Source organism: Anthonomus grandis, chromosome 9, assembly GCF_022605725.1.
Source record: "Anthonomus grandis grandis chromosome 9, icAntGran1.3, whole genome shotgun sequence".
NCBI lineage: Eukaryota > Metazoa > Arthropoda > Insecta > Coleoptera > Curculionidae > Anthonomus > Anthonomus grandis.
In genome coordinates, this window is record NC_065554.1 from 3,217,933 (window position 1) to 3,362,111 (window position 144,179).

General features: G+C 34.1%; 3 protein-coding genes across 7 annotated transcripts; 2 read left to right on the forward strand and 1 right to left on the reverse strand.

Moving 5' to 3' along the window:
* Positions 1–4,320: 4,320 nt before the first annotated feature.
* LOC126740740 (ATP-dependent (S)-NAD(P)H-hydrate dehydratase) lies at positions 4,321–69,548 on the forward strand. Its single transcript, XM_050446900.1, has 4 exons — positions 4,321–4,624; positions 7,611–7,845; positions 7,898–8,223; positions 69,169–69,548. Exons 1-4 carry the CDS (start codon positions 4,427–4,429, stop codon positions 69,412–69,414), a joined length of 1,005 nt encoding a protein of 334 aa, XP_050302857.1. The 5' UTR covers positions 4,321–4,426; the 3' UTR covers positions 69,415–69,548.
* Positions 41,757–42,931, reverse strand: LOC126740741 (3-ketodihydrosphingosine reductase). The gene has a single exon (XM_050446901.1). It carries the CDS (start codon positions 42,825–42,827, stop codon positions 41,847–41,849), a length of 981 nt encoding a protein of 326 aa, XP_050302858.1. The 5' UTR covers positions 42,828–42,931; the 3' UTR covers positions 41,757–41,846.
* Positions 69,549–85,157: 15,609 nt separating the features above from the next.
* On the forward strand, positions 85,158–138,725 carry LOC126740755 (vesicle transport protein GOT1B). 5 transcript variants are annotated; one of them, XM_050446921.1, is made up of 6 exons: positions 85,158–85,436; positions 85,502–85,593; positions 118,180–118,358; positions 118,427–118,508; positions 134,374–134,443; positions 134,603–138,725. In XM_050446921.1, the coding sequence occupies exons 1-5, from the start codon at positions 85,412–85,414 to the stop codon at positions 134,413–134,415; spliced, it is 420 nt and encodes a 139-aa protein (XP_050302878.1). In that variant the 5' UTR covers positions 85,158–85,411; the 3' UTR covers positions 134,416–134,443; positions 134,603–138,725. The 5 variants fall into 5 exon arrangements, with proteins under 5 accessions (XP_050302878.1, XP_050302877.1, XP_050302875.1 ...); XM_050446918.1 differs by having other exon boundaries at positions 85,160–85,436; positions 134,370–134,443; XM_050446919.1 differs by having other exon boundaries at positions 85,174–85,313; positions 85,387–85,436; positions 134,370–138,725.
* The last annotated feature ends 5,454 nt before the right edge of the window (positions 138,726–144,179 follow it).

The following is a 144,179-nucleotide window of genomic DNA, read 5'->3' on the forward strand; positions in this document are numbered from 1 at the left end:
TCAAGATTAGTTTAGTATTGTCTTTTGAAACACGAGCGCAAAATGTCGGATGAAGAAGAAAAGCTCGTGGGTTTAGTTTCAAAATATGAATTGTTGTTTGCTATGTCAAACAAAAACTATTCTAACATTGAAATAAAAGACAATATTTGGAAGCAGATAGGAGAACGAATAAATTGGCCAGGTAAAAGCACACAATAATTTATTACATAAACTCATTGTACATAGTATCAACTACTGGACTTCCACCTAGTAACAATTTATGTTTATTTCTACAGGGTGTTTTTTAAGATTATAAGTTGTAAGATTTTTTCTTTCTTTTTTATTATAATTTTCCTACAACTGCAGATATTTCTGTGAAATGTATTACATTCCTTTTAAATATTAAATAAATATTTTGATATAATTTTTTTTTAATTTTCTACCAGTGGCGTCCGATTGAGACTGAATAATATAATATTTGAACGATAAAAAAGCATAAACTTAAATTCACTCTATATAGTCTAAGATCGGTCTTAACCCATCATTAGAAAAAATAATAAAAGGTTTTTTTATGAAAAAATAAATCGAGGATGGGTTGGTAAATGATATCAGGTCAACGCTATCCTACATATTGATTAAGATCGATCTTAGTTTCGGATCTTATACTATAACTAAATACACATTTTATTGTATGTTCTTAATCCATTATTCCTCTATTTATCATTGCATTTTGCCAAGGAACTGTACCCTCGGGGGAAGAAAAATAATTTGCAAATATATCCCTAACAGGTATGGCCTCCATCGTTGCATTTCCTCCCACTCGTCGTAAATTTTGAAGATTATCATTGTTAAGGTTATTGTCAACTGATTCCAATGAAATTAAAGAAGGCCTTAAAAAATTATGTAAACGCAGGTCGCTAAAATAACTTTGTCCACATGTTCGGGGCTCATTTTTAATCTCCTTTGATAAATTCTAAATACTTGTGTCAAAATTCCAAAAACATTTTCAGATAACCTTCTGGCTCGGCTCAAGCGATAATTAAAAGTTTTTTTTGATATATTGTCTTTAATTTGTGAACCAGGAACTTATAAACAGTGGCGAAGCGTACGAGTAGACAAGGTAGACACTGTCTACCCAAAATTATCCAGTTATTTCTCATTAATTTATTACGTAATTATTTCATGTAATTGTTAAATTCAAATTAAAAAAAAAATAACACAGAATGTAGTCGCTCTCCTTACTATTATTATATAGTATCTAAACGGCTATAATATCTATCTATCTATAATATCTAAGGCGCGCCCCGCCCCGCCTGACGCACCAATTAAAATAAAAATAAAAATGCAGGGCTGACACCCAATTAATGTATACGAGCCCTAGGAAGACACATTGATATTTGTCTTCCGAACTTTGGAGCATTTAATCGAACCATTTATACGCATCAAGCAGGTGACAGAGGTCCAGCCGCATTAGTATTTAGCCTATTACGTATGCAAAATTTACTCGCGGGAAAGACATTTGAGCTTTTGTCTATCGAAGTCGACCAGCTATTTTATTATGCTCTTGAGGGTTATTGTTTATGGACACGCTTGATCTGGTCGGCCGCAATACATCTTCAGTTTTGTTATATATTAGTTTTATAATATTTTGTTAATAATTAGTATTTTTATTTTTGGGTGTATAGAAAAGATTTTTTAGTGGATATTTTAGGGGTTATTTATGAACGACTGTTTGATATTGGCAATTGTATTTTAGTTGTGTTTTTATTTGTCTTTAATTAATTTTAAAATAATGGATATTAGGGATTTATAAGTTATGGTTATACCTATGTTGTTTTTTTTTTGTACGTAGTATTTATTTTTATCTATCTATCTTTTTATGCTAGTAGTAATTATTTTTTTCTTTTTTATATCACTACATATTTTTTCCCTTTGAGTTAATATTTCATGCGCTTTCATTCTCTATTTCATTAAAGTCAATAATATTGAATACACATTTTTTTCTAATTAACAATTTTTATTGTTTGTCTACCCGAAAGAAAAGTTCACGCTTCGCCACTGCATATAAAACGATAATTGGCATCTACTAATGCCAGTAGAACGATACTAAACGTCTTTTTGTAGTTAAAATATAGCGAACCACTATTGGCAGGTGCTTCAATAATAACATGTTTGCCGTCGATGGCACCGATGCAATTGGGGAAATTCCATAGTTCGTAAAAGTCTTATTCAACCGTTTTCCATGTTTCCTTTGTTGGGTTTGGCATGACAATATTGCGTATTTTAGTCCAAATTATGTCACAAGTTGAATATACAATTTCCCTAACAGTGCTTTCTCCTAAGCGATACGAAAATGCAATTGATCTGAATGAATCTCCTGTAGCCAAGAATCTGAAAAGAAAATTTCTGTATTTCAGCTTCAAAATGTAAATATAAATGGAAAAAACTAAGAGACAATTTTCGCAAAGCCATTAAAGCTCGTAAAACAAAGAGTGGGGATGCAGCAAAAAAAATTAGGCCCTGGAAGCTTGAACAACAGATGGCTTTCCTTCTTCCACACATCACTGAAAGACCTCAAACATACAAACAACAGAGGAAGAAACTGGTAATTCAAGTGAAGAGGATTCTTACTCCAATATTAGTTTACCACCGCCCACTCCATCGACCTCATCAGCCCCTAAGAAAAAAATAGAGAAATGCCGTTAGATGCCCCCAAATAATGTAGCAGATGTGCTGCAAAACTACCAATCAACTAAAGACATAAGTAAAAAAAAAGTAGAAAATAATAACCCAATAAGAAGTTTTTTCCTTAATATGTCGGAGGCAACTGAAAATTTGCCGGCTGATCTCCAAATAGAGGTAAAATCGAAAGTTTTTAAAGCTGTCAATGAAGCTGAATTAGCAGCTTTATCTGAAAGACAACATGTACAATCAAATAGAGCTGAATATTCACCATATCCACTCTCATCTTTATCACGAACATCTCGTCAGCATTCAAATAACTTTCAAGATTCTGTGCTGTGGGCAATACCTCAAACATCACCAGACATAAACCATCAATACTATTCCTACACTCAACCATCATCATCATGTCAACAGACACAGGCCCCACAATTTTCCGAGGATATTACCAATTTACATAATTTAGATGATTCACACTAGTTGCCTGAACACTTATAAAAAAAATTAGGAAAACTTTTAATTTTATTTTTTTATTATAATTTAGAAAATGTGTTTTTTGAGTTTTTTTGCATATTAGAGGTGTACTTTTTTTGTAATATTTTTTGTATGAGAATAAACAAGTTATTTTAGAAGGTTGCCTTTAACTTGCCTTAATTATCTGTTAAAATAAAATTTTACTTTTTTTTCTATTAAACCACTTAAATTACCTATTTTTTAATGTTATTTACCTTAAGCATACAGCTAACCTTTCTTCTGGACCTATAGCTTGACGAAATGACGTATTTTGTCTTTCTATTTCTGGTTTTAGGTAACCTAATAGTTTCATGAATTGTCCATGCGTCATTCGGAAATACTGACGAAATTTATTTTCGTCTTTTTCCTTTTTTTAAAGAAACTCAGCTAGACGCTCCGCGTCGCTTCGGTTCAGCGCGCTCTATGTGCGTATAGGCAAGAAAATGCGCTCCGCCGCGCTGCCATGCGCTCCGGCGCGCTCCGCTCTAGTGGGCGACACCCTTAACACACCGTCGCGTCGCGTCGGCGTTTATGACGCAGCGCGTAATTGGGACGGAATCTCGGGAGGTATAAAAAAACCCAGACTAGCAGCCTTATAACTTTGCAAATACTTACCCTAACATCTTGAAATAAACGTCATTGTTCTTATAAACTTATGTTGTATTTATTTTTAGGAAAATATATATATATTTTTTTAAATTTCCAAGCCCATTCCGGGTATCCGAAAACCGGCAAAAGTGCGTATTTTGTATTTTTCTGTTATTTGTAAATTTTTGGGCATAGTAGTCAAAAAAAAAAGCAATTACTAAATACTATTATATCATCAAGAACAAAACTTGATTGACATATTCGTCAAGACGGTTGGGCTGCACAATTTTTAAAGACAAAAAACCGTTAAACGGCCGAAAACAAGCACATTCACCCTAATTTCATATTTCGGATTTAAAAAAAATAGAATATAAGAATTTTGGTTAAGTAGCATTTTATTCGGAAAATAATTCCAACATAATATAGTTGTTAGCTTAGAACATTGAAAGGCCTTTCAATGTTCTAAGGTTGTTTGTTAGGGCTCGTGCTATTTGCCCTATTTTAGAACTCCTCTCATAACCACAATTTTACTTTCCTAAAAAATGACAAGGTAAAATTATGGTTATGTCTGTGTTTTTGTTTGTTTACGTTTTGAAGTGATGATTCTTAAAATAATTTAAAAATATATTTTTAGAACTTCTTTGGCAATGATATAACGCAATTAATGGCCGGTGTGTGTATTCAAAGTAAAAACATTCATTTAGGCTATTCGAAAATTATAAGCACCATTTGGTACTCTGTAAATTTGTTACAGTTTGCTTCATACTCAGCTATGTCTAAAATAACAGTATCAGATTGTGCTTTAGAGGAAAGAGCTAAATGCCTAGCTCCACCACTGACTAATGGAAAACATAAAGGACAGGTTTGTTTTAAATCATACATTCATATATACCAACAAGCATCTCATATAAGTAAGCCTTACATGTCGCCAAAATTCTTGGAACCCCTCATTCATCCCTGTTGAAGAAGAATTGGAGGATTGTCGTCTGGGTCAGGGTTCTTATTTATTCTTAATATACACAGCTTGAAATGTGTTTTTCACATGTGGCTAGAACTGACCTGAAATGGGTTAAAAACAGCTCAGCTATAGATTGACCATCTGACACAGTGAAAGTTTCTAATTTTATGACAGAGGGGAGTTCCTTAATTTTGGTTTTACTTTGAATATATTTCCAGAAAATGTGTGAATCAACACTAACTTTTGATTCAATCTCCATTATACAGTGCTTTCATTTTAAAACGATCCACCCTAAATAACTTTCTTATAAAAAAAAAAAAAACACTCCAATTTAGATATACAGGGGGACATTTAATTATGCATTTACTGAAGTTCTGTCAATCACCTCCAACTAACCTCACTTTAATATGTCAAATGGGAATCCCCATCGTGTGATACATCATAGTAAGGAGCGTAAAATTCTCTATTCAACGGTACCAAAAAAAATGAAATCGGTAAATGTGTAAGCAAATAGTTAGCGAAAATGTCTAGAAATAATGAATATTTTATTTACGCCAAACTTTGGTATGTCAAATGGCTACCCCATGGTGTGATACATTATTTTAAAGGGTGTGATGTGTGATACATTATTTTATCAAATTCATTATGCTATCAATGGTTGTAAAAAAAAAAAAATTGATAGACCAAGAAGCAATTAAAGTGTAAATCAGTAGGGTAGAAAAACAAATTTAATAATTAGTTTAACAAATTTATTTTATTAAATGTTCAAAATGGGCGCCGTGATTAGCAAGACAATAAAAAAGCCTATTTTCAAACTCCTTATGAACATTGGCAAGTCTGCAACTCTGCATTCTTGAAATATTCTATTTTTTAAATTCTCAATACTCTCAGGTGGAGTTTTATAAACTTTGCTTTTTAAGTAGCCCCAAAGAAAAAAGTCTAGTGGGGTTAGGTCCGGAGACCGCGCAGGCCATTTGATTGCACCACGTCTGCCAATCCACTTTTCTCGAAAATTTTCATCAAGCTACTCTCGAACCACCAAAGTGTAGTGCGCGGGAGCTCCATCCTGCTGAAAATATATATTATTTTCATTCAATAATATAGCACCATGTTAATCTACTTGATTTTCCATAGATTGGATGATGGAAGGGTATGTTTGGAATGTTTTTTTGTACCTATTAGGTAGGTTTCGCAAAAAATATAAGAGTGAAATAAATACACATACAAAGTTATAAGACATATAAAGTTAAAAATTTGAAGACACTCTTTTTTCTCGCAAATAACAGTACACATTCTTTACTTAAAAAAATAAATAATTTGCTTGAACTAAATGTACTGTTTGTTACCACACATTTTAACTTCTAAATTGCTTGTATTTTTTTTTTTGAGGATCTATTATAAAAAATTATTATAAAAAAGTAAGAATTTTAAAATGATGTAGGTACCACACTAAAAGTATTCATTTAAAATACCAAAGTTTGGCGTAAATAAAATAATCATTATTTCTAGACATTTTCGCTAACTATTTGCTTACACATTTACCAATTTCATTTTTTTTGGTACCATTGAATAGAGAATTTTACGCTCCTTACTATGATGTATCAAACGATGGGGGTTCCCATTTGACATATTAAAGTGAGGTTAGCTGGAGGTGAGGAGGTGATTGACAGAACTTCAGTAAATGCATAATTAAAGTCCCCCTGTATATCTAATTTGACGTGTTTTTTTTTTTTTTTTTTTTAAGAAAGGTATTAAGGGTGGATCGTTTTGAAATGAAAGCACTGTATAACTCTCATAAGCATGACTAGCTCCTTCTTTACATTGTCTTCTAAGATGCTGAAAATTGTTATAGTCATCCTGCAAAAAAGATAATTTAAATTTTTTGTGAGCTGTTTTTTTTAAAAATACATCAATGTGTTTATCATTATCAAACCAGACAGGAAACGTGTATTTTATTTTTGGGACAAAGATGTCAATATATGAGTTTTGTCAATATATGAATAAAGTATTTCATTTTCATACTGCAATACAGGTGAAATCTCATAAAAAAGGCAATGGAACAAAAAGGGCACTCAGAACCAACCTGAAATTTTGATTCATGCAGTAGTCATTTTAGAGAGCTATAAATGCTAATATTCTATGGACTTAAATAAAGCAATTGCTTATAGAATTCATTCATACACTAGTCAACAGTTTCTTAATTATAATCCTGCTAGTTTTTAATACTTCTGCTGTACTTGTGTCTTATTTTCATTCATTTAAATATTTTTGTTGTTACTTATGTTCTGTGGGTCTTTGCAGTATTGCTGTTTTTTGTTTAAATTTTATGAATATCTGACTACTCAATTTCCTCTTTCTAATTTATTTGTTTTTTTTTGAAATTTAGAGATCAGATTATATTTTTTATATAGGTAGGCAGTTATATATATATATATATATATATATATATATATATGGTTCTCAGTTTAATTTTTTATTTTAAGTAATTTTCTTTGACGCTTTTATGTTCAATTTTAATGTACTTACAGCTTTTTAATAAATAAAAGTTAGGTACTTTTTTAAAATTTGTATTTTTAAAATTTTTATTTAGATTTGTATCCCCTAATAGCATATTAAGTTGACTTTTAAAAGTTTAAGAAAGGTTTTACTATCTTTCAGGAAACTAGATATTTTCTTTTTTAAATACTATTTTTTTAACTCTGGTCTGTAAATCACTGTTAAATTAATTGATTTTATTTTTTTGACAAATTTAATACATTCTTCTTAATTTCCTGGCAATTTTTTGTTATTTGCATCCTCTGGTATATTAATTATGCCCCAGTGACCCTGATCATTTTCTATTTAGCTTTAACTTTAAACCAAATGAAGATCACGTTAAATATTGCTCTAGGCAGGACGAATTGGGGTATTTGGAGGCAGTATAGAATTTACAGGAGCACCTTACTTCTCATCTATAGCTGCGTTGAAAGTAGGAGCTGATTTAAGCTATGTATTTACCATTAAAGATGCAGCATTTGTTATTAAGTCTTACAGTCCTGAACTCATGGTTCTGCCTTTTCTAGATGATTCAGATGTGGAAAACAAAATCTCTCCTTGGTTGGAAAGGGTCCATGTAGCTCTCTTAGGTATTTTAAATTAGATGTAATTTAGGTTCCCATATACTATTTAATATTTTAGGTCCTGGTTTGGGTCGTCTAGAATCAACAGAAAAAGTGTTTCAAAAGATAGTTAGTCTATGTAGATTATATAAGAAACCATTAATTATTGATGCAGATGGTTTATTTTTTGTTGCAAAGAACCCTGACATTATCAAAAACTATCCAGCCACTATTATTTTAACTCCTAATAAGATGGAGTTCCAGAGGATCGTAGGACAGAACCAGGAAAAGAACTTATCAAAACTGGAACAAGCAAAACAGTTTTTGGAGCAAGCTGGATCTAACATTACCATATTCTCTAAAGATGCTGATGATGAAATTATAACTCTAGGAAAAAGCGTTAAGGTAAGTAGTAGTATACAGTGTTGGCAACTTGAGGGATCTTTGCTAGATTTAGTGGAGTTTTATTTGACTTAGCGGCAAAAAATAATTGCGGCTAGTGAATCTAACGATACCGGAATCCACAAGTTTACTTGAAAAAAAATTTTACCAGATAACATATTTTTAAAAAATAAAATAGGATTTTATATCAAACTACTATCTACTGCCTACTTGTTGAAAACGCCTTTGAATTCTCAATTGTTTATTCTGTTAACTGGCATAGATATGATATTAGTGTTTATGGATGACCTTTAGCAAGCCAGGCATTGTGCTTGGAAAAGTTGAAAATACACTCGCCGGCACAAAATTTCGCCATTTTGAAATATTGGCCAAGTTTGATGTTTTAAAAAATTTTTTATTTTTGATCAGATTCTCACGATTTTGCCATCAGTTTTTAGATACATTTGTTGTGATTTTTTAAAATCATTTTGTAAAGTAGCATTTTTCGATTAGGCTATATTATACAGGAGTAAAAGAAACTGTTGTTTTTTCTCGTAATTTCAAAAGACCCTGTAGGAAAATTAAGGTGGATAATTCTGTTTACATAATGTTCCTTGTAATCTTTGATGTATTCTAAACATTTCGATTTTTGATTCATTCCATTATCTCATTTCTGCTGCGAGCTGCAAATTTTTTATTAAAACGCTGATTTGAAGCGTATTTTTATTAGGAGAAACAAACACTAGGTATATCATAAAGTTAATTAAAAAACAAAACAATTTTATAGCGTGTATTTCCTCCTCTCGCAGCAATAACAGCTTGCAGTCTTCGCGGCATCGAATGAATAAGGTTCCTTATTCTTTCTTGAGGAATAGCTTCATATTCTTCGATCAGCGCTAGTCGTAAGTCTTGCAAGGTTTGTGGTTGTACAGGACGACGACGAACGGCCCTTTTAAGTTGATCCCAAAGATGTTCTATTGGGTTGAGATCCGGGCTACATGCGGGCCATTCCAATCTTGGGAGTCCAACTTCATCCAGATATTCGCTCACTACATGTGCAACGTGAGGTCTAGCATTATCATGCATTAATGTAAATTGGTTCCCAATGAATGGAGCAAATGGGACAACAACTTCTTGAACGATTTCCTCAATGTAACGGTGGGCGGTTAGAGCTCCATTTTCAATAAATACAAGATTGGTGCGTGCTTCGGTAGAAATACCCGCCCAAATCATGACTGAACCGCCACGATATGAGATTTGTTCTGAAATGGGGCAGCATATCTTTCATTTCTACGTCTGTATACCCTCTCACTACCATCCGGCGTCCTTAAACAAACCCTGGATTCATCTGTGAATAGTACGTTTGCCCATTATTCTAGAGTCCACTCAAAATGCGATCTTGCAAACCTCAGTCGGTGTTGTCGATGCCGAGGAAGTAATTGTAGACATCTTGCTGGCCTTCGTGAATAAAGTCCAGCTTCTGCTAATCTTCTACGTATCGTTCTTTCACTTACACTTATTCCATGAAGTATTCGCAACTCATTTTTTAGACACACAGCAGTAGATCTTCGATCTCTTAAAGAACTAATGGTGACAAAGTGATCATCAGCTGCAGTGGTCATTCTCTTTCTGCCAGAGCCTTGTCATCTAGTAAAAATTCCCGTCTGTAAATACCTATTCCAGGCATCTCGAACTGTAGACCGCGGAAATCTCAGAGTGTTACATGCAGATTTTGCCCTAAGCATGTAACATGGGATTTCATATAAATTCGGGCAAAAGTTTATGGGTTTTGGTATCGGCTTGAAAGGGTTGTGTGATTTATAGTTTTATAAATGGAATTTGGGGTTTGATAGTAATGCAATTTATTTTTTTTAAGGCTTTTGGAGTTTGATTATTTTTAGGAATGTATTTACCTACATTATCCTGTCAGCACACCTCTGTGGAGTTAGTCGTATTATGTTTCCTTAGTCCCTATTCATGTACCTGGTATTGGGAACTTTCTGACCTTTGATTTGTTTGTCAAGAGTTTCTATGAGGCCGGTATATGTCTGGGGTATGGAGGGACTTCTAGAGGGTGCTGTTGTGCCACAGATTGCGCTATGAGTGGAGTAAATAAGACCTTTTAGATGGTGATCCGTTAGTGTAGGAAAACTTACAAATACTTTGTTCTATAGCGGAATCATGTTGGGCAAGGTATCCTAATTGATTTGAAATTGGCCTCCCCAGTGTTGCTTGCTATATTTCCCTTCAATTCTTCAAGTTAAGTTTTAGTAAATAAACGTGCCTTGACATCTGGTGTCTAGCCCTGCTAGCCGATTGACAGTGACTGTGATTGACAGTAATGACTATTGACACACTTGTTGTTGTGGAGGTTTGGCAGCGTTGCTGTTTCCCATTAAAGTTTGGTTTCCATTTGGCGGATGACGGAGAGTCATAAATCAGGCAGAGCGACGTAAGAGGAAAATTGGAATTTCGTAGCTCCGTTGGGAAAATTTTGTTAGTTTTCCATGTTTTAGTATCCGAGCAGTATCATTTTGCTGTGGTATCGCGGAATTTCTATTTAGATAGAGTGAGGCTCCGCGTAGTTTGCACCAAGAGGCAGGGTCAGATCGTGTCGAAGAGAGAGAGTGACAAGTTCACTGCCAGTGTCACCTGTCACTGTCTGGTCAGTTGTCAGTTTCTTGTCCATTCTGTAGCCATCCCGTTATCAGAAAGAACAGTCGACATTTCGTGGTTTTAAGGAAAATTTAAGTTCATCTTGCCGGGAATTCGGTTGAATGGAAAAATATTCCTCCCAAGTTTTGGGGTTTAATTTGATGAACGTCAAGTGGGAAGTTGTAGCCGAGAGGATTTCGGATTGACCTAATATTTTTGGATTTGGTCGGCTGCTCCCACACCATTTATGGGATTTTGAAATTTTCTAACCACAAAACGAGACTCTAGGCCTCGCTCACCACCTTAGGTATGTGGCAACATGTTGGTAATTGCCATAGAATTGATTGTGTGTTTATTTTACTGATTTTTTTGTCCTCTATTTTAGAGGCCTCTCCTTTTTCTCATTCTCTCCCCTATTCTCTGGTCTCTTCCTATTAACTGGTTTCTTCTGGTCATCCCAACACTGTTGGAGACCGGCTGAAGTGAACCTCAACACAGCCTGGACTGAGCATTGTACTGTGGGTCTGCGATTTTGGATTGGAACTTGCCTGAAATCGACTTGCCCATGTGGTCGTTACCCTGGTTGTAGCTGACTGGTTCCAGAGCTGTCGAGTTAAGCTACCTTAGCCAAAATACACAAGAGATTAGAGGACACGCAAGTTTTTGCACATTTTATTTTATTTTTCTCTTATTGAACGGTTTGATTTAGGGTTGGGGGTTGATTTATTAATTTGAATTTTATGGGTTTATTTTCTTTTATGTAAAACAAAAACGTTAAGGGGTTCTTGCTAAGTCTATTAATATTAACCTGAGGGTTTTCATTTGAGTCGAGCATCGACATAATTGATTTTGACATTGAGCCTGGATCACCTTGTAAGGGATCGGCTATTGGCTACAAATAACATATTTAGTCACAGTCGTTGCTTGTTGGTTAATAGGTTTTATTGCACCAACATACCATTAATAGGCTTTCAAATTCGAACCTTACCATTTAAAAGTTTTATTTAGATTAATGTGACTTGACTAGAGTTTGTAAAAGGTGTTTTGCCAGTGAGGTATTGTGAATTAGGCTCCAAACATATACTTCTTGTAAACAACACGTGATCACGTTTTGGATTTTCCCCTTGAACAGTAGTTCAGTGCAGATTTGTTTTTTTTTTCTTACTAATTCCTCGCCTTAAGCATACCTCATGTAACTCTTAATTCTTTTATCAATTTTTTTTATTTACTTAAAATTACTACAGTATTACATTTTGAATAATTATCTAAATTTAAATATCTCAGTGAAATTTAATTTTTTTATATAAATGAAAGTGACTATGTAAATTCTTGGATGATTATATCAATCTGGCGGACCTATGGGTTGTTATTTGAGTTTTTCCCAAATTATTTTCAGCTTTTAGGATCTAGGTACAGGCATAAATATAGGTCATCATTTTCTTGATTAAGGGGGGGCTTATATTACCATCATAATATATCAGGGTTTGGTGTCAAATATTTAAATCAAGTGGCGCTCTTATTAAAATTTCTCCCACTACCTTCTCCACTGTCTAAAAGCTGGCGGCCACCAAATCTCTGAATCTTTTAAAACAAAATTTGCTTGTCTGGACTTAGTAATTTTTTTGTGGTTGGATGGTAGGTATGACTCACACGGGTTGGAAATAAATTGGTTTGAACCGAGTTACGCGCTACAAGAGTACGGGCGACATAACTTTTGCTACGGCCATCCTCTATTAACGCAACAATTCTACCCACGTCTGCTGGAGTTAATACCATATTGACACACAACAAATTATAATAGTGACACTGTCAAACTTTATGTCACATTAATTGCGTCCTTAGCCAACGTCAATAATTTTTAACTTGTCATTAATTATCTAAAAATAAGCTTCAAATCAGCGTTTTAATAAAAAATTTGCAGCTCGCAGCAGAAATGAGATAATGGAATGAATCAAAAATCGAAATGTTTAGAATACATCAAAGATTACAAGGAACAGTATGTAAACAGAATTATCCACCTTAATTTTCCTACAGGGTCTTTTGAAATTACGAGAAAAAACAACAGTTTGTTTTACTCCTGTAAAATATAGCCTAATCGAAAAATGCTACTTTACAAAATGCTTTTAAAAAATCACAACAAATGTATCTAAAAACTGATGGCAAAATCGTGAGAATCTGATAAAAAATAAAAAATGTATAAAACATCAAACTTGGCCAATATTTCAGGGTGGCGGAATTTTGTGCCGGCGAGTATACAGTGTGGTGACTTTAACTGGAATAAATTCAGTTAAAACTAATCAAAATTTATCTCGCAAAGTTCCTGAGACCCGTCGATTTTTGTTTTTTTTTTCACTTTTCAAGATAGTTTTTGTATTTTTTCACCTACAGGAGGGGTCCAAATTAACCCCTTTTTTCAATAACTTTTTTTTTTTCTAATGGAAAGCCACTTTTTTTAAACTCTCATTGAAAAGAGCCCTTTTTCTTGATTAAATTGCCCTATTTACTTTTGTGATTATCTAAAGGAGAAATACGAAAAAAAAAACCATTAAATTATTAAAAGTTGCGTTTAATGTTTAAGATGCTCAAAATGAGCACCATTTACTTGTTGGCAAAGCCCAAGACGATAATAAAATTCGTTTCTGACATTTTCTAACACTTCTGGAGATATTTGTCGGATTTCTTGCCTAATACGTTCTTTGAGTTCGTCTAGGTGTCCTGGTTTGCTCATATAAATTTGACTTTTCAAATGTCCCCACAGAACAAAATCAATTGGGGTGAGATCGGGAGAACGTGCCGGCCACTCGATTGCACCCCTTCTACCAATCCATCTGTTTGGAAAATTGTCATCTAAATACTGGCGTACATTACGGGCATAATGTGGGGGAGCACCATCTTGTTGCATCCAGATTCTCATACAAATCTGGATCGAACTGACTCGGATATAAGGCACGTAAGACTGGAACTAGTTCATGTTCAAGAAATTCTAGATATCTTTCCCCAGTTAAAGTATCATTGAAGAATATGGGCCCTATAACTTGCCTGCCAATTATGCCAGCCCAAACATTAGTTTTCTGGGGATATTGTGTATTAGTTTCCCTTACCCAGTGTAGGTTCTCGTCAGACCAGTAGCGACAGTTCTGCTTATTAACATGGCCATTTAGAGTGAATGTAGCCTCATCAGAAAAAAGGATCCACTCCGAAGATATGTGATTTTCGTCAATGGCGTTCATCATTAATTAACAGAACTGAACTCTGCGATCTGGATCGTCTTTCAATAACTTATATAATAGAGTTTCTGTTATTTAATTTAACTGAATAGAGTTTTCGCGAGCTACTCTTCTGGCTGCAGTTACTGGATTTTCTTCCATCGCTAACAATACATTTAAATGGGTGTTTTCATCGATTTTAGAAGACCTTTGTCTTGAAACATCCCTCACGTGCCCAACTTCTCGAAATCTGCTTTCGATTTTACTAGCCGTACCTTGGTGTAGGTAGGCAAATCTGATAGGTGGCAAATCTGGATATTTCTGCGTGAATAAGTGGACAGCCTCTAGCTGAGTACGACTTCTGTCCCCATAACCAATCATCATTAAGATTTCAATCTTGTGGGATTCGGATAAATAAGGTATTTTTTCAATATAAGTTAACTTATTGAACAACTGGTTGAAATTCACTTTAACAGTGACACTACAACAATGTCAGGAAATGTCTCGATACCAATGAAATAAACAAACACGCCAAAAATTTACCAACACAAAATATTTCGAGACTTTTAATAATTTAATGGTTTTTATTTTTTTTTCGTATTTCTCCTTTAGATAATCACAAAAGTAAATACGGCAATTTAATCAGGAAAAAGGGCTCTTTTCAATGAGAGTTTAAAAAAAGTGGCTTTCCATTTAAAAAAAAAAAGTTGAGGTTAATTTGGACGCCTCCTGTAGGTGAAAAAATACAAAAACTATCTTGAAATGTGAAAAAAAATAAACAAAAATCGACGGGTCTCAGGAATTTTGCGAGATAAATTTTGATTAGTTTTAACTGAATTTATTCCAGTTAAAGTCACCACACTGTATATTTTAAAACAGTTTTCCCCACCGTCCTCACTCATTTCAATAGGTGACTTTAACATAAACTACACCGTTCACACTAGTTGTTTTTTTCAAAATATATTTATAACTTTTAATCTTAGTATGCCAGCCCACGAGAATTCTACAACCCTGGATTATATCCAGTATCGGACTAGCAGTCGTATGAGACGGTCGTGTTTTACGTTCGTGGGAGGCTACGCCAGGATTCAGTTTTGTTTTGATTTGTTTTATCACATCGACGTGTTATATTCGGCTTATGTCAATGTTTTTAAAATTTTACAATCAGTTCCTGTCTTAACTAAATTATACTTGTTTTGCCGACATTGACCTTAACTTGATTTTATTTAGCCTCTAGTTCCTACGGAATTTTGCTCGAAGTAGCAAATATCAATGGCTAATTTAGTAATAGATAGATTTAGCTTTAAATGTTGTGCAACAAAAAAGTATAGCAATTTCGTTTGTAATTGGTTGTATATGGATATGGATATGACTTATTGCATCAAAGCTGCCTGGAAAGAGATTTCAAATCGCATATAAAGTTTGGACAGAATAAGGTATTTTACTCCAAAAACTGTAACATGCTTGACAACGATCTTGATAAGAAGTTGGAGGTTGTTTTGAACGAATTGGAGAAACTACAGCAAAGTATTTTTGAATCAAACTCTGATTTAAAAATTCATGTGGAAGAATATGATAAATTACTCTCTGAAAAGAAAATACAAATAGATGCTCTACAAGAGTCTAATGATGAACTTAGCTTGAAGGTTGCAAATCTTAAGTCCTCGTTCAAAAAACAGCGACGAATAACAGGAGATTTTAAGGAAGCAATCGTAGCTGTCGAAAAAAAGTTGATAGAGACTTTAAAGACGAAGACCAAACAGGTAGAAGCAGATATCTGAGAGTCAGAAGATATCTGATTTGAAAATTAAAAGAGCTTCGCCTTCGAGAAGGAGATTGGTAACCAGACTTAAATTATAGAGGATCTGCAAAAGACAAGCAATCATTTATCTTCTAGAAAATAACGATAAACTTCATTGTGATGAAATTTGTCAACTTAAACAAGAGATTTCATAATTTAGTTCAAACAACCAATTTGCTTTGCAAACCAACACCTTACTGAAACTCTAACTGAAATTATGGATAACTCTTATTTAATAACAGGATGTGTTTTTAGTAACTGTAGGTACTTGTAACTGTGAGGCAAGTAATGTTTTTAATTGGGCTATTGGTCATGGAGAAAATAATAGTTTTGTAATTTTTTTAATTTACTTCACACAAGACCAACACTCTCTCAATTAAAAAAAGTTTATGCCTATAAGTAAATTTACTAATTTAATTTTTACTCTGCGGTGCGATTTTTCACCTGTCTTGTTTCATATTATAAAACTATTAATAATTATATTAGCCAGTTCACTATGAAGAATTTTTGTAGTATAAGAGTGATTTTAATAACTAAACATAATGATAAATTTCGTCACTCTATGCATTCCCTCTGTAAATTGTTGTCCTCTTATGTGAAGTGTAATAATATTGTCTCCAAGAGGATTGTGATAAAATCGGTACTAACCAATTTTACATTTTGATGCTCATGTAATTGACGACCCTGTAAATATACAGAACGAGTCCCTCAGCTGATTGCGAGAGTGGCTATTTTTTAGATGGAGGTCTAAAGAAGGTTCAATCAGTTAAATTTTATTGAATATTCAGTGTGAGAGAAATAAGGTAAATGAGTTATTTATAGATTCTCTGGGATTCCCAAATATTGTAGTCCTAACCGAACATTGGTTGAAGCAAGATGAGCCTCTGGGGTTGGCAGATTTTTTCTATTGTCTCTAAAGTCAATAGTCACGGTCGAGGGGAGGTCCGCCATGGTGGCACTGTGATATTGATGCATAATGATTTTATTTCTAGTTATTTTTCTCTCCCAATAGCAAATTTTAATTTCCTTCTTAAAGAAAAAGTGTTTGAATTTTCAATAGCCTATTGCAAAAAAATTAACTTATACATTTTGGCGCGTTACAGATCCCTCTCTAAAAGTTGTGATCTTTTTTTGGAAAAATTAGAATCTTTATTGGCACATATGTCAGTCAATGCTAATATTGTTGTTTCAGGTGATTTTAGCATAGACTTTCTGAATCAGTATAAGAATCATGCTATATCATTGTGCAATCTTTTGCGGTTCTTTAATTTGATCATGCATGTTGATCAACCTGTAAAAATACAGGACTATCTGACCATGAAGCTGTCTCATTTTATATCTAATAATATAATAATAATAAATATCTTTATTTAGCATAAATAGCTACATACAAAAACAACAAATTTCCCAAAAAATTAATAAAAATAAAAATACATATAATATTAATAATAATGTTCATAAACCTAATTCAACAACATATTTAGTCAACAAGAATACATATATAAGTAAGCAATAAATATCAAATGCTGGGTATCCCGATCCCCGACACTTGCAACGCCATGGTTATACCAGGAACAGCAGCATCCCGGTTAATCCAAGGAATACCGCAATATTTCGGTCCGTCTAAACATTGGCATGTCGGCGACCTAAGCACCCCGCCACCAAAACTGGTTCAGTTATTAAAAATTATCACATACATAACCCTCTTACTAACTTTACAATAATATTATTAATTAATTAATAATTAATATACCCTTATAAATTAATCAATATACGCTTATTGTGTAAAAAATGTAAAGCCGCGTCCAGATCTGTACCACGTCGCGCAACCGTACCGCGTCGCGTACCACGATGCGAGCAGAAAACCCACGTTCACGTACGCCGTACCGAACAACGCTTCGCACCTCGCATTGCAACCGTTTGTGCGATCTATTTTACTGATATTTTAATTTTTGTCAGTAGTTAATTTAGCGTTCAGAATGGATGTTGCTGCTGCTGCGTATATTTATATTCATTACGCTTTATCAAGTAAAAATCCGAAACGGAAACAAAGGCGATGGTGGCAAACAGAAATTTATAGAAATAGACTGAAATATGGTGCGAATAATTTGCTTGCGGATTTAAAGATGCAAAAAATTAGTGGTCAATACAAAAATTTTACGCGAATGTCAACAACAGATTTTGAGTATTTTGTGAATGCGATTGGGCCCAAAATAGGAACGCAAGATACCAAGTTTCGAAAAGCAATCTCGGTTCAAGAAAGACTTGCTGTAACGTTTCCTGGCAACAGGAGATTCGTACACAAGTTTACAATATTTGTTCAGAATCTCTAAGCAGTCCATTAGCGAAATAGTTCTAGAAGTATGCAAAGCTCTAGTTGAAGAACTGAAGGGAAATATTCAGGTAAAATTCAGGTAAAATAACTCCTAGCATATTTTGTTAGTATATTTTGTATTTATTTATTTTTAAACAAATCTACAAATCAGTTGCGTATCACTGCATTTACCATGTTTTCATTATGTAGGTTCTTCTGACGAAGGATTTCCAGGAGAACATTTGGGGGAGGGGGGGGAGAACAATAACAAAAAACAACAAGAACAACCAAACGTGAATTACGGTAGTCTGGTGGCGACATAGGATATTGAAAGAGTTGAGAATTAGGGCGTTGGTTCTTGGAATATGACAAATCTTGAGATGTTATTGTAGAAGCAGAAAACTCTATACAGGGTGTCCGGAAAAAGGAGGCCAATCCGCCGGCCATAAATAGGGTGGACCAAAATAATGCGACTTTCGTTATGCCATTTTTTAATTGGGCGCTCGGTATTCAATATACAGGGCGTCAAAATAAGAAATATAGAATCGTTTTTTTTAAATAAGTCAAGTGTTTCATAAGATATTAAATTAAAATTTGGTATGAGGGGGTTTTTTGGAACGAGAAATTGAAATCTGTTCACGGATTTGCTATACCTTGCAGAGGGCGCCACCTGCGGTATATTGCACGTGTTAAAAATACCAAAACTTTTTTGTTTCCCTGTATAATAAAGTTCTAGTAAAAAATTCTAATTATTCAATCTTTTCTTGTAAAAAAAGTATTCTTAGTAAATGTCGGCCTGAGAGTCCGTTTATTAGATATCTTAATTTTAAAATCTAGATACTTCTTTCTAAACAAATTGGCTGACCTCGGGATCCAGTAACTTTTTACGTATTGTCAAAGTAACAAATTGAAACGCTTCTGACGCTCTTTAAAAGCTTCTCAATTACTCCTAAAATAAATCTACGTTTTTTAATTACATATTTGTATTTGGTGTGTTTTCTTACAACTTATAAAACCATAATGGCTCATAGACCAAGAAATGTACCCTTTTCCGAAATGGCGGATATGTTTTTGATGTTTGGCAAGTTTTAGATATTATTGTAAACGGTAAATATCCAAACATTCCCAAATCGATTTCATCTCAAAAGAAAATATTTTTTTAAATTTGATTAACTGCCTAAGGGAGACTGAAAGTTTCATCGAAAGACAGAAGGGTAATTGCGGCCGACCTCCTGCGGTGCAATTAGGGGAAGAGAAGGAAATTTTAAGACTTGACAAATAATCATCAAACATTAGTACTAGGGTTTTGGCTGAACGGGTGAGAATTGAGATAACCGAGACACATAATATTTTACAGAGTTCAACACCTTTTTCCATTTCATTTTCACCCGAATACCCGACGATCCCGAGGCAAGACTTGCTTTTTGTACATAGTTATGTGCAATGAATAATAGAAATGTGGATTTTATAAGGGCGATTCTGTTTACTGACGAGGCCACATTCACGAGAAACGGCGTGACAAATATCCATAACGCACACATATTGGCTGAAGAGAATCCTAGGGCCATAGTTGATACACATCATTAAGTGGGCAGGTGTTCTGGATAACTTTCTTTTAGGAGCTGGCATTTTACCAGGAAATTTGACTGGTGATTAATTTCTGTTTTTTCTACAAGAAATGCTGCCCGATTTGCTTGATGATTTGCCTCTAAATTTAGGACAAAATCTTTGGTTTCAACTCGATGGTGCTCCGGCTCATTTTGCTATAAATGTTAGGAAGTTTACTTTACATCAAGTATTTTCTAATCGCTGGATTGGTAGGGGTTGAGATGCTCTTGTTCCGTGGCCACCCCGTTCGCTCGACCTTATACCTTTGGATTTTTTAGTCTGGGGATGTATGAAAGACTTTGCGGCTATCGGTGCGATTTTAAACGAGGATCATTTAAGCGAAAGAATCATTGCAGCTGGAGTGTATTTCAGGTTGAAACCAAATATTTTTCAAAGCCTTAGATTTTCATTAATAAAGAGGGCTCGTATGTGTATACAAACAAATGGAGGTCACATAGACAAATAATTTAGGGTAATTATTTTATGATTTTTATTATAATAAGTAATTTAGAAAAAATAATTTACGTTTATTTTGTTAACTTGTTAAAATGTATCTAGATTTTAAAATTAAGATATCTAATAAACGGATTCTCAGGCCGACATTTACAAAGAATATTTTTTTTACAAGTAAAGATTGGATAATTAGGATTTTTTACTAGAAGTTTATTATACAGGGGTACAAAAAAGTTTTGGCATTTTTAATACATGCAATATACCGCAGGTGGCGCCCTCTGCGAGGTATAGCAAATCCGTGAACGGATTTCAATTTCTCGTTTCAAAGAAACCCCTCACACCAAATTTTAATTTAATATCTTATGAAACACTCGACTTATTGAAAAAAAACGATTCTATATTTCTCATTTTGACGCCCTGTATATTGAATACCGAGCGCCCAATTAAAAAATGGCATAACGAAAGTCGCATTATTTTGGTCTACCGTATATGTGGCCGGCGGTTTGGCCTCCTTTTTCCGGACATCCTGTATAAATAAGCAAATTAGTTATTTTCTTTTTAATTTCATCCACCGTTGTATTTAACTTAGAGGATATTTGAGTCCAAGAATCAATTTTTTTATTTTTGTTGTAATAGAATGCATGTTTTGGATTCCATAAACATTCATGATGCCTATAGAACGCAATTAAAAGAGATATACGCTCGTCAGTCCACTCCATGACACCTGCCGATAGCCAAAATAATACTAAAATAAAGAAACAAATCGTGTCGTACGGTCTCGTCGTTCGTTTCCCGTCTAGACTTGCTTGGCGTCGTCGCGTACCAATCCTTTGATGTTTCGTCAGAAAACCGACTCGCTCTGGATCGCGACGAGCGCCGAGCTGCAACACTTTTTATACCCGGTTTACATGCAGCTCACTTTCACGGCAGTGAGCAGGGAAGTAGACAGGGAAGTTGGCAACGCGAGTATGTAAACACGTCGCTCGCCCTGCCGCTGCCTATGCCTGCCATTGCCCACTGCCGCTGCCGTACGCTCCCTTCGGTGGCGGTTTTTTGGACGGAAGTCAAAGGATAGACAGCACGAGCAGCAACGTCGTGTTTACATGATGCATGTGAATTATGCGAGGAACTAGGGGATTCACAGCATTTTGTCTGTTTTGTTCAGTTACTCAGTTGCATGGAGGGTAGAGTAGCAGCACGTGGATTTTAATTTTTATTTCAATTTTCGTGTATGTGATAAACCTATGGAGTGGAGTAAAGAAAAAAATGTATTGTTTTTGGAGCTGTATGAAGCTGAGAGGTTGTTATGGGATGCTTCACACATTAACCATAAAAAAAACATATAGTCCACGATGCGTGGAAAAGAATCAGCAACGCGTTGGAAACTCTTTTACTTATGTACTTAAACTTTTAAATATGTAATACATTATATTATAGTTGGCGTCAGACATAATCTATTTTGGTCACCTGTCAAGAAACCTGATTACTACCAGTCAAACAATAGTTGCGACCTGCTATTGACATTGTTTGACGGGTGGAAAGCAGGTTTTTTGACAGGTGACCAAAATAAATTATGTCTGACGCCAACTATAATATAATGTATTACATATTTAAAATTAATAAATATGTTCCTAAATGAAATGTATTTGTTTATTGCTTACCTTAATTTGGTCCTTTAAAACTGAATTAATTGCTCCACAAACTTCAAGTACAATCAGCGAAATTGCTGCCGTTGAAACTTTAAATAAATAATGTAAACTTTTGTAACTGTCTCCAGTGGCCAAATATCGCAATGTTATTGCCAAGCGAATTTTTGGTAGTATTGGAACCCTTATTTTAGTTTCTCTTTTGATCATGGGCTCAATTTTATTAAGCAGAAATTCAAAGTCTATTCGGGACATTCGGCAAAAGTTAAAAAATTCTCCCGATTCCTCACATGTCAGATCATTAAAAAAGTTATTCATACTTGTTCAGTAAAAAAACTGGAGTTATTTTTTTCATTAGGGGAGTAAAAAATTACTTACAACGTTCTATTACGATGAATCGCTGTCATCCACCATCGTCTTTTTCGACGTCGACGTTTCTTTTCCACAGCATATCTTAACACATTTAAATAATTCTCTACATTTAAAACGCAAAGCGCTGTCGCCACAAAAACATCTTCGTCCTCCATACTGCCGCAGAATAATGCGCACAAATAATTCGGGTAGTGGCAGGTAGATGCGAGCTGCATGTAAATAGTTACTTGCTTATTTACTTTTAATTAAAATCTGCCTGGAATTATTTGGGGCCTGAAGTGGGCAGCGCAAGTAGCAGCGGCAGTGGCTGCATGTAAACCGGGTATTAAGTTCGCGACGGCGTTCGTTTCGACGTCCAAATTGGTTCGGGACGTGGTACGGTTGCGCGACGTGGTACAGATCTGGACGCGGCTTAATATACATATGCACTTGAGGTTACTATTAACATATGGATCTAAACAAAACAATTGATGTAATCAAAATCGCAAATAACCATAAAATGTTACGCCAATAGGTGAATATCGGTCATGAGGTTAATTACCTATGGGCTGGTGAACTAGATCGAATACAGGGTGTCCTGGTTTTTTTGGAGAGACCATGTCAAATCCCGGTTAATCCATGAATACTTTTTCAGTATCCCGGTTGTTCCATGGATAGCAAACACAGCTCTTCTGCCACCCACAAACACCTCATCATTGTTCTTACTTCACTACAATATTTATCTGCACATATATTTTCTATAATAATTCAAGCCACATACTAAAATTAAACTTAAAATAAGTGGATAACTAAAATAGTGATCCTAAACAACATACTATAAAAACAAAAAACAAAATGAAAATTTAAAAAAAAAACAATTAGGCAAAGGTAACAAAAATCCTAGGACAATATATGTGCCCTAACCAGTGTTTTAAAATTATTTACAGAATCACAGTCTCTTATGCTCGTTGGTAATCTATTAAAATCTTGTAAGCCTCTCTGTAGGACAGAATTTAACATCTGGTTAGAGTTACACCTATCGATTAGTATGAAATTGTTACAGTTTCGAGTTTGATAATGATGGACATCTCTAAAAAACTTCACCTTCTTACAAATATATGATGGTAACATATTATTTTTAACTTTATACAAAAAAACATAGATGCTAAACATAATTTTTTGCTTATTCAGGACATTATGCATCATTACGATTGGTGTATATCTATTGCATTTCAAAATGGTTCTCATTGCTCTGTTCTGTACAAGCTGCAACTGTTCAATTTTAAAGTTTGGTAAATGTTTGTGGTAATTGTTTTCCTACTCTTGCAATGAAACCAATTTTTTTGGAAAATTTTCTAGTTATGTAATCAGCGTGTGCATAAAAATTTAAGTTGCAATCAAATATTACTCCCATGTATTTAATTTGACTCTCATATTCTATCTTTTCATTACTTACTACAATGTTAATATCTTTCACATTGATGTGCATTAATTTGCTCTTTTTCCCAAATAAACAAAATTTCGATTTTGATGTATTTAAACAAAGACTACTACTGCAAAGCCATTTAAATAAATTAGATAAATCATTATTAAGAATTATTTGCATTTCATTTAGATGCCTCCCGATTAAATAAATCATAGTGTCGTCAGCAAAAAGCTCTATTTTACAACCACTTATAACATTGACGATATCATTAATATATAACAGAAATATCAGGGGACCTAAAACAGTTCCCTGAGGTACTCCATATTCGTTTATTAGTAATTCTGACACAATGTTTTTAAACTTAACTTGTTGCGACCTGTTTTGTAAGTAATATTTAAACCACATTAAAACTTTATGTTTAATACCCATCTTTTTCAATTTTTTTAACAGATTAGCTCTATTTACAGTCTCGAATGCTCTCTTAAAATCAAGAAACACAGCCAGAACAAAGTTGCCCTTATCCAGTTCTTTCAAGAAGGTATGGCATTAAATTAATTACAGCACATTCACATGAGTGACGCTCACGAAAACCTGATTGATTTATCACGAAAATATCGTTAGAATCACAGTATTCTTGTAGTTGTTTTTTTTCACAGCAATTTCTAACACTTTCTCATAAACCTCCACGGTATTTATTGGTCTAAACTCATTGTGGGAAATAGTATTTAGTACTTTTGGTACAGGGATTATTGTTGACACTTTCCAAGCCTCTGGAAATACTCCGCTTGAGAGTGATGTATTTACTATATTTAAAAGTCGATTTCCAGCCACACTACATACGCCAAACAAAACCTTTTTTGAAATTCCATTTTCTCCGCCTCCGACATTCTTTATATATTTCAGAATTATCTTTAATTCAGTTAGGGATATTTCTTTAAAATTTGAGATTTCCGGATATTGTCAACCTTTAAAGCCTAATATCAAATAAAAAACAAACGTGGCAGACTTTATACCAAGAAAATTTTTACAAATTTTGGGTCTCTGCCAGGGAACCAATTGGAATAGAATTTTGGATGCGGATAATAAACTAAAAAATTTTTACTTTTCTATCTTAAAGAAATTCAATGTTAAAATGTAAATTCAAAATTAAAAGAAACAACCATGGTATACAAGAGTTTCAGGGAAAAATATGAGAGCCTTGCATCTTGCATCTCATACGTAAATTTGCCATGGACAATGATTAATTTCTGGTCTATTTCAATAATTATAGGAGAATGTACAGGAACACTATTGCTTTTTCTAATAGTTTGTACTGTAGAATTGATGAGTCACCAAATAAATCAAAAGAATTATGGCATACTGTTAACGAGTTGATGGGGAAAAGCCGCACAACTCTTGAATTGGAATCCAATTTACATGCAGACAGACTGAACTATTACTCCTGTAACATTGTTTCTGAACTCACCAAGGATGTTTTTAGTAGATATACAGCTCAGGATTATATGAGACCTGTAAATGTGCAGGAGACATTTTTCCTTAATCCTACTAATATTTGAAGGTGAGAGAAGTTATGAGACTAATTAGAAACAAAACATCAGCAGGTTGGGATCTTTTCGGGATACTCTCGGCTTTAGCACCAAATGCCCTTCAGGCATTTATAGATCCATTAAATGAATCTTTTACACTCCACACAAATACATTTCCCGATTACCTTGAACAAGCAATTATTGTTCCGGTTCATAAGGGGGGAGACTGTAGCTCCTTCTAATTTTCAACCAATAGCTCTTCTCCCTACCATATCTAAGATTGTCGAAGATGAGAATGATATCTTTTTGGAGAGATTTAACATTCTAAGCGCGGCACAGTTTGGGTTTCAAGACAAGAGCACAGGTGATGCTCTTTTCATCTTCAATTTCTTTATAGCACACTTAATTCCGATGAACTTGCTGCAGCAGTGTTCTGTGACATACCCAAGGCTTCTCACTGTGTGGATCACAGAATACTGTTGTGGAAGATGGAGTGATATGGTTTCAGAGGGTCTTCCTTGGGTTGAGTCAGGTCCTATCTGTCGGGTCCTGTCTAAAGGGTTAATTTTGGTGGTCATTGCTCTGAAAAACTACAAACTACTACAGGGGTTCCCCAAGTTGTTTCTGTAACGATCAGAGTGTCATCAGTTTGCTATGCCCTTGAATAATTTCTAAGAACTCAGATGTTTACATTGCAAAAAATGCTTATCATGCCCTTGTGGAGTCCCATCTTCGCTATAAGATTTGTTTCTGGGGATCATATGCCCACTATCTCTTCAATACAGTATTTATTCTGCAAAAAAGAGCAATTAGAGCCTTTTGTGAAGTGTCGTGTAACTTGTCGGCATCTTTTTGTGCAAAATAGAATCTTGACCCTTTGTTGCTTATATATGCTTGAAACAATAACTATGATATTCAAAAAGTACCAGCAAGAAATTGTAGGAGGCAGTTCGTTTGGAACTCATCTACCATACAGTCTTCGGTTGCCCATTCCACATTCAGAGCAAGTGAGAAGTTTTATTTACATGGGTAATAAAATGTTCAGTCATCTTCCTCTTCCTATAAGAAAACTTAATTCTTATTTTAAATTTAAAAAGCATTTAAAAAGATTGTTAGTTACTAAGGCATATTATACATTAGACGAGTTTTTTAATGATGTTTTGTCCTGATTACCATATATGCATGTGTGATTTGAAAAATAAATTATTGTAACTCTATTTGCTTTCTAATATCTACTAGGCTTTGTCAATAACTCTGTTTGGTTAATTGTTAACTATACGAAGAATGATGTTGTTGTTGTTTGTCTTGATTTTTCTTGCAGTGTACTACTATCTTTTTCCCAAATGAAATCCTTGCTATCAATGGGCAAGATAACTAATGTAATTGTTTGTATTAAATGCGATTTTAATAAGTGCTCAAAAACCAGATATTACAATACAATTCATTTTATGAATTCTTTCATCTGTAACCGTAACTTTTCTGTGAAAATAATTACTGTCAGACAAAATTTTAGATACCGTCACTCTTCCAAATCTATGTGCAAACTTTTATCTTTATATGTTAAAAATACTTTTCTGTCATCCAAATTAGTATTAGCATCTTTGGGTCTTAGCAATAGTAAGATAATCAGCGATACACCCTTGATTGAAGGTAGGTCTTCGGTTACGCCTCAACTAGACCAATCTATAGACACCCTTGCTATTGGATCTTCTTCTTTTTTAATAGAAACTCCCACCATAAGCAATCGGCCTAGCATTTCTTAATATTCAATCTGTGCGTTCAAAAGTTAGCGAATTAGAACTATTTTTAGAATCGGTTAACTTTCCTAGTGTGTTAATTCTTGTTGAACACTGGTTGAGGTCTGACGAGCCTATTGATATCCCTGGTTATGTACTAATTTCCAAATTTTTACACAAGCAATATACAAGTTTATCTTTGTTACTATTTACAGATTTATTTATCTATTGATTGAAAAGGTGTGCGAGTTTTCTATTGTATTTAGCAGTAAGTTAAATTTGTATATTTTAGGATTGTATCGATCTCCATCTGCTAATTTAGATTTGTTTTTAGAAAGGTTGGAGATCCTCTTAAGTGAAATTTCGGTTAATGCGATGTTGATTCTGACTGGCGATCTTAATGTGAATTTTCTAAACAAATCTAATGGATCAAACCGAACTCATTTAATTTTAAGATGCGCGTGGATCAGCCAACCCGGATTTCAGCATTTTCTTCCTCACTGATAGATTACTTCTGTACGAATTTTAACCAATACGAAAATCAGTGTACAACAATCAATGCCGGTTTGTCTGACCATGAGGCAATAGTGGGATTAGTAAAGCTTAATAGTGCAGCTAATGAGAATAAGTTTGCACGCGATAGACTTTATACTAGAGCTAATTTCCGCAAATTCTCCTTGCTTTGCAATACGTCAAGTTGGAATAATGTATTGACTACTGTTAACCCACTGCATAGCTTTCATCAAATAGTATTAAACAATTTTAACACTGCTTTTCCTGTTGTCAATATTAAGAAACGAAATAGAAAACCTTGGTATACTAAGGGTTTACGAGTATCTGGGAAAAAATATGCGTTCTGTTTTTTACATTAGGAAATACGCTATGAACAATGCAACATTTTTAAATTATTATAACAGATACCGCAAGATTTACAGAAACTCAATCAAAGTGGCTAAGTGGACCTACTTTCAAAGGAGGATAAATAATTCCTCCAATAGAGCAAAAGAGTCTTGGAAGATTTTAAATGAGGTAAGGGGCAAAAATAATGTATTGGTTATTCCAAGTACCTTAGATTCCAATGTCCTCAATTTGCAAACCTTGCAGCCAATCTCTCACAAAAAATAGATCTCAGGAGCTATCTCAGCAATGTGGTAGTAGCCGAATATTTTTTTTTGCCCCCACAAGTGTAGAAGAGCTTAAACAGTTAATGGTTAATATTAAGCATAAGAGTTCATCAGGTTGGGATGGGCTTTCTCTTAAAATATTTTCTGCTTTACCTCTTGTTGCTTTGCAAGTCTTGGCCGAGTCAATTAACTTTTCATTTATGTCTGGAGTTTTCCCAGTGTGCTTAAAAAGAGCAATGAATGTTCCTCTTTACAAGGGTGGCGATCGCGACTGTCCTTCTAACTTTAGACCTATAGCGTTATTGCCAGTTTAGCCAAGATAGTGGAACGGCTCGTTAAGGTGAGGATGGTTTCATTTTTAAATAGGTTTGGCCTATTGAGTCTTCAGCAGTTTGGCTTTTGTGAGTCTGTGAGCACAAATGATGCTATCTTTAGCTCTCTAGAGCACCTGTACAACCGACTGAATGTTGATGAAGTTGCGGCAGCGGTATTCTGTGACTTGTCCAAGGCATTTGACTGCGTGAGTCACAGAGTGCTGCTGATGAAACTGGAGTTTTATGGTTTCAGAGGAACTGCCCTTGAGTGGTTTCGTTCCCACTTATCAAATCGTGTCCAGGCTTTCAAACTTAATGATGATATCTCTAAGGAACTTAATATTAAATGTGGGTGTTCCGCAAGGATCAGTACTTGGTCCTCTACTTTTTCTCATTTATGTGAACGATCTGCCACAACTGCAGGTAACTGGCAAATTTACATTGTTTGCCGATGATACCACCATCCTCTGGCACGACTCTGACGTCTCAAATGGAGGCCAATATACGTGCAGATTTGTTAAAAATAAAAGACTGGTGTGATGCAAATTTTTTGACATTTAATGTTTCTAAAACAAATATCCTTAATTTTAAATGTAATACAAATGATATATGTTTGAATAATGAAGCCATCACCATGCCACCGTTCAGTAAGTTTTTGGGTCTTTCCATAGACAAGTTCCTTAAATTTGAAGACCATATTGTGAATGTATGTAGAAAAGTCTCATCAGGCTGCTACGCCCTAAGGGCTATTGCCACCAGTCTTAATTTCTCCATCGCCAAGCCTTCCATGCTTCGATATGGAATTTGCTTTTGGGGTTCATGTTCAAATTCACTTTTTAATTCAGTGTCTGTACCCCAGAAAAGGGCCATTAGATATCTATGTGGGGCCAAGCCTCGTGACTCATATCGCCCGCTTTTTGTAAGTCATAATATTTTAACCCTGTGTTGTATTTTTATTTTGGAAACAGTTTGCTTAGTTTTTAGAAAATATAAACAGGAACGCCACTTAGGAAGCCACTATAATACGCGACAAAATTATTTGTTGAGGCTACCCATTCCTCATTTTAAACTTATCTGTAGCTCTATCATATATGGAGGTAAAAAGTTTTGTTAAACTGTTTAATAAACTTCCACTATAAATAAGAAAACTTAAGACTAAAAAAAGCCTACGTATAAGGACGAAAATATTTCTTGCTAGAAAAGCGTACTAGAGTTTAAGTGATTTTTTTAATTATTAGCATTTAAGTATTTTTCAAAGTTTTATATAATTTTATTTTATTTTAAATTAGTTTCTCGTTTTTATTCCTTTAATGTATAGTCTATTGGCTTTGTCTACAACTTCTATGTTTATGTTGACAATAAAGCATTTTTTGAGTTTGAGTTTGGGACAATAAAGCTACTATTCAAACTTTAAGGGTGTTACATGTAATGTTCTCAACGCTTTTCTATCCAATCGGCGGTATTTTCATAATTTCTTTTACTTAAAACCTCTAGTCCATCAAACAAAAAGCGTGGTCGCATATTTAGTAAGAAAAATTTCTCAAAGTTTAGGGATCTCTGTGAATATTTTTACGAAATGTTAATAGGAATCTTTAACACCGTCTTTCCCATTATGAAACTAAAAAATATAATAAAGAAACGGTGGATCACAAAAGGCATACGAACTTCTTCCAGAAATAGATGCTTGTTTCGGTCTTATTATAACTTATACCGGGTTATTTATAGTAAAGTCATTAGATTGGCAATTGTCTGGTGCAAAGAATGTTTGTAAAGAAACGTGGTCAATTATCAATCACATTGGACAAAGTCATTGAAAATCTTATATATTAGACTCAAGTATTATTACACCAAATGCGCTCAATGATTTCTTTTATTCTATTGGTGCCAGCCTCTTTTCTAAAATGTGCCAGTGGGTGATCCGCTGACGTTTCTATCTAGTATAAGCGTCCGAGAGAAATTTTCCTTAGTTGCAACTGACATAATCGAACTGAAATTCATATTTTCTCAAAAAAAGTCTTAGAATGGGAGAGTATGGCTATCAAGACCTTCCGGGAATTAGTTGATTCTGCTGGTTGATATGGTAAATGCTTTTTTTTGAATGGTCATTTCCATGATATACTAAAAAGGGCTATAGTTGTTCCATGGCACAAGGGCAGTGATAATACATGTCCCACAAACTAATTTGGTTTTAGGGAGAACAAAGATATTAAAGACACTCTATTTTCTTTTTTGGAATATCTATTTGTTGGTTTAAATTGGGGTCAGGTTTCTGAAACGGTGTTTTGTGACTTGACAAAAGCTTTTGACTCATTAAATATTATTTCGGAAGCTTGAAATATATGGCTTTAGAGATGTATCATTGAATTGGTGCAGATCATACCTTTCTGACAGAATTCAGAGTGTTTCCTAAGCAGGTTGGGATGCAGACAATAATTATTGTGGTGTTCCACAGGGGTCAGTCCTGGGACCACTGTTGTTCCTTTAAACGTCAATGATATCTGTTCAGTAGAAGTCAGTGGCCATTTCACTCTCTTTACTGATGATACCAAACAAAAAACAAAAAAATACACGACCCCTAGATTACACATGGCTTAATGAAGTCAGTTAACATAAAACAGGAGTTATATCATGATTTTATAAAATTTACTGACGATATTGAAAAAGAAACTGTGTATAAAAATACAAAAGATATTTGGAAAAACTTATTTATAAAACCATAAACAGAATATTATAAATCTCAAATAATGATTCTAAAAGATTGTAGAAGATAGTAAATTCCTATACAGTTAAAACAAAAGAGTCAACCGAAATACCTATCATTAGTAGTGAAGTGTAGTAGTGTTATGTATTGTATCTTATTATGCTCGGCAACCTCGCACTGTACTCTAAGTCGCAGCATAACACCTGACAGCGTCGGGTAGTTCAGTAAACTTAAAAATAAATAAGTCCAACTAGATAAACCTCTGCCTTTCTCATTTAATCTCGCTACCTATAAAGTACCAAATATTACAAAAAACTATTACAAATAAAATTGACATGAAAAATGAATTTAATAAATATTTTTGTAACTTGGGTAGGGACTAGCATAAAAAATTAAGAAACTTTTAAGTCATATAAGTCAAACATTGTATAATAACAATATATTTTTATATGCCTGCAAATGATGGTGATATTGCAGAAGCAATAAAACATCTGAAACCAAATAAAGCGCCTGGGGTCGATGGCATAAAAGCGGAGCATAATTATACAGCTAGTCACTTCCCATATTAAAAAACATTAGCTTATCTATTTAATTACATCAACAGGTAATTATCCGCGGCATATTCATAATTTTTTTTCAAATGCATTCAAAAACCTCTTCTCCGGTATTGATTGATTATTACCAAAATGCCAGATATACTGGTGAAAGTTTGCAATTTACAATTTTGAACCATAACACATAAGGGATATAAAATTGTATATGCTGTTTTGTGTCAATCCATTAATAAATATTCTAAATACCTGCATTCTCGATAAAACTTACCCTTCAATTTGGAAAAGAGCTATTGTTAAGCCCATTGGAAAGTGTCAAATCCGAATCATTTAAACGACCTAAGACCTATTAGCATTTTGCCGTCTATATAAAAATAATCGAAAAACACATTTTTAATGAATTAAGTTCATTTGCTGAAAGCCAGAATATCATTCCAGAATGCCAATCAGGCTTTCGTAAAGGTTTTAGCATAAACACAAGTCTGGTAAAAATACTTAACGATATACGTTTAAATGAGGATGAAAAAAATAGTACCCGCGTGGTTCTCCTCGATTTTAGTAAGGCCTTTAGTAATATTACTTGCTCTAAAAAAAACAGACCCGGATTTTCAAACTTGACCATAAAGCACCCCTAATTAATATGCAGGAAATCTAACATATAAAATGTTTTGAGGTATATATATTTATTTATTTATTTACGGGATGTCCTCATTCTAACAAAATTACAAAATAAATTATATCCTAACCCTAAATGTATATAAATTCTGCCATCAACAAATATATTAATAAGATATTGTATAATGAACTTAATCTATTAAATATTCAAATTTTCTATAAATCAATAATATATCTATCTAAATGTATATAAATATGTAGTAGCCCAAGATATAAATAAGATAAAACTTCCAATAACTTAACCAAAAACTTCCAAAAAAAATATAAAGCAACTAAAAACATACCATTAACATAATCAAAATAAGAAAAGTAAAAGCAATCAAATTTATTTGATACTTAACACACGTACTCAACGAGTAAACTCACTCAGACACCTTTTAAGTTTTGAAGGCTTTAAATCCACTTAGTCAAAAGCCTGAATAAATATATTTCCCAACATGTGGAGTCGATTAATTGGAGAAAATTTACCATAGTTTGTATGGTGATATTCAACCAGAAAAAGGGACGTCTCTCTAAGGACTCTGGTATTGCATCTAAAGTTTGTCCGCGATAACAATTCAGGGCAATCAATAGCATTATTAATCAACTTGTGAAGAAATATCATATCACACCTAGTTCGATAGTCCTCAAGAGAAGTCATATTTAGCCTTGACTTAAGTTCCAATAAAGACTCATCTCGTACATTCAATCGCCAGGCACAAGTCCTGAGAAATTTATTTTGGACCTTATCAAGACTGTAAATATGGTTAGCATAATAAGGGGACCAGACTATGGAAGAATAAGATATGACACTACGAATAAGTGTAAAATTTAAAACTCTGAAGGCAGCTACTGAAAAGTCTTGAGTATTTCTAGTTATAAAGCCAAAAGTACGAAGGGCTTTACTAGACAAACTATCTATATCGGGTATGAAAGTCAGGGAACTGTCAAACAACACCCCCAAATCTTTAATTAGCGATACTCTTGAAAGTATATTATCATTTATGTGGTAGTCAAATGGGACAACTTTTCTAGATTTAGTAAAAGAAATGATAAAACACTTATCCTTATTAAGATGTGGGCCATTAGAGACAGACATCCTACTGTATCCTTTTATGTAGGTAACTATTTAGCCAAGAAAGAAACCACTTTAAAAATGAGCAATGAGTGGATGACTGTGTCAAAGGCCTTTGAAACATCAGTATAGATGGAGTCGACCTGATGACCCTTCTCGAAAGCCCTGACAATGAAGTCATGATATAATACAAGGTTTGTAGATTTACCCTGCCTAAACCCATGTTGCTCATTGATCAAGAGACCTCTACAATGCCATGTAAGAGATTTGTTCAGGATAAGCTCAAAAACTTAGGGATAGCAGATAACATAACAATGGGCCTGTAATTTTTTATATCATCCCTGTCACCATTTTTAAATACAGGAGTTATAAAGCTGTCACGCCATTTCTCAGGGAAAGTTTGTAATTTTAAAGACAAATTAAATAATGTACACAAAGGTCTAGACAAACTATAAACACATCTTTTTAGGAAATAGGTAGGAACATTATCAGGACCATAACTCAGTTTGTCCTTAAGACCAAATATAGATTCAAAAACCTCAGATAGGGTGAACTGGATAAAAGGCATTTCAACAGAATTTGCTACTGAAAAATTAAAGTTACTGAGATCAACCTCATCAGAGTGATAAACACTAGAAAAATAGGTAGAAAATAAGTTTGCAATATTCTCCCCCGAATCTGCTGAAATATCGTTTAACCCTCGAGCGGTGACGTACGGTCTGAGAGACCGATGACAAAGATAAACCAATTACCTATTACTGCGTCAAAGCAAGGCGGAGCGCTTCGTCCGTCTAAGTACATGCATCATATTTAGACATCCATCTTGTAGCCATGCGTTAGCTCAGTACAAAAGTGTCTTGATAGTAGTACGGGTGTCCGTTTGTATCAAAGACCGTCATTACCGAAGTTGGTGCTTTTTTTTTAAGTGAATAATTTTCCAGGTATTGTTTTAAAACTTGATATTTTCTTAATTTAACTCATATTTTTTTTATAATTACTACCTCGGATAATACAGTAATAGATTTTGATAAAAACTATTTTAAATATGTTTATTCAATGATAACTTAAATGATTTTTTTAAGATTTTTTGTCAGTGTCTTATTTACAGAAGTTATTAAATGACTTCCGAAAATGAGATGGAAGTCACTGAAGGAGAACTCCCTGAAGAAGAAAACATCGAAATAGAAAGAGAGAAAAAAACGTCCAAGGAAGCTAAAATTTACCAACAAGGCCCATTTTTTACCGGAAAAGACAAAACCACTCTGTGGATCAAACACTGTCCGTCAACGACGCTTCGATCTTATAGGAGAAAATCAAAAAATATTATAACTCAACTACCGGGACCAAAACAGCCTACTCGAAATTTGACTGACATTTTGGAAATCTGGAAGAAGTTTTTTGATGAGTCCGTTATTGAAATAATTGTCACATGTACGAATCAGCACATTGAAAATTTTGCCCGGGGAAATTGTTCTAGGGAAACATATACAAGGCCCACCAACACCTTAGAAATTGAAGCATTGATAGGCTTGTTGTACCTAGCAGGAGTTAAAAAGATGAATAGACTAAATTGTGACGAAATTTTTAGTACAAATGGGGATTCACCAGAACTTTTTCGCTTGACGATGTCACAGCAACGTTTTCTTTTTCTTTTAAAACATCTTAGATTTGATGATCATGATACAAGAGATGCTAGAAAAGCTGTTGATAAACTGGCTCCAATTCGTGTAGTATTTCAGCAAGTAAACGAAAATTGTAAAAAAAATTTCAGTGTTTCTAATTATGTAACAATAGATGAAATGTTGGTAGGATTTCGTGGGAAATGTTCATTTAGGCAGTATATTCCTTCTAAACCTGCTAAGTTTGGAGTTAAGCTCCTTTTATTAGCAGATGCTAAAATGTTCTATACTGTCAATGTGGAAGTTTACCTCGGCAAACAACCCAAGGATTCTCCATATACCGTTAGCAACTCTGCAATTGATGTAGTAGATAGGCTCATTGAACCCATTAGCGGTACTCGTAGGAACCTTACAACTGATAACTGATTCACCAGTGTTGAACTATGAAAAATTACTGGAAAAACACAAATTAACTTTTTTGGGGACAATCCGTAGAACAACTACCAATTCAATTTCAGTTAGGTCAAGATCGTCCTATTCCATCAAGCATGTTCGCATTTAGAAAAAATTGTACTTTGGTGTCCCATGTGCCAAAACCAAAAAAAAACGTCTTATGTTGTCTTCCATGCATGATGATGATGAAATTCATGAAACAACTCAAAAACCCATGATGATCATAGATTATAATAAAACGGAAATAGGTGTTGATATGGTCGACCAATTATCTTCCAATTATAATGTAGCACGTAATACCAGAAGATGGCCTATGGTTGTGTTCTACGCTTTGCTCAATGTAACAGGAATTAATTCATTTGTGATCTATAAATGCAACCAGAAACAGGATAAAACGTTTATTAGAAGAACATTTCTCACTCAACTTTCCTTTGAGCTAACAAAAAATCAAATGATAAAGAGACAATATGATCAGCATATACCGCGTCAAATCCGAGAAAGAATACAGCAAATCCATAAGCTTCCAAATGAAAACCAAATAAAAGATGCCTCACCAACACGTTCAGGACGTTGTGAAATATGCACATAAAAAAAAAAAATAGAAAAACAAAATATTATTGCAAAGTGTGCAAAAAGTTCCTATGTTTAGAACATGCCAAAATTATTTGTCATCAATGCTTAGAAGATAGGGGTTAAAAGAAAATATACGTATATTATTATTATTCGGTTAATATTATGTATTATTAATATTAGATTAATAATTAATGGAGATATATATTTACGCCCAGAAAAGATTATTTTGTTACCTTCTTTTTTTGTTTAGAGTTTTGGAATAAACACTTATTTTGGTTTTTCATTTTGTTTTACTATTAAAACATTTAAGAAATAATAATTCACTATTTAAAGAGGCGGATAAAAGCATATCCCTATATCGGTCTAGGAGTCCGACGTCACCAGTAATGTATTAATTTCTTACGTCACCGCCGGAGGGTTAAATGCATAGCATTTAGGATACCATGACTTTTATTAAGGGAGTTAATAATTATGATTCCAAAATTGTGTGGTGTCAGATTGAATTGACTCATTTAAGGTAGCAATGTAAGATCTATAGCATTGCTCAGTATGAACTTTACATTGAGTACGTAGGTTAGCAAACAGGATATAATCTTCAGCTAAGTTAGTATTTTTGAATTTAGCATGAGCAGTCTTTTTTGATAGAATAAGATTCCTTAATTCTGGGGAAAACCAACGAGGAAACCTGGAAGGTTTATATATTTTTTTGGTGCATAGAGTGAGATCGCATATAAAACTACTTCATAAAAGTTATTCGCTGAAATTATCGATGTCTGAATCATCAAAAATACTAATCCAGTCCACTAAAGAAAAATAATCATTCAAACTTACAAAATCAGCATTTTTAAAATCAAAATAAGTTGTACTATAATCCAATCCTTTCCTATATAGATAATTTATTGAAGTGGGATATTCATATTGAAAAAACTGATCAATAATATTTAGCTTCAAACAAATAAAAATAATATATATTCTTTGCTATATTGTCATTTCAGTACGGAATGCTAGGTTGGGGAGGTGACTATAAAACACATGAGAATTTTGGAAGCTGTGCAAAGGTTGAATGTTGCATGTTGTTGTTTAACAAGAGAAATACTCTACGTTTTGTTTCAAACTTCAGAGAAACAATCCGCATTTTGTTTAAACCTTCTTATAATGCAGCGAGAAAGAAGGAATAAATTAAAAAACATCGCACACAACCGTAACACAAACAGGATAAAATAATGAAAATTGCTAAGACAATTAAAAAAATTGGACAAATGTTAAGTGAATTTTTAGAGCCTTAAATTTATTGTTTTATTCCAATTGGAATTCGAAATACACTTTACATAAAAACTTTTAAAGGAAAAGTAAGAAAATGGATGCTTTCATTAAATAAGCAGAGTTGTTACAATTATATTAATTTGAAGAGTGAATGATTGTGTGTGTTACAAAGCTCTAAAGGAATAATAAAAAAAAACTTTTTGTATATGTTTGTCTAATTATAGTGTTTAAATGTGGGATAGGGTAAATTAATTAAGTTCTTGTTTATATTTTGTGCTATTGTTAATTTAGTAATAATGTCATCAATGTATCAACAGAGGTAAATAAACAAAGAAATAATAATGAATTTCAAGCAGAAATTTTACTTTTAAAAGAACTTATATGCGAATTAAAGAGCAAAAATGAAATTCTTTGTGAAAACAATGGTCTCTTAAGAGAGAAAGTTGAATTTCTTGAGGGAAAAATAAACAAAAAATGAAGCAATAAACAAAGGCCCCAGCACCTCAGCTGGGGTAGAAGAGGTCCACAAACCAGCTAAGAATTTGAAGCAACATCAGATCCAGCTAAATAAGAGCCCGAAACAGGAAAATACAAACAAGGCCACCAAAGAAAATGTAAACAACATTGTTAGAGAAGTTCAATCACCAGCTGCAAAGGCACACCATGCAACTTTGGCTCTACAACCAGAAGAGCCTTTTCAGAAAGAAGCAAACAACATAATAGAGGAGAGTTCAGCAAGTAGTGTAGAAGAGGGCAACAACAACTGGCAACTTGTCACAAATAGAAAACAAAGGAGACCAAAGCAGGCAAGACCTGAGCCAGTGCTTGGAGAAAACTGTACTTTTAGCTTAAGTGTAGCCACAAAAAAGGGATATATCTTCATATCTGGACTAGGAGTGGATGTAAACTCTGCACAACTTGAGAAGTACATGAAGGAAAATGCTAATGTTTCTTGTAAGTGTGAGAAAATGAAAACAAAAAAGCAAAAATTTCTTAGCTCTTTTAAAGTTGAAGTGGAGGACAAAAAAAAGATCATGAACTCGCAGCTATGGGGTAAAGGTGTAGTGGTGAACCATTTTTTACACCTGAGACGAGATCCAAACAACCACCGATATCAGGAATAATAAACCCAAACGTTCAAATATTTACACAAAATATCCAGTGTATAAGAAATAAGACATTAGACTTAGAAGTCACTCTAGATAAACTTAACAAAAATTATGAAATTTTATGCCTGAGCAAGCACTGGCTCTGGCCAGGGGAGGAGAATTTCATCCACATTGATGTGTACCAACTGCTTACTTGTTATACGAGAATACACAGTCAGCACGGAGGTGTTTGCATTCTTGTCCAAGATGGGAAGGAAAAATATTATAGTGAGATGCTTAATATACAGAACTACAGCATTGAAGGACAAATTGAAGTATGTGGAATTTTAAATAAAAATCAAAAATTATTGATTCTGTGTGTATATAGGTCATGTCTTGGTGACTTTAATGTCAATTTATCGCCAGAAAAAAATCTAAATGAGAGTGGGATGGAAAAGCAGACATTTTTGGATCTTTTACACTCTTATAATTTTAATCAAACAATATTTGATACAACAAGACCAAATCTATTAAATAAAATATCATGTATAGATAATTTTTTCATTAACTTTTTAGATTTTAGCAATGCTGAAGTATTGGAAACAGCCCTTTCTGATCACCATGCAATACAGATCTCAATTAATACAAGTCTAAACACCGACAAAGAAGTTGGTGCATGGAAAATGGGGAGAATATTTTCAGGATCTAAATTACGGGTTTTATGTTCTGAAATGACTGGCTGTGTGTGGGATGACGTGCTGGGGGAGGCGGATGCTGAAAAAGCTTTTAATAAGCTGGCAGGTATTTTGGATACTAAGCTCAACCAAATATTTCCAATAAAAAAAATTAAATCAAAAAGCTCAAAGAATAGATCCTGGTTAACACAAGGTATCAAGATCTCATCAAAAAAGAAACACAATTTATTTCATCAAATGATTTCTGGACATGTTAGCAAAAATTACTATAAAAAATATTGTACGGTCTTAAAAAAAGTAATTAGAGAGGCTAAAAAAATTACTAACTTTAAATATATTGCTGAATCTGAGAATAAAGGGAAGGCTACATAGTCTTTAATTAAAAAATTTACAAACGAAAAGTCTCAAAAAAAATCATTATTGGAATGTTCAAATACTAAATCTGATAGTGAATCTGATTTTCTTGACACTGTTAATGACTACTTCTTAAATATCTGTCCTGACATTAACTTTAACAATAATATTGATCTAAGCAAAATAAAGAGACATCCAAACAGCATTTTTTTGGCTCCTACCAATCCAACTGGAGTAGAGAACACAATAAAACAACTAAAAAATAAGAGATCAACAGGTCATGATGACATTGCTATTTCATTTTTAAAGCAGATTTCAGGGCAATTGGCAAGGCCACTAGCTCATGTCATAAACTTATCAATTCAACAGGGTACCTATCCAGCACTTCTCAAAATTGCTCTAGTTAAACCGGTCTTCAAAAAAGACAATCCCTCTGAACCTAAAAACTACCGTCCAATATTACTGCTCCCCAATATAAACAAGGTTTTTGAAAAAATTATATACACCAGGCTTGAAACTTATCTTGAGAAACATCAAATACTGACAGAATTACAGAACGGGTTTAGAAAAGGCAGATCAACAGTTGGGGCTATATTTCAAGCACTGCAGAAAATTATTAAATCAATGAATGATCGAAAAGCTACAATGGCAATTTTTCTTGACCTATCCAAGGCTTTTGACAGTGTTGACCATTCAATACTGCTTAAAAAACTAGAAGCCTATGGAATCAGAGGAGTTGCCCTCAAACTTCTAGAGTCCTATTTGTCAAACCGTAGGCAGTGTGTAGTTGACAGAATGAGTGATGGTAGACAGTTCAATTCTGGTTACAAAGAAATAAAAAAAGGTGTGCCTCAGAGGTCCGTTCTGGGACCATTGCTGTATATAATCTACACCAATGTCTATGATGATATGGTTATGTTTGCTGATGACACAAGTCTTATATGCAGCAAAAATACAGATCAGGAGTGTGCAAATCAAGTGGCCCAAACTGTTGGATTGCTAGAAGACTGGTTTAGCATGAATAATCTTCTGCTGAATGTCAACAAAACGCAAATATTAAACTTTAAACAACGGCCTAGTGAAAGCTCTCTAGTGCAAATTGGAATGACAGAGATAAGAACACAGCAGTCAGCTAACTTCCTTGGGGTAATGATGGATGAAAGATTGGATTGGGGTGCCCATGTTGAGTTGGTGGCAGCAAATATCTCCAGATATTGCTTCGCTTTGAGACTAATAACACAGGAGGTGGGTACAGTGGCTTCCCTTTCAGCATATCATGCCTATATACAGTCCAGAGTCAGATATGGTATAATTCTTTGGGGGAATTCGGGCGACTCTGAAAGAGTTCTTATCTTGCAAAAAAGGTGCTTGAGAACTATATTCAATTTACCCTATCAGGAATCCTGTAAACCATATTTTATTAATCATAACATCCTAAAATTTTATTGTATTTATATCTATGAATGTGTTTCGTTTGTCCTTGACAATAAAATCTTTTTTGAGAATCTGAAAGGGCAACATCCGCATAATACTATAGGTTCAAAAACAATTTCAAGACTTGTAAACCAAATTTTACATTTGTTAAGCAAAATGTGGTACATAGTATTTTAGATGTCTGGAATAAACTCCCAATAAACTTCAGAGAAAAATCAGATAAAGAGATAAAGAAAGATCTAAAAATATATCTGCAAGAAAAGGCCTTTTATTCTCTTCATGAGTATATGGCTGAAAATTTAAATGAAACTCTCATCTAGTATTGTGTATTAGTGCATGAGTTAATTTGTGAATGAATGTTATATTTTCTTGTTATTTAATTTTTGTGTACTCGCGTTTTGCCTTTATTTATATTTAAATTTAATATTTTGATAAATCATGACATGAATGGATAAGTGACTGAATGCTTTAAATTTTATAAATATTTTAATTGTATACTTAATTAAGTTAGAATTTTTTAACTGACAAAATCCACACCTCACATTGGTAATAAAAAATGTGTATTGTTGTAACTACATATTTTATGGATTTAATAAAGGATTTGTGTTGTGTTGTATATTATGTATTATGCTTGAATTAAATATCTTTAGAACTTCCATAAAAAATCCTAAATGATGTCAGTGGTTCTTTCTTATTTATTTCTATGTGGACTTAAACTGTAGCAATAGGAGTCTTGAATGTCTATTAGAAATAAATAAATTTTGAATTAAGGAGGTACATTAAATGGTTAAGTTTTTGTTGATATCGAGCCAATTGACTGTTGAGTAGTTGAAATCTCCACAACCTTTACTTTTAATTTGTGATAACTAATTATTGGACTTAATTGTGAATAAAATTTCCAACTTGAAAAGAATTTTCTTTGCAATAATTGACCATATGACACAGTATTTTCCAAATTTATTATTTATACCAATAAAATATTAAACTAAACACATCTCTTAAGTATCAACAACAACTAATTTAACATTTAATCATTTTTACTATCCAAAACAGTTTCACTAAAGCATTTAGTTGTAATACCTTCAAAGTGTTTTACATAAAAAGCTGCTATTAATCTTAAGGGCCCAAGAAAAATAAACTGACATAACACATCCGAAAGTGACTTAAAAGGAGACATTCCCACACAAAGTGTTGTTAATATAAAACTCTCAAATCCAACATAGCTGAAGAAGTTTCCACTTAGAGCATCTTCCAGTAAATGCTTAGCTACAGTTTCCGGTGAATATAGACCACCAGATTCAGACATTAGCCTTGTTTCTTTAGGTTTTGATTTATTCTCTTCTTCAAAGCCAGGTGTATCAGTGTCAGGTGGAACTGCAAGTGTTACCTGTATGTTATAAGGCTTTGCTTCCATGTAAATAGACTCTGCTAGTCCTCTAAGAGCAAATTTACATGCCGAATAAATTGAATAGCCATACATTCCCATCAGAGATACAGCTGACCCTGTTAAAACAATTATTCCCTCCCGTCGAGTTTTAAATTTGGATAGTACAGCTTGAATTGGATATATGGTTCCTATCAGGTTAACACTGATTAATTGCTGAATTTCTGCTTCGGAAAATGTTTCAACCCTCCCACATATTGCCTGTCCAGCACAATTGACCAGCATATAAATGGGTCCTACAGTCTCTTCTAGCTTTAAAATAGCTCTTTCCACTTGTTTTTTATTTGAAACATCCACAGATTCTTTGGATATTTTTTGTTCTATTTTTGAATGTTCTTCAATCTTTTTGGCAGCGGTATCTAGTTTATCTTGGTTTCTTGATAGAATTGAGACATGAGCACCTTGTTGAGCAGCTAAAATAGCTACTGCTTGTCCTATGCCACTGGAACCCCCTGTAATTACTACATGTCGTCCCTTTAACGATTTTATTGAAGCTTTATTTAAATATTTTATGGCAGTGACAAAAATAGTACAAATCAAAACAAATAGAACAAAATATAACATTTTGATTAATATGGATTGCCAAACCTTTTAGCATCCAAAGTTCACGTTTTTAATTCGGAAAATCAATTCATAAGGAGAATGTGGCAAACTTGCTGAAGTAATAAATAATAGACAGTATGTAAACAATCAAAGTTGACAAAAGCTAGAGGTTGAAAGTTCCGTCTAGAAATAAAGAATGTGTAAAAATATCGATATTGGGGTTTTGTTATGGTGGGTACACAGCATAAGAGCTCTTTCAGACGGGGATACTGTATGCAAGATACCGTATGCGGGATACAGAATTACGACCGGATACGTTTTACTTCTGTATCGCATACCGTCTTGTCTTGTTGTTTTAGTTCGAAAACAGACCCAGTGTAGTGCAGTTGTAGTTTTAAATTATGGAAATAGAAGAGTGTATTGCGGTGTGGCATTTATTAAATAATAATAAGAAGAAACTAAAAAGGAGGCGTATTTTGTGGGTCCATCCCATGTTGGGATTAAGAGAAAGCAAGGGAATGTATAATTTATTATATCAAGATTTGTTGCAAGATCCATCGAAGTTTTTTAATTATTTTCGAATGTCTATTCAGTCCTTTGAGGAACTTCATAATATTGTGAAAATCAGACTTCTTAAAAAGGACACAAATATGCGTAGAAGTATTGCGTCAAAAGAACGACTAGCCATGACATTAAGGTAAGGAAAAATACTTATAGTTTTTTTTCTAAACGAATTTTTATTTAAAGTTTTCCAAAAGAAATTTAATAATTATCTTATTACTTAGTCTATCTTTATTACTTATTACTTGGTCTTTGTAGTTTACAAGGAGATCGATGAAGGATCCGTCTGTTGAGGTGGCAGTTGATTCAACGGAATGGGGTGAGAGGAGGGGAATTGTTTCTGGTCTTTGATTGGGTGAAGATTGTAACTCGATGAATGAAGTGTTGAAGGTTGAAGATTGGGACGCTAAATCGGAATGAGTGGAAGAAGGATGACCATAAACGTGCAGATGTGAAGATGATGACTTATGTTGTGTAAAGGGGGGATTAGGAGTGGAAGGATAAAACGGCAAATGTTGTACATGGTTGTAATTTAATGCATATTGAGGGGGTAATAGGCCAGATTTTATCGATTGTATCATTGCCAATTTCACATCCATCTTTTTGTCAATTGGCACTCTTTTAAAGTCAGACAGTAGCGAAAGAAGAAAATGTCGATCTCCGTCATTATCTAGAATAATCTCATTTGTTTGTCGCTGTTCAAGACTTGCCTTCAATAGTTTCACTATCTCGGTGTTATGGTCGGTTTCCGATGCCCCTTTCCTTTTTTTCTGTACATGTGTAGGCCTTATAGGAGTAATATGCTCGTTTTGTACATGATCCAAAGTTTCTCCGATATTCTCATTTTCCTCTATAAAATTTGAAGTGGTCCTAAAATAAATCTATTAATTTGGTAGTTCATAATTTGACAAATTAAATTTTTTAACTCTCTATTTGAAGAGCATCGCATCAAAAATGATAGCTGTTCAAAAAATATATAGGTTTTCCAAGAAGCTCCGTCACCACTTTTTTTCTTTTTTCTTTTCGCCAACTCTCGAGCAAAAGAGTTTCTTAAATTCTTCCATTTTTTTTTGAAGATCTTTCTCTGAAAATTAAAAAAAGTTTGTTTTTTATTATTTTCAGGTACCTGGCGACTGGTTGCTCACTTACTGAGCTACATTATAACTACAGAGTTGGAATTTCAACAGCGAGTGAAATAATTCAGCAAACATGCAAGCTAATTTGGATATTTATGAAAGAACAATGTATACCAATGCCCACACGAGAAAATGGTTAGAAATCGCAGACGGTTTTTTGAAAAATGCAAATTATCCACACTGTTTGGGTGCCATAGACGGCAAACATATCCGGGTTATAAAACCACAACATAGTGGTTCACTTTATTTTAACTATAAACATTTTTTTTCAATTCAACTTCTGGCTATGTGTGACTCGAATTATTGCTTTACATTTGTAGATATTGGAGATTATGGCAAAAACAGTGATTCAAGCATTTTTAAGAATTCACAATTTTATAAGAACTTAACGTCAAAAAAGCTAGATTTTCCCAATCCAGATTTTTTGCCACAAAAGAAGGATTACAAAATCCCATATGTTATTGTTGGAGACGAAGCGTTTGGTTTATCCTTCAATGTCAAGAGGCCATATGGTGGAAAAAATATATCATCAAAAAAGAGAATACATAATTACCGATTGACTCGAGCACGAAGATTTATTGAGTGTACTTTTGGAATACTTTCTAACAAGTGGAGAATATTTCACAGACCACTCAACGTGTCAATAGATTTTGCCGTTGACATAGTTAAAGCTTGTACTGTGCTCCATAATTTTGTTCGTGTACGAGATGGATATAAACATGAAGATACCTTATCCGTCCAAGGATTGTATGATGATGATTATGTTGCGGAAACAGGAGCAGGTTCTGCAAGATCAGCGACTATTATTCGTGACTATTTTGCTGACTATTTCATGAATACTGATATATTACCATGGCAGAATAGCTGCATTGCAGTGTAAACTAATGATGTTGAAATTTTGAAATTTATTTTTAATCCTAATAAATATTATCAATTGACCTTTTTGATTTATTAAATATTTTTTTATTTACTTTACTTTTTTTTTTATAATAGAATTTATTATTATAAATAAAATTAGTATTACAATTTTTTTTTACTTTAACAGAAGTGTACTTTACGCTCCGAAAATTTGAACATATCGATACGAGAGAGAGATAAAACGCAACTTAAGATACTAAGTATTTTTGGGAAAATAAATTTCATTAAAAATAATCCCATATTATGTAAACTTTTTAGCCTGCACTACTTACTTAAAATAATATAATATTTATTTGAAATAAAAATATGCTTAATGCTAAATAATACTTACCATATTCATTTTGTTGAGCTGCTGTCATCTCCTCAAAATTGTCGCACATTTGTTTCGCAATTTCCACCCAGCATTGCTGTTTTTTATTTCTATCGCAATAGTCTGGGTGCGCTGTATCCCATAAACAGGGATTTGGTTCCACCAAACTTAAGAAGATAAAACGCAACGCCTATGTTCTACCCTATTCACTGAATAAAAAGTATGCGTGTCTGAACAGGTCCACATAACATAATGATAGTTCTGTATGCGGCAAACGCATTCTGTCGCCGGCGGCCGAAAGATAAGCGATACCGAAATTTACTTTCGGCATACGGAATGCATCGCCAATGCTGTGTGAAAGGTTCGATTTGGGTGTATAAAATATTTGTATCTCGGATACGCGTATCTCGAATCAGCGCTTTCAGACGAGGATACCGTATCCTCGTCTGAAAGCGCTCTTGGAAGACCAGCAGGCGCACTTGGCCAGATTCTTAACAAAAGAAATTTGACCTCGCTCGGTTTAAAACTCGGGGTCGGACTAGGAATATTTACGTATTTTTTTAGTTGGGTCAGGAACGTAGTAGGACGAATGCGTAAAGTATAAAATATAAATTTTAGTTTGATGATGGTATATCATGATGAAATAATTAGAAATAATCTAACTATTAATGAAACAATCTAATAATAATTGATAATATTAATAATTATAATGAAAAATTAGAAATTGTGCAAATTCGTGATTTAGTTGGAATTTTTTTTTGGACTTAGTTTGGATCAGGGACGTATATCACGTATAGTAGAATGAATTTTTAAAACACAAAATTGTAAATGTAGGGTGTTTCAGAGTTGTGATGCCAAAACCTTAGGGGAGATTCCGCTCAGCAAAATAAGAAAAAAAGTTTATATGAACATGGGTCCGGAAATGTTTCGTTTCCGAGATACAGGGTGTCAACTTTTTTCCAAAAATTAAGTTTTTTATTAATAACTTAGAAATGCGTTAGTCGATTTCATTGAATTTTTTACAGTTTATTTAAACCATTATCAGACCATTATCTACTGAAGCAATTAAATTCGATCCGAAATTTCCAGGGGCGTACCAATAGAGCAAGTATTTTGTCTTTTTGTAGAAAAAAATATCACCCTGCAACTTTTTTGCGGTTTTTATTTACTTATTTTAAAAAACCCACTAAAATACAACTTTTTGGTCTCTTGACTTTTTTTAGTGTCTCGCTTCGTTTTTGAGAAAAAATTACGATACGGCACCACGGCACGTCTCTGAACTCCATAAGGAAAAATAAAAATGCTTAGGAATTATCCAAAAATGTATCGCAGTGTGTTTGAAAACTAAAAAAAAACATTACCACGTAGATAACATCGAAATCGTAAATAATCGTAACTAACATCGAAAATACCGAAATTACATTCCTATCCATTCTAAAGATTATTTTTGTATCAAAGTAAGTGTTTTTGTTTACAACGCTTTGCATTTGTTAAAGTTTAAATTTAACAGTGTTAGTTCTAAAATACCTATCTTGGTAGTTGGTGGTGAAAAAAAATGGAATACACTTTTGCTGACCTAACAGATATGCTTCTTGTGTATGGTGAGGCCCGTTGCAATTCTCGAGAAGCCGAACGAATTTATCGTCGAAAATTTCCCAATAGGCGACATCCCAGCAGAAAAATATTTCCAAATATCGAAAGGCGAATACGAGAAATTGGTACATTGAGTGTAACACGGCCTGATGTTGCTCCCAGAAGAACTGCCCGAACTGTGGCTGCCGAGGAGGAAATTTTGGAAAGAGTGGAAAATGCACCATTCGTTAGCACTCGTGAAATAGCTAATGCTATGGGAATTGGACACAGTTCAGTCTGGAGAATATTGCATGAACAGCTGCTGCATCCCTACCATTTGCAAAAAGTCCATGCATTGATTCCAGCCGACTATCCACTCCGTGTTTTTTTCTGCCAGTGGTATCTTCGTAGCCTTATAAACAATCCACAGTTTAATAGGAACATTTTATTTTCCGATGAAGCGTTGTTTGCCAGAAATGGATATTTTAATAGCCATAATTATCATGTTTGGCATGAAGAAAATCCTCATGCAACGCACGTTACAGGCCACCAGCAGCGTTTTCATCTAAATATCTGGGCAGGAATTGTAGCTGATCAATTGATTGGCCCATTTGTATTACCACCGCGCTTAAATGGAGATGTTTACTTAGATTTTTTACGCAATACTCTTCCAGGACTCCTAGAAGAAGTTCCATTAAATAGCAGGCAGCAAATGATATTTCAGCATGACGGTGCACCGGCTCATTTTTACCGAGAAGTAAGAAACTATTTGGATGAAGCTTACCCTGGACGATGGATAGATAGAGGAGGACCCATTGCAAGGCCTCCTCGCTCACCAGATCTTACATCTTTAGATTTTTTCCTTTGGGGTTACCTAAAAAACCTTGTTTATGCTACCCCTGTGGAAACAGTGGAACAATTACAGCAAAGAATTTTCGATTCTTGTCGGACTATTCAGAACACTGCAGGTATTTTCGAACGAGTACGACAAAGTATGGTGAGACGGTGCAATGCTTGCATCGAAGCAGGAGGTTGTCAGTTTGAACATTTATTGTAATTTTGTTATCAGTGATTACTTTAACAAAAATGTATTCTCGTACCTACTAAGAAAATTGAGAAATAATGTATTATTTTAGAGAAAATTTTATTTGATGTTTTTTTTTTAGTTTTCAAGAATAAACACACTGCGATACATTTTTGGATAATTCCTAAGCATTTTTATTTTTCCTTATGGAGTTCAGAGACGTGCCGTGGTGCCGTATTGTAATTTTTTCTCAAAAACGAAGTGAGACACTAAAAAAAGTCAAGAGACCAAAAAGTTGTATTTTAGTGGGTTTTTTAAAATAAGTAAATAAAAACCGCAAAAAAGTTGCAGGGTGATATTTTTTTCTACAAAAAGACAAAATACTTGCTCTATTGGTACGCCCCTGGAAATTTCGGATCGAATTTAATTGCTTCAGTAGATGTCTGATAATGGTTTAAATAAACTGTAAAAAATTCAATGAAATCGACTAACGCATTTCTAAGTTATTAATAAAAAACTTAATTTTTGGAAAAAAGTTGACACCCTGTATCTCGGAAACGAAACATTTCCGGACCCATGTTCATATAAACTTTTTTTCTTATTTTGCTGAGCGGAATCTCCCCTAAGGTTTTGGCATCACAACTCTGAAACACCCTGTATTTATTATTCAAATTATGAAAGCATTATAGATAGATAAATATGTATAATGTTTTCTTTTAGTTTAAAATTTTTATTGAAGTAGATATGGGTATGGGTATGGTTAAAATTAATATTGAAGTGTTGTTGTATATAAGTAGGATTTAATTAACTAAATACAATAGTAACCTTAATTCTAAAAATACATCAGTGTAATTTATATATAATACATACATATCTATTATCTATTATTATACATATATTTACATTATTATTACAAATTAAAAATCATCGTTTAAATTATTGTATTAATCATGGCGCCATATTATTAATTTGTTCTTATTTATTTGCCTAAAATTTTTATTTATACGTTTAAAGGTATAATATAAACGCACTCTCAAATATAAATGAATCACAAATTGTAGTGGAAAATATGGACAGGGGTGTCGGTACCAAATTTCTTTGCAAATGCTCAAATATCTTTCACACATTTTTGGCCTGATTATAAAATTTTCAAAATTACTTTGAAAGATTCTTTCAATGACGCTCATTAAATCCACAAAATCATCATGCGGATTTTTAAGACTTCCGAATAAGGGGTCGTTTTTATAGGCCTTAAAGAAAATAAATAAACTAGAATCATCCAGTTTTTTGTGTGCATTTGAATAGACGTTACAAATGTCGCAGCAATGAATTTCAAGAGCTTTTCTTAATAAATAAGGTAAACGTACCTATTATCGGCACTGCCCCTATTACCGGCACTTTTACAACATAATTACAAAAAAATAAGATTCTCCCACTTGCATTTATAGTTTTAACATTTTTTAAATATTCTTAAAATATCTGACTATATAAATAACCCCACCCAGTCCGATGACGCGCGACAATAAATCTAGGAAAAATTATTTTAATGCCGACAGTTGACGTCTAGTCGTTGTAACGAGTGGTGCTTGTTCCTGGCGTTAAGAAGTACGCCAGATTTAACACGTGATTAAAAATTGCATCTGAATTGAACTTGCTTTTTGGTAAGTACAACTTGTTAAACATAGATTGTTTAATTGTTATTTAGTGAAAGAAAATAATTTTTTTGCCTTTATTTATTATTTTAAGGGGTGCCGATAATAGGAACCTCTAAAAATGACTTTGACCCAATTATCGGCAGTAGTGCCGACAATTGGTGTTTTATCATGCTAGTTTTTAAGGTTTATTTTCGCTAGTAGAAAAACTGTAAGGGCAAGATCTATTTGGATTAATGTATAATAATATATGTTAATGCAAAGGTCCAATTTCCGGCACCCAAAATTCCTTAAGCCAATATTTTTATTCCCATTCAAAGAAAGGTGCCGATAATACGAGCATTTTCATGCCGATAATAGGTTTAAAATTTTTCTAGGTAAAAATGGATAGAAAGAAAAGACTAAAATATTCTCCAGAAGTGCTACAAAGTGCTTTAGATGAAATCCAAAAAGGAATGCCCTTTAAAACGGCAAGCAAAATCTATAATATTCCCAGATCTACCTTGCAAGATAAAATTAAGGGTAGAGTTCCACTTAATAAGAAGTCTGGCCCAGAAACAGTTCTAACCCAAAATGAAGAAGATATGCTGGTTAAGTGGCTTTTCCAGATTTCTAATCGCGGGTTTCCTGCCACAAAGACAATTTTATTGGACAGTGTTCAACTTTTAGTAAAGGAGCTAAACAGACCCAACACTTTTAGCAACGGAAGGCCTGGACGAAAATGGTACGAGCTTTTTTTGAAAAGGCATCCAGAACTAACCACTAGGATTGCTCAAAACCTGACATCTTCCAGGGCAAATCTAACAGAACATCGGATTCGACAGTGGTTTGTTGAAGTTGAGTGCTACCTAAAGGAAAACGATTTTTTAAACATATTATTTTGTCCAAATATCCGCTTTTAATTGCGACGAGACCGCATTTTTTCTTTGCCCCAAAAATGATAAAGTATTGGTTAAGAGGGGAGAGAGAACAGTCTACTCCTTTGGTAGTAACGATGAAAAAGAATGCTTGACCACCCTTATTACCTGTAGTGCATCTGGTCAAATTTTGCCACCAATGGTATTATTTAGTTACAAACGCATTCCTAAAGCACTTGTTGAGAAGTTTCCATCTGAATGGGGAATCGGAAAATCAGAAAACATGAGATGGATGACAGGCGAGACATTTTTCGAATACGTGGCAAACATTTTCTACCCCTGGTTGGTCGCTAACAATATCCGGTTTCCAGTAGTGCTATTTTTAGACGGCCACACCTCCCACTTAACCATGTCTTTGAGCGAATTTTGCACGAAATCAAATATCATTTTAATTGCCCTTTGTCCCAACGCCACACACATTCTCCAACCTTTGGACGTGGCTGTGTTTCGACCTTTGAAAGCTGAGTGGAAAAAAAGTGTCCAACACTGGAGAATGGAGAATAACGGACAAAAGATGACCAAGGATGTTTTTTGTACAATTTTGGAAATAACTCTAAAAAAAATGAATAATTTTCCGGATATAGTTAAAAATGGGTTTAGAACCTGTAGGGTTCCATTTAATCCAGAAAATATTAGATATTCCAAATATTTTAAAGTCCCGACCTCACACGAAAACATTGTTGAAGAAATATCAGACACAACTAATAAGGATTCGCTGAAAACATGCTTAGAAATATAAGAAAAAGAGATACCTAATGACACCCTTATCCTATTTACCCAATCAGAAAGCATGTGGAATGGGCCAATTGAAGACAAAAACTTATTTAATGTGTGGAAAAAAATAAGAAATAAAGTATCAACCAGCGTGGAAACAGAAATACAAACTAATGCTAAAACTCTGACTGAGAATCCTCTTATCATTGCGGAAAATACAAATTTTCACTCTATGGATGAAGAAAATGAAATTGATATCACAGATCTCTTTGACAAGAGTGAAAATTTTGATCAAACTTTTGACGTTCCAATAGTCGATCAAGAGGTACTTTAATTGAAGTACAAAATATATGCACGGAAGAAAGAAGTAATGATAAAACTTTATGTGTTATTCCAGAACATATTACGCCAATAAAGAGCTGCTCAGATTTAACACAAAATGAAAATGTTCCCCCATTAGCTAGCTAGTAAGATTACCATAAAAGAAAGGAAGAAAAAAAGAAAACTGAAGATGAACAGAAAAATCAGAGAAAAATGGAGCGCAAAAGAAAAGAAGAGCAGAAGAAAAAGGAAGAGGTGGCGAAAGAGCAAAGGAAACGAGACCTTGAAAAAAAAGAAGAAAAGAAAATTGATAGAGAACTAACAAATAAAAAGAAACTGGAACATGGAGAGAGAAATTCGGCGATTGAAAATACTAAAAAGAAACTAAACTTTAAAAAAGCCCTAAATGTTACGGGACCAAGTGTGATTCGAAAATCAAACCGCAGGGCTGCCGACTTAGGAAGTTTAAAGGAAAAAAAATTACAAAATGTGCCCTCTTCTTCAAAACCCTTGTTCAAAAAAAAACTATTGTTCAATTTGTGACACAGATCGCAAACTTGATATGCGGTTATGTTCAAAGTGTTTAATGTATTATCACGAGGAATGTGTCGGCCTTACCAAAGACAATAAAGAGGAATTTCAATGCGTTTTTTGTGATAAATAAGTAGTTATTTAAAAGTAGGAATAAGTATTTTTGTTATAAATAAAGCCTTTCTCAGAGAAACGAAAATTTAACTTTTTATTTCCTAATCCTAAAATCCTTTACGAGTATTATTTGGATGCCGATGAATGGTGCCGAACAGTGCCGATAATTAGAACTTGGGCCATTTGGGCTATGCCGATAATAGGAGCAGTTGATAAGTTTTGATTTTTATTTTTTATAAAAATATATATTAGTGTTAGATAAAAATAAATTATTTTATTTTAAAATATATTGTTTAGAGCTTAAAAATCCTCCATTATTAAATTTTCTTCTATTATACTTAACTCAATTAGTGATTTTAAATTTTGTTAACGTTGTATAAGACCCTTAAGGTGCCGATAATTGGTACGTTTACCTTACCCACATACATATCTTACAAAATGAGTTTGCAATATATCATCCCTTTGGTAGTCAGTGTCTATTTTAAATTGTGGAGTATATTTTGTGACTTGTAGCACATTGTCAGACTGTATTTCCAAAGGTATTTTACTAAGCCTTAAAAGAATCGGTTCAATATCTGCTTCACAATTTTCAAGCAATTAATTTCTTAAAAGAATTGAATTGTCGTTGGATTAATACAATTACCGTTCTGCTGTCTATTTTGGAAAAAGTATTCTCCAAGCAATCTTGGTTAAGTCTCCTCGTAAGCAAAAATTTGAAATGTCCTGTAGAGCTTAGGCGATTCCATAAAGAGAACAGACTTTTTATTGTTATTTTTAAATATTTAATTGATTTAATTCTATTAGTTATAACAACATTGATTATTAGATATATTAGTTATAACAACATTTTTATCTACTACTTTTAGTTTATTTAAAAAATATAAACAATCATTTAAAAAGTCAACCTGCATTGGCGTACCCTTAAAAGCCATATTAAAATGTTTGGAAGATGTTATATTTGATGAATTAAACAAATCAAATAATTGATCCATTCGTTCAATAAAGGCAGAAGTCGCAGCTGCTTCTGCGGGAAGGTAACCAAATCTAATATATAAATTTATTCCTGCACTCACTGTGGCGCTAAATACTTGTGTGGCATACTTCACCTTCATTTTCTCAAAATTTGTAGGGTTTATATGGGAGTTACTTAATTTGGGTGCTGCACAAACAGAATATTTTTTATCAACTTCATAAAACATTTTAATATATTTCCATGATATAATATTTTCATCAATAAAAAAATTGTATTTTAGTAACATATTTCGAATAGCCTTAAATATATGAGGTATGTCAAAAAAATACGATATTTGATTTTCAGCAATAAAAAAGTCACAATTATTGCGTTTACTGCCTAATTTGCTTGCTAATTGCAAATTATTTGGCCCTATATCAGTAGTAAAAACAGGTATTTTTAGTCCAATATCGGATAACTCTCTAATCGCTTCAGTAACAATTATTTTTTGTGATTGAGATGGATAAGAAGAGTGACTAAAATAGTAAGCGATTGGCTGCTTCCACTTAGTGCATAAACCTCTTATCATCAAAACAGTAGCATGCAAAGCAAGTTTAAATTCTTGAACACCCTGTTCATTTGCGGCTAAGCCTATAGCGGAATCTGATGATCTGTCATAGAATAAATTACCCTTATTACTCATTTCATCTAAGCATAACATACAATATTTGTCCTGCACACGAAACCCATTGATTTTTTGCTGCAACATTGTAAATAAACGATCATTTTGTAGGCCAGGACGTATGGATATGCCACGAATTATTTTAAAAAGGGTTTGGGGATGGGGAAAGCAACATTTTTTCATTAAAATAGATTTGTATACTTTTGGCCCAGAGTAGTACATATTCAGGCACTCCTGCTTAAATTCATCTGAATAACGCCGTCCTCTTTTATTTTTTTGTGCTAGTTTAACTTGACAGTTGATAAATATAGCCATATCTGATTCACAAAATTTATACGTCATTGCTAAATATTCATCTAATGTGACATTTTGCAGCACATTATTTAGTTTTGTATTTAAATTTTCAATTTCTTTCTTCATTCTGGAATTTTGATTAATTAGGTGTCTTACGCTTTTTTTTTTTCTGGGACTCGCATAGGATAACGTTGAAGAGGTCTGGGTTGAAATTGTCGGGGAAGGTAGTGGCAGCGACGCCGGTGGTGGCTGCCACAAGTCAGCCTGATGATCCTGTGTATTTTCCTTTGGAAAATCATCTAAAAAATATTTAAAGTGATTAATGTATATTTTAATGTTAATCCCATAATCACATACTTGCGACGAATCGTAATATCCTGGAGAATTCGTATTTTTTTAGTTGGAGGGGGGCACGTATTTGCTTCTACTGATTCTAATGGTCTTTTAACAACGATGTTCAACATTAAGTTTTGGAGAGATAGGCGGCTATAGCTATGATCCGATGCTGAAAATCTTGAAGAACCTTCCATTGCTGAGAAAATAGTTGGAACAGCCTCAGGAATTAAACTGCTTTCAACTTTGTTCGTAAACATTTTAGTTTCAAAATGTTCACTGCAAAGTCGGTAGCTTTTATTCAGGCTATCTAACTTGGACATCAGATCGCCTCTTCCGCTGGCCATAACCCATAATCTAGACCTTAAATAGAAAAAAAAACATGAAATGATATACATCTAATAATTTGTATGCCTATAATATAAACCTACTCAATATTATTAATATTGTTAAATAATATTATAAGAGGATCGTGAGCGGAAAACAGTGCCACTTTCCTATATTATACTCTATTTCAGAAATGTATATAGAGCAATAAAACCTTATTAATTTAGCCAAACAGAGCGGAATTCCCCAGTTTATTACTCTATACATTTCTGAAATAGAGTATAAATATATTCTTAATAATACTCCGAATACTGGTTATAGACAGTGATTAATTTTAACGCGAAATTACCTACCTATACCTATTAATTATCTAAATCATAACCAACTTAAACCACAACCCCAGTAAACCCAACCTTAAAAGTAACTTAAAAGCTTGATAGCGTATTTTTGTAAAATGGGTATAAGGGTTTTGGATTGTTTGATTTTGGTTTTGGGTTGAGATGGGATAGGTTGGTACCTAATATCAATAAAAAAATTCCTAAAATGCATGGTTTAATGCATGTAAGTCATTATTTTTTGTTAAAATTTCTCATATAAGATTAATTACATTGTCCATAACCCATAACATACCTATTTTAAGAAAATGTCGCATCTATACCTACTATATAATTCAGAAACAAAAACTACATACCTGGTAGGATCAGTAGGAAATCTAAAAAAACTTTTATTGCAGTTATAACTTTTATTTGGACAGTTTTTAGCCGCACAAGTCAGGCCTCCGGGCTTTTGGTTTGATTCCATAATGTCCATTACACAAAACACAAAAGTATATAATAGTTATTAATACAAATAATGTAATCCCAAAAAAAAAACTAAATTATACTCCGTCACTGGCAACTGAACGTAAGAACACATAAATATCGCTTTGCCGCATACACGCTAACCAAGTTCGCCTGCTGCACTGCACTGACGGGTGTCTGAGAGGTTTTAGACCGAGAACTGTCTTGCGCGCCAAACTGCCCAAATACGTAAAAATGAGGGAGTGCTCCAGCTGTGTAATTATTTAAGCTGTGGTGGGTACACAGAGAATATCGGCTCATATCGATAGTAATTTGGAAAAAGAGCGAATTTCTATAATTATACAGGAGAGCCAAAAAACTGTTTAGGTTATTTATTCCAAACCATGTAACGGTTGATTTTTGCTTAAACTATTTTATACAGGGTGCCTCCGATTAAGTCGGCACTATTGGTATCTTTGTTAATATTTAAGATACAGGGTCGGTTAAATTAGCAAACTAGTAGGATTTTTTCTGTTGATTAAAATGGTGAAAACAGAAAAAATAATTGAACATCGCGTTTTCGAGAAAATGTAAAAAATATACTTTTGTTAAATGGAATTCCCTATATATTCTTACATAGATCAAAAGATAATAATTTTCTTAATAAAAAAGTTTTTTTACACTAATAGCCTAAACCTAAAAATAACAAAGTTATAGCGATATTAATAATTTTGCCAAATGTAGGCAAGTTGACCTTGAACTTTTTGAGAGCAAAACAAATAAATCATTGTGTGAATAATAAAATGACAGTAGCCGTAGAGATTTTATTATTATTATACTTTATTTTATAAAGAAATACTGACAGTTACATATTAGCAAAGTTTGTGATTTTTGTAAAATCTAAATTAGTAAAATACCTTTTACGCATATTGAAAAATGTGATATGTTAGAATGTTACCTTGTATGTCGAAAAAAAAGTGACAGAGCGCTAGAAGAGTACCGCCAGAGATTCCAGACTCGTAACTTGCCAAACCGTAGATACTTTTTAATTCTATACAGAAAATTTTGAAGTAACAAAAACGTGTTTAAAAGAACTAGAAGGAGGAACCAATTTATAGTAAGCGAGGATGTTAAAATTTCTATTTTGGCATATTTTGAAGCTCATATGGAAAACTCAACTAGAGATTTAGCAAGAGCTTAGTAACAATTTGGCGGGTCTTAAAGAAACACAAATTTGTGCCATATAAGTATCGACCAGTACAAACATTGTTGCCTGGCGATAACGAAAGAAGACTTGCTTTTTGCAACTGGTTACGTAATGCATATGAAGCTAATAATAATATTTTAAACCGTATAATTTGGAGCGACAAAGCTAATTTTTCAAACAAAGGTATGTTTTGTACACTATTGGTCCTAAGAAAATCTTTTCCTTGCTGATCCCAGAAATCCTCAAAATCAATGTAGTATAAACGTTTGGTGCGGCTTAATAGGAAGCCAAGTAATAGGACCTGTGTTTTATGATGGCACTTTGACAGGAAGAAGTTATGTTGATCTCATATTATCTGGAGCGCTGGAAGATTATTTGAATAATGTTAACTTGGAGAGACGGCAACAAATCTATTTTCAACAGGATGGAGGACCTCCCTATCAATTAAATGATGTAAGAATATTACTTAATAGACTGTTTGACGATAAATGGATTGCGACACGTGGCCCGATTCGTTGGCCACCTAGGTCACCAGACCTAACCCCTCTAGATTTTTATTTTTGGGGTTATATAAAAAATGAAGTATATAAAAAAAATACAGAACCGTTGATGAACTTCAAACACATATTAGGCAAATAATTGGATCAATAGATAGAAGATCAATCTTAAAAGCTACAAGACGTGTGCTTAAGTGTGCTCAAAAATGTATTGAACAAGATGGCGATGTTTTTTCTCATTGATTGTAAATTAGTAGTTTTACTTGATGTTATTTATTTCAAAGCCCACTTGCCTAAATTTGACAAAATTATTAATATCGCTATAACTTTGTTATTTTTAGGTTTAGGCTATTAGTGTAAATGAACTTTTTGATTAAGAAAATTATTATCTTTTGATTTATGTAAAAATATACAGGGGATTTCATTTAACAAAAGTACATTTTTCACACTTCCTCGAAAACGCGATGTTCAATTTTTTTTCTGTTTTCACCATTTTAATCAACAGAAAAAATCCTACTAGTTTGCTAATTTAACTGACCCTGTATCTTAAATATTAACAAAGATACCAATAGTGCTGACTTAATCGGAGGTACCCTGTATATTAATCTAATTCTTTAAAAACAAAGTTTCTTAACTATTTAATCAAACAATTAAAAATTATCGAACTGTATATTACTATTTAATTCACAGTCATCCTATATAAATAATATTCGTTTGAAAAGAATCCTAGTCTGGCATTCTTTGTACGCTTTCTTCGTTTTTTTTTGGGTTTTTCGCTCACGGTAAACCGCCGAGCATCGGACATTTTCTGCCAAGATCCACTTCTGTGCAACTAGTACAGACTAAAATCGCTGTTTTGTGGCAATTTAACGCTTTAGTAATTTTTGCGTTCCTTTGTGGATTAATAGCTACAAAATTAGCAAATTAAATTAATTATATCTCTGTAAGAGTTCTTTTGAAATTCATTTGCTGACTTTGGTCAGGATAAATGGTTTTGGTCTTATAGTAGCATAGAAAATCTTTCGGTAAGTTTTTGAGACTTTATTCCAGCTTAATTGGTTTTTTTGGGTGACTATAATAGGTTTAAATTTCTTTTTAGCTTAAATAAATCAATGTATATTGGAGGACTCGAAAGCTAGAATAATTTTATTAATTCTGTTGTTTTTCCACTGCTGAATTCTGAAGTGTAAAAAAAAAGGTATATAAAAGCCACAAAATTCCACCATTGTGTAAGTAAAAGATAAACCTATTTTTTGTAATAATTTTATTAATATTAAGCCATAAATAATAAGCCAAAAATATTAAAAATAAGTTCTTTATTCATCTTGAAGTTTGATATTAACTGTACATTTTATTGAGACTAAAGAATAATTTTATTACATAATAGCTTACGTCTAAAATTTTATTACAACTAATTAAATAAATCCAAAAATCTCATCCATTATTCTCTATGAGACCAACATACAAAATTGACGAAAAACAAAGAAAAACACAAAGTCACGGTCTCACAACATGTAATTAAACGGGCTACACGTGTTTCGCTCTAGTTAGAGCATCATCAGGCCTAAAATAAAAATACTACTTAAATAAAACTAAAAACTTACATAAAACAATAATCTATTGATGGTCTGTCCGGGGATTCATTACAGTTAATAGAGACCCCACCAATTCGTATTTTACGAAAGTTAAGCAAACATTGGACAGATGTAGCTTAACTCTCATTAATTAATGCATGATGGCGCCCTCACGACCAAAACTTTCCGGAGGTAAACTAGCCTCCCATTCGGATCTCCGGGCGGAGGCTGGTCGGGGGGGTTCATCAGGCGGATTTAAAAGCCTAAAAATCAATTTCTGCAACATCAGAGGCCTAAACACCAATATTAATGCAGTACACCAACACTTGCAATCAAATAAGCCTCACATTCTGGCATTGGCAGAAACAAAGGTGAAACCTTCAACAACAAATGTTCACCTCATTTATCCTGGATACGATCTACACACCCGATTTCGACTAAACTTTGGATTGGCAGTATTTGTCAAGAGCGATTTGAGTTGCCAGCGGGAGGAAACGCTTGAACCTGCGGACTTCGACGTTATGTGGTTCAAAATAATAGCCAGTGGAGCCACGGAATTTATCTGCTGTATCTACAGACCACCAAGTGACACCCAATATAGGCGGCTCTTTTTGAACCTGGTTGATTGCACAAAACCAACTGCAAATTGACTACCCAAGCGCAGAAATCATCGTCATGGGTGATTTTAACGTTCGCAATATCAACTGGCTGCGCTTCTGCAACAAAAACGACGATGAAGGACGAGAAGCTGAGCTATTTGCCACCATATGCGGGCTTACGCAGCTTGTGGAGGAACCTACCAGAATCCCCGACCGAGACGGCGAGTTCGCGAGTGTCCTAGATCTGGTCTTGGCTTCAGACCCTGACTCGTACGCTGTATCAGTACAGGCCCCCCTAGGAACATCGGACCACAAATTGATAACAGTCTCTTGCCAGTTGGATGTTAAAACGCAGGATCCTCCGATGCCGCGGAAGGTATATTATCTTCGGGAATTTTATCGCTCATTCCCTTGGAAAGAAGTCTGCTTTAGAACCAATAACATCTCAGAATGTGCAAACCAAATTACAGAGACGATCTTGGCAGGAATGGAAACTTATATCTCTTTTTCTACTAAATGCAGATCAAACAACAAGCAATGGTTCAACCTGAATTGCAAAAAGGCAGTAAAGACTAAAAACGCAGCATATCGCAAATGGCGTCAACATCCTTCCACCGAAAATTGGAGGAACTTTTTAACCTCCAAAAATAGCTGCAAGCGAATTATTGATGAATGCAAAGAGAGTCACAACAACAGGATCAAAAATAAACTGCCCAAATGGAACAAGATCTTTCTGGTCGGTATCGAAAGCCGTTAGTCAAGGATTTGCTAAGCCGGCCTTGACACCCCTAACAGCAGATGATGGTTCTATCGCGGTAACAGCAAGGGAAAAAGCCAACTTACTGGGTAAACTCTTCGCGTCCAATTCTACTCTGCACTCGCAAGGCAAAACACCGCCATATTTGCCAAGAGTGAATTCATCGATGGGAGAAATTTCGTTTCCCCAACGAATTATAAATAAAATTCTTAAAAGCGTAGACACCAACAAAGCTTCTGGACCCGATGGAATTCCAGCCCTAGTACTAAAACGTTGTGCAGACGAATTGACTCCTCCCTTATGTAGACTGTTCACGGCATCGTATAAGCAGGGCTCATTTCCAACAAGCTGGAAAACTGCTCAAGTGCAAGCTGTACCCAAAAAGGGTAAGAAGACGATGCCGTCCAATTACCGCCCGATTGCACTAGTTCCAGTAATATCGAAGATTATGGAGAAAGCAGTCAACCAACAACTGTTAAGATATCTGGAATCATCTGGACTAATCAGCGATCATCAATACGGCTTCCGAAAGCTTAGATCCACCGGCGATCTTCTGGCTTACGTCACACACTTGTGGACAGAGGCCATGGAGAAGCACGGCGAGTCCCGCTCAGTCGCTCTTGACATTTCCAAGGCATTTGACAGAGTGTGGCATGAGGGACTACTAACCAAGCTCTCCTCAATCGGCATACAAAACTCATTATTGAATTGGATCAAAAGTTTTCTTGAACAACGAACAATCCAAGTAGCCGTCGATGGACACCTCTCCGACAAATTTAACATTAACGCTGGAGTTCCTCAAGGATGCATTCTATCCCCCACCCTTTTCTTGATATATATCAACGATTTGCTGGGAACCACTGTCAATCCAAACTACAGCTTTGCGGACGATAGCACACTTATTTCCACATTTAAGTCCGCCAAACCAACGACAGCCGCAACTTCTCAGAATCTTAGGCAGCAACAAGTAGCTTCAACCAACAACGATATTAGAGCAACAAATCTATTTTCTCGCAATCTTGGAGTGGGGCGATAACAATCTGGTCAATTTTAACGCTAAAAAAACGCAGGCTGCAGTATTTACGATGAAGACTAACCTTGGTGGCCCGGAGCTGGTTATGGCAGGGAAAACATTGCCAATGAAATCATCTTTACATCTTCTAGGAGTCGAAGTCACCAACAGTGTGTCCTGGCAAGACCACGTTGCCGAGATCGCCAGGGCAGCTTCCAAAAAACTCTGCTCGCATGTCTGGAGCTCTGCACCCAAGCATAGTTTAAAGCTGCTAGATTCTATACAGAAGAGAGCTATTCGTCTTATCGACAAACCAGAACTGACAAATAGTCTGGATAGTCTGGAGCACAGGAGAAAAGTGGCTGATCTCTGTTTATTCTACCGTTATTATCACGGTAAGTGCTCCTCTGAGCTGGCAGGCCTGATCTCACCCAGGGCTGTTCCGGCAAGAAGGACGCGTCTAGCAGTTGCGGCTCATCAACATCGAGTTCACCTGCCTACCGCAAGGACGTCGCGGGACTCATTCATCTGGAGAACATCTTCCTTGTGGAACGGGCTTCTACCTCACATATTTCCCGACGCATACAACCTGCAGCGATTCAAGATAAATGCCCACAAATATCTTCGCGCAAGCACCACTCCAAGAGTGACATAGGACTTTCCTCTTGTGCTTGTGTTAACCATAAAAAAAAAAAACTCTCGATTTCTTTAACACTAAAAAAGAAAAACTGTATCCTATGAATCCTAGAACTCCGATCCTTTATGGTCTCCCCAAAATCCATAAGACCAATTTTCCCATAAGACCAGTGGTTTCCTTTGTTAACTCCCCATGCTATAATCTTTCTTCTTGGTTGAATAATGTTCTCAGGGAGGTGACCAACTTTAAAAGTATTTATTCGACTAAGAATTCTGTTGATCTAACCAACAGTTTGAAAAATCTTATTATCCCTCATTGATCTAAACTTATTTACTTAGATGTAAAAAATCTTTTTCCCAGCATCCCTCCCAAAGATTGTTTAAAGTTAGTGAGAACTCTCCTATTAAAAACATCTCTTAGTCGTATAGTTATTGAGGGTCTTTTAGATTTACTCGATATAGTGATCAACCACAATTTTTTCCAGTTTGACAATAAAATTTTCAGGCAGGTCTCAGGTTTGGCTATGGGTTCTTGTCTTTCTGGCGAGATTTTCATGAAGGAGAAATAGTTGAGGGTAGGTTTAGAGATTGCCTAACGATATATAAGAGGTATGTGGATGACATTTTTATAATCTGCAATGGTAGGGAGGAAGACCTACCAAATTTTCTTAGTCTCGTAAATTCCTTACACCCTAACATTTCATTCACAATCGAAGAAGAAAAAGATGGTTGTTTGTCTTTTCTTGACCTTCTAGTTAAGAAATGCAACAATAAACTTATTTTTGAAATATATCGTAAGCCCACTACTACCGATAATGTAATTCAGTACACTTCAAATTCTCCCTACTCATATAAATTTGCCTCATTTAATTCATTTTTCTATAGATTGTTTAATATCCCCTTGTCAAAAGAAGCTTTCGCTAAAGAATTGAATATTATAAAACATATTGCTCTCAACAACGGATTTCCCCTTCATTTAATAGACAAAATTTATTACAAATTTTTAAATAAATATAAATTGACCTACAATATTGTTCATAATAACGACTCAATAAGTTCCTTTAGATCCTTGACCTTTTTTGGTTCTATCTCCGTAAATTTAGTAAGATTCTTTAAATCCCTAAAGGTAAAAATTGCGTTTAAGACAGTCAATAATTTAAAGAACTAATTGGTCAGTAGAGTGGATAAGGCAGACATCCTTTCTAAATCGGGAGTTTACTCTTTAAAATGTGACGATTGCAACGCAGTATACATTGGCCAGTCTGGAAGAAAAATTTCTACACGCATTAAAGAACACGTAGCGCTTTTTGAAAAATTTAAAAATACCAATGTCAGTGATACCAAATCAGCGTTTGCGAATCATTTGCTGGCCTTTACTCATAATTTTTCTCCGGGGGTGGGAGCTGAAATGCTTCATGAATGCCCTAAAGGTAAGAAGCTTGACCTTCTGGAGAAAATGGAAATTACAAAAGCTAAAAAGAGTCCTGTTCTCGTGTGTGTGAATGACGTGTTTACTTTTGAACCTAATTTAATTTTTAACAATTTAATTTAGCTAAGTATCGTTTTCCTTGTAGTCACTTTCTTCAATTTACATTGGCTAACGTGTTAAGTTGTTTTAGCATTAGGTCCGTATAGCCGATAGGTTTTACACTACTTATACTTATAACCTTGTTGTACCAGGTTCGATTCTCGTTGAGTCTATGTTGTTGCGTTCCACTTTTTAATTTTTTAATTTTTGCTTTGTACAATTATAACCTTAAAATTATTGTTTATTTATGTACTGTGAAGTGTGTGGATGGCTTCTAAAGGTTTTTTATTGTTTTATGTAAGTTTTTAGTTTTATTTAAGTAGTATTTTTATTTTAGGCCTGATGATGCTCTAACTAGAGCGAAACACGTGTAGCCCGTTTAATTACATGTTGTGAGACCGTGACTTTGTGTTTTTCTTTGTTTTTCGTCAATCAACAAATTAAATAATTAAATAAGTACTCTAAATTTAAATTAAATATTTATTCTTAAATTTATGACAAAAGTTACATGGGTAACATACCAAGTTACTGGGGTATTTTAGGGTTGAAGGATAGGGTGAAAAGAAAGACCCAAAGCAGTTCTATTCTTCCTCGTTGGTCTCCGGTTTCCAGATTGGATGAAAGTTAGTTTGGTATAATGAAGTTCCAGATATGTCCAGTTGTTTGATGGTGTCCTCGATTCCTTGAGTCTGTTGTGGTGTCCCAGGTTTCCAGATAAGTCGTTTTTTTTTGTAAATTTGGTGCAGCCTGAATGCTGAAAATAAAAGATTAATATATATTTTTTTTTGTAATTTAAATTAAGTATTCAAAAGTAGTGCTTAAAATATTACTTATCGACACAAAAGTTGTGATAACACAGTTTTTTTATTTTTTTATATCGGCAGAAGTGTAAACCAAATTGTGATCACAATAAGGTGGGTTTATCTTCGTTGTATTTTCTTTATAAGCTTTATTAAGTGATACCATGGTATAATAGCTCGTTTTTTTTGTAGTGTTGATGTTTTCATAACCTTGCGGTTTTTCCCCCAATTAAAGATATATAATTAACAACCTAAATTTGAATTAAATTTACCTGTCATTTGAAAATTTTAAAGCTTCTATTTGACCCTAATTTCCAGAGGCAGAGCTTTTACAAGACTTATAATTCGTAGATACTTGGGTCTTTATTTTATGCAGTAGTTTTTATAGTAAGTATTGTGTGGCCCTTTACTTAAATAAATACGCAAATATAATTATCCAAAGAGAGGGAAAATTAAATAAAAGAAATTGAAGCAGAAGTTCCTAAGAAACCGGAAGAACATTCTTATCATTATCATGAGCAACAACAAGTGGAAAGCATTTGGTATTATTTTGATAAGAAAGTGAAATCAATGAAGTTTTTAACTACTCCATTTTCAATTGCTACTCCAATGGCAAGGCAATATTTAGAGATTCCGCCATTAGAAAGGAATAAAAATGTCTTGAATTTCTAGAAAACAAATATAATAATAATGCCAGAATTGTATATCATGACGATGAAATATTTGTGGCCCGTGCACATTTCTACACTCAAAGAGAGTCTTTGCAACAGCAGGACAGATAACCAGTCAAAGAAGAAGTAGACTATTCTCCAAAAATTTAGATTACATAATTTTTCTAAATTCATGCTTTTAATTAGTTTTATTACGAATTAAAATATATTTTTTATATAGGTATGGTAAAGATATTTCCTTTTTTTAGCTAAGATTTTATTAACTTGTTTATTTAAAAAAAATTATTTGTTTGATTTGTTTGTTTTTTTACATTATATGATTTTATATTATCATTACTTGCCAAATAAAATATGTTTATTTCTCTTAAAAAAATAATAAAAGACTTCAAAGAAAGTAAATGAATTAATTCTTTTATATTTACTTTTAGTTCAGTTACAATCTTGAGTCTATACATATAAAAATGAATGTCTGTTCATTTGGGGACTTACAACTTCTCACTTGTGGCAAGGATTGACGTAAATATTTGCATTGGAATTTATTTAACCCCAGGGGGAATTTAGGCATAGTTTTAATCAAATATGAGCATATGATTAGTTTTCGTCGGCTTCTCCTTTTTCTTTCAAGACTGATTTGCCACTATAATTAAGTACCACGCGAACCGAGCCGCGGTTTTATTCTAGTGGTATCTAAAAGTCGCGTACTTTCGTCCTACACCCTACAGTAATTAATAACAACAAATAATACCAGTATTATGTTTATTATTATTAAACATTGAATATTTTTTAGAAAATAAATAAAAATCTATACTATTAATCATTAAAAATATGAAAATGAAAAGAAATGGCACAGAAATCGCTGAAAACCTCGCTTTTCCCGTTTTAGCCCATACTCTCATGATAAAGCTTGTTCCATATCCGTTGTTTATTTACATTACACCGCATAGCTGTATTATTATTTGTTACCTTTTTTTGCCGGCTCGAAACCGACGGCATTCACGGAATTTATTGTATCTCTTGGTTAGTCGAAAATATACTCTCGTAAATTAAGGTTGTGTATTATTTCAAATTAAATACATACACATCATGACTAATAATCGCTCCAAGCCCTATACTGCTAGCATCCACCAAGAGTTTAATGGGTATTTTGGGATCAAAATGAGCCAGAACCGATGGAGAAATTAACATTTCCTTGATTTTAGAAAAACTATTTTGACATTCTGTACACCATTCCCAAGGAACGTTTTTTTTAACAAATTATATAAGGGGAAGAGTATTGTTGATGCATTTGGTAAAAATTTAACATAATAATTTACCCCCCTAAAAATGATTTCAGTTCTGTAATATTTGAAGGATTTTTAGTTTTAATGACGGCTTCTACTCATTCTTGGGTTTTATGTAGCCCAAATTTATCGATTCGATGGCCCATGTACGTCAAGGAGTCTTGCATTAAGCTGCATTTGTTTTTTTTTTACTTTAAGGCCGCATTCACTTAATTTTGTAAAAACCCGTTCTAACCTCTCTAAATGTTCAAGGTCATTTTTTCCCGTTATTAGAATATCATCAAGAAACGCTATAACGCCCGGTATACCGTTAAATAGTTGTTCCATAATAACTTGAAATATGGAGGGTGCACAATGAATGCCAAAGGGTAGCCTCTGATAAGAAAATAAACCTCTATGTGTAGAGATTGTCACCAACTCTGTAGAATTTTCATCCAAAAGAATTTGCTGGTATGCCTCCGACAAATCGATCTTTGAAAATTTTAAACCCTCTTCCAGCCGACTAAATAAATATTCTATTCGCGGAAGCGAAAACTGTTGAAATTCCAGTTGTGGATTCAAGGTTACCTTAAAATCTCCACAAATTCTTAGACCACCATTTTTCTTCAATATGGGAACAATAGGGGTGGCCCATTTAGAAAATTCTGTCGGAATTAATACCTTATTTTTAATTAAACGATCTAATTCTTCGTCAATTTTTGGCTTAAGCGAGATTGGAACAGGACGTGGTTTAAAAAATCGCGGAATAGCATTTTCCTTTAACTTAAGGGTTACTTTAAACTTGTTGAGAGTACCAGAGTACCATCAAAAATTTGACCAAAATGTTTTAATAAATATTGAAGCTTGGTCTCCGAATTTACGTTTAACAACCTATTACTATTGTTACTACCTATTTTACATAAACCAATGTTCAACATTTTTAAGCCGTTACGCCCTATTAATGGAGGTCCTCCATTTTTAATGACATACGTTTTTAAAATGTAATTGTTGTCGTCATAGATAATATTTAGGTTAAGATAACCTAAGGGGTTAAATGATACACCCACATAATCTTTAAGAGACAGATCATTACAAATCAAATCATATTTTGTAAAATAATGTTTATACAAATTTTTAGAAATAGCCGCATGAGCAAATCCAGAATCAATTTCAAAATCCAATTGTAAACCGTCAATTAATAGCTTAATAATTATAGGCCTTTCGTTACCTTCAGAATTATAACGCAACTTATTATAATATGATGAAGAATTACTCTTAATGTTAAAGCACATCTCGTCATTCTCATCAGATGAGTCTTGCAAAAGGTTTTCTTGCAAAAAATTATGACCTGATACCTTCTTGCACATAGGTGCCAAATGGCCTTTGATTCCACATTTGTGACAGAAACAGCTACGATAAGCACAGTTAGAAAAAACGTGATTTGCACGCCCACACACCGAACATTTTGGTAGAGCCCTTTTTTCTTGGTGGTCTCTTTTAAAAGTATATTTAGATTTTGACTTACCCCGATTTTTACGAGAGGTACCTGGATTTTGATTATAATATATTTCCTCTAGTTCTGTTTTAATCGGGGCCTGAGACTCCTTGGATGCGCGCTTTTCATGATCAGCAGACTCCTTTGCCAAAGCAATGTTTCCCATAAACTGAAACGTACAGTCCCTACTGATGGCATTTTCTTCAAACAAGCGATCGGAAAAACGCACGTCACTAATACCGATCGCAAAAATATCTCTCATTAGCGTACTGAGAGTTAATGTAGCCTCAAATCCGCAATTACTCACTAAATTTTTCACACGAGCTGCCCAATCACACACTTTTTCACCGGGCTCTCTTTGAGCAGAGTAAAATTTACTTCTCTCCGAAAAATAGGACCGCACTGGAGCAAAATGCTTTAATAACAATTTATCCAAATCCTGGAATTTCACTTCCGGTGGCGTTTTCGGTACACACAAATTTCGTAGCAACACGTAACAATCTTCATTTAATGTATTTAGAAGAGTCGCACGCATTTTATCGTCCTCCGTTATACCATTTGCCACGAAAAACTGTTTTAGCCGCTCGGAAAATATCGCGTAATCCGACTTTTCCGGATCAAACGTACTTAAATTTCCGAGAAAAGATGACATTTTCACCGACTACTTTTAACAATTTAGGTCCGTAAGATCGACTGCGCCAATGATGTGTATGTATTTAATTTGAAATAATACACAACCTGAATTTACGAGAGTATATTTTCGACTAACCAAGAGATACAATAAATTCCGTGAATGCCGTCGGTTTCGAGCCGGCAAAAAAGGTAACAAATAATAATACAGCTATGCGGTGTAATATAAATAAACAACGGATATAGAACAAAGCTCAATTGACCAATAAAAAAGTCCGAACCGAAAACCAAACCGATTACCGACTTGTAAGTGATCGCGAACGAGACATGACCATTATATTTCATCTTTTAATTTTTCCATCGAATTATTTTTTGCATAATAATCGAATGCTACCGATTTATTTTCATAATCGAATTACGAATGATTTTTAATCTGAATTATCCGATCACTTTATTAGCCTTTTCAGGTTAAATTTTTGCAAATTCTTTTTATTGCTTAATTTTGGCATAATTTAAATATAAGCAATATTTCAAATACTACTACTATTAATTACTTGCAGATAAGCGGAGGAGGATCAGGACGTCGTTGCGGCGGTCAAGGAGATATGCTCGGTGGTAGTATGGCTACCTTTCTAGCTTGGGCTTTGGAGAAAAAATGGGATCCTGCTGTGGCGTGTTATGCCGCTAGTAAACTTACGAGAGAGTCAAATGCCAAAGCTTTTAGTAAACATGGTAGAAGCATGCTGGTGACCGACATGATTCAGGAAATACCAGAAATTTTTAAGGAACATTTTGAAATTAATTAATAACGTGTATACTATGGTGTTGGTCTAAACTCTTTTTGTATTAAAGTGCATTTTTAAGAATTTGAATAGTTTATGGGAAATATTGTCTGAAATTATTCTGAGTCCAAATAAAGTTTAAAAAATTTGTTGATTTATGTTTTTAGTTTCTTATTTATTCATATAGATTAATTATGGGAGCCTAATACCTCATTTTGCTGTGCGACTGCGGTCTGCATTGTTTTTCTCAACTTATTATGGCTGTTTATACTCCTTCTGAAAAAGTTCAAATATATTAAATGATTCTATTGAGGTGATTCGTCAGTACAATATATGGATTTGTTTTCAATTATATTTCAATAATTATATGCCTTCAAAGTTGTTATAAATGCCAAATTAAAAAGCAAGAACCTCTGATCGAAAGGGTCCAGGAGCAAAAACGACTGGAACAATTGGTTTATAGTGCCTTAAAAGTTGATTCCACACGATCAAGTAGAAGTGTTGGAGAGGAACTGGCTATGAACCATAAAACTGATACTACCCAAGTAACAATTTGTAGTCACCTAAGTTGAGATTATTCTTATTTTCATGTTGTTTTCAGTGCAAAATTTAGTTGGTTTTACAACGACGTTTTTTTTCGACCAACCTTCGACGTACTGCGCCTGTGTCGCAACTGTTGTAGGATTCTGCTGTTTTTACAATGTATTTTTTTAGTATAGATGGTAGCAGTAATAATTTACGCTTAAAACAACGATGTGCAGACGTGTACAATTTTTCGAATCAAAAACCCAGTAAGTAACAACGTTACCTCATCGTTAGCCAATGGCTATTATTGCCTAATCGTCTGTGTTGAGCATTTTTCGCTGTAGAGGGAGTTTTTTGACACGTTAAGAGGGCGAGAACGTTGCAAATTGTAAGGCAACGTTGCATTGTTACGTTGTCTTAACCGTAGAGGCAACCTCGTTTTACCCCAATTTGAAAGAGATTTTTTTGGTTGTCTCAACGTTACGTAGTGACTACCTGTTGACTTTCTAAACGCTTTTACAACATTTTAGAGTTACTGGTTTTTGGACGGATGGACGCCAGAACGCCAGAAAAATTAATTACTTTTTTAACAATAAACTAATAGATACCTTCAGTAGGCAGCTACTTCAAAAATAAAACCTTTTTAATCCATCTTTTGAATAGTCTTTAATTAATATTTTTTTGTATGTAGTTTAATATAATGAATTATACGGGTAAAATTGCAGTTTCGAAGAATTTATAAGCATTTAATTTATAAACGGAAGATGAAAAACAAAGGTAGAGAGAATAAGAGGAAGAAAAAATATTCAATTCAACATAACCACTTAATGTAGATTTTTATAATTCATTTTTTGCTTGGAATTATTGGGATAATATTTTCATTTTGCTTTAAAAGGCTATAATAACACCTTTTCACAGTAAACTACCTTCCGTTTATAAATTAAGTACTTGTAAATCCTTCAAAACCAGGGCCGCCGCTACCACGTGTGAAAAGTGTGCAACGCACACGGGCAGCCAACATTTGGGGCGGCCAAACAAGACCACTGATAATAATATACATAATACTTTTTTAAAATAAATAAATTAAATGATAAATCATTATGATTTCAATTATTCTGCAAACGCTAAAATTTCAAAAATAATTAATTCGATATTTTATTACCTACTCTACCTTAGTCTGTAAGTAAAATGCTGATATACTTTTTATATACCTAATGTATACTCTTATGGTTCTTTCATTTCATCTTTATCGTAACCCAAACAGAGTTATTATTTTTATAACATAATAACCTATATTTCTATAATGTTTTTGTGGTGCGACTGGCGTGGCGCATTATCGGCCTGGTAAAAAGAAACGCAATTCGTGGAAGTTTTTTTTCATTTGGACGGCATTTTCGGCTTTAGGTGTTTTTATAAAATAATGTAGTCGAGTGCATGAGATCATTGTTTTAGTTATTTCTCGGCAACTGACTTGTGCGTACGTTTAAGTCCGTGACGAAATAAGAACTTTTAAAATCTATTTATTACACGAGTATTTTTTTGTTAAATTATATACCTATTACATGGTCGCGTTCGCGTCGGCAGTTTTTTTTAACATTTTGTGAAGTGATTATTTTAAAATGTCTGAACGAAAATGAAAACGACTTTCGGGTTTTCAATATAGGCAGAAAAAAGATGCAAAAACTGAAGAGAAAAAAAAACTTAGCGGTGCACTGGAATCATTTTTAATTAAAACTAGAGATCAAAGTAAAGAAACGCCAAATATGAATTTACAACCTTCAACTTCAAAAGAAGTTTTTATGGAATGTGAAGGTGCCGAAAAAGAAGTCCAGAATGCTGAAACAAGTTCAAAACAAATGATTTGTTCTGCAGAGGGTGATGGGGAGTTAGATGACAACACAAGTGCTGATGCTGAAACGGCTAAAACCACCAACTTATTCTTACTTTCGAATGATCCCGGAAAATGGCCCGCAAAAATTAATCCTAGTGAAGTTCAATTTGTTATTGAAAATTTTCCTCCGCAAGTTATGAATTTTAACTTTCCCAGAGATACAAATAACAGAAAATTTTCAGAAACTTATTATTATCGCACATTACCAAATCAAGACAAAATAATCGCCCGTGGTTACTTTATTCAGTATCACTAAATAGTGTTTTTTGTGCACCGTGTAAACTGTTTTATTCTGATGAAAGCAACCGACATTCTCTAAATGGATCTAGTGAGGTAAGCGACTGGCAACATTTAGCTATTATTTTAAAAAGACACGAATCGAGTGCGGCTCAAATAAAATATTCCCAAACAATGTTTGAACTATCTGCAGCATTAAAAAAGGGATTAACCGTTAACTCTACTCATCAAAAATTATATGAAATGGAGAAAAAACATTGGGGCTCTGTTATTGAAAGATTAGTATTAATCGTAAAATATTTATCCAAACAATGTTTAGCCTTTAGAGGATCATCCAGTAAATTATTTGAACAAAATAATGGAAATTATTTGCAGTTAGTTGAAATGATTTCTAAGTTTGACACTGTATTATCAAACATCTTCGTCGCGTAGAATCTAAGAATATAAATACTCCACATTATTTAGGATGGGAACATCAAAATGAATTGATTGTTTTATTCGCAAACTCTGTGCAGGATGTTATCCTAAACCAAATTCAAAAATCAAAATATTTTTCCATTATTTTAGATTGCACTCCAGATATAACGCACACGGAACAAATAACAATAATAATAAGGTGTGTTTCAACTTCACCACCAGTTCGTATATTTGAATATTTTTTAGGCTTTTCTCCTGTGATTGACGTAACTGGACAAGGCTAAATCTTCACTTGAAGCACTAAATAATTTACAAGAATATTTTATAACTAAACGTTCGGATGAACATTTTCAAATTTTTTTTAAGTGAATCAAGAGAGATAGCTACAAAAGCTAGCATTGAAGAAGCCTTCCCCAGCGCTGATACCCAACGAATAAGAAAAAAAAAACCACAGTTTCAGTATGAAGGAACCGACGAACCTATTTTCTCTCCTGAATTGTCACTTAATGTAAATTGTTACTTTAACATTTTAGACGCTGCCATAACGGCAATTGAAGAACGATTTGAATTACTTCAACAACACACAGACATTTTTATTGTGATATATGACATAACTACAATTAAAAACGATAATGAACTTAAAACAAATTGTGAGAAAATACATAAAGCCCTTACAGACATAAACTGCTAAGAGAATGACATTAGTGCAATCGATTTATATGAAGAAATTAAAGTAATACAACCCTATTTTAGATACAGAAAAAAGTCCTTTTAATATTATTGAGTACGTTTACGAAAACAATCTTATAGCCACTTTTCCAAACCTAACCACAGTCATACGCATATTTTTAACTCGGTTGCTGTAGCTACGGGTGAGCGGTCATTCTCAAAACTCAAAATTAATTAAAACTATTTAAGATCTTCGATGACGCAAACTAGACTATCAGCTTTAGCAATATTGTCTATCGAACATGAAGTGTGTGCCACATTGGATATTAAAGACATTGTCAAAAAGTTTTCCGAAACTAAGGACTTAACTTAAGGACTTATGTATTTACTAATACCTATATTTAACATTATTAAAAAATAAATATTTATGTTAAAAAGTAACTATATAAGTATGTATCTTCTATAAATTTTGTGAAATAATTTTTTTGAAGCAGCAAAAAAGGGGGGCGGCAAATGTCAAGTTGCACACAGGCGGCCCTGTTCAAAACGGCAATTTTACCCGTATAATTTACTATTTTACTAAACAAATATCAACTAAGGACTGTTCAAAAAGGTTTTATTTTTGGAGTAGCTGTTTGCAACGTTGTCGCGTCGAAAAATTGCTAATTGAGTAGTATTTGGAAAAAATATGAAAACAAATATTTCAGGAGATATTTCCCGAAGACCAGTGGCAAAGAATTTAGTTTTATGAAACCAAGATTCCCCCCGGGGAGGCCCGGGGTAGAATAGCCCTCCGGTATGCTCTGCCTATCGTAAAAGGCGACTAAAAGAGCAACCTTCTTGGTGGTAGATGTTGTCCACTTGCATCGCCCGGTTCAATACCACCACATAGGACTTAGGCGGCGTGAAGTGGTTCCATGGAACCCACGTTTCGCCGCCATGTCGATGTGTCCGGTTTCCAAAGGGGAAATGGAGAAAAAAAGTAAATGCATGATGGCGCCCTCACGACCAAAACTTTCCGGAGGTAAACTAGCCTCCCATTCGGATCTCCGGGCGGAGGCTGGTCGGGGGGATTTATCAAGCGGATTTAAAAGCCTAAAAATCAATTTCTGCAACATCAGAGGCCTAAACACCAATATTAATGCAGTACACCAACACCTGCAATCAAATAAGCCTCACATTCTGGCATTGGCAGAAACAAAGGTGAAACCTTCAACAACAAATGTTCACCTTATTTATCCTGGATACGATCTACACACCCGATTTCGACTAAACTTTGAATTGGCAGTATTTGTCAAGAGCGATTTGAGTTGCCAGCGGGAGGAAACGCTTGAACCTGCAGACTTCGACGTTATGTGGTTCAAAATAATAGCCAGTGGAGCCACGAAATTTATCTGCTGTATCTACAGACCACCAAGCGACACCCAATATAGACGGCTCTTTTTGAACCTGGTTGATTGCATTAACCAACTGCAAATTGACTACCCAAGCGCAGAAATCATCGTCATGGGTGATTTTAACGTTCACAATATCAACTGGCTGCGCTTCTGCAACAAGAACGACGATGAAGGACGAGAAGCTGAGCTATTTGCCACCATATGCGGGCTTACGCAGCTTGTGGAGGAACCTACCAGAATCCCCGATCGAGACGGCGAGTTCGCGAGTCTCCTAGATCTGGTCTTGGCTTCAGACCCTGACTCGTACACTGTATCAGTACAGGCCCCCCTAGGAACATCGGACCACAAATTGATAACAGTCTCTTGCCAGTTGGATGTTAAAACGCAGGATCCTCCGATGCCGCGGAAGGTATGGCACTATAAATCAGCAGAGTGGAACCATGTTCGGGAATTTTATCGCTCATTCCCTTGGAAAGAAGTCTGCTTTAGAACCAATAACATCTCAGAATGTGCAAACCAAATTACAGAGACGATCTTGGCAGGAATGGAAGCTTATATCCCTTTTTCTACTAAACGCGGATCAAACAACAAGCAATGGTTCAACCTGAATTGCAAAAAGGCAGTAAACACTAAAAACGCAGCATATCGCAAATGGCGTCAACATCCTTCCACCGAAAATTTGAGGAACTTTTTAACCTCCAGAAATAGCTGCAAGCGAATTATTGATGAATGCAAAGAGAGTCATAACAACAGGATCAAAAACAAATTGCTAAACTGCCCAAATGGAACAAGATCTTTCTGGTCGGTATCGAAAGCCGTTAGTCAAGGATTTGCTAAGTCGGCCTTGCCACCCCTAACAGCAGATGATGGTTCTATCGCGGTAACAGCAAGGGAAAAAGCCAACTTACTAAGTAAACTCTTCGCGTCCAATTCTACTCTGCACTCGCAAGGCAAAACACCGCCATATTTGCCAAGGGTGAATTCATCGATGGGAGAAATTTCGTTTCCCCAACGAATTATAAATAAAATTCTTAAAAGCGTAGACACCAACAAAGCTTCTGGACCCGATGGAATTCCAGCCCTAGTACTAAAACGTTGTGCAGACGAATTGACTCCTCCCTTATGTAGACTGTTCACGGCATCGTATAAACAGGGCTCATTTCCAACAAGCTGAAAAACTGCTCAAGTGCAAGCTGTACCCAAAAAGGGTAAGAAGACGATGCCGTCCAATTACCGCCCGATTGCACTAGTTCCAGTAATATCGAAGATTATGGAGAAAGCAGTCAACCAACAACTGTTAAGATATCTGGAATCATCTGGACTAATCAGCGATCACCAATACGGCTTCCGAAAGCTTAGATCCACCGGCGATCTTCTGGCTTACGTCACACACTTGTGGACGCAGGCCGTGGAGAAGCACGGCGAGTCCCGCTCAGTCGCTCTTGACATTTCCAAGGCATTTGACAGAGTGTGGCATGAGGGACTACTAACCAAGCTCTCCTCAATCGGCATACAAAACTCATTATTGAATTGGATCAAAAGTTTTCTTGAACAACGAACAATCCAAGTAGCCGTCGATGGACACCTCTCCGACAAATTTTAAATTAACGCTGGAGTCCCTCAAGGATGCATTCTATCCCCCACCCTTTTCTTGATATATATCAACGATTTGCTAGGAACCACTGTCAATCCAATCTACAGCTTTGCGGACGATAGCACACTTATTTCCACATTTAAGTCCGCCAAACCAACGACAGCCGCAACTTCTCAGAATCTTATGTTGCCTAAGATTATGTTGCCTAAGAATTTATGTTGCCTAAGACAAGTAGCTTCAACCAACAACGATATTAGAGCAATCTTGGAGTGGGGCGGTAACAATCTGGTCAATTTTAAAGCTAAAAAAAAGCAGGCTGCAGTATTTACGATGAAGACTAACGTTGATGGCCCGGAGCTGGTTATGGCAGGGAAAACATTGCCAGTGAAATCATCTTTACATCTTCTAGGAGTCGAAGTCACCAACAGTGTGTCCTGGCATGACCACGTTGCCGAGATCGCTAAGGCAGCTTCCAAAAAACTCGAAGTGCTTTTCAAAACGAAAAAACTGTATACACCAGAACAGCTGCTGACTCTTTATAAGGCTCAAATACGTCCTTCCCTCGAGTATTGCTCGCATGTCTGGAGCTCTGCACCCAAACATAGTTTAAAGCTGCTAGATTCTATACAGAAGAGAGCTATTTGTCTTATCGACAAACCAGAACTGACAAAGAGTCTGGATAGTCTGGAGCACAGGAGAAAGGTGGCTGATCTCTGTTTATTCTACCGTTATTATCACGGTAAGTGCTCCTCTGAGCTGGCAGGCCTGATTCCACCCAGGGCTGTTCCGGCAAGAAGAACGCGTCTAGCAGTTGCAGCTCATCAACATCGAGTCCACCTGCCTACCCCAAGGACGTCGCTGTATCGGGACTCATTCATCTGGAGAACTTCCTCTTTGTGGAACGGGCTTCCACCTCACATATTTCCCGACGCATACAACCTGCAGCGATTCAAGATAAATGCCCACCAATATCTTCGCGCAAGCACCACTCCAAGAGTGACATAGGACTTTCCTCTTATGCTTGTGTTTACCATAAAAAAAAAAAAGATGGAAAAAGCAAATAATTAAAGTAAGACGCTTACTAACATCGTAAAACAATAACGTAGCAGAGCGCAAGCAATGTGTGCGGGCGCGTTGCCATCTTTCGCCTTTAAGCACATTTTTATGTATAATGATCGATTACCCAACCTGTATAGCGTGTATCTTGCATATATTAGACGTTTGCTGGAAGTGGGATATTGATTTTTTTTGGAAATGTGACAACATAGATAACTGCTAATGATTTAACGATCTAAAATTGTTTTATCGATACAACGTTGCAGTCTATCCATAAAGAAGCATAAATTTAAGAATTTTTAAAACCGTATCTAGTTTCTAAATCTTTTTTTGCTAATATCTATATCTAAAGATTTTTAAATTCGAATCATTCTTTTGTTATATTTTCGTTCAAAACCATGTACATTCATATACTTGAAATTCAGGGTGCCTCATTTCTCTACAGAGAACCTCTGGATTAGTTTTGTTAGGAGAAATCTGTTTAAAATTATTTATTTTTTTACAAGGTAGCTTAAAATTTGTGATTTTACCGCTAGATATGAAAGTACACTCGAAAATCTGGAAGATCATTAAAATCCATTTCAAATAACATATATATCCTACTGCTATACCTAAATACTAAGGTTCTAGAAATTTAACAATGATTTTCCGTGAAAGTCTAATCGACCGTGATACACCCTGTGAAATACTCGTAAGTAAAGTAAGTTTGTAAGTAAACAGAACTTGCTTATTTTTTTCTTGGGTGTGGAAATACCTACGCAAGGCTCCATCTCCTATAGCAACCAAGATAACCTACAAAAGTGTCCAAATTTACACCTTGTACTGTCGAATATTTGTATAAAATTTTTCGATTTTTTTGTCTACACGACTTTCAAAATATGGAAGCCTGAGATGCCTGCAATATTTACGTTGTATTAGCTTTCGCAAAAGAACTGCTGCTTCAAGGCAACAAATAATTCTCAACAGTGAAGACATTGTCGTCTATGAATGGCTCGAAGCAACTAAATTTTGGAAATTATATATACTACCGTACTATGCCGTCCGGCAAAAACGCCTCCATTTCATGCTAGATCGTTCTATCGATTTTTTGTGCATCTGGTTATGCCGCAGTGGAAAAACCGAATCGTGTATAACGGAACTTATACATTCCTGCCAGTCTGCTCTCCGCCACAGAACACAAATATATAGCTCTCCGCTTTATTTATGCGAAGTTAGAGTCGAAATTCTAATTAGTAAAGGAGTATGCTACCGTTTTTTCAGCTGTTAAATTCGATTTGATATTGCAAGTTGATTTCCACAGCCAAACCTTAAGTTCACCAAATCTGTATAGAATCAAATTCAAAAAGTAGCTTTTTTTCCCAAACAGAGTTAATTGACAATTTTTTTTTTCAAATCACACATACATATTTGGTAATCAGGACAAAACATAATTAAAAAACTCGTCTAATGTATAATATGCCTTAGTAACTATTAATCTTTTTGAATCTAATATAAGAATTAAATTTTCTTATTCGAAGAAGAAGGTGATTGAACATTTTTTTACCCATGTAAATAATATAACTTCTCACTTGCTCTAACTGTGGAGTAATCGAGTAATAGAACGGTTTATGTAAGACGAGTTCCAACGAACTGCCTCCTACAATTTCCTGCTTGTACTTTTTGAACACACCTCACTCCACAAAAGGCTAATTGCTCTTTTTTACAGAACTACTTACTTTTACAGAAATACTTTATTAAAGAGATAGTGGGCACATGATCAACAACTTGTCAACAATTATCGTAGTTTTGTAATTATGTGATTTTAATGTTTGTATAGACACTGTTTAGTTCCTTCTCATGCATCTTAATATGGCCTTTTATTTATTGTTGAGATTTTAACTTTTGACCTTGCCAGTAGCACGATAGCTTGTTATATGTTGTGACGAAAACCCTCATTGTACATCCTTGATGATGGACATCTTATATGTCCGAAACATGTAGGATAGATGATTTTTCAAATAAATTTAGTGGAGGATGACAGAAACAATTTTAGTTACCCTTCGACTTATTAACTCCACTGCAAGTATGGACTACTTCTTCAACCTTAACTGATTTGTTTTTGACGTATTAAAACAAAGTCGATTTGCATTGTACAATTTCCTAGTCATAAGCAAGTCAGCATCCAGAAACATTTTCAGTTGGTCAATGTGTTTTCCATGCTAAATAATGGTTGTGTCATCTGCAAACATAGTAACCCTACTCTTTATAGGGAGTAAAGCAATGTTGGTAACATGAAGAAGAAACAATAACGGCCCCAGTACAGACCTTTGGGGAACCTCTGTAGCAATCTGTACTTCGTCAGAGCAATTACCACCAAAATTAACCCTTATTTAAACACGACCCGATAGATAGGAACTAACCCAAGGAAGACCCTCTAAAACCAAATATCTTCATCTTCCACAACAATATTCTGTGATCCACATAGACAAAAGCCTTGGATAAATCACACAATACTGCTGCAGCAACTTCACCGGAATTAAGTGTGCTATAAAGAAATTCAAGAAGAATAAAAATAGCTTCACCTGTGTTCTTGGCCTCTTGAAACCCAAACTGTGCCGCGTTTAGAGTGTTAAATCTCTCCAAAAAAGATACTATTCTCACCTTCAACAATTTTAGATATGGTAGGGAGGAGAGCTATTGGTCAAAAATTAGGACTGCTGCAGTCTCCCTTCTTATGAACCGGAACAATAATTGCTTGTTTAGGGTAACCGGACAATGCATTTGAAGTGAAAAATTCATTTAATGAATCTTCAAATGCCTGAAGGGCATTGCCTGGTAATGCCGAGAGTGTCCTTAAAGAGACATGATCCCAACCTGCTAATGTTTTATTTTTATTTATGTATATCTACTAAAAATATCTTTGGTGAGTTCAGAAGCAATGTTACAGTAGTAAGAGTTCAGTTGGAATCCAATTCGTGAGTTGTACGGCTTTGCCCCATCAACTTGTTATCATCTCGCAATATGTCATGATTCTTTTGATTTATTTAGTGACTCATTAATTCTTCTACGATAATACATACAACTTTAGAACAGGCAATAGTGTGCCTGTAAATCCTCCTATAATTATTAAAATGGACCAGAAATAAATAATTTCCCGAAGCAAATTCACATATGTGATGAAAGGCTCTCATATTTTTGCTTGAAACTTTAAAGCCCTTTGTGTACCACGACTTGTTTCTTTTGATTTTTTTATTAACAATTGGGAAGGCTTCATTAAATTTATTTAAGATGAAAAAGTGAAAATTCTTTAGTTTATTGTCTGCATCCAAAATTCTATTCGAATTGGTTCTTTGGCAAAGGAACCGAAACTTTGAAAAATTAGTCTTAGTATAAAGTCTGCCACGTTTGTTTTTGTTTGATCTTGGGCTTTAAATATTAACATATAAAATGAGACAGCTTCATGGTCAAATGATATTACCACGGGCCAAATTTCAGCAAACATAATCAAGTAAAGAGGATGAATGATCTGTAATGCGTGTTGGTTAATCAATATGCATGCTCAAATTAAAGGACTGCAAAAGATTGCACAATGACATGGCGTGATTACTATACTGATTCAGAAAGTCTATATTCTTTTTCTTCAAAAAATCAGTCATAAATCAAAATTTGCTATTGGGAGAAAATAATGACTAGAAATGAAATTATTAGCATCAATATCGTAGTGCCACCAAGGCTGAATTTCCCTCGAGAGAATTTGAAGAAAATAGAGTAATCTGATAACGTCAGAAGCTCATCTTGTTTCAACCAATGTTTGATAAGGATTACAATATTTGGAAATCCCAGAGAATTCATAAATAACTGTAACCCATTTTAGACCTCCATCCTTAGAACATTGAAAGTGTTCTAAGACCTTCATTTACAAAATTGCCACTCTCGCAATCAGCTGCAGTGCTGAGGGATCGTCAATTACATGAGCATCAACATTAAAATTAGTTAATACTGATTTTATCACAATTCTCTTGGATACAATATTATTACACTTCATATATAATCTTTCCTGCATTAAGTAAAAATAGAACATGGTAAGGAGGCATCTTGAGGACGAGGTTTCACAGGCAGAAGCTAATTTTTCTTTGCATATTGCAACTTTAAATGAACAAAATAATGGGTTAAGGAATCAAATTCAGAATCTAAAAACTAAAGAGAAAGAAGTACAGCTACAAGTGGATTCATATACTAGGGTAAATGAGGAACTTTCAGAGAAGATAAAAGAGCTAAGTGATCTTAATCAAAATTTGATTAATACCATTACAATGCTTGAAAAGGAAACTGAATATCACAAAAACAAGATTAAGAGTATGCAGACAGAGATTGAAAGCTTAAATTGTATTAATACGCACATGTTAACATCAATTAAAACTCTTAAAGCGAAGAAGGATATCCTGTCTCTAAATAGAAACGCTAGCAGTAACTTAAAAGATTTGATGACTACAAATCTTCAATCAAAATCTACAAACTGCTTAGCAAAAGCACATTTCAACCCACGAGCAAAATCAAATGTACTAATTTATGGTGATTCTAGTGCTAGAGGTTTCTCTTCTCTTCTCTCAGGTATTCTGAGGTCGTCATACAACACCTGTGGTTATGTGTTTAGTAATGTTACAGCTAAGACCTTATGTTATTATGCGTTTCCGCTAATTGTTAACTATACGAAGAATGATGTTGTTGTTATTTGTCTTGATTTTTCTTGTACATTGCCATCTTTTTCCCAAATAAAATCCTTGCTATCAATAGGCAGAATAACTAATGTAATTGTTTGTATTAAATGCGATTTTAATAAGTGCTCAAAAAGCAGATATTATAATACAATTCATTTTATGAATTCTTTCATCTGATGTAAATAGCTCCGTGCGGAGCTATTTACATCTGTGCTGTAACTTTTCTGTGAGAATAATTACTCATGTCAGACAAAATTTTAGGTACCGTCACTCTGCCAAATCTATGTGCAAACTTTTATCTTTATATGTTAAAAATACTTTTTTGTCATCCAAATTAGTATTAGCATCTTTATGTATTAGCAATAGTGGGATAATCAGCGATACACCCTTGATCGAAGGTAGGTCTTCGGTTACGCCTCAACTAGACCAATCTATAGACACCCTTGCTATTGGATCTTCTTTCTTAATAGAAACTCCCACCATAATCAAGTTTCCCTAGCATTTCTTAATGTTCAATCTGTGCGTTCAAAAGTTAGCGAATTGGAACTATTTTTAGAATCGGTTAACTTTCCTAGTGTGTTAATTCTTGTTGAACACTGGTTGAGGTCTGACGAGCCTATTGATATCCCTGGTTATGTACTAATTTCCAAATTTTCACGCAAGCAATATAGACATGGTGGTACTCTTATTATGTTAGAGAAAGCTTTTTTAACTAAATTTGTGTTTATTACTATTGACAGATTTGATCATCTATTGATTGAAAAGGTGTGCGAGTTTTCTATTGTATTTAGCAGTAAGTTAAATTTGTATATTTTAGGATTGTATCGATCTCAATCTGGTAATTTAGATTTGTTTTTAGAAAAGTTGGAGATCCTCTTAAGTGAAATTTCGGTTAATGAGATGTTGATTCTGACTGGCGATCTTAATGTAAATTTTTTAGACAAATCTAATGGATCGAATCGAATGCTTTTTAATCTGTTAAACTCATTTAATTTTAAGATGCACGTGGATCAGCCAACCCGGATTTCAGCATTTTCTTCCTCACTGATAGATTACTTCTGTACGAATTTTAACCAACACGAAAATCAGTGTACAACAATCAATGCCGGTTTGTCTGACCATGAGGCAATAGTGGGATTAGTAAAGCTTAATAGTAACACTAATGAGAATAAGTTTGCACGCGATAGACTTTATACTAGAGCTAATTTCCGCAAATTCTCCTTGCTTTGCAATATGTCAAGTTGGAATAATGTATTGACTACTGTTAACCCACTGCATATCTTTCATCAAGTAGTATTAAACAATCTTAACACTGCTTTTCCTCTTGTCAATATTAAGAAACGAAATAGAAAACCTTGGTATACTAAGGGTTTACGAGTATCTGGGAAAAATATGCGCTCTCTTTTTTATATTAGGAAATACGCTATGAACAATGCAATACTTTTAAAGTATTATAACAGATACCGCAAGATTTACAGAAACTCAATCAAAATGACTAAGTGGACCTACTTTCAAAGGAGGATAAATAATTCCTCCAATAGAGCAAAAGAGTCTTGGAAGATTTTAAATGAGCTAAGGGGCAAAAATAATATATCTTGGTTATTCCAAGTACCTTAGATTCTAATGTCATCAATTCTTTCTACTGTGATATTGCTAGTAGTCATTGTAGAGTCAATTAACTTTTCATTTATGTCTGGAGTTTTCCCAGAGTGCTTAAAAAGAGCAATGATTGTTCCTCTTTACAAGGGTGGCGATCGCGACTGTCCTTCTAACTTTAGACCTATAGCGTTATTGCCTACTTTAGCCAAGATAGTGGAACGGCTCGTTAAGGTGAGGATGGTTTCATTTTTAAATAGGTTTGGCCTATTGAGTTTTCAGCAATTTGGCTTTCGTGAGTCTGTGAGCACAAATGATGCTATCTTCAGCTTTCTAGAGCACCTGTACAACCGACTGAATGTTGGTGAAGTTGCAGCAGCGGTATTCTGTGACTTGTCCAAGGCATTTGACTGCGTGAGTCACCGAGTGCTGCTGATAAAACTGGAGCTCTATGGTTTCAGAGGAACTGCCCTTGAGTGGTTTCGTTCCTACTTATCAAATCGTGTCCAGGCTGTCAAATTTATTGATGGTATCTCTAAGGAACTTAATATAAATGTGGGTGTTCCGCTAGGATCAGTACTTGGTCCTTTACTTTTTCTCATTTATGTGAATGATCTGCCACAACTGCAGGTAACTGGCAAATTTACATTGTTTGCCGATGATACCACCATCCTCTGGCACGACTCTGATGTTTCTCAAATGGAGGCCATTATACGTGCAGATTTGTTAAAAATAAAAGACTAGTGTGATGCAAATTTTTTGACATTTAATGTTTCCAAAACAAATATCCTTAATTTTAAATGTAATACAAATGATATATGTTTAAATAATGAAGCCATCACCATGCCACCGTTCAGTAAGTTTTTGGGTCTTTCCATAGACAAGTTCCTTAAATTTGAAGACCATATTGTGAATATATGTAGAAAAGTCTCATCAGGCTGCTACGCCCTAAGGGTTATTGCCACCAGTCTTAATTTCTCTATCGCCAGATCTGCATACTTCGCGATTATCGAGTCGCACCTTCGATATGGAATTTGCTTTTGGGGTTCATGTTCAAATTCACTTTTTAGTTCAGTGTTTGTACTCCAGAAAAGGGCCATTAGATATCTGTGTGGGGCCAAGCCTCGAGACTCATGTCGCCCGCTTTTTGTAAGTCATAATATTTTAACCCTGTGTTGTATTTTTATTTTGGAAACAGTTTGCTTAGTTTTTAGAAAATATAAACAGGAACTCCACTTAGGAAGCCACATAATACGCGACAAAATTATTTGTCGAGGCTACCCATTCCTCATTTTGAACTTGTCCGTAGCTCTATCATATATGGAGGTAGAAAGCTGTTTAATAAACTTCCACTAAAAATAAGACAACTTAAGGCTGAAAAAAGCCTACGTACAACTCGTACAAGGACGAAAATATTTCTTGCTAGTAAAGCGTACTATAGTTTAAGTGAATTTTTTAATGATTAGCGTTTAAGTATTTTTCAAAGTTTTATATAATTTTATTTTATTTTAAATTAGTTTCTCGTTTTTATTCCTTTAATGTACAGTATATTGGCTTTGTCTACAACTTCTAAGTTTATATTGACAATAAAGCATTTTTGAGTTTGTGTTTGAGTATTAGAATATCGATTCTAAAACCTTATTACTTTTTTCTATATTTTGACTTTGACATGTCTATCTCACCTGACTTTGGCAAAAATGCCAATTTTTTAAAAATGTTTTATTTATCTGTTATCATCGAAAAATATTTAAGAAACTTATATTGCATATTTTTTAATTGAAATACGAAAAAAAAATTTTGCTGTACAATTACTAGTACATAGGCCTTTAACCAAGCGTTTTTTAGTTAGTATTGATTAATTCGTATGACGTGGAAGCAAGCAATTTTATAGGTTATATTTATATTATCCTTTTTCAGTTTTGTTTAAATATTATAAAAAATAATGTTTTCAATAACCGATACACAAAGTAAGTACAAAATCTATATAAGTCTTAGGTAAACATCATTAAATGTCAATATTTTACTTTTGCAGAAATTGGAGTTGGCCTGGCAGGCTTTGGAATCTTTTTCCTATTCCTTGGGATGCTCTTACTTTTTGATAAAAGTTTGTTAGCGCTAGGAAATGTAAGTTATAATGTTAAGTATTTAGGCCTGATCTGATATTATCCTGTAATGTGTACTAGGGTATTGGCCCAACTAGTCTAGGCGAATTGTACTTTTTAGGGAAAAAATTGTTATCTGGAAACTAACGACGGGAAAAGGTCGTTAGTTGGGGGGGTATCAGGAACGAGAAAAAAATTCATGCAGGAGCAGGTTAAGGGACGTAAAGTTTTGGGGGGGTGAAAAGGGGTGAAAAATTGTACCTTTTCGATTTGCGGCGAAAGTTGATGTCAAAGAAAAAAATGTATAATGAAAAAGTTGTAGATAATAAAAAAATCTACAACTTTTATAGATGCCACTTTGTGACATAACCTCAAAATTTCCAAGAAAATCGTGAAAAATTGCTGTTTTTTATTTTTCATTTTCGGACAAACACACTGATTTTGATCAAACTTGGCAAAAAGATACTTATACTCATGTGTCCTTAAAAGCCACAAATTTTTTCTGACCGAAATATTGAAAATTTTCTGAGATATGAAGTTTTTAAAAAAAATTATGTTTTTTTCAATTAAAATTTGTCCTTCAAAAAATCGTCTTAGGAGTACATCCAGGTCTCATTTTGTTTGTTTTTTTATCTACTTTCACATAAAATAAAAAAAAATAGACTTGCCATTTAAAAATGTGCTCAAAAATGCAAAAAACTAAAAAATTTTTTTTCAAAAAAATTTTTACAATAATTGTTAAGAACAACAAAAAATCTGATTACACCATTGAATTCTACGGGAAAAAATACAAAAAAACATATATTTTGTTATTTGATCATAAAGTTAATTTCTTGATAATATTACTATAAACATTCGATTGCATATGACTAAATTTTTGGCAAAATAGACAGTTTTTCCTAATTTTCCAAAAAAAAATTAATACATTATCGGCTTACCAACTTATAAAAATGCATTTTAATATCTTTAAAATTGAAATAATCAATCACAGTATTTGATTGGATGGTATAACAAAAAAAATACACAATAAATTTTATGAAAAAAAGGTACGTTTGAAATTATTTATTATTAAATGTATTACAATCAATGTGTTTTATTAAAGTAAATAATTAAAATTATCATTTTCTTATCTAAAATATTTTTTTATCAACTTTATTTATAAAAATCTTTTAAGCTAATCTCGGTCTTTTCACTAAATTCATTGCTGTATCGTCATCCTGTAATTGATCGTTTGATTCTATTTCTTCTTGATCATCATTAAAATCTTCTCCAATTGGCTTTCCTTATTCTTTCTATTATTTATTCTTCCAATAAATTGCTCAGACTCTACATTTTCTTGATCCAAGGAAATACTTGGTTGCTCAAATGCATGCACAGTGTCTTCAGAATCACTAACATCATCTTCAATTACTTGTATGTTGGAGCATTTTCCTGTGTGTTCACATTGTGTGCACAATACGGTGCATCTTAAACCGTGTTTACGACATCCACAACGGTTGCTTGAACAATTTGTTTTGCAACTACAAGATATTTTTTTTAATAGCTCTTCAGGTATTAGTGAGATGTCTGTAAAACGAGGCACGAGCATTTTAGAGTTATTCACAGCTACTTCTTTCCAGCCCCACTTCGTCGCATTCATTTCATTTCCAAGCCACTTTTGAAGCTGATAATACAATCTGTATGAGTGTTGTGTAGCTGCTCCAACAGTTGGTGGTAATTTTTCTAATTGAAAGGTTGTCTTTGCAGTCAATACTTTGTATCGCTGAAATCTTAAATCGTCTAGAGATGATGTGGTATCCTTAGCATTATAAACTGATGCAATTAAAGCGCAACCATTTCGAGCAATAGTTCTTGGATCTGTATTGGGCTCGTAAAAGGGTTTTATTAAATCTGATAAGTTTCGAGTTTTTATAAGCAAATCGACCGTGGTTTTTTTACTTTTACCTGCAAAACCAGATATGGTATTGCATCCAGTGAAGCAATGTAAAAAAGCGACAATAGACCGATAACATTCAAACTTAAAACTGTTTGAAGAGTAAATACTGTCACTTACATTGCCTCCTCCTGCTTTAAGGAAAAAAATCAGTGCATTTGCCGAATTGAATTGATTCAACAAAACTAAAAGCTCGATATCTTGGCCAACTACAACAACTGTTTTTTTTAATTCGTCAACTCCTGTTGTGGAGTTTTTAATTTTGTGGCTATCAGCGATCTCTACTGCTGTCTTTATAATCATAGCATCTGCATCTTCTTCTGCTTGTTGAACTGTATAGCCTTCAAACTTCAATGCTGTAGATAACTGCTTTATCAATTCAATTTTATTTTTATTGTTTGACAAAAATTTATCTTGAGCAATTGTTATTTTTGTGTGAGATTCAAGACGAAAACAAGGAAAGTTTGAAGAACTTTTTCGTCTTAAACGTTCCATTGCTTTTGTCGAAACGGCAGTGGAATGTTCTTCACCTGCCTCATCGTCTATGTACCCATCAAATACGAAGCAGCTGTTTTCGGCATAATGATTTCTTACAAAAGCCAGGTATTTGTTGATAATAACTTCAACCATATCATTTTTTACCCAAACAACTTACTGTGATTGATTATTTCAATTTTAAAAATAATAAAATGCATTATTATAAGTTGGTAAGCCGATAATGTATTAATTTTTTTTGGAAAATTAGGAAAAACTGTCTATTTTGCCAAAAATTTAGTCATACGGCCTTGAAGAAAGCGAATTTGGGCACAGTAACCTTCGAAAATAGACTCAGCACATTGTAAAATATTAAGTAACGTGAAATTTAATCGTAAAAATAGTAAAATCAATGAGATCCCATGCCCCTTAGTAGCCGGAGTATTAAGTATATCAATGCAATCGAATGTTTATAGTAATATTATCAAGAAATTAACTTTACGATCAAATAACAAAATATATGTTTTTTTGTATTTTTTCCCGTAGAATTCAATGGTGTAATCAGATTTTTTGTTGTTCTTAACAATTATTGTAAAAATTTTTTTGAAAAAAAATTTTTTAGTTTTTTGCATTTTTGAGCACATTTTTAAATGGCAAGTCTATTTTTTTTTTTTATTTTATGTGAAAGTAGATAAAAAAACAAACAAAATGAGACCTGGATGAACCTCCTACGACGATTTTTTGAAGGACACATTTTAATTGAAAAAAACGTAATTTTTTTTTTTAAACTTAATATCTCGGAAAATTTTCAATATTTCGGTCTGAAAAAATTTGTTGTTTTTAAGGACACATGAAAGTATCTTTTTGCCAAGTTTGATCAAAATCAGCATGTTTGTCCGAAAATGAAAAAAAAGAAATTTTGAGGTTATGTCACAAAGTGGCCTCTATAAAAGTTGTAGATTTTTTTATTATCTACAACTTTTCCATTATACATTTTTTTCTTTGACGTCAACTTTTGCCGCAAATCGAAAAGGTACAATTTTTCACCCCTTTTCACCCCTCCAAAACTTTACTTACCCTTACCTTTACCTTAACCTGCTCCTGCATGCATTTTTTTCCCGTCGTTAGTTTCCGGATAACAATTTTTTCCTTTTTTGCTTAAAATTGGTACAATTTGTCTGGACTAAACTATGACAGGTCTGTTACAGCCTGAATTAAAAAATATCTGTGAAAATATAATATTACACTAAATAATGAATGAACTAAATTTTTTAAAAACTACAACAACCTGTGTATTTCTTTTGTTTTTACATTCAAGTATTTCAATAATAATAAATAAATTCATTTATTTGTAACACCAAACAATGCAAGGAAACAAAATGTTTGATAATCAGTAAGTAAAAACTAAGCATTATAGGGATGTAATGCTCTCTTACAATAGTCTTTTTAAATGTAGTGGCTATAGAGGGGAATCCTCATAGATGGGTATGATAGCATTTTTGACTCTAATTAAAAACGAATTTAAGACATATTGCCCCATATTGCCTTGAGTGAAATTCAAGCTTGCTTTTGTGCAGATAACTCCTAATAATAAAAGAGTTATCATTGAATTTTTAGTGAATTGCTATTTTACTAATAAAATTCAGTGATGATGATCAAATTAACAGTTGATTAAAAACATGTCCTTGTGGATTAGATTTTGAACTTGAAGCTCTTACAATGTAAAGTAAATCCTATAAAGATTTAAGAGATTAAATCTATGAAACTGGTGAATATGCCAGTAGTCGGATACATTGATAGTTGTCAGTCACAAGATTTGACACATCATGTCAAATATTAAACTTTAATAATAACTTTAAAATTCTATAAAAAAATATTTCTTTAGCCATAAAATTGATTTAAAAAGAAATTGATCTTTGCAGATGTCTATTTATCATAAAAAAAAAGCTAAAATTGTAGATATATAGTACATGTTTTTAAAAAATATTGCTTTTCGTACAAAAATTCATTTTTGCTAGTAATCGGAGACTTAAGCTGAGTAAGGACAAAACTAGTAGTTGGACAGAAGGGGACTGGTCAATTAAGACCAGTTCAGGAGTAGTAAATAATTCATTTTCATTAAGAGCTTTACTTTAGAACAAACAAAAATAGTAGTAAGTAAAGGAGAAAACACGGCAACAAATTATACTTTATTAAAAAAAATTATAAAAATAAAATCAAAGACATTCAAATTTAAAAATGTCTTTTATTTTTAAAAAGTTGTAAGCAAACACATACATACATGTAGTTACAATTAAACAATAGGCGTCAAACAAAATAAGTATATCACTGTTTACAATAAAAATGCATGAAATAAAATTACTCAAACTCAACTACTGTACTACTTAAAAACCTACGAGAAACTCTCTTATATTTATTAGTCATAAAATATTTAATCATGTTCCTTTTTTGATGAGAACTGTTACAGATCTTAAAAAGTTTAGGATGGAACTAAAGAAATTAATCTTACCAAAAGCTTACTATAGCATTGAAGAGTATTTTAACGACTGATTTTAATATTTTAAATTAATTATGTATTAGTTGATCACATTTTTTTTATTCTTGTTTTATGTTATGATGTTTGTTTTATATTATGATGATATGAAATATGATCCTCTGTACAATCAAAATGGATTCTGTATCCTGTGTTAAGTTTAACCAAATAACTACTAGTATTGTAAATTCTAAGATTAGCACAAGGTTGTAAACTTAGTAAATAAAGTATATTTTGACTTTGATCTAAAATTAAATTACAATAAAATAGAAATATAATATTGCATTAAAAACAATGATTAAAAAAATAAAATTAACTTGACACAGAATTACTACAACACTTTTAAAAAATCTTGTATTGTATATGGATTCAATTTGATTAAAGTTTTTCTAATGTTTCTTTTGTACACATTAAAACTTTGCTCAAATTTTATTGGATCAGGTATCTTTATGAACAATTTTACACAAGAGTAAGTTGATCCTCTTTCTGTTGCTGTCAGTCTATGCAGGCCTGTATACCTTGTTGAAAACTTGTGCTGAGATTCAAATTTCTGAAATTTTTCTCAGCTTTTGAAGAGAAATAATAAGCCCTAGAAATAATATACATAAAAGCCACTAAAGTAAGAAGTCCCAAGCCCCTAAAATTGCCTCTGCATGAGTGACGTTTTCGCAAATTGGGCATGGTTCGTATTACTCTTTTTTGTGCTATAAAGGTCCAATCCGCATCCACACTGTTACCCCAGAAAATAATCCCATATCTGAGCACCAAATAAATGCTTGCAGAGTAGACATTTTTTAGATGTTCTTTTTTATTTATTTATTTATTTATTCAGAAAGCTTTACAAACACTATAAATCGGGTAATAGTAATTACATGTAAAGCCTATAACAGGAAAAAAAACAAAAAACATATTAAAATAATTTCACAACAATAACACTAAACCTAAGAGAAAAAAAAAAGATAAGAAGAAAAAAGTAAAACATGAGTCCTAAACTATGTCCCGATGCTCAAGCAACCTCCTAATTTCCTTAACCCTGATATTAAATATATCTACATCTTCAAAGCCATTTAAGACATTGTTACAAATCCTTAACATATTATTGATTGGAGATGTATTATTAAAATTATTTATATAAAAAAGCTCTTTATTAGTTATTCTTAATCTAGTCTTTGGTATCTTAAAAGATATGTATTCAATCAGATCACAGATCAAGTATTTAACATTATTTACAATGAAATATATAAAAATGACTGCCCGATTCTGCCTTCTGGTACAGAGCATCTGGAAGTCGAACGTTTTTAACATTGCTATTATTATTCTTTGTTCTTTCTGACATACAGAAATCTTAAAAATGTTTTCTGTACCTTCTCAATTTTGTCTGAATGTAATGATGCTTCCAGGTGACCAGATAGTAGAGGCATACTCCATATGTTGCCTAACAAGGGCATTATAAAGTCTAATGATAGTGCTGATTTTAAAATTTTTACTGTTTCTTGTTACAAAACCCAAAGAACGGTAAGCCTTATTAACTATTTCACTATAGTGACAATTAAAAATATGAAATTTAATCTTTTTTATGAAATTTAATAGGTCTGAAAAGTTACTCCCAAATCTCTAATAAAGTTTTTTCTAAGAATTTTGGTATTATCAATATAGTAGTCTTCAAGAAAATAGTTAACTTTACGAGTAAAAGTGACCACAGCACATTTTTGAACATTAAGGGACATCTTATTAATCTTAACCCAATCAACCACAGAACATAGGTCATTTTTTAATTTTACAGCATCTTCCTTGACAGCAATAGTTTTAAATAGTTTAAAATCATCAGCATACATCAGACTTACAAATGAGGAGACACAATAAAAATTGGTAATAGACAATTACCAATCTTAACCACGTTATTTCTCCCAGATAAATAAGATTTTATGAAATTAAAAGCTTTTTTAGAAAATTCAAAGCCAACCATTTTATTTAAAAGCACACAATGATCTACCTTGTCAAATGCCTTCTCACAATCGGTGTATAGCACATCTAACTGCTCCTTAGACTCAATTGCCTTAGAGATTTGTTCTAAGAGGATACACAGATTTGTCACTGTGGATTTATCATTAACAAAACCATGCTGACACTTGTTAATTTTATGTTTAACATGTTCATATAAATTATCATAGAGAATATTTTCAAAAATTTTAGATAAACAATTTAAGAGATGAATAGGCCTATAATTTGATATATCATTTTTCTTGTCTTTTTTATGAATTGGTGAGATCATTGATAACTTTAAAATATCTGGAAAGGATTCCTGTTCAATTGACATGTTGAAAAGATATACTAGGGGTTTTGTTAAAAGCTCAGCACAGCCTTTATAGATACATCATTCATATTCGATCATTGGTAGTCGTACGAGACGGTTGTGTCTTCGCTCGTCGGCTCTGATGGTTGATAAGTTTTGTTTTGACTTTGATTTATCTTTCTGTTTTTGACCTTACTAGACGTGACGCGAAGTTTTGCTGTACGTGTGCTTTCGGTATAAATAGTTTTGATTTGCTTCCTGTATAAACACTAGTTTTGATTTCCGATTAAATTAGTACCTGTTAACCTAAACTTGACCTTAAAATCATAATGTATTGAACTTTAACTCTACAACATCAAGTTTTTTTGGTGTGATTTGATAATAAACAGTTCCGGTCTCCTGCTTTACAAATAGTTTTCGTTCACGGAACAATATTTTTTATTTAAATATTTGGACACTTTTTAAAATCAATCTTAAGAAATTATGGCTGAATTTAAGTGTGGTTCCTGTCAAAAGACCATCTTGGAGAAAGAAAAATATAAGCTTCGCTGTAGCGGGGAATGTCGCCGAAATTTTTGCATGTCCTGTACTGGTTTGGATAAGGCCACAACAAAGGTACTGTATAATCAAAAGTACCATAACAATTAGATTCTTCTGCAATGTTTGTGACTCTCCTACTTTAAAATACCTTCACGACAAGGTTTCGCAGTTACAAAAAGCGCAGATTCCTTTAGACATTGTTGATACTTTGGGTTCATGTCTCAAAAAGAATACGGATCTCTACCCTGTCATTACAGAACTATATGACATCTTGAGTCAAAATGATCCCAAATGGAAGGTTTTGTTCGAGAAAATGGATGACATTCACAACTTGCTTGCCAATAGTAGATCTGAAAATGGTCAAAAGTCAATGTTTCACTCAATCAGGGATATGAAACAAGAGCTCTTTAACCTGTCTTCTTTTGGGAAATCACGACGAATTCGTCAAGATCCAGATTCATGATTCCCCCAAACAAGAACTTGCCAAGGAAATGTAAAATTTACGGAAGAGTATTAATCAAATGGCCCTTAAAATGGAAAAGTTGACAGTTAAGGAAAAAGAAATCCCTAAATACATTCCAACAATAGCAAAAAGATCCATTTCCATTTCTATACAGACCGATCACGAATCAGAAGTTTCGCCCCCTACAAAAAGAATAACGGTTTCACCTCAGAAAACCATAACTACGGAAGAATGGCATTACCTAATCGTCTCTAATATTTCTCCTGACTATACAGTAAACCGGCTCGCTCACTACGGTAAAGATAAGCTCCAGACTAATGCTTTTATTCGATGTTTTCCCCTCACGCAAAATGAAGACAGTGTGAACTCCAGCTTTAAAGTAGGTGTCCAAAACAAGGATCTTTTTAGCCGGCTAAAAGAGACGAACGTATGGCCGGCTGGTGCTGTAGTGGATGGACGGAGGATGGGTCCATTACCACCGTTAAATTCTCCACCGGCAGCTAATAAAACCTTAACTCCCAAACCTGTCTCAAATCAGCTCAATATGCTTCAAATTGGTTCAGATAAAGATGCGATAGCTGCATCTAAGTCATTTGGGCAAGAAAATGTCAGCTTCAAACTTGTGGAGAAGGCCAATGATGATGATGGACTGCATAATATGGACCCGATGACTCCTCCAGTAGTGCGACTATCCCAAAAATCTGATGCGGAAAATGGACGGTACCTGTTGGCTAGACTGAGGGACCCCACCATCTTAAAAACTCTAAGGCTCTACTTGGCATACCTTTATGACCAGCCTTCCAACGTCTGTCTCGAAGGCCACACCAAGACCAGTGTCAAGCTAATGCTAGCTTCGGAGGGCCTACCTACTAACATAGACTCCCTCCGACGCTTGTATATCCGTTTCCACGACGTCTATGGAATTGGTGCAGCCGAAGTGGAAGAAGACCTCTCCTTCTAGATACTTCTTTTCTTCAGAAAAAATTTTAAGGCTTCAAAAAATACGAGAAAGTCCATCTAATTATTTTTCCAGTGGTTCCTCATCTAGGAACAAACATTTTTAAATAACGTGACGCGACCAGAGGATCAAGCACCCTCTGATAAATCGGATGATAGCAAGCTTAGCGTATTTCTTCTTAACATTCGGTCCTTAAAACACAAAACTAATGAATTATTTCTTTTATTAGAAGAGCTAAATTTTCCAGAAATAGTTGCTATAACCGAACACTGGCTAAACATTGATGAACCTGTTTTTGTTCAAAATTATACTACAATAGCAAGATTTAATAGAACTAATTTATCTCATGGGGGCACTATGATTATGTCTATAAACAACGATTTTTCACCGGTAACTAAGTTTGATAACTTTTTATCAGAAAAAGTATTGGAATTTTCCATAGTTTACCATAATACATACGACCTCTATATTATTTGTGTATATAGAACACCTGACGCTGACTTACAAACTTTCCTTCGAAAACTACTAAGCTTGCTAGAATCCTTGCCCTTCAAAGGTAAATTAATTTTATGTGGCGACCTTAATATTGATTTTTCCAGTATGTGTGCTGCTCAAGAATCTCTTCACTCTATTTTCGTCTCAATGGGTATAGTAATGCATATTAACTTTCCTACCAGAATAACTAGAAATAGTTCTAGTACCATCGACTATGTCGTGTCATCTTTTGCTCCTGAACTCGTAGATTGTACGGTTTTTAATTCCGGATTTTCTGATCATGAAGCTGCACTAACTAAATTTTCCATAAATTCTAAAGGCAAAAACACGTTACGTAAATTAGGCCGTGTTTTTGGCAAAAATAATTTCTTACAATTCAAGAACTTATGCCAAACGGCTGATTGGGATTTTCTTACTGACGATATAGATAGTGAATTTTCTAGTTTTATAAAGTCTTTATCAAGTATTGCAGATAAGTCGTTTCCTCTTAGACCTATCAAAATTAAACATCATAAGCCATGGACCACTAAAGGCTTACGTGTTGCAAAAAACATGCGCTCATTATCACACCTGAAAAAATTTACAGACAGCGTATTTTTTCATAACTCTGTCAAGCTTTATAGAAAAATGTACCATAAGACTATAAAAGCTGCAAAAGATATTTATTATAATAAAAGGATGATCGAATCAAGTAATGTTGCCAAAGAAACATGGTCTATTGTAAATGAATTAAGAAATAAGACTTCTTCATCTAGCGCTATCCCTACTTTACCTGAGGACCTTAATCACTACTTTGTTAATGTAGCTAAAAATCTAATGGCTACCATAACACCTTCTCACGATCCTCGTTCATATCTCCCAAATGAAAATTTACACAGCTTCTTTTTTACCCCCATTGTATCAACAGAGCTTCAAACTACAATTAATGAAATAAAAAACAAATCATCATCTGGTACAGATGGACTCACTCTCAAAATGTTTTCCAATCTGCCAAATTGCACCTTAATCCATCTAACAAACTTAATTAACAAGTCATTCCAAAATGGAGTCTTTCCTACCTGCCTTAAGACTGCAATAATTATTCCATTGCATAAGGCAGGAGATAAACAACAAGCTTCAAACTATCGCCCAATCGCACTCCTTCCCACTTTATCAAAGATCATTGAACGATTGGTTAAAAAAAGGCTCTTATCGTTTCTGTTTAAATATAAAATTCCTACTCCTCACCAATTTGGATTCTTGAGTAACAAGTGCACAAATGATGCTATGTTTTCTCTCTTTAATAGTGTTTACACCAGTATAAATAATAATCATTCAACAGCAACAATTTTTTGTGATTTCTCCAAGGCTTTTGATTGTGTAAACCATAACATCTTAATTGACAAATTGAATCACTATGGGTTCAGAGGAACGCCCCTTGAGTGGTTTAAATCGTATCTCAGTTACAGAAATCAACTTGTAAAGGTTGATACGACGAAGTCTTCTTGCAAACCAATAGAATGTGGGGTACCTCAAGGTTCAGTCCTGGGCCCTATTTTGTTTCTGATTTTTATAAATGACATGGCCAATCTTAACATCAGTGGCAAAATCTGTCTTTTTGCTGACGATACTAGCTTTACATGGAGCAATCCGGATGCTACGGCACTACATGCTACTATTTCTAATGATTTAATTACCATTAAATCGTGGTGCGATTCTAATCTTCTGTGCCTAAATGTCTCAAAAACTAAAGTCTTATCATATAAAACTACTATTCAACCCTTTGTACTTAACAACACCAGTTTGGACGTTGTTGAATCTGTGAAGTTCTTGGGACTTAATGTTGACTACTCCCTAAAATGGGACTTGATGCCTTATATAAAAAATTAAGTTCAGCATGTTTTGTCTTAAGATCGGTTTCCAGGGAATTAAGTTTTCAAACATCAAGAACAGTTTATTATGCCCTTTTTGAGTCACATCTACGTTACGCCCTTCCATTCTGGGGCACATGCGGTGTGACTCAATTTGAGCGTATCTTTAAACTCCAAAAGAGAGCAGTTCGGTATCTGCTTGGACTTAATAGCCGAGCTCACTGTCAAGAAATCTTTAAAAAATACAAGATACTTACTCTTCCCTCTTTATTCATATTGGAATCTATTTGCTTAGTACGCAAACATAAGTCGGAAATGCCAAGTAGGCCGTCTCACAACCAATTATTCACTTCGCAACGCAGTGCATGATCTTTATCTGCAAACTCCTCGGTCCGAGTTAAAGCTCTATTTTCTAAAGTTAAAAAGCTCTATTCTATACAGAGCCAAAAAGATGCATAATCATTTGCCTTTGGAAATTAAATCAATTACTTCTTTTCCTCGATTTCATAATGCTTTGAAGCCTTGTACGCAGTGGAGGATTTTTTTCTAGGATAACTTATTGGGTATCACACACACACTTGCTCTTTTTATGTCTTAAAATAGAAAATATATTAGTTTTTTTTTTCTTTAATAAATGAATTGCACTTTCATTTTGTATTTAATTAATTTACTGTTATTGACCATTGTGTTTATTTTTATTGACATTTTATACATTATGATGTATATTGACCAGGTACATTGTTTTTGTGCAGTTTTGCATGTATTTATTTTGTTTGTATTTTTATTTTTATTTTGTGTGTTTTGTTTTGTTTTTATATGTTTTTTTTTATTAGCTTTGTCTACAAAATTTTGTAATTTTTTGACAATAAAGGATATGATTGATTGATTGATTGACATATAAGAAGGAATTTCATCTGGGCCGGTAGATTTTTTAGGTTTAAGTTTCTTAATAGCATTTATTACATCACTCTCATAAGTTTTTTTGAAAACAAAAGTGCCCCATTCTTTATTATTTATGTGATGATCGGAACAGCCAGCTGTTCTAGACACAGACTCAAAATATTGGGCAAAAGCATTTGCAATATCAAAGGGTTTATTGAAATTGACATTATTTAAGGTCATGGCCACTGGTATACCTGCACTCCTAGCTTTAGATTTAAAGAAAGCCCAAAAAAGCGCTTGGATCAGCAGCTAAATTTTTTTCAATTGAAGTTTTGTACAAATTATATTCATATTTTGTTTGATTTTTTATTTCAGCTCTAAGGTGCTGATATTCAACGCATTCTGGGATCACTTGCATACTCAACTGACAGTGAAGCTTATTTTTCTTTTTAATTTTATGTTTTAAATCAAGAGAGAACCATATTGGAAATTTCCCTGCAGTGTTGGATTTTATCTTTGTTTTTGGAATTGAAATGTCCAGAAATTGGTATATTAGTTTATAAAATGTATTAAACTCCATACAAACATCATAGCATTTAAACACCATAGACCAGTCGCAATCAGAAAGTGATCTATAAAGAGTAGAGAAGTTACCTTTTGCATAGTTGTATGTATAAGTCTTCTTATTAATTGTTTTATTTTGTACAATCCTCAGATTAAATTGTAAATTAAGAGCAAGGTGGTAAGCAGCTTCAGGTAATAAAGGGTCACTTGGTCTCAATACTCTGAATTTTTCCATATTAGTTAGTGACTTCCATATTAGTTAGTTCTTAATTTAGATATCTGGCCATGATTATTTAGGAGTAGCATGCCTTGTTAACTCTACCACAAACATTCACTAGATGCTCAGTCCAATCTAAATTCTGATTCACATGAATACCCAGAAATCTACTACTCCTTGATAGCATTACATGATGATTATCCAACAAAACCTTCCGAGAAGTCTCCCTACTTTTCTGTTTTAAGCTAAAACAAATAAAAGTTAGTCTTGTCAGGATTTAAAACAAGTCTATTCTTTGTGAACCAGTCTTGAGCTGTTCTTAAATGATCTGAAGATCAGAAAGTGTTGCTGCTACTATGAGAAGATTGGAATCATCCGCAAAGTTCACTAAATGGAAATTGTTATTCAATATCTCACTGGCTAAGTTTTTTACATAAAGAATGAACAAAGTCGGGCCCAAAACACTTCCCTGGGCAATTCCAAGAGCAATGATGTCCTCCTCAGAATCGAAGCTCGGCCCAACCTCATGTAATGACCATTTTTTGTCGCCTGTTTGAAATAAATGATCTTAATAATAAGCCTTTTTATTTCCAAAAAAAACATAAAAGAAAAGAAAAAAATAAAGTTGCAATCTCAAAAGTTATCCAAAAAATAAGACCGGATAACTATTAATATGATATAAAAACCCAATTATAAAAGTTTAACAAGATAATTACATATTCAACAAAATTAAATTAAATTAACTGCAATATACCTACTAACTATAACTTAAACACACAGGTCTTAATCCCAAGAGTAATGATCCACCAAGATATCGACAATTACATGAACCGGAGAGAAATTTATATCACACATGTGACAGATCCGATTAAATGTAGCACATATTGTATATAACGGCCATTTCAACAGGATGTTAGTATGAGGCCTTGGCAGAAAGGACTATCAATTAATCTATTTAGTAACCCATGCAGGAATTTTACAGAGAAGATCATTCTTCTGAGATGTAATGGATGTAGATTGAAGCGTTCCAATAGTTGCCGATGATCAAACCCTCTAACTGGATATATGCCATCCTGCCTTAAGGCCAAAAACTTAGCAAATCTTTGCTAAACAGATTCAAGCAGACCAACATGATTCTGATAGAGCAGGTTCTATATAATGCAGCTAAACTCCAGTTTTGATCTCACAAAGCAACAGAAAAGCAATCTTAATGTAGATTTCACAGTAAAACTCTCAGAACTTCTAAATATAAACCCAAGCCATCTCAGAGCTGACTTGACTATGTTGTTGAAGTGTGGAACGAATATAAATTCAGAATCAAAGGTGATACCAAGATCAGTAATTTGCTCTAATCTACTCAAAATAGTATCATTAATAAAGTAATTAAAATTTAAGGGTGTTTTTGATCTAGAGTAATAACCGCACTACATTTAGCCGCATTCAAGCCTAACCTGTTAACAGCGCACCATACCTCCAATGTATTTAGGCAGTTCTGAAGGAAAACACAATCCTCCAAACCATATACATTTAAATATAGCTTCAAATCATCGGCAAAAGCCAGCCTATGACAAGTGAGTGACTCAATCAAATCATTTATAAAAAAAAACTAAACAGATGCGGACCCAGGTTCGAGCCCTGTGGTACACCCGACATTTTATCGCCCGCTAAAAAATCGATGCTGGTCTACAGAGATGAGTTCTTTTGCGTGACTAAATAGCGACCGATTCAGGATAATGTCGAAAATTTTTGAGAAGTTACAGAGTAATGAGATTGACCTGTAGTTCATGATTTGATCAGAGTCCACAGCTTTTAAAATAGGTATTATTTTAGCAGTCTTCCAAATTTGAGGAATCTGTTCTGTTGACAGTATTAAGTTGAAAATGTAAGTCAGCGGATTAGCCTGGATATCAATGCAATCTTTAATCAAGAAGCTAGGTACACTGTCTACACCAGATATTAACTTATTTTTGACTTTTTTACTAGCCAAAATAATCTGGGAAGCATCAACGTTGGAAATGTCAAAGTGGGGCACATTATCAGACGTCGACGAATTGTTAATTAAATTTGACTGTATAAATGCTTCACCAAAGAACAGTGCAAAAGCATCAACTATGTCTTGTGGGTCTTTAATTACCACGTCATACAGATGTGATAGATGGTGGGATGTACAAAAAAATGATGTAAAATATCTGTAACTTAATAGTAAATTTAAAGCCAACAACATCGATAGAAGGCGCAATACTGTTGCAAAAATCAGACAAACAAATTTTTTCAGACACAATGTTTTTAGGAACTCCACAGAGAACTTCGCCACCACGTGTGGCATTAACGGATTACTAAACGGATCGGTAAACATCATAAGTCTTTGGAAATATTTCACCACTAGCACCAGCCATATCTCTGGCCCCAACCATGTCTTGGTGATACATATGGTGTGAAAATCCTGAGCAGTGGCGGCAAGAAAAAAAGTCTCTTTAAGTGTTAAGACCACGAACATTTTGATAAAAACAAGTCAAGTCGGCATCACTAGCATGTGAAAATAAAGGCGAATCTAGTTTTTTGCTACAATTCTGGGGGAACCATTGATGTATATCTTATATAAGGATTATTTTCTCCTTTTTTTGCGTCGCTTTAACTCCGATTTGGCTGCGTTAAGCTCATTGCGCTGCCGAGGCATCATGTCCGTCTCGATGAAGAATTTACCGGCAGTCTTCAATTTGTTCTTCCCTAACATCGTCTATACTATCAAGGATCACCTTAACGGCCTGACGCCCGCTACGATTCGGCTTCCCAAATTTACTAACAGCCAGCTCATTGACGGTAGTTTCGCACAAGTCTGTCAGCAGCTTCTTAATCTGGGCAGCATCAGCTCTGTCTTCTTTTAAATCAAAGTTAAAAATTATAATGTTGTTGGCCCTTTTCTGGCGCTCACTTAGGATAGCGTCGTCGATTGGCGCCGGCGTAATCTTAACCACTCTAGAGCTGGACCTCGAATGCTATATTTCTCAAGCAGAATTTTGTGATTTACACCATCAAAAGCCTTGGCCACATCCAAGAATATTCCTATAGAAATATCCCCATTTTCCCAGCCCTTCAGAATATTTTCAATAAGTTCGTAAATTGTCGTCTCAACAGCCTTACGTAAATACCCATGTTGTGACTTACTAATAAGTTTTTCAGCATAAAAGAATTCCAGAAGTCTCGTGCAGATGGCAACCTCAAAAATGTTAGAAAATGTGGGTAATAAACTGATGGGCCTATAATTCTTAGGGGATAATATTTTATCCCCCTTTTTGTATAATATGGTTTCACAAGTGCAAACTTTAAATCGTTTGGAAAAATGCCCATTTTCAAAGAATTATTGAGTATGTGACACAAAGGCTCTGCAATCTCTGTGGCACAATATTTTAGCAAACTGGCTGAGATCTCATCAAAACCAGCACTTTTTTTGTTTTTTAATTTTAATATAATTTTAAGAATTTCATGTGGTGTTACTGGTGTCAAAAAAACAAAGATTTATTATTGTGACGAATACTGCATGAGAAAGGTATATGTTTTTGACTATTTATTAAATTTGGATCAAGGCATCAAGTATGAACCTATTAAAGTTGGAGCAAATGAACTCTGGGCTTCCAGGGATCTGTAAAGTGTGGTCAAAATGTGCTATTTTTACCCCATTTAGTTCATTTACCATTTGCTATATACACATTTTTATTGATTTTCATTATTATTATTCACAGTGTTTTGTGACTTTTCCAAGGCAATTGCAAAAGCTGTCTTGCTATGGGTTCAGATGTGCTTTGACTTGGCTTGAGTCATGTCTGGCAAATAGGAAGCAGGTGGTTAGTATGGATGGTGCTGTGTCATCAACTCAAACTATACAGTGTGGAGTTCCGCAAGGATCACTACTCTTTCTTATCTACATTAATGATCTTGCTTCCATTGGCATTAATGGATCTTTCACAATATTTGCTGATGACACCACAATATTTTGGCTGGGAACAGGCACCCAGATCTAGAACAGACAATAAGTACAGACAGTAAAAAAATCTCATAACATTCAAGGGAAAATAATTAACTCCAAATTTGTCACTAAGTGAAGAATCCATAAGTAAAACTGTTCGAGTTAGAAGATAATAAAAGGTACAAATGAATATATTGTATAATGATTTATTAACCAAATATTATAAGAACTGTTACAAAGAAATTAAGATGTTATTTCAACCTTATAAACTTATAGACTAAATATGAACGAAAAACCACATAATCCATATAGTGTTATACAATTATAAAAGGAGTACTTATGCTGTGGTATCTCGATAAAAGTCCCCGAACCCATAAGTTTGTTCTTAATGGTTATATTTTGAGATCCCGATGCCGCCATGAAGACTGTATATTTAAGCTAGATAAAAATAATTATTGTTGAATATTAGATTCGAACATCCCCTTGCAACTAAAATTATTTTTCAATTAGTCAAACAGACCCCCTCTATTACTTAAGTATTCTAACTTAACCCTATTCAGAGGCTTAGTCAACATGTCAGCTATCATGTTTTCAGTTGGACAATACCTGAAAGTAACAACGTTATTCTCATATAATTCCTTGACAAAATGGTACTTTGTATCAATGTGTTTCGTCCGATTGCTAAATTTGTGATTTGCTAAAAGTCTTAAACAGCTTTGATTATCTTCATATATAACAACTTTTGGCTCTAAATTCACAAATATCTTTATTACCCCTTTCAACCAAATTGCTTCCTGACATCCTTCAGCCAATGCTATGTACTCTGCTTCAGTTGATGATAGAGATACGCAATTCTGTTTTCTGCATCCCCAATTAATAGGTGAACCACGTAGCATAAATATATACCCGCTATTTGATTTTCTATCTTTTTTGTCTTCTGCCCAGTCAGCATCTGCGTAGCCATATAATGTTCCTTGTTGTCCTAGAACAAGCTTTTTATATTTACTTTTCTTTAAATATCTTAATACTCTTTTTACTTCATTCCAGTCTACTTCTTTTGGATTTTTATTTTGTTGACTTAATATGGTGACACTGGCCAATATATCCGGTCTTGTATTTAGTGCAACATATAATAAACCACCAATTAGTTGTTGGTATATTTCACTGTTCTTCATAGGCTTTTCTCTGCTAAGCTTATAATATCCAACATTCAACGGTATATGAGATTCTTTGGCATCTTTCATCATAAACTTACCCAGCAATTTGTCTATATGATTGGCCTGATTTAAACCAAATATTCCTTACTCGTTGCTTTCAATCTGCATGCCTACATAATTTTTCAGCAATCCTAAACTCATTATTTTAAAAGTACATTTAAGTTTTTCTTCAAACGCATCAATTACTCGAGTATCTTTTGCTGCTATTAAAATATCATCCACGTATATTATTACGTAAACCCTTTCATTATTTATTTCCTTGATGTATAAACATGAATCAATATTGCTCTTACAAAATTTTTCTTTTGTCAAAACTTCATCAAGTTTCTGGTTCCAAGTCCTAGCAGATTGTTTTAGACCATATAAACTTTTATTTAACTTGCAAACAAAGTTTGTATCTTCTTCTTTAAATCCCTCTGGCTGTTCCATAAAAATCTCTTCTGTTAGTTCTCCATTTAAAAATGCTGTTTTTGCGTCTAGATGTTTTACTTTGAAATTTTGACTCCATGACTCCGTTAATAAAATTCGAAGAGTAGCCTGCCGTACAACTGGAGCAAACACTTCATCGTAATCTACACCGAATTTTTGGCTAAAACCCCTTGCTACCAGTCGTGCCTTGTACTTCTTCGAGTTCTGATCCTCACCGGTTTTCAACTTGAATACCCATTTACATGACACTATATTCTTTCCCCTCGGTGCTTGTATTAAATCCCAAGTTTTATTATTTTTTAATGACGTGATCTCTTCTTCCATATCTTGCCTTCATTTTTCACTATCACTGCTTTTAAGCGCTTCTTTAAAGGTTTTAGGTTCTACTTCTTGGAGTTCTGTTAACTTTGCTATGTAGCGCTCAGGTGGAACACCTTCATTTACTCTGCTGGATTTACGGTCACCTAAATTCTCTTTATCTTCATCTAATTGATAGCTTGAATCACTGTCATGGGATTGTTCTGAACTTAAACTGTTATACCTATCATATGTCTCCGTAGAATTTTCTATATCCTCTGTGTTTTCAAAATCTGCTACCTCTTTTTCTTCTACTGTTTCTGTGTCCTCCTGTTCCATCATAAACTCGATGGATACTTCTTAACTTTTCTCTTTCTTTTTCTCGACACATATTTTCCTATCAGAAAACACTACACTACGGCTAATTGTAATATGCCTTGTATCTACGTTTAACAACCTATATGCTTTAGATTCCTGAGAATAACCTACAAATATTAATAACTCAGCTTTTTGATCAAATTTATTTTTACATCTTTCCTTTGGGATGTGACTATACATTTTAGATCCAAATATTTACAAAGTCGATACATCTGGTTTTACTTTATGCCATAACTCAAACGGTGTTTTTTCTTTTGACTTCGTAGGTAGGCGATTTTGCAAATAGTTGGCTGTCACTATTGCTTCCCCCCCCCAATATTTCTTTGGTAAATCCGCATCGATTAGCATGCACCTAGCCATCTCGACTAGCGACCTATTTTTTCTCTCTGCAACCTAATTTTGTTCTGGAGAGTACTCCGCTGTATATTGAATTTTTATACCTTTATCCTTTAGAAATTCACTTAAATTATTATTAACGTACTCGCCACTCCTGTCTGACCTAATTACTTTCGGAACCCTGCCTAACTGATTACTCGTAAATTCTATAAACTCTTTTATACATTTTACAGTTTCATTTTTATGATTTAATAAATATATAGTTGTATACCTTGAAAAATCATCAATTAGTGTTAAAATGTATCGTTTACCCCCTGGAGTAAGTCTTCATGGGACCGCAAACATCTGTATGTATTAAGTCAAGAATATTAAATGTATTGCTTTGAGAAAATTTCGGGAAACTCTAATTTTAATTTTAAAGAATAATTTTACCTTTTACACAGCAGTCACAAGTTTCCCTAATCCTACAATCCTTAATATTAATCCCGATTGCCATTTTCCTTTCCGTTAAGTGTTTAACTGCATCCATGTCCCTGTGTCCAAACCGTCGATGCCATGTATGCTGACAATCACCTTTCTCCGCTAACCTCACAACGCCCTTTCTGCGACCGTCAAATTGGGTATAAAATCCTTTGTAGTTAACCATGTGGTTCGAAACTCCCGAGTCCACATACCACAAAGCAGAATTCCTTTTTTCGTCATTTGAGCTATAATTAACCATAAAACATGCATCATCAGTATTACTTTCAGTGACCCTATTGGCCTTTTCCTTTTTAAATGCTTTGTATTTAAAACAATCTCGTTTAAAATGGCCTTTCCTGTTACAAAAATAACACTGCTTTACTTCTGTGCTTGCAGTACCAATATTTCTGTTACCCTTATACACTGATTTCATAACTGACTCATCCTGGTTTCCTCCTGAAGCTCCCTGACGCCTCCTGTACTCATCGATTAATTTACTCTTTACGAATTCCAGTGTAAACTCATTCGACGACTCATTCGGCTATAGTTGACAAAGCCTTATCATTTTGTTTTTTCCAGGTAGTGTCTCGACTTTCTTCTGCTGGTAATACACTCGAAACTACTCCCCATAAGTCAGCATTGATAAGCAACATTTTTACTAAATAACTCCATGACTGATAGTTCTGACCATTTAATTTTTCGACGTTATACTTTGCACTTTCCGCCATTTTCAACTCAAATCAACTCAACTCAAAAATGCTTTATTGTCAATATAAACATAGAAGTTGTAGACAAAGCCAATAGACTGTACATTAAAGGAATAAAAACAAGAACATAATTTAAAATAAAATAAAATTATATAAAACTTTGAAAAATACTTAAATGCTAATCATTAAAAAATTCACTTAAACTATAGTACGCTTTACTAGCAAGGAATATTTTCGTGCTTTTGTTGTCTTATTTCTAGTGGAAGTTTATTAAACAGCTTTCTACCTCCATATATGATAGAGCTACGGACAAGTTCAAAATGAGAAATGGGTAGCCTCAACAAATAATTTTGTCGCGTATTATAGTGGCTTCCTAAGTGGAGTTCTTGTTTATATTTTCTAAAAACTAAGCAAACTGTTTCCAAAATTAAGATACAACACAGGGTTAAAATATTATGACTTACAAAAAGCGGGCGATATGAGTCACGAGGCTTGGCCCCACATAGATATCTAATGGCCCTTTTCTGGAGTACAAACACTGAACTAAAAAGTGAATTTGAACATGAACCCCAAAAGCAAATTCCATATCGAAGGTGCGACTCGATAATCCCGAAGTATGCAGATCTGGCGATGGAGAAATTAAGACTGGTGGCAATAACCCTTAGGGCGTAGCAGCCTGATGAGACTTTTCTACATACATTCACAATATGGTCTTCAAATTTAAGGAACTTGTCTATGGAAAGACCCAAAAACTTACTGAACGGTGGCATGGTGATGGCTTCATTATTTAAACATATATCATTTGTATTACATTTAAAATTAAGGATATTTGTTTTAGAAACATTAAATGTCAAAAAATTTGCATCACACTAGTCTTTTATTTTTAACAAATCTGCACGTATATTGGCCTCCATTTGAGAAACATCAGAGTCCTGCCAGAGGATGGTGGTATCGTCGGCAAACAATGTAAATTTGCCAGTTACCTGCAGTTGTGGCAGATCGTTCACATAAATGAGAAAAAGTAAAGGACCAAGTACTGATCCTTGCGGAACACCCATATTTATATTAAGTTTCTTAGAGATACCACCATTAAATTTGACAGCCTGGACACGATTTGATACGTAGGAACGAAACCACTCAAGGGCAGTTCCTCTGAAACCATAGAGCTCCAGTTTCATCAGCAGCACTCTGTGACTCACGCAGCCAAATGCCTTGGACAAGTCACAGAATACCGCTGCTGCAACTTCACCAACATTCAGTCGGTTGTACAGGTGCTCTAGAAAGCTAAAGATAGCATCATTTGTGCTCACAGACTCACGAAAGCGAAACTGCTGAAGACTCAATAGGCCAAACCTATTTAAAAATGAAACCATCCTCACCTTAACAAGCCGTTCCACTATCTTGGCTAAAGTAGGCCATAACGCTATAGGTCTAAAGTTAGAAGGACAGTCGCGATCGCCACTCTTGTAAAGAGGAACAATCATTGCTGTTTTTAAGCACTCTGGGAAAACTCCAGACATAAATGAAAAGTTAATTGACTCGGCCAAGACTTGCAAAGCAACAAAAGGTAAAGCAGAAAATATTTTAAGAGAAAGCCCATCCCAACCTGATGAACTCTTATTCTTAATATTAACCATTAACTGTTTAAGCTCTTCTACACTTGTGGGGGCAAAAAAGAAAGATTCGGCTACTACCACATTGCTGAGATAGCTCCTGGGATCTATTTTTTGTGAAAGATTGGCTGCAAGGTTACTAGCAATATCACAGTAGAAGGAATTGAGGACATTGGAATCTAAGGTACTTGTAATAACCAAGACATTATTTTTGCCCCTTAGCTCATATAAAATCTTCCAAGACTCTTTTGCTCTGTTGGAGGAATTATTTATCCTCCTTTGAAAGTAGGTCCACTTAGCCATTTTGATTGAGTTTCTGTAAATCTTGCGGTATCTGTTATAATAATTTAAAAATGTTGCATTGTTCATAGCGTATTTCCTAATGTAAAAAAGAGAGCGCATATTTTTCCCAGATACTCGTAAACCCTTAGTATACCAAGGTTTTCTATTTGGTTTCTTAATATTGACAACAGGAAAAGCAGTGTTAAAATTGTTTAATAATATTTGATGAAAGCTATGCGTTGGGTTAACAGTAGTCAATACATTATTCCAACTTGACATATTGCAAAGCAAGGAGAATTTGCGGAAATTAGCTCTAGTATAAAGTCTATCGCGTGCAAACTTATTCTCATTAGTGTTACTATTAAGCTTTACTAATCCCACTATTGCCTCATGGTCAGACAAACCGGCATTGATTGTTGTACACTGATTTTCGTGTTGGTTAAAATTCGTACAGAAGTAATCTATCAGTGAGGAAGAAAATGCTGAAATCCGGGTTGGCTGATCCACGTGCATCTTAAAATTAAATGAGTTTAACAGATTAAAAAGGATTCGATTTGATCCATTAGATTTGTCTAAAAAATTTACATTAAGATCGCCAGTCAGAATCAACATTGCATTAACCGAAATTTCACTTAAGAGGATCTCCAACCTTTCTAAAAACAAATCTAAATTACCAGATGGAGATCGTTATAATCCTAAAATATACAAATTTAACTTACTGCTAAATACAATAGAAAACTCGCACACCTTTTCAATCAATAGATGATCAAATCTGTCAATAGTAATAAACACAAATTTAGTTAAAAAAGCTTTCTCTAACATAATGAGAGTACCACCATGTGTATATTGCTTGCGTGAAAATTTGGAAATTAGTACATAACCAGGGATATTAATAGGCTCGTCAGACCTCAACCAGTGTTCAACAAGAATTAACGCACTAGGAAAGTTAACCGATTCTAAAAATAGTTCCAATTCGCTAACTTTTGAACGCACAGATTGAACATTAAGAAATGCTAGGGAAACTTGATTATGGTGGGAGTTTCTATTAAAAAAGAAGATCCAATAGCAAGGGTGTCTATAGATTGGTCTAGTTGAGGCGTAACCGAAGACCTATCTTCGATCAAGGGTGTATCGCTGATTATCCCACTATTGCTAATACCTAAAGATGCTAATACTAATTTGGATGACAGAAAAGTATTTTTAACATATAAAGATAAAAGTTTGCACATTATTCCGGCTTTTCACAAAACACGAATACTACTCGCGATTGTACACTTTCTATTATCTTTATACAGGTGAGGTAACGCGACGTACCTGGGCCCATAACCTGTTCGAGTTAGAAGATAATAAAAGGCACAAATGAATATATTGTATAATGATTTATTAACCGAATATTATAAGAACTGTTACAAAGAAATTAAGATGTTATTTCAATCTTATAAAATTACAGACTAAATACGAACGAAAAGCCACATAATCCATATAGTGTTATACAATTATAAAAGAAGTGCTTATGCTGCGGTATCTCGATAAAAGTCCCTGAACCCATAAATTTGTTCTTAATAGTTATATTTTGAAATCCCGATGCCGCCATGAAGACTGTATATTTAAGCTAGATAAAAATAATTATTGTTGAATATTAGATTCGAACAAAAACAGACTGCTTTAAATTTCTGGGCATTTTTATTGATTCAAAACTAAAATTTGAAACACATATTTGCATGTTGAGAAGGAGATTGGCCTTCGCCTGCTATGCTATTAGATTGATCCACTCAACAAAAGAACAGCAAAAAATGTTTATTTTACTCTGGTGAAGTCTCCAGCTATGCTACGGAATTCAATTTTGGGGTTATGCAAGCCTTCAGCTCCTTCAATTCCCTTTTGTACTGCAGAAGCAAGCAGTGAGATATTTATGTGGCGCAGGCTTTAGGGATCATTGTCGCCCTCCTCCTAATAAGGATTTTTGTGTATAGTGTTAACGCCGATAAGTATAAATCTGTAATTAATTCGAAGGGTCTTGTCATTGTAACGTCTGTCAAAGGAGAAGATAAATTATTTCATATAACTCAGCTTTTTATTGAGTGTTCTAGCTGCCAAATAGTAATACGCCACGTGAATAAATGATAAGCAAAAAATGCTCTTGGACTTTAATGTAATTTTTAGAGCATGGTTTGTCAGTTATCATTGCATTATTTGTCAACGGTCAATGTACTTTGACATCTATAAACATAACAATTCAAGTGGTTTTTTATGGGTCTTAAGCTTCTAAAATAAATGTTCATTTCATCCGGGTAGTTGGGGTTATTTTTCTCAATATTTCAGACAGTTGAAATTGGTTTTGAAGCTCCTGAAATACATTTTTATTTATTTTAAGTAATTTTACTGAGTTTTCTCAATTTTCCAGGCAATTGAAGTGGTTTCTAGGTATTTCAAGTTGCTGAAACAGATTTTCATTTCTTACAAAACGTTGGGGTCATTTTTCCCATTTTTTCAGGCACTTGAAGTGGGTTTTCATGTGTTTCAAGTTCCAAGAATAAATTTTCGTTTATTCCGGGCAGTTAGGGTTTTTCATTCAGTTTTCCAGGCAGTTGAAGTAAGTTTTCATGTACTTTAAGATCCTTGAAAGAATTTTTTATTTATTTCAAGTAATTTGGGTAAGTTTTCCTAATATTTTAGGTAATTGAAGTAGGTATTTTAAGTTTCTAAAATAGATTTTCATTTCGTCCAGGCAGTTGGGGTAATTTTTCTCAATATTTCAAGCAGTCAAAGTGGGTTTTCAAGTATTTCAAGCTTCTAGAATAAACTGTCCTTTATTTCAGGCAGTTGCGGTCTTTTACTCAGTTTTCCAGGCAATTGAAGTAGTTTTTTATATACTTCAAGCTCCTGGAATACATTGTTATTTACTTTAAGCAATTTGGGTCATTTATTAAAAATGTTCCAGGCAGTTGAAGAGGGTTTTCAAGTGTTTCAAGTTTGCAGAATTAATTTTTATTTATTCCAGGCAATCAGGGTCTTTTTGTCCAGTTTTCCCAGCAGTTAAAATTATTGGACTATTAACAGGTTCAAATCGATATATTGCGGTAATTAGAAATCTGTCATAATTGGCAAATGTCAGTATACTTTGACATTTCAACATAAGCCTGTTATTCCAACTTTTTACTGTCAAATGCCAACATATTTAAGCAATGTAGTTAATATCCATAGTTTGGCATTTGACACAATTGACAATGACCATATTTACAGATTTCTACTTACTTAACGTTAGTACTGTGAATTCACTTCTTGTTATACAGATGTCATCAAACATCCTTCAAAGGTCTCAGAGTCTGTCATCAATAGATGGATCAATAGATTTGGAAAATTGCCCTTAGTATAAATGCTAATAGATGGGAACCTGTAATTATTTGAAATGATCTGGTGCTCGGGGTATCTGTCAAGTTTCTGACATTTTAACATAACCCAACTTTTTTTGCTATTTATATTCTGATAAAAATAAGAAAAGTTTGTTGAGTAGCAACCCGTAAAGCAGTAAAAACACAATTTTTTTATTGCATTTTTGGATTGTCCTTACAATTTTAAAAATTTTTCATGTAGCATATGCTATACCTAAGTTCAAGCGTTTTGGAGTTATTCTCATTCGAAATTTGAAAATTTAGTATTTCGGCATGGCTCCATATACGCCAAAGCTAGTACGCTTTGGATTTATGACGCGGGAAATAAAAGAATAATTAATGTCAATAGTTAATATCGTTGATAGTTCTCTGTGTATATTTTGGTAACGTTTCACTAGTTTTCAGTTGATTTTCGTTTTTTAACACTAAATTAAATTAATATGCGGCTTACAGAGACACAGCGCACAGAAATCTTGATGATGATTGGCTACGTTAATCGAGTTAAAACGCATCACGAAGTTTGTGAGTTATTTAATCAAAAATATCACAATAGCTCGCCAATATCGCAATTGACAGGTAGCAAGATTGAGCAGAAATTTTGTCAATTCAGTCATGTAAAAAATGTTCCCAGATGTTCCCCTCCTCAAGTTGATGAAAATAAGCAAGTTTTATTGGCGGTTCAAGATAATCCACATGTACCATCTAGACAAGTAGCAAAGGACATGGATGTTGAAAAATCGAGTGTTCTTAAAATACTACATACGAATAAATACCACCCTTATAAGATGCAACTTCATCAAGAACTCTTAGAAGGAGACTTCGAGAGGCGCCTCCTTGGATTTTGTGAGCTTTTGCAACATATGTGTTTGGAGAAACCAAATTTAGTGAAAAATATGTTTTTTTTCCGATGAAACCGTTGCCTGCTTGAATCGTCGCATAAGAACTTTTGGTACTGGTCCGATGTAAATCCACACTGAATGAGGAAAGGACTTACACAATTTAATCGAAAAATAAACGTGTGGGCTGGCATGGTCAGTGACATTACTATCGGGCCTTTCTTCGTTGAAGAAAATTTAACAGGAGCAAGATACCTGAGTTTTTTTGAGGAGGAACGTCCTCGAGATAGAACGTCCGGATTTGCCCCACCATAACATCTAGTTCCAACAAGATGATGCTCCCCCCGATTTTGGTGTGGAAATTCGAACTTATTTGCATGACACTTTCCCAAACAAGTGGATTGAAAGGAGCAGTGTTATTGGAGTGGCCACCAAGATCACCTGATCTAACCCCACTAGACTTTTTTATGGGGATAGCTTATTAAAGGGTGGTTGTTTAAAAGCCAACCGGGAAATCTAGATGATTTAAAACAACGCATCCGTCAAAACATACGTCGAATAACGCCCGAAATGATTCAAAATGTGCAGCAGAAATTTGTAGATCGATTAGGCTATTGTCAGTTGACTAACGGAGGACATGTCGAACATTTGCTGAAATAAATTTATTTTTAAGTTTACGAAGCTTTGTTTTGATAGAATAAAACGTTTTAAAAATTATTTAATTTTTCCTTTTCTTCATACCTTTTTTCAAATTTTGAATGAGAATAACTCCAAAACGCTTGGACTTAAATATCTACGTGCTTCATTAAATGTTTAGAATTGCAAGGGCAATCCAAAAATGCAATAAAAAAATTGGGTTGCAATTTGAAAAAAAAATTATCACTTCACTATCAACTTCATAAGTTCACAAAAACTATCACCTTTTTTAAGACACTCTGTATAAAAAATTTTTTCGCAAAATATGCCCCGAAAAAAATAAAATCGACAGGTCCAAGAGATTTTAAAAAAAAATATTTTTTTACGTGATATTGCATTTATTCCTTACTTTACGACCAACCTGTATACGTATTGTATAATAAATTACAATTAAAAACTTACATGGCAAATTTGTCCTAAAAGCATCAACTATTGGGCAAGCCCGTCTGGGTCAACACCCACTCAAAGACAAGGCCTTAGTGCTTGGCGCGTGACGTCATCGATGTGGGCCACCGATTTTTAAAAACCAAGGGATTTCATATGCTAATATCTCAATATTTGGCTTATTTTAAAAAATGCTAGGAATAGAATAGAGTTCAGGAAAGATTCAAAGGTATGTTTTAGTTCTGGTTGAATGTCAGGTTAAATATTATGGTGTAATATTAAATGCAGACTTCCAACTCCCCTACATCTGCGCCAAAATTCAACATATGTATTTAGGTATTTTTTATTTTTTTATACCATCAAGTAGTAAAAAATGTTATTATATACACATAAATACATATATTGACTTTAAAAGCTTAAAAAGCTTAGGTATACTCCAGTTCATGTAATTTTTTAATTGCAGAAAAAGAAGCACATTTTTTCTTTGAGGTGTCAAAATCAGGAAAATAAAATTTTTGGTCTGGTTTAGAGTTAAGCCAATTATTAAATACACATTTAAGTAAGTGAACTGTGTCAAATAGGTAAAATAATGGTCTCTGATTATCTATGGGATCAGGATAAACAATGCTAAGTTGGTCTGCAGTTGAAAAATGACTAATGGCTTTCCCGTTAATGGCATTATTATCACACTATTAAAAAACTATGTACCCAATCTCCTCTAAATTTTCAATAATTGTCTTAATAAAATTATGAAGTATGTCTGATGTAATTTTGGAGATGGGAGCTATATGAACTACTTCCTTAAAGCTGGAACACACACTTGTAATCATAAAAGTAAATGCCGAGGAAGCTAGAGACTTATTATTGACTGATGTTCCAGTGATATTACCACCTTTATAGTCCATGTAAGGGTCAATATGAATTTCATCAAAAAGTAGTGTCACAAATCTCTCATGATCCTTTAGTAAACTAAACACATTTCGGGCATAAGTTAAAAACATTTTTTTTTCATCTATGTGGGAATCGGTCATGTGTTTGTTACAAATACCCATTATAGTTTGAGGATGTGGTAAAATTAGGGATCCATAATCTCTTAAATACTTGTACGCATGAGGACTAATAGTATAGATTATAGAAGTCAAAATTATTGTACTACTTGAATATCTGTACCTTTCCTTTGCAGTTGCAAGCAAAGCTAATTGTTCACAAATAAAATCTAAAGAATACACTATTTTGTTGTCTTCAATGTTTTTAAAACTTTTTAGTATGTTTGACACAAAATCGCACACACGTTTCATTTTATTTATGTCATTTGATGGTTTGGCATGATCGAGAATAATATTGCCAAGGGTATTGGTAGCAGTCTCGGTAGCAGTATTTGGATTTAAGTCACAGTCGGGGTTGTCATTATTGGAAACATTTTCCTCCAAAGGCAGGGTAATAATAGTAAGGTCTATTGCTTCAAGTATTGCATATAAATCGTCTGGGATGGGAAGTATATGGAGTTTTAAATTTTGATGTTAAAACACAAACTGGCTCGCTATATAAAAAAGTTTCAAAAGTTTCAGCCGTGGTTTTAGTAATTCTATTGTAAAAATTTTACCTCTGATGGAATCTTGAACTTAATATGTATAATAAAACATATAATAAAGTATTCTTTATTATACTACCTTCAGGAAAATGAGCTTCACATACTTTGGTGTTGTTTGTGGGCTCAAAGTCATCTCTGTGTATGGCTTTTACGCATTTTCCCCTTAGATTTAGGTATATTCTTAGGAAAACCGAAGACATGCACTTTAGGTCCGTTTTTATAGTTTCCGATACAACCCGGAACACAACACTTTTGAGGCATATTTACACTTTGGTATTAACTACAAGGCGAACTAGGAGAAAAACATTAAATTAAACACTAACTAAAGTATTAAAGTTTGATATAAACAAATAAAACCGCGACCGAGAACCGGTTTTTCCGAGGATTTTTCTAGTCCGAAATTACGATTTTGCGATTTAAAAGTACGCGAAGAGTTTACATAAATATAACATACAGGTTTCGCGGAAATAAACAGTTCCGATTTTAGAAAAAAAACACAAAAATGAGCTAATGTTTACTGCGGATCTCGTCAGAAATACCGGCAACCACAGAACATAAATATAAACAACCTAACCTCTCGTTTCATCAGGTGGCACAACAAGTAGTGTGTCGTTGTCAGATTTATATAGAAAGAACTCCTATTGGCAAGTAACAAGGTATTAGATAAATGATAAAATTTGAAAAAATGGAAGTTTAAATTATAAAAAGAGAAATAAGAATGCACTCTTTTTTTTAACTAAATTGTAAAGTAAGAGCAGTTAAAGATATAGATTTAATTATTTTAAGATAGTAATACATCATCCTAACGTTCACGGCAATCTGCAAAGTCTGGCAGCGTTGCAGGCAGCCTTCCGCGGACGAACAACGGCAGCGTCAACAGCTGAATTCACGCGAAAATCAACCTGAAGTGCATGGCCCAAACGTGTGACGTCACGAGCAAAATTTTTTGGAGCGCTTTGTCCTTTTGTAGAGGTGTTATTGTCTGGGTGCGTTTCTAGACATTGAAGGGGCGTTCGACAACACCCCTTTTGCATTAATCTGCCAAGCACTCGAGAGTTGCGACTCAGAACCCTGTTTGGTTAGCTGGATAGAGGCCATGCTCTCGAAACGTCATGTATCTGCCCAGCTCAACAACGAGATTGTCGAAACGTTGGCGGCTAGGTGCTGCCCGCAGGGAGGAGTATTGTCCCCTACCTTGTGGTCGACAGCCTGATAAATCTTTTAAACAATGCTGGCCTATACACACAGGCCTACGCTGATGATCTGGTAATCCTTTGCCCAGGGAAAGACGCCGTCTCAATGCAGGGCCCTATGATGAGAGCCCTGCGTATGGTGGACATATGGTGCCTCTCGGGGGGTCTCAGGATTAACCCCAAAAAAGTAGAGCTCCTACTATTCACGAGGAGACGTAACTTTGGCACGCCCCCTGTTATATCTCTAGGTGGCGTGCAGCTGCATTACTCCAGGACAGTTCGATTTCTGGGAATCAAGTTGGATCCCAAACTCTCCTGGCACGATCATGCAGACACCAGAATAAAAAAGGCCACCTGCGCGCTATGGGCCTGCAGGCGGGCTTTTGGCAATACCTGGGGTCTGTCTCCTAAGATCCTCCACTGGATCTACTCGCGCATTGTGAGACCTCTTCTCACATACGGGGCTATCGTTTGGTGGCCATGTACGGAGAAAGCGAAAATTCGTGCTCAACTGGACAGAGTCCAACGTCTTGCATGTCTCAGCATAACGGGTTCCATGCGGACGGCGCCAACTAGAGCGCTTGAGACTCTGCTGAGCCTTCCGCCTCCGGACCTCGTTGTGCAATTCGAGGCAATGAGGACTGCGTACAGGCTATACAGCCTCGGCGAACTACGTGCTGGCGAGACGGGTCACGCAAAAATTTGGTCACGGGCCATACAGGAATGTCCTCTCCTTCTGATGGGCAGTGACTGCATGGCTCCAGTGACTGTGGACTGCGAGGGATTCGTGACGCACATTGCAGGCAGAGAGGAGTGGCAGCATTCCAACAGACCTGCATTGCTAAATAGGGGGACCATCTGGTACACAGATGGCTCCAGAATGAATAACAGAGCTGGATCAGGGCTTATTGGTGAAATCGTCTGGATACCTGGCCACGCAGGCCATGCAGGTAATGAGGAAGCGGACTCTCTTGCCAGACTGGGATCCGCGAATGTGCCGATGGGGCCGGAACCCATAGTTGGTATCGCCAAATGCGTTGCGGTCGCCTCAATGAAGGGTCTGCTGGACAAGTGGACCCACCGAAGATGGACTGAGTCCCCTGGTATGTTCGCCTAGTGACAGGTCTCCATACTATCGGTATTGCGGACAACCCGGAATACCGATGGTGCTTTGAGGAGGATGAAACCGTTGACCATGTAGTCGGGGAGTGCCCAGCACTCACGCGCGCCAGGTTTAAATACTTGGGTAACACTTTCAGTGTACCGAGCGACTTTAAGTCCTTCAGACCAGAGAGCCTTATCGGTTTCTCTAAGGCCGTGGGGCATGACGGGTCCATCAGGAGACCTATATGCACAACTGCCTTGGCAGCCCACTGTTTCGTCAATTTAATTCAATTCAACCACCAACTAAAGTTAATGTGCCATCTATTGAAGATACTTCATATTCAGGGTTCACAAATCAAGTGCTTCCACAAATCCAATCGGTGTCCTTATCAATCAATTCCATTAATATTGGTTTATAATATAAGATAAAACATTCACGAAACAAAAAGTAATGATAAATAAATATGTTAAAATTAAAAGCGGGATTATTAAAAGTATTACTTAATAAATATTATATTCTTTCAGATCTTATTTATTGCTGGATTAGTGGCAGTAATTGGCAGACAAAGGACATTTAACTTTTTCTTCCAGAAGCACAGGCTAAAAGGGAGTGTGGCATTTTTTGGGGGAATTTTGGTTGTTTTATGGGGGTGGCCCATTGTGGGAATGGTTTTGGAAGCATACGGATTTTTCTTACTATTTAGGTAATATATATATTTATTTATACATGTTATAAAACTACTTTGAGTTTGTATCTTATGATTTTTTATAGTGGTTTTCTACCAGCAGCAGTCAACTTTCTAAGATCTGTACCTCTCATAGGAACATTTTTAAATATGCCAGGAGTAAGCAAAGTAAGTATTTTATATAATTTTTGAGTTGGGTAGATCACAATTTATCTGTTTAGCATAAATACAGGATTGTCCATATCTTGTCCAAAAAATGTTAACCACGTATTCTACGTGAAAAATGAGCCCTAGTTTGTCCTATAAACATATAGCAAGAAATGCTTAGGTTGCTTGACTTTTTTACCTACGAAGCACCGTTTTCTCATGCCTGAAGAAATTGCTAAAATTTGACATAGCAATAAAAAATTAACAACAGTTTTGTAGCAATTTTCTAAGATACTATTTTTAGGGTAGAATAATTTAATTAAAAAACGTTAATGGCAATTTTTGTTGCCTATTTCTCTTTTCAATACATTATTAAGCATAATCATAAAAAACTGTAATTTTCTTAGTGTGTAGTATGCAATCGAGAAAAAATTGTCAGCTTTGAATATTATTAATAATTATTTTACCGAAATTGCTGAGAAAATCCACAAAGATCTGGGTCCGCCATTGGCAGATCCCATTATAAGTATTAATAGTACATTAATAGTAAAAATAACTTTACTTGATAATGGGGTTCGGGGTTCATTTTTCTTCAGACCTACAGACCTGGCTGAGCTTAAACAAATATTACTTTCAATGAAAAATAAAAACTCAGCTGGAGAGGACGGGATATCTTCTAAAATATTTCTTAACATACTAGATATAACTTTGAATGTCCTTGTTGAAGCTCATCATGGGTTGTGGGAACTTTTCCGCCTTGCTTAAAATCCGCTAAGGTTATCCCAGTTCATAAGACGGGCAGTCTTGATAAACCATCAGACTTTAGACCTATATCGCTTTTGTACAACTTTCAAAAATCATTGAGAAGATGGTCAGGAGTCGTGTGGTGTCTTTTTTAGAAGCCAAGAATATTCTTAGTGCTTCTCAGTTTGGCTTTCGAAAGAATAAAAGCACTCAAGATGCCATGCACAATCTTTTGAACGATCTTTACTGTCAGATCAACAGTGGAGTAAAGTAAACTAGGCTAATGAATCAAATAAGTATGCATTTAATAAGGAATTTTGGTAATTGGTTTATTTCGTTTTTTTAAAGCAATACGATGTTTTAAAAATCATGAAATTTAGATTTTTCAATTAATTATTTAATAACTACTTGTTTACTTTTGAAACCCCATAACTTTCATAAGTTTATGTTGTTTAACCAGTTAGCAGCCCATCAGAGAAACTTTTTGCCTTCAATTTTCTCGAAAACCATCGTTCTGGGCGATGTGCAACAAGAGTACCTTTTTTATAGGAAAAAGTATGTAGTTTTTAAAAAATGAACCCACGTTGCGAAGAAAATAACCTAAAAAAAGTTATTCACGAATTAACCCCCTTCCCTTGCAAAAACTACCCTTTCCGATTTTCCAAATTATTTTTCAGTATCACCATTTGATTTTGGGTCAAAATTTATGGCAGAGGATTTTTTTTCGAAATTTTATCTCGTTTTTTAAGCCTACAATTTCAAAAAACCGTTTTTTAAATTTACCCTTTCAGTGCCCCTAACTCCCTTAATATGCATTTTCCGCCCTATAGTTATAGGAACTTTTTTTAAAATTTTTAGGAGTACTATCACCCCCCGAATTTTTTTACACCATTTCAATGACACCCTGTATGATATATTATTATTTATTATATGTCTCTAAATGACCTTACCCAACTCTGTATCCAGGGGAAATTTACATTGTTTGCGGATGACACGATCATTCTCTGGCATGGTTTTGATATCGACTCTCTATGGAGAGCCATAATGACTGATCATAAACTTATATTTGAGTGGTTTAGGGCAAATTTACTATCTTTAAATCCACAAAAGACTAAGCTTTTATGTTTTACAAATAACCATAGCATTGATAACATTCTTGTTTCCAACTGTCCTGTCCAGCAGTACTGTGTCAATAAATTTCTGGGTCTAGTTATTGACAAAGATCTAAAGTTTGGGAAACAATTACTGTCCCTTAGCAATCGAGTTTCTGCAGGCTGTTTTGCTGTTAAAGTGGTTTCTCAAGAGCTTGGAGGGGAAATTGGTTGAACAGTATACTTCTCCCTGGTTGAATCCCATGTCAGGTATGGCATCTACTTTTGGGGGAGCGCTAGTAACTACCTTCTGCAGATTTTGTTTGTTCTTCAGAAACGTGTTGTGAGATATATATGCGGGATATCACCTAGAGAGTCTTGTCGGCCATGCTTTATCAAATAAAGTATTCTTATTCTCTACTGCCTCTACATACAGGATGCATGCCTGATTTTCCTAAATCAACACAAGTTTGTCACCCAAAATCCGAGATATGTTACTCGCCAACATGGTAATTTACGTCTTTCTATACCAACATCTGCTTTGGTCAAGAGATCACTTTTTTATGAGATTATAAAATTTTTTAACCATGTGCCGAGAAGCATTGGAGCGAGTGCAAAGGAGGCAAAATCTCCTAAACAATTTAAATCACTATTAAAAAAATTCTAATGTACTCGGGCTTGCTATTCAGTGCTTGAATATTTTAATGACACTCATAATGTAGCTAACTAGTGGAGAGATGCTAATGTAAAAAAAAAAATAGTATTAGGTATATATTAAATTTATATATTTAATGTTCAATGTTATGCGACTTTTGTATATTGTGACTTTTCTTAATTGTAGTATTATTTTATTTATTTTATTAGACGCAATAAGGCTTTATTTATGACATTTTTTCGTTGAGAACAATAAAGCATATTTGAATTTGAATAAAATTTGAATATTTGAAGGTTGTCAATCACTTGTCGCAGTGAAAAGTGGGCCCGTGATGATTAAACTTAATGTTCATTAGTTTCACTTTAACAGCTAAATGCCTTTTTATTTTACGAGTCAGGAACAAGCCGATATCTATCTCTGCACCATCATAAAGATATTGTGCTAGATTTAATTAAACTTGCACTGGTTCTATTTGCTATTTCTCGCATTTACATTGTATTTCATTAAAGGCCCAAATAAAAGCCCAAATGTCACTTGTATTTATTATTTATTAAACTTCACACTCATTTATAAATTAATGCTTTCTATTATTACTTTTATAATTGAAGGAGCATACTACTATAATTAGACTAACGTAAAAATTATACAACTACAACGCTCAACGATACGCACCCACCAACGCATCAAACGCTAGTAAACGATTACAAACTTAAAGTTAATGAGAGGGGGCTATGCTGGCGAGCGAGGTCAGAGGAGAATTTCCTGGAACCCAATCCCGGTCTGAAAGAGTATTTCGCTGACGGAATATTTTCGGTGCTATACTTATTGAAATTACGGAACAGATATTCACAGTCGCCAATCGCCATATTCTTCATTGTTGCTAATGCCAACAATCTCTGAGAGCTCTCCAGCTATCCAAAATCTTTATCTGGTATGGAAAACAAAGAGAACTATATTTCCAACTTTGCAAAGCAATTTATTTTACACCAGAAGTATATCATTTTTAAAAAATTGTGATTACTTTCAATTAATTCAACTGTCGCCTATTGTTTTAACTTAAAAATTATCAAAATATTACAGACAGGAATTAGCTTACTTCATCACAAATATGCTGAATATCTATAGCAAATTATAGATTTAAAGATCAATCGCATCAGTTTTTTGTACAGTTCTCGTATACACAAAAAAAAATAATTCGAATAAATTTTAAAATATAAATTTCGATATAATTATATGACATCAATATCAGCAATCCTCCGTCCAAGAATATTATCACTCACATATATATGAAATACTAATAAAAAAGGCTCGTATATGCCTCATGTGTAACATTAATTTGCCAGTATGGTCTGAACGTACTGGCAAATTAATGTTACAGAGGAGAGGAGATTAATGCATTAGAAAAGGAAGTATATACCTAACTACTAAGTTATGATAAAGAAAAGAAAGGACTGCATCCCCACCAGATATCGTTCCGACGCTCGTACTATCTCGCTTAATTTAAGCGCGGGACACACGCCGTAATAGCTTTAGTTTGTGCAAGATAAATTGGTCCATTTAATAACTTTTGAAAGGACTAAAAGTATCTAATAAATGTCTAAATCTTTACATTTTCTTCTTAAAGAGACTTCTCTTTCTAAAAATAATTAAATTACTTCTTATTTCCTTGAAGAGTAACGATTAAATAGAACAACTAATATTACACAAACAATAACTTTCCAAAGAAAAATTGGTTTTGCTGATTTGTCCTCCCTACCTAAAAAGGAACCTAGACAAATGTGGCGGTGACGCGACTTCCACCTTTAAACAAGTTTTCCGCAACCTGGTCAACAGTCTTTTCTTTTTCATACCGTAGTAATTGGGTGTACTTTCTTTTTTAATGCATTAATCTCCTATCTGTAATATCAATTTGCCAATACGGTATACGAACCATAGGGTCAACCGGGGTAATTGTGACACTATTAACCTATGTATGAAAAATTGTTGAAAAATTAATGTTATATACATATTCTGATTCGCTGAAGTGTATATGAAGTGTTATCGCTGAGTAAGTAATGATAGTATAATTTGAAACGTCTGTCAATAACACCGCCCAACAGCATGTATGTTGCATGGAATATTTTTATGATTCTAGGCTTATTTTTAATGCTGATATTAAATAATGTCATCAGTTTATATGTGTCAGTTCTAGTTTTTGAGTTAAAAAGAGTATTTTTTGGGAATTAAAAATACACTCAACGTACAAACATTTTTAATTACAAGAACTATACACTCAGGAATTTTCTTTTATATGATTTTCTACTAGTTTTGAATGAACTGCTACTCTGAATACTCCAGCAAAAATCGGCCAACATATGTGCATCCCAGCGACCCTGAAATCGTTCTTCCATGGTTCGAAGATCTTGGTGGAATCGTTCACCCTGTTCTTCACTCATGTCACCGAGATTTTCAGGAAAATGGTGTAAATGGCTGTGTAGGAAGTGCACTTTGATGCTCATGTTACATCCAAGTCGCTGGAAGTGTGACAACATCTCTTCGACGTGCGCAATGTAATCATCACCCTTCCTATTACCTAAGAAATTTTGGATAACCCAAACAAAGGAATCCCATGCATTCTTCTCAATTTCTGACATTGAGCTGGTGAAATTAGGATCGTTTACCAACTTGCGAATTTGTGGACCATCAAATATACCTGCCTTGAGTTTTTCTGAACTTAGACTTGGAAATTTCCTTGAAATATATTTGAAACATTCACCATCTTTATTTAATGCCTTAACATATTGCTTCATTAAACCTAGTTTAATGTGCAGGGGTGGCAATATGATACGATTTCGTGGCACTAGAGGTTCATTTATAACATTAAGACTACCTGGAAGTAGTGCTTCCCTAGAGGGCCATTCTTTTTTTGACCAATGTTCTGATTTTGCTCTACTATCCCATAAACACATAAAACAAGGATATTTAGTGTAGCCTCCTTGTTGTCCTAAAAGGAAGTTCACCATCTTAAGATCAACGCAAATCACCCATTTATGATTGTTATATTTGATTTTGTTCATGACCAGTGCTATTGTGGGGTATTCTTCCTTAACTTTAGTTGAATGTGCTATTGGTATGGAGCCTAGTTTATTTCCGTTGTGCAATAGTACACACTTCAAACTCCGTTTTGACGAGTCAATAAATAAACGCCAATCGATTGGTTCATATTTCTGCAAGCCCATGGCAGTCATTAAACCAGAAATATTAGTACAAAATACAAAATTATCCTCCTCAGCGAAAAAGGGAAGTAAGTCTTTTTCTCGAGTGCGGTAATAAGAAACTTTAGTTTCTTTAGTTAAAAGATTTCTTTCTTTTAATCTGGAGGCTAATAATTCAGACGAAGTTTTGGATAGTCCAAGGTCTCTAATTAAATCATCAAGTGCACTTTGATCGAATGGTTTTGGTTCAAAGAGATTTTCTGGAACAAACTCGTCATCGCTCATGCTACTCAGTTCATTCAATTCATCAGAACTTTCTGTAGATGTAGATGGTAATGGTAAAGATGTATCTTTTGAGCTCCTTACAGGGCTCACAGCTGATGTTGATGTGGGGTAAATCCATTTGGAGCGGTTCGTCTTGTTGATTCCTTTTATATTAACAACGCAAAAATAGCAGTCATCGTGATGATTTAAAGGTTCACGCCAAATCATTGGGGATTGGAATTTAAAAGAGAGTCTCTTCTTAGTGGCCCATAATAAACTCTAAATACGCTCGTTTCACAAAGTCTGACATATTCAATCGAAATTTTTGAAAAACATATTCACCACAAATATAACAAAAACAATTCGGATCGTTAATGCAGACCCTTCTTAGCGAAGTCATGATGAAAATTACAATAATTTATCTAAAACGCGACTATAATAGATAAAAAACCAAAAATAAAGATAAATGAGAAGAACGTAGCTATATCTAAACAACTCGAGCTGTTAGAGTAAAACTGACGACAGATTCGAAATCAGATGCCCCCGAATTAGTAAACAACAATAAAAATATTTCAGTCAACATAAAATAACCTTCGATTTGTTGTGCAGTGTAATTGGTGTAGAGATTTACACTTATACTTAAAATGACTAAATGTTTGACAATGTTGCAGATTGCTTAGAAGAGCTGTTCTTTTCTCGATTTCCTTTTGTAGAAAATTAAATCGATCTTTCACATCATGGTACCTCGAATTTTTTCGAGTGTACTGTAACTGTGTTTTTGAGTTTACTTAAGTGTACTGTAAGTCTTTTTGGTAGATTTTTGTAAAATACCCTGTATATGATTTATATTATCCGAAAAAAAAATCTATATGATTTTTTTTATCCGTCTATCATCCTGTCAAGAAATTTACTTTTTTGTAATAAAGCATTTAATATTTATTGATCAGACTTTTAGTAAAGTTAGTGAAATACCCTTTAACAGATTCTAAAATAATAAAATGCTTATTTTTCGTTTTTTTTTAAATAAAAATTCTCAAGGACGTGATGTGTCAATACATTTTATTCATTATTTTTTAATTAGCATCAATTCAACAAACGTCTTTTTTAATTATCATCATCATTTGTACAATAGATTTACGTTTAAGCAATGTAGTGGTTTTGAGCAATTTTTAGTTTCATCAAAGGTAACATATTTCAAAATGGGGCAAAAATTTGTATTAGAATATTAAATTATATTAATTAATGAAAAATAAAATGTAATCAAATTAACCGGATATTCTCGAATACATTACTAAATCTCGTTGTGTTTTGAAAATATTATTGCGTTATTGCAAATTTTTGACATGCAGCTTTAAAATAATATTTAATTATTGAATAATTGCTTATATGTTCCAGAATAATAGAAATATTAATCAATCAATGGCTTTATTGTCAAAAAATTTTACAATTTGTAGACCAAGCTGATAACTAAAGTAAACATAAAAACAAACAAAACACACAAAAATAAAATAAACCTAGTAAAACAAATATACAAACTTATACAAATCAATAATTGTATGTGGTCAAAAGTATGAATAAATAAACAAAACACAATTAAAAATTAAAAAATATACAATTCCATGTATACAATGTCAAAAAAAGAAAAAAAAAGGGAAACCTAAGAAAGCAAAAAAGTATAAAAGAAAAATAAGATATAATATAATAGCTACATAAAACAGTACATATAAAAACAATAAATCAGTCTGTGTGTGTGAAGTTAAAATTAAGTATTAAAAAAATCGTTTACCGAGTAAAAGGCTCTCTCCAGTAGGAATGATTTTAATGCCTTACGGAAAGTAGGAAAAGATGTGATGGACTTGATGTTCAATGGCAAATGTGCATTTTTTTTTGCTTTGTACAATATAGAGTTTTTTACCAATTCTGAATGTGGAGTAGGCAGTTATAAATGATACTCCGCGTTTCTGACAGGATAATTATGGGATGGCCTATCTGAATTTGATGAAAAGTGCTTGCGAATTAGACAAACGGACTCATATATAAGTAGTGACGACAAAGTTAGAATATTTAATATTTTAAAGAAATCCTGGCAATGAGCTCTATAATTAAGTCTACAGGCCAACCAAATAAACGTGGCCTCTGAGCTGTGCAAACGAAGGAGTAAAAAAGCCAGTGTGTGCAACAGAGTTGAAGAAGAGAAAATTAATACTTTAGGCAGGATGTGGTGCGTTTACACCCTGCATATTTTGTTCATGTTAGTTACATAAATATTTGATATACTAAGTGAAATAATACTTATTACTAATTACATATTACTATTTAGTTATTATGAAATAATGGTATATTTATATGTACACCATACGAACAGTTAAATATTTACAATTGTATATTTTTTTACAAATGTTGCATGGCACAAAAAAAAGTATATCGAAAAAGTTTTAGATAGAATAGTAGTAGTGATCAGACTTATAATGTGATTTTTTTTAAACCTGGTTAAGTATTTACAATAACATTCGTATTATATAAATATTTCAGATGGCGTCCAATACTACGCCATCGCAGGTTAAAAAAACTTTGTTATATTAAATATTAATCTGTAGGTGTTTTTTTAAACATCCGTTTACTATATTGGTTTACATATTTAAAAAAAAAATGTTTTTTTTCTTAAAATCACGTTTTTTATTACATTATTATTCTCCAGTTACAAAAATATTTAAAACTAACAGGGTGGTTGATGATAAATAAAATGCAAATTCACGAAATAAAATATTATTTATGAACACACAACAAACATTTATAAATTAACATAGGTTTTATCCTCTTCAACAGTTAAGCTTTTTGATCCATCATCTTCGTCAAGTTCCTCTATTCCAGACAATTCGCTATCTTCGTCATCTTCAGTGTCACTTTCTGTATTATCAGCTGCTCGACAACTAGGTCTATGGTTGGTTCTTTTTCTAAATATTCCTGTTCAAAACGTTTGGCCCGTTCACACCTAGATTTCCATTTTTCGGCAGAGAATTCTTCAAAAAAGGCATCACAATATTTTATAACTTCATTGAAGTTAAAATTTATGTTTTTTTTGGCCACGTATGTTTTGAGTTCAGCCCAAACCAACTCGATCGGATTTAAATCGGGATGATATGGAGGGAGCCGTACCTCATGATCTTTTGCGTTAAAGAGTTCATCTATTTCATATTTTTTATATTTCGGCTTATGCAGCTTTATTAAATTGTATAGTTGCGGCTTTAACATATTATCATCATAAGGTATTCCCCTTAATCGTAACCAGTCTTGCATTTCCGCTTTCTTCGTTAAAGATGTGGGTATTTTCTCTGCTTGTTTATTGTGATATGGAGCGTTGTCAATTACTACTACAGTTTTTGGTTTTAGATTAGGAATAAGATTTTCCGTTACCCATTCTTTATAATTATCAAAATTCATCTCGTGATGGAAGTCGCCACTTGTGCTGTTTGATTTCCACCTTATGTATGCGTTAGGGATAAATCCGTTCTCTCCACCTGCGTGTACTATGATAAGGCGTGGTCCTTTTCCAATAGGTTTATGGTCCCCTCTGAACTTTCATCACTCCAAACTTTTAAGTGCGTATGGGAGGCATGAATATACGTTTCGTCCATGTAAATTATGTCGCGATTTTCCTCCCTATACTTTCGCATCTTTCTCAGAAATTCTATTCTAAGCAATCTTATAGGTTGACATTCCATTAATATTTTCCGGTTATTACTAAATTTTCTCCAGCGAAAACCAATTTTGTGGATTCTTTTACGCAAAGTCTTTCTACATCCATGATAGCCAGTGTCTTCTACAAATTTGCTGTGTATTGTTTTTAACGTGGGGACCGTCTTTTCTGTGATGTGATGGTTTATTACGGTTCTACGCAAAACTCCTAAATCAGCGTTGTCAAGAAGAGTGTTTGTTTTTCTCTTTTAACGTCTTTTTTTGGGTGTTGAAAACATTTTTGCTTCGCCTGTTTCCATTCGGGTTGCCTCCTGCTTAATTCTGCGAATACTCCTTAGGGAAACGCCCGTTGCCGCTGCAACACGGTCTTGAACCTTCAAAAGAAATTATTATTTAAAAATCTGTCTGCCATATTTTAATTTTCCATTAAAGCCCTTTTAATTTTCTTTTTAAAGATGTATCACACTTGCAGAACATAGAAGTAATATACAGGGTGCAAGCTAATAAAAAATTTCGGCTGTAACAGTGTTAAAGTTTCCATATATTTTAAAAATTTGCCACTATCATTCCTTTATGAGATAAATTAGTTTTTTTATTTTAGGTGACGATAGAATATTTACATGTTTTATTATTATTTTATAGAAACATTTTTTTTTTAATTACAATAATAAAAGATCAGATAATAAGAATCAGTTTTTCACACAGTAACAACGTTTAAAACAGCGTCAGGCAACTTAATACAATACTTTAAATTTAATGCAAAAAAGAGCTATATCCTATAGAAATTTGTTTATGCAAAAGAGTTAAATAATACAAATTTTGCAAAAATATCAATATAAATTAAACCACAGCTTTATTTAGAAATGTCAAATTGTTAAAGTTTACCAAAAAATAATAAAAGCTTATCATTATTTGAAATCAAAAGTAAATTTATGAAAAAAAAATTAAAAACATACTTTTTGTAGAGGAATACTAACTTCACCAGCAACTGCTTCTGCTTGCATGAACTTCAATACATTACTAATTATCTCACGACTTTGACCGTTCAACACTTTTTTCGTAACTTTACTTGTAAAAGCCATTTTAAAAATAAAAAAACCAACGAAAGGTCACTATTTTAAATTTTTCACAACTAACTTTAATACGCCGATGTAAACTCTCTAAACACTCCGAACGCACAAGTAAAAATGAGCTCTCCAGCTGGAGACCCCCAGGGTCTTGCTCCGCGCACCCGATTCTCAGAGGCCACGACTATTTGGTTGACCTGTAAGTGTATAACGCAAAGCTCTCTTTTGAAGTCTGAAAATTTTGTCAAATTGAGTAGTGACACTATACACACCCCAAAAAGGAAGGGCGTAAAATACACTGTTATAGAGGTTGAGAGGCTAAGCTCCTTGGAAATTGATCTTAGCGCAAAACAAGCGGAGCTTAATTTTCTTGTCAAAGGGTTAATGTGCATGTCCCATTTTAACGACTTGTCAACAGTAAGCCCCAAAAATTTCACTGAGTCGGCTTCGTCAGTGGTTGCGTTATCCAGTACAAAAGATTGCAAATTATTCTTATAGGACAAAAATTTAGTTTTTGGAGATGTTAAGGCAGATAAGATTAGAGTCGCACCATGCTTTGATAGAAGTTAAGTCACTTGATATGATTTTATGAAGTTCGGCAATATCCGGATTACTCCAGGTAAAACTAGTATCATCCGCGAATAGGCAGGTTCTTCCTTTAATATTCAGACTAGCGATATCATTGATAAATATGAGAAACAAAATAGGGCCAAGCACTCAACCTTTAGGCACTCCACATTCTATTGGGTTGCAAGAAGACATCGTAGCATCAATCCTCATAAACTAACTCCTGTTATTGAGATATGACTTAAACCATTCGAGGGGCATAGAGGTATGCCCCTCGAATCCCGTAGTGTTACAACTTTTTCATTAAGATATCGTGGTTTACGCAATCAAAAGCTTTGGAAAAATCACAGGAGATTGTTGCCGTAGGATGTTGGTTGTTTAAGCTACAGTATACGTTATTAAAAAGGGCAAACATAGCATCATTTCTGCATTTGTTATTTAAAAATCCAAATTGTTGAGGAGTGAGTATTTTAAATTTCAGTAGAAATGATGGAGCCTTTTTTTCACTAATCTTTCAATAATTTTTGATAGTGTGGGAAGAAGAGCAATTGGGCGATAGTTGGAAGACTGATCTTTATCTCCTCCTTTATGTAGAGTGATTATTATTGCCTTTTTAAGGCAGTTGGGAAAAACTCCTTTTTGAAAAGACATGTTGATTAAATTTGTAAAATGATTTAATGTACACTCTGGCAGGTTTAGAAACATGTTCAACGTGAGTCCATCGGTTCCAGAAGAGCTCTTATTTTTGGTTTCCCTAATCGTACTGCGAAGCTCAGGTAATACTATTAGCGTAAAGAAAAAACTGTCTTCATCTGCACTAGAAAGATAAGAAAGTGGATCATGGGTAGGAGCTATGGTACTCATTAGATTCTTCGCTACATTTACAAAATAATTGTTGAGAATCTCAGGAGAAGTAGAGATAGTATTGGACTTAAAAGGTTTATTTCTCAGATTATTAACAATCGACCATGATTCTTTAGCGACATTACCAGACTTTGCCAGTCTCCTGTTATAGTAAATGTCTTTTGCCGCTTTTAGAGTCCTTTGATAAATTTTCTTATATAGTCTTACATAGTCATGAAAGAAAGCGCTGTCCGAGAATTTTCCAAGATTGAATAATGAACGCATGTTCTTAGCAGATGTACGTAAGCCTTGGGTAGACCAAGGTTTATGTTTTTTCAGTTTGAGAGGCCTTAAAGGAAAGGATTTGTGAGACAGATAAATCTAGAGAACTCTGAATCAACATCAGAAGAGTGGACATTCCAGTAAGTAGTTAGACACAGGTGCTTGAAATTTAGAAAATTTCGATCTGAGAAAATACGGCCTAATTTGCAGGGAACATTTTTAGTTTTTGATATCATGGAAAACTTTGTTAACACTGCTTCATGATCTGAAAAGCCTGAGTTTAGGACAGTACAGTACAGTACATCAATGAAATCCGGATCAAAGGAAGATACGACATAGTCAATTGTACTCGAGCTGATTTTAGTTATTCAGGTTGGTGATTTAATGTGCATGATTAAGCCAAATGAATCAAAAATAGACTGGAGAGATTCCTGAGCCGCACACACACTGGAAAAATCAATATTTAGGTCGCCACATAAAATGATTTTGCTGTTTAAAGGCAGAGACTTAAGCAAGCTTAGTAATGTTTGAATGAATATATTTACATCCGCGTCAGGTGTTCTATATATACAAATTACATGAAGATCATATTTATTACTATAGATAATGGAATATTCAAATAGTTTTTCAGTTATTAAATTATCGAACTCGGTTACTACTGAAAAGTCGTTGCTTTTAGACATTATCAAGGTACCTCTATGAGATACATTTGTTTTATTAAATCTGGCCACTGTAGAGTAATTGTTAATAAAAAAGGGCTCATCGATATTTAACCAATGTTCAGATATGGCAACGATATCAGGTAAATGAAGCTATTCTCACAAAAGAAATAAATAGTCAGTTTTGTGTCTTAGAGACTGAATATTTAGAGAGAAAATACTAAGCTTGCCATTGTCCAGTATTTTAGAGGGTGCTTGATCCTCTTCTTGAGTAAAGTGACTTTACATAAGAAATAAACAACTTATATCACACAATAATATTAAAAAAAGTAAGAAAATAAACCAACATAACTCGAATAAATGTAAAATTATACTGGCATGGGCAAAAACAAATTCCGGTACCAAGCAACGATTGGAGATTCCGCGCCTACTTAGAAGATATTTATTTCGCCGTAGTTGTCAAACAAAATGGCATGAATCTTACAGAATTCGGTTAAAATATTTTTTATAACATATTGTATAAAAATTGTTGATTCTGCCCCAATGTGCGACGTTTCGTGCGCACTTTACCACTATACTAAAACATGTTAATTCCTACGTGTCTTGTCTTGTGTAAAGAAATATCTCTTTTGACGTGGGCTTTTCCACGACCAGTTTTCTGGGTTGTTTTCTTGCTCTCCTGAATAAAACACCGTTTTTAATGCAGTTACATATTTTAATGACGATGTGATAGTAATTTATACAGGGTGTTTCAGAACTATGGGATCAAACTTCTGGTGGTTGTTTAGTGCAATAGAAGAATCCATTTAAGTATAGGAACCCATGTCCGGAAATGCGTCACTAAGCCACTACGGTCCTAAGACGCGTTAGAAATTATAAAAAACAATAATTACCTAAATAGGATCTGCTGCATTTATTTTTACCTTTTGTACATGATACCATAACAACAATTGTTTAAAATCAACGCTTATCAATGTCAATTCTCAATGTCATGTTTAAAAATTTTAAAGCTTACAATTTTTAAACATGTATTGCTAATGGAAAATTTTACCATTCAAGAATTGGCGGATATGCATTTGGCATACGGAGCAACAAACTGCAATGCACGAGCAGTATCGCGGTTATATCATGAACGTTATCCCGAACGACAGCATCCTGGATACAAAAAGTTTATTGCGGTTCATCGGCGGCTCGCTGACACAGGCATGTTTAAGACCAAGATGCATGATACTGGTGTTGCTCGAACCGTAAGAACGGTCGAATTTGAAGAAGAGGTGCTTCAGCGAGTTGCCGATGAACCATCAAATAGCACACGTGACGTCGCTAGGAATATGAATTCGAGTAACGCTTCTGTCTGGCGGGTACTACACGAGCAACAACTTCATCCTTACCACTTCCAGAAAGATCAAGGTATGACTGCAGCCGATTATCATCCTAGAGTTCAATTTTGTCGATGGCTTCTGAATCACATCATTGCACAACCAAACTTTTTACGATATGTTTTGTGGACCGATGAAGCCTCTGTCACAAGAGACGGTATTTTTAATAGTAGGAATAGCGATGTTTGGGACGAAGAAAATCCTTATGCAATTTTTCCAGGAAAACATCAGAATCGTTGGTCTGTCAACGTATGGGCAGGCATTGTTGATGATTATTTAATTGGGCCATACCTTCTACCGGAACGGTTAACAGGACCTATTTATCTCATTGAAAATGTTCCACTAAACGTTAGATAGCAAATGTGGTTTCAGCATGATGGAGCATCGACTCACTTTACTGTACAAGTACGCGAGTATTTGGCTCAGCGGTTTGGGCACCGTTGGACTGCCAGAGGTGGAGCAGTTTCTTGGCCTCCTAGGTCACCCGATTTAACGTCGCTTGATTTTTTCTTGTGGGGACATGTAAAGTCTTTAGTCTACGAAACTCCAGTAGAATCAGAGCTAGACTTAATTGGACGAATAACAGCAGCATTTGAAATCATTCAAAACGAGGATCAAATTTTTAGTGTAGTCCGCCGAAATCATGTGCGGCGTTTAAATTGGTGTATTGAGGTTGGAGGAAGACATTTTGAACAATTGTTGTGATGGTATCATATACGAAAGGTAAAAATAAATGCGTCAGATCCTATTTAGGTAATTAATATTTTTTCTAAATTTAAACGCGTCTTAGGGCCGTAGTGGCGTAGTGACACATTTCCGGACATGGGTTCCTGTACTCAAATAGATTCTACTGTTGCACTGAACAACCCCTAGAAGTTTGATCCCATAGTTCTGAAACACCCTGTACAAAGAGAAAGGGTGTAAAGTGCACACTCGACTTGAGTAAAAAACAAAAGTGACTTATGACAAGAATGACAAACAGATCCAGTGTCGGGGTTATTAAAATTATAGTGTATGTAAATACATTGGCGTACTAATTTGCTCTTCGCAGAAGGTCTTATGCAAATGAAATTATGATTTAAATTAAAAGTAAAAGAATAAGTAAAGTCTAAACAATATCCATGTATCGTCCATTAAACCTAGATGTTTTTTCCATCTAAATATTTTTATGCACAAAGTGCTCGTTGATTGCTTAAAAGCAATGTCCCAAATCCATAGAAATATTTCAAGCAGTGTAAAAGTTATAAATAAAAACTTTTTTAATTTCAACACCCTATATCTCTGAGAGGAAGCATTTCTCGGCATATGTGTATATTATAAACTAGGGCTTATTTGTGACTTAAAATACTTGGTTAAAATTTCTTGGTTAAGATCCACCCTATATATTACTAATATAGATTTCTACTTGTTATTTTTTGGATAATCTGTGATCAACTTTCAGGTAGTTGACAAACTGGCTGGAGAATCGAGAACAACTGTCTAATTGAACTATCAGCAGGTACTGAAGTTTCCCAGGTTCGTTTTACTTTTGAATTCAAATGTATACAATTAAGCCTTTGTTACTAATTAACATATTGTGGCCAAACATTTCAATATTTCTTAAAATTAACTTTTAAATCAATGAAATGTTTATTATTAAGCAAATCCCAAAAATGTAATTTCTTTTTGTTACAGCCAGTGGAATCTATACACTTGTTACTTAATTAATATAAATGGACAAGATTAATTATTATTAGAGTAAGGGCGACAAATATGGAATACTTTTTTTAAAACTGCAAAATTATAAGAACGTTTTAATTTTTTTAACACAAACATATTAAAAGTAATTAAAAAACATGTTATATTAAGCTATTATAACTTGTATTTGTAAAAAATAAAAACGTTTCAAAAATCGTAAAAAAAACTAAAATATTAATATTTCCCCTTTTTAAAAATAGGGTCCCAAATATGGAATACTTAGAAAAATAAACTAAATACTAAATCTATTGGCAGAAATCGCAAATATAAATGCCAGATACATATGAGGTACATTGCAAATGACACCATGAGTTGCAGTATTTGTACTGTATCCACTGTTTCTCGGATTTTTTGCTTTCGCCAGTACATAATGAATCATCTGAGTTGTCATCTGCCACAAAGTCTTCTTCAGAAGAGCTACTTGATTTTTCTGAACTGTATCCCAAATTTTTTGTCCGACGCTTAGCTTGACTTCTTGATGAGATGGCTGTTGACGTGCTGGGAGTATCGGAATCAGTCAAGCTTGTTTTACTCTGCCCAATTTGTTTTTTTAACTTGAAGTTTTGTTGTAGTTGAAATAGATGCTTTTGCGGACGATTCGAATTCTGTTTTGTAAGGTGACGCGGTTATTACGGCAGCTTTCCCTGCTTTTCGTCCTTGGTTGCTGGTTTTTTTACAAATGATTGGGACAGGCGAGACCATCTCAGGAGTTACAATATTTGTTGGTGGCGTCGGATTTTCAGTATCTTGAGGTACTGGAAGAGGAACAACAGCATCAAATTCATTTTTTTCGATAGTTTCGGAGGCAAGAAAGTTAGATTCACGAAAGACATTTAGATTAAGGGGAAAAATTCCGGTGGCTTTAAAACCATTAACAGCAATCTCACCACGCTGAACTATTAAATAAGCCTTGCCGAAAATTTCCATCAGATCAAATGCAGCTACTGGTCTGGCATTTTGTCGTACCCACGTTCTTATCTCCTCACTGTAATGAGCTTTGAATGGTTCTATAAAAGATTTGTCAAGGGGCTGAAGTTTATGTGTTGAATGTGGCGGTAAGCACACAATCGTAACATTATTTTCTCTGGCCATATTAATGACATCAATATTGCGAGTATGCGAGTTATGACCGTCTAATACGAGCATAACTGGAGATTCAAGTGTAGGCTTTACTGTCACTACAAAGTGTTAAGTTTTTTCTGGGGAATATAACTAAGGGTGGAACAAAATTGAGGGGTTTCTGGGGAAAAAAAAAGTCAAAAAAGAAAAAATGTGGCAAATTAGCAAAAACTGATTTTGTTGCTTATTCGGCTGTGAGACCCAGTTTTTTAGTTTTAAGTCTATGTAAGAAGGCATCTTATATATTTTAAGGTGTATTTCAAGAAAAAAATCGGATTTGTGAATAAAATAAAATACAAAAAAGTCGTGACAAATGTTGTTTTTCGGGAATTTTGTAGAAAGAAGCTTGTAAAACAAGAATTATTTTCAGGTTTTTTAAAATACTTTGATAAATTTAGTAGATGCTTAATTTTGGATTGTTTTAGTGTTACTGATTCCTTGTAGTTTTGCGTCAAACGAAGTTCTCTTGGCAAGGATTTGTTATTTCGTATGTAACTACGTTCCCACTCTCCAGAATAACTTTGTCTTGCTAGTACATATCCCGGTTCATTTCTGTCATACTTAAGCATTTTTGCTGTTTTAATTTTTACCGGTGGTTTTGGGTTTTTTAGAAAGTATGGACAAATATTGCTTGATACATCAAATATCATGTTTGAGTCTACGTTAACAAGTTCATATGGGGATGGTTTTTCTCGTGCTTCCTTTATAATCTTGTCCCATTCTAAAGGTACTTCAACTGTTGCAGTTTTCTTGTGTTTTTGTCAATGAGAGAAAAATCTCTATCATTTAATAAAAAAGAATGTCCTCTAACTGGAAATATGTGGATAATACTTTCGAACATCTGCAAACAGTGAACTAACACATACAAAAAACGCATAAGAACATAATTTTTATTTTGCCCAGCACACCCATCGCTGAGCAATATTAATTTTTTTGTGGTAACTTCATGGCTTTTTAAAAAGTGAAAAAGTAGAGAAGCGACATCATTTTGTCCTTTTTTCGCAACACTTTCGTCATAGCAGTACATTGTTGCATTATCATTTCCCTCATTATGTATTCCAAAAACATAGTACCACATCTGAATGGCGTAAAAAACTTCATTTGTGCGAATATGGGGAACTGGTAAGTTCTGCATAAAATCGAAAGATATGCAACAATCATCGTCAAATCGGGAAACTTAAACATCAGAGAGCAGCATTGAAACATGTGGAACGCAACAGCGTTGCCAACTCAATTTCAATAAAAAGTGACTAATGTTGTTTTTCCCAGAAACCCGTCAATTGCCCCCTGCACTCATACAAAATACTACTGTAATTAGTGAGCCTCGTTCTGTAATTAGTAAGTCATGCTACCAATTTGTCGTTTACCTTTACGTGCAATTACTTCTGGTATTTTTGAAGGCACTATAGAGAGACCACTCTCGTCAACGTTGAAAACGCGGTCTGCTGAATAGTTTTGTTTTTCATATTCATTCGTTAAGATGTAAAAAATGACTAAACGTTTTCTTTGGAAAAGCCCTTGGCTCTAGCGAAAGATGTGCCTGTAGGTCTTCTAAATGACAATGTATCTGAGTGCCGTCTCATAAACAGCCTAAGCCAGCCTTTTCCAGCTGTTTCTTTGCCAAAAGGATTTGGCAGATTATTTTTAACAGCAAGCTGATATGCCATATTCCTTATGTCGTTTCTGGTTAAACCAAAATACATACTTACTTTCCATATAAAGAGGGTACCTTATAAGTTCATCTTCTAGTTCTTTTGTAAGCACTGTTGGTCGACCTAGTTTTGTTTCAGCAGAGATATCTGGATCTTCGTTTTTCTGACAGTGTCTAAAAAGGGTTGTTCTGGGAACATTGTAAGTTTTGGCTGCCTGCAGGTACCCCATTTTCTGTTCCTTAACAGCACAAATTGCTTGTATCATATCATTTTTTTCGTAACATTTTCTTTTTCGATTACCTTTTGACGCCATACTGAAATAAAAAAAAATCACATAGTTCTATTTCATCATATAAAAATTGAGGTTTCTAACGCAGAGTACAAGCACAAGATTTAATAGGTTTACAATGGCCTCTCTTCTGTTTATTACTTTTTTTTTGCTTTTTTAGTTACAATAATTGTTATTGATATATTATTTAGTATAAAAGCAAATTTAGAAATGCTTTTATAGCAACAAAATATCACTATTTTAGTATTCTTAATGGGATACTAATATGGAATACTATTCCATCTTTCTGGCTCAAAAAATTCCATATTAGTGACCCTCATAACCTAATCTTATAATATTCTAAAAAAATATTTCTATGTTAAAAAACAAACTTACCTAAAAACTATTGTAAACTATGATGTTTGAACTGTCACAAATGCACAACAGTTTGAATAAAAAATAAGTATTTTATCGCTAACACACGGAAACAGCAAGATCTGCAAAAGTTTTATGATGCCGCAGAAAAAACGACTGTCTATGGTGAGCTAACAAATGGACCGATCGAAAAAAAAACCTTAGATGAATGCACTTCAACACTTTCAACGTGCAATTAATAGAGGGCGCTTGCTACTTTTTCTGGTTTACAACTATTTCATATTACTGACCTATTCCATATTTGTCGCCCTTACTCTACATTAGACCTTGTTTTGATAGTGACCATTGTGTATTTTAAGTTCAAAACTTCAATTTTTATATATAAAGGTATATAATAATTTAATACATTCCTGATTTATATACCATTTCTCTGTGAAAATGTAAAATTTCTTTTAAAATTTAATCCGTTTTTTCATTGTAGTCTTTTTTATTGAATATTAAAATATGATAAAGAAATGCCATATATATTATCAAAATTGGGAAAAAAATATTAAAGAAATTAAACTATAAGTAACTAGACTGTTACTATGTATTTTTTATATTTTATTTTCTTTGTAATTGTTTTCAATTAAATTCTTATTTTTTACTATACGTGTTTTTTTTTTTTTTAATTTTAATATTTTGGAAAATGCTTGTAATAAAATTTATACTGTACAAACAACCCAGCAAGGTTTATGGCAGTCAATGTGAACACTTAAATAAATCGTCTGATTCGGATACTTTTCTTTTTAGGAGACGTCCACAGCCTAGGGAGGGAAGGGGATCATCAAACCGGACTTGGGGGAAAGGGGGATAAAAGTAATAAATAATGAATAGGGCGTCCATCGGAACTTTCTAATTCTGAAATTTCGCACCCGTTGAGCGCATACGAAAACTTTTTAAAACTCCCGCCCATTAATGATATCCCTACAGGACGTATAAGAGGGAAAGGGGTGGGTTGAATGTTTTTTATATACGCATCCTTGGGAGTATTAAACAAAGTATTTTATTTTTCGTTTCGCAAAGTTATCAGATGATTTCTGGATACGGTTAATAAATAAGTAATATCTCTAAACTTAAAGCAATATGTCACAATCGCACTCTTCCTTGGGGAGATTCACTTATCCCAAATATCAGAAGGATGAAGCTCTGATGGAGTCCTTTCTATGTTATCGGACTCCATTTTTGTTCCTTTATTTACAAATAATACACTTAAACTAAAATTACATATGTTTCTTAAACTAGTTGACGTTATCTGCGTTTCCAACGAACTTTCCTTCTTTCTTCGAGATGTGGATAATAGCATCGACTACTGCATTCGCTTATAGATGCTTTCCTTAAGATTGAGCAGTTTTTTTAGTTTTTTCAGTATCGGTTTAGCAGTCGTACAGAGTAGACGTCTATACTCGTAGGAGGCGCCGGTGCTCAGTTTTGTTTTGTTTTGATTCGTTTTGATTTAATTTAAATTGTTTTGATCTAGTGTTGCGTGTTTACATTAACGTGCTATATTTTCGCGGTACAAGTGTTTCCTAAAAAACTAATTAAGTTCCTACATCAGTAAATGTTTTTGTTGACTAAATTTAAAATTATCTGGCTACCATTGACCTTAACTTGAAATAATTGAACATTAACCGTAGGACGTGCAATTGTGTGTTTTGTTGTACGTTTGTTTCCTGCGTTGGGTTTAAGTTCAAGTTACTGTTTACTTGCAGTTCCTGTTTTTACCATTAATATTTATTTTCATTTAATAATATTTACTTATAATCTAAAATGAACCGCAGTTTCAAATATTGTCAAAAGAGGGATTTTCCAAATTATTGCTGCATCTCTTGTATTTCAATGTTCCACCCAAGTTGTCTGGAAAGAAATTCTGATGCCATAAAACTGGGAGGCTACAGGATTTTATGCTCACAAAGATGTCAAGATGATTTTAATGAAAGAGATCAGGAAGGAAAAATTAATGAGCAAAAGATTTATGATTTGTTGACAGAATTGAAAGAGAAGGATAGACAATTAGACATATAGAGAGAATAAGAAGAAACAGCATGGTTTTTGAAGATGAAGTGTCGGAGGCCGAAAAGAAGTTTTCATCATGCCTGGAAAATCTGAATAAACGGAATGAAGAACTTAAAGTTGAATTGGAAAACTTAAAAATTAAAGAAGGTGAATTGTTGGCATTACTGAAAGTGAGTGAAATGGCAAGTCTTAAGTTCAATTCACAAATTAGCGAGCTAAATATCCTAAATAAAAATTTAATTGTAACGATAAAAACATTAGAAAATGAGTCTTCAACCTATAAGACTGAAATAAACTTGCTACAAAAAGACGTAAACGACTTAACTAACTTAAATAAGAAGATGTTAGACTCCGTAAAGGTGTTGGAAGTTGAAAAAGATACCTGTTATTCCGACATTTGTGCATTGAAGTTACAGTTACAGATATCTAAATCTGTTGTTAGGCCAAATACACCTGACGATAGTCGACCTCGGCTTCTCTTTGTTGGTGGAAATTGTAGCAGAGTGTTCCTAAAACATTTACGTTTAAAGTTTGAAGCTTACTACAAGGTCCAGTGTTTCCTGAAGCCGGGCAGTTCAAGCAGTGAAGTGATAAGGACAGAATCAAATTTAGTTAAGGACTTTACGAAAGAAGATTTTTTAATAGTAATGTTAAATGAAATTTGTTCTTCATCTGATGTTTTAAAAAATTTAATTCAAAATCATATTGATCCAAACACTTTAGTGATGACAAGCCCTTATACTTATTTAAACCATAATGTTATCTATAATAGTAATAAGGCCCTTTATCGTACTTTTCATGCAAATAATATTAATCTGTATGGGATCTTAGAGTCTAATCACGCCAGTAACTTTGGTTCAGACTTGGCATCATTATTACATGCACATATTTTCAAATATTTTAAAATTAATATTTCATCAAATAAATTGTCTTTGAATCATCAAATTAATGAGTCTGAACTGATTACTGATCTTGAATTGAATTCTTCTTTTTTATAGACATGTCCACAAAGGTTGAATCTCATTCATGTTCATATTCTACTAGTACGATTGAAATTAGCTCTTCGAAAAGCTTAAGTATCTTTATTCTTAATATACAATCCCTAAGAAACAAGATGGATGAGCTTCATCTTTTGCTGGACACATGTAATTTTTCTGATATTGTACTTCTGACTGAGCACTGGTTGAGGCCTAGTGAATGTTTTTTAATATCTGATTATGTTCCTATATCAAATTTTTGTCGTCAACAATCTATACATGGAGGAACCATGATCTTTGCTAGGCAAACAATTGAAACTTTTTTTTGTAATATTGATAAGTATGATAATCTTCTGTTAGAGAATGTTTTTGAATTCTCTCTTTCTTTTTGTAAGCGTTTTAATTTATATACTCTTTGTGTTTATAGGCCACCTACAGGAGATATTGCTATGTTTCTGAACAAACTTGATTCTCTTTTATCCCAGTTGTCCCTACACTCTAAGGTTATATTGGCTGGTGACTTTAATATCAACTACACTGATGAAACCTTGCCACGTACTTCTCTTTTAAGTATTTTAAATTCTTACGACTTGAAAATGCACGTTCTTTCTCCCACACGAATAACTTCTTCATCTGCAACTACAATTGACTATTTCTGTACAAAGTTTGATGACGTTTTATGCACAGTACTCCCATCTGGTATTTCCGACTATGAAGCTATTCTTGTTAAAATGCCATATAATACTGTATTATCTTCATCTCATTATATGGGAAGAATTTTGGAGAGAAATTTCAATGCTTTTTCCGCTGCTACAGCTTCGGTCAATTGGAATGCACTTGAAACGGCTTCTGACCCACTTACTTTATTTTTTCAAGGTCTGTGTGATAAGATCAATCAGCGCTTTCCTAAAATGAGGCTTAAAACTAAGAAACGAAAACCATGGGTTACAAGAGGCCTTAGAATTTCAGCTAAAAACCTCCGTTTTTTGACTAAATTGTGCAAATATACCACAAATGAAAATATCCTTGTATATCATCAGAAATACCGTAGTCTGTACACAAAGACAATTAAAGCAGCAAAATCTAATTATTATAGGGATCGCTTAAATATGTCATCAAATAGGCAAAGAGAGTGTTGGTCGATTATTAATGATTTTAGACATTGCCATAGAAAAGTATCTGAACCGGAGTTAAGACCTGACATTTTAAACGACTATTATTGTGTTATACCTAAGATCTTGCTCAAGGGCATTCGTAGTAACATTGATCCCTTACACTATCTATAACAAGTGTCGGTTGAGCATTCATTTTTCTTTCATCCTGTCGATCTTATCGAAGTAAAAAATGAAATCAAACGCCTAAAAAACCATAAATCATCTGGAGCTGATGGGATATCTTCGAGGTTGTTACTCTTTTTGCCTATGCCTGATTCAGCCTTAAATGCTTTAGTTTCTGCCATAAACAATTCTTTACATATTGGCATTTTTCCTTCATGTTTAAAAGAGGCAGTGGTTATCCCTCTTCATAAGGGTGGAGATTTGGATCAGCCTTGTAATTTCCGTCCCATTTCTATTTTTGTCTACCCTCTCTAAGATAGTTGAAAAACTTGCAAAAAGCAGAATTTTGTCCTTTTTACATCCTAATGGCATTTTGTCTGCAAATCAGTTTGGATTTCAAGCCGGTAAAGGGACTCATGATGCTGTTTTTAGCTTTTTGGAGAGCGTCTATGTGTCCTTGAATTCTGGAGAGTCATCGGCGGCAGTGTTTTGTGATCTATCCAAAGCATTTGACTGTGTGGATTATGGAATACTGTTATCTAAGCTCGATAAATATAGTTTTAGGGGTGTAGCGTTGCGATGGCAAGCCATCGGAAAACTCACTTAAGAGTCCTATCTATCAAATCGTACTCAGAAGGTTACAGGGTCAGGGCGTTTATCTGCTTCTAGATCCCTAAAATGCGGCGTTCCCCAGGGTTCAGTGTTGGGACCACTGTTATTTTTACTGTATGTGGATGACTTGAGTTCATTGAAACTGCAGGGCAAGGTGGTTCAGTTTGCTGATTGTATCTTTGATTGTATCCTTGAAGACCTTCAGATTTTATCAGGGTGGTGTGCTTCCAACAGGCTCGTGTTTAATGTAAGAAAGACGTCTATTATGGGGTTTAAGTGCGATGTTCAGGGTCTGATGTTTGACGAAAATTCCCTCTTGCAGAATAAAGAGTGCTGCAAGTTCCTAGGAATTACTATTGATGGTCGCCTTCAGTCTGAAGATCCTATTTTACATTTAGCTGGGAAATTATCTTCTGGATGTTTTGCAGTAAGAATGGCAAAACAAGAGCTGGGAGGGGTGGTTGCACGTTCAGTGTACTTGTCACTTATTAAATCTCATAATCGGTATGGCTTGCCTTTTTGGGGTTTAACCAATAAGGGGCTACTTATCATTGTCTTTGTTATTCAAAAAAAAACAGTTAGATGATACCTGTGTTCTGCTAAGTTAAGAGATTCTTGCAAACCCCTTTTCATTTCTGAAAAAATTCTAACTCTTGTTTTACTCTTTATCTTAGAAACAGCTGCTCTTATTCACAAAATTCCCAAACTACCTGTACGGGATGCGCTGATAAAAATAAGGCACAACTCTTGAGGCACACTTTAATAAATTTCTCTTAAATTTTAGTACACAAATCGTGAAATTAAAGGAGAAAATACAAAAATGAAACGTTCTGCTTTTTAGTCTAAAGCCGTCTGATGTCACTCGGACGGAGTGGGGCGCTTATGAAGTACGTTTATGAAATCTAATATGGCGCTACAGGTATAAGTATAATAAAATAAAATAAATTTATGGCGCACATTTCTAATATTACACTTTTGGATATAACTGCTCGTACATATCGCCGACCTTGAAACATAGAGTTGTTTCAACCTTAAATCTAACAAATACTTAATTTTCAAAAAGTTAACACAAATTTCAAATCTTAAATTCCAAAAAAAAAATTAAATTTAAGCTTAAAAGGAATTAAAATAGACTAACTCTAACACAAACATCTAACACGGACATAAATCAAAAGAACT

Bases quoted from the DNA above. Each gene is read 5' to 3' on its own strand.
- LOC126740740 (XM_050446900.1), top strand. From the start codon at position 4,427: ATGGCCGGTGTGTGTATTCAAAGTAAAAACATTCATTTAGGCTATTCG. The intron at 7,846-7,897 runs GTATTTTAAATT...TTAATATTTTAG, and splicing joins GGTCCATGTAGCTCTCTTAG to GTCCTGGTTTGGGTCGTCTA. The intron at 8,224-69,168 runs GTAAGTAGTAGT...AATTACTTGCAG, and splicing joins CTCTAGGAAAAAGCGTTAAG to ATAAGCGGAGGAGGATCAGG.
- LOC126740741 (XM_050446901.1), bottom strand. From the start codon at position 42,827: ATGTTATATTTTGTTCTATTTGTTTTGATTTGTACTATTTTTGTCACT.
- LOC126740755 (XM_050446920.1), top strand. From the start codon at position 85,412: ATGTTTTCAATAACCGATACACAAA. The intron at 85,437-85,501 runs GTAAGTACAAAA...TTACTTTTGCAG, and splicing joins TTCAATAACCGATACACAAA to AAATTGGAGTTGGCCTGGCA. The intron at 118,509-134,373 runs GTAAGTATTTTA...ACTTTCAGGTAG, and splicing joins ATATGCCAGGAGTAAGCAAA to TTGACAAACTGGCTGGAGAA.